At 35.4% G+C, this 144,179-nt stretch overlaps 4 protein-coding genes across 7 annotated transcripts; 2 read left to right on the top strand and 2 right to left on the bottom strand.

Annotated features, from left to right (window-relative positions):
• Positions 1–36,378: 36,378 nt before the first annotated feature.
• LOC123525374 (valine--tRNA ligase-like) lies at positions 36,379–79,805 on the bottom strand. The gene is made up of 22 exons (XM_053539610.1): positions 79,455–79,805; positions 78,114–78,186; positions 77,251–77,351; positions 76,369–76,493; positions 75,083–75,247; positions 71,336–71,417; positions 70,898–71,126; positions 70,114–70,293; positions 68,770–68,894; positions 67,305–67,408; positions 66,672–66,753; positions 64,699–64,775; positions 63,431–63,597; positions 62,949–62,953; positions 59,534–59,609; positions 56,565–56,692; positions 55,357–55,512; positions 54,044–54,250; positions 50,993–51,107; positions 47,867–48,033; positions 43,533–43,682; positions 36,379–38,434 (listed from the first exon to the last, which is right to left on the bottom strand). The coding sequence occupies exons 1-22, from the start codon at positions 79,662–79,664 to the stop codon at positions 38,366–38,368; spliced, it is 2,793 nt and encodes a 930-aa protein (XP_053395585.1). The 5' UTR covers positions 79,665–79,805; the 3' UTR covers positions 36,379–38,365.
• Positions 79,806–79,978: 173 nt separating this feature from the next.
• On the top strand, positions 79,979–104,711 carry LOC123525375 (prostaglandin E synthase 2-like). 2 transcript variants are annotated; one of them, XM_045304372.2, is made up of 7 exons: positions 79,979–80,281; positions 92,469–92,690; positions 94,120–94,319; positions 97,331–97,366; positions 99,358–99,570; positions 101,307–101,421; positions 101,922–104,711. In XM_045304372.2, exons 1-7 carry the CDS (start codon positions 80,003–80,005, stop codon positions 102,087–102,089), a joined length of 1,233 nt encoding a protein of 410 aa, XP_045160307.2. In that variant the 5' UTR covers positions 79,979–80,002; the 3' UTR covers positions 102,090–104,711. The 2 variants fall into 2 exon arrangements, with proteins under 2 accessions (XP_045160307.2, XP_045160308.2); XM_045304373.2 differs by lacking the exon at positions 97,331–97,366.
• A 6,840-nt stretch (positions 104,712–111,551) lies between these two features.
• On the bottom strand, positions 111,552–124,838 carry LOC128555508 (NADH dehydrogenase [ubiquinone] iron-sulfur protein 5-like). 3 transcript variants are annotated; one of them, XM_053537921.1, is made up of 3 exons: positions 124,697–124,838; positions 113,952–114,186; positions 111,552–111,883 (listed from the first exon to the last, which is right to left on the bottom strand). In XM_053537921.1, the coding sequence occupies exons 2-3, from the start codon at positions 114,165–114,167 to the stop codon at positions 111,791–111,793; spliced, it is 309 nt and encodes a 102-aa protein (XP_053393896.1). In that variant the 5' UTR covers positions 114,168–114,186; positions 124,697–124,838; the 3' UTR covers positions 111,552–111,790. The 3 variants fall into 3 exon arrangements, with proteins under 3 accessions (XP_053393896.1, XP_053393895.1, XP_053393897.1); XM_053537920.1 differs by having other exon boundaries at positions 124,687–124,831; XM_053537922.1 differs by lacking the exon at positions 124,697–124,838 and adding an exon at positions 124,579–124,597.
• A 5,469-nt stretch (positions 124,839–130,307) lies between these two features.
• On the top strand, positions 130,308–136,913 carry LOC123525376 (BAG family molecular chaperone regulator 2-like). The gene is made up of 2 exons (XM_045304375.2): positions 130,308–130,503; positions 133,498–136,913. Exons 1-2 carry the CDS (start codon positions 130,329–130,331, stop codon positions 133,920–133,922), a joined length of 600 nt encoding a protein of 199 aa, XP_045160310.1. The 5' UTR covers positions 130,308–130,328; the 3' UTR covers positions 133,923–136,913.
• The last annotated feature ends 7,266 nt before the right edge of the window (positions 136,914–144,179 follow it).

The raw sequence follows: 144,179 nt of genomic DNA, 5'->3' as shown, positions 1-144,179 counted from the left end.
TACCACTGAGAACCCTGCATTGCAATGTCTAAATTAGGAGTCTTCTATTACCATTGAAAACACTGCATTGCAATGTCTAAATTAGGAGTCTTCTATTACCATTGAGAACACTGCATTGCAATGTCTAAATTAGGAGTCTTCTATTACCATTGAAAACACTGCACTGCAATGTCTAAATTAGGAGTCTTCTATTACCACTGAGAACACTGCACTGCAATGTCTAAATTAGGAGTCTTCTATTACCACTGAGAACACTGCACTGCAATGTCTAAATTAGGAGTCTTCTATTACCATTGAAAACACTGCATTGCAATGTCTAAATTAGGAGTCTTCTATAACTATTGAAAACACTGCATTGCAATGTCTTAATTAGGAGTCTTCTATTACCACTGCAAACACAGCACTGTAACCTCTTGATGACGTGTCTCAACTCTATATACTGACACAGGCAGGCCAGAGTATGAAAGAGTAAACAACACTTTTATCTTTCATGCTACTTCTAAAGTCCTGAAGTCCAGCCTGAGAGTTGGATGATTGTATTTTAAGTCACACTAACACAATTTAGATTATAAAGTGACTCTCTGCTTTTAAATGGTAGATGCCCTTCTCCACATCATTTCTATCATGGCAAGCATCTTGGTAGTACCTTTCTTTGGGGACAAAAGAAATTAATTTCTCTTCGCATAAGATGTCTATTAATTCCCTTGTGGATTAAACACTATTATTTTACTTCAAACATTTATGCAAGCAAACTAATCTATTCCATTCTCTTGGCCTAAATAGTCCTTTTTTGCTAGATATATATAAGATAATAGAGAAAACTTTAATGACATAATACAATTATTATTTGCAGCTGCTTAAGGAGCAGTTGCATATTTTCTGAAGTTAATATTCGCCCATAAAACAGCGCTGCACTTTTTTTTTGAAAAGCCGTTCATAAAATGGAAATGCAAAATTTCATTTTACTGCGAAAGCATCACATAAAATAGCAATTGGAAAAGTTTATGTTGCAGAATGGCTGCAATTTAAGAGCAGAATCATGTTTTCGATAAATATCTTGCATTTTCAGACCAATATAACAAACCAGTGCTTAATAAAATAAGCCACATTGGTATTTTGTTCTGTTTTTTGTGCTAATTTGTCTGAAACATGTTCTGTTTTATACAAATGTTTGTTGAAAGTGTTATGTAAATATGCTGCAAACACCAACCATTTTATCAAGATGGAATTCATCTGCAAAGAGTATTCAAGAGGGTACCACAGCAATATGTCAAACCACGACTTGGTAAAACTATCAGTTCAAGAAACAAGAGGGTCTGATGGCACTAGATCACTCACCTGTGTTACACTGCTTCCCTGAACAGTGTGTTTGTTAGGGGTGGTGGTAGGAAGGGGGTGAGGTAAGAGGAATGATGAAATAGGATTCTAAGTGACAATATCAAACAAGATATTTAAAGTTTCCACAGTATACATATAGGGAAAAGTGACCACATCCACTGGCAGCCATGATAATTTGTAAAATCTTTTAAAGAGTCACCAAGAAACATTTGTGCAACATTATTTCAAAATCAGGCCAGCATTTTCCGACAATGATATTTTCAAAGTTTCCATACAAATAGGGAAAAGTGACCAAGCTCCTCTGGCAGCATGTTTTTTGAAGAATCAGAATGTTTTGAACAATTTTACATGGACCAATAATTATTTTAAAATCTGGCCAGATATTTCACACAAGAAGATTTATTAAGTTTCCTCTACTTACATACAGGGAAAAGTGACCACACCCTCTGGAGGCCATGTTTTTTGACGAATTGTAATTATTTGATTCACATAATTTGCCCATTTGTGTGAATATTTTTTTTTACAAGAGGCCCAAATGAGACTTACCTGAAGAAACCTTAACCATCTCACTTTGCTTCAAACTAACTAATCCTTTACGCTGTTCATAAATCAAAAGTTATTTTTAGTTTGTTTTTTTTCTATATTTTGCTGTCACGCACCAAAAAACGCAAAACCATCAGACAAATCATTTAAGGGTATTTCTATTTTAACTCTAGTGGCCCCTAAAAGGGCCAAAGTGCCCCCATTTGAACAAATTTGGCATAGGACCTTATAATGATGTTACAGACCGAATTTAATGAAATTACATCAAGCAGTTCATGAAAAGATTTTAGTACTTTAAAGGTATTTCTATTTTAAGCTCTACTGGTCCCTAAAAGGGGCCAAGTGCCCCCAGTTGAACAAACATGGCAAAGGACCTTATAATAATACTCCAGAAAAGGTTTGATGAAGACCGAACAAGCAGTTCATGAGAAGAAGTTATTTAAAGGTATTTCTATTTTTAAGTCCTGCAGCCCCTAAAACTGAAATAACCTAAAAGCTATGTATGGACAACTATGATCTTTAAAATGCTTTGAGAAAAATCTGTTGCAAGATATTTCAACCTAAGCTTAACAGTAACACCATAACTGTTGGGTGTAACACCTGATTTTTCATGTTTGTATACTTTTCTGTCACATTCATTCCAATTCTAATGTTGCGCAGACACTTTTTATATAAACTTTTGAAATAAAAAACATTCAAATCAATTGACTTGTAAACATTTTTTTCTTCTGTTTATTGTAACTCCTCTTTATGTTAGTACTTGTCATTTATTGCATGTAAAATGCTTAACTACTCTCTCTTTCTCAGATTTAGTCACAGCGTTTTTTGGGGTACCTGCTTCAAAAATATGCATCAATATCAAACGCTATTTTACATGCCAAACAATGCACACTTAAAAAAATTATTTTTTAGAGTTCATACGCAGTGAACAATAGAATATGATCGGGAAATCCATGAATTGTGCTAGTGATTCCTGGTTAGTTTGCCAATCATATTCTGTCATTCATTTTCCCAGAACTAATTTCTTATCTTAACATCATACATTTTTATTTCCTTTTCATTTGTTAAACAAGTTCTTCTCATAAATCGCACACATTTTATTGTACAGTAAAGACTGCCTTAGCAATCCCTGGCTTTCAGCGACTTTCTGTCTATAATGACCTTTTTATTTCCTCCCGATACAATCACATTAAAATTGGCTTGTTTCTAGCGACCCCATCTAATGCGTACAGTGACTGTGATTTCTTTGCCCTAAACCTTGACTTAGAACCTTTAAAACGACTTTTAGACCCATCCTCTCAAGGGGAGAAAACTTCTCCAGAACTGTAAATAAACGTTTAAATCAGATTTATATTAAACTATGCTTTAAAAGGTCATTTAAAATATTCCATACTTTAACAGTGTTTAAAGGTCCTTTATAAAATGCTAAACAGAAGATGACATTGTATTATTTGTGTAAATCGAACACCTCTCCTAGTCAGATTGTGTATAAGAGTCTCCCTGTCTACAACGACCTTTTTGAAATTCTTCGAAGGTTGGTCACTGTAGACAGTCTTTTCTGTATTTAACATTAGATCCTGCATCTTAGTCAATCTGTTCACCAAACACAACAACTGCAACATCATCTGAGGAACGTTCCCCTCAACTACATTTGGGCATTGACTAAATAGTGGCATATTATCACCAAGCAGAATATCATACTTTTGGAGCATTTTCTTGCAAAATTCATGTCATAATTTTCAAAGAAACAAAATATTAAACTAACAACTTCTCTACATGAATAAGAAATGAAGAACAAATGACTTAAACGAAATATATCAGTATCAAATTCTAGAATAGGGATGTATGACAACATTTTCTAATTTTAATACATGTTTAAGTTACCCACAAAAAGTTTTCTTTGGAATATCTGGGAAGATAGTAATACATGTGACAAATCTGCAATTTTTGCTCAGAATTTATGTGAATGTGCTCAGGAAGAAGCATAATTATATAAATTTCCATGAAGCAAGAATACTTGTGATATTTCAAATGAATTTTAAACTCAGAATATTGGTGAGCATATTTATGTGTCAACATTTATATGAAAAGTTCTACAACATGCACTAAGTAATAAATATTACAGACTTGAGTAAAGAGCAATAAAATTTAAATACTTTTTTTTTCTCAAGTGCCACAGAATGAGTACATAAACAGAGTTATTGAACTTGTCTGGTACATACTGAAAGCACTTGCAACAACTTGAAATAAAAATTTAATGTGAAGTTGTCTCAAAATTGTAACCTCAACATATTCACCAAATGGCATTAGAATGTCATCAGGAAATCCTCTTTATAATTATATTAGGCCATAATAAATTAATTCCTAGATTATCATCCAAATTTTGGTTAAAAGGGGGCGGGGGGCAGAATTTTATTTTTTATTTTTAAAACAACTGTACGCAGGGGTTCCATTTGACATGGACTTGGGATTTTGACTCTTGAAATTAGCAAAAGTGTACATACAGACTCCTAGAATTTCAGCTGAATGGTCCTTTTCATAACATGAGATTTATTTCAGTTTAAACTCACAAAATGAAGCCTTATATATTAAAAATGACAGCTATTTATGCATGAATCGAACCCCTCAGTGCAAGTCAAGATAAATGGCAAAAACAGAATAAAGTAAAAACAAACCTGTAGATTTTTATTTTTTTTTACTCTCATGTTACATTTATCAACAATTCAACATTCTATTTAGGAGCTGGATCGACCTGCGTCTTTGATGAACCCACTTAGTTTTCTCGAAAATAAAACTAGTAAAATTATTTTAAAATCTGGATATCCAAATCTGTCTGTCTGGATACTGTTAAGCTTTTGTAAACATTGCCCATATCTCCAGTTTAAAGGATGTGTTTGACAAATTATGGTGATGCAGAGACAGTTTAACAGCATTTAACAGTAACTGATATTAATATTTACCTTGACATCTTCTCTTACTAAAATTATTTAAGAGAAATGTTTATCAATATCGGCACCGCAGTAATCTACTTTCGATTTCAAAAACTTGTAGAAAAAGGTAGGGCCAATACATTTTCTGATCTAAATTTGATTGTAATTGATTTTTATTGATAAAAACTAGAGCTATCACTAAAGGTGATAAATGTACCCCCCGCATGCACTGACACAGTACATTGCAATTTGACGCACACAAGATTGCATAATTATGTGGACTGTATGTATATAGACTGTATGTATACAGTATAGTAACAAAAAACAAAGTCCCATAACTATGCAGAATATTTATATAAAAGAATGTAACATGTTTTTGACCCCAGATGTCCCATATTCAAACTTGGCCTAGATTTTATCAAGGCAATCATTCCAACCAAATTTTATGAAGATCAATTGAACAAGGAGCGGCGTTCAATAAACGCTTTATGCCCTCAGTGGCGTCCTTGTCGATAGATTTTGCACCTACCGTAAGATACCCATGTATAATGCGCACCCGTGTATAATGCGCATCCCCGATTTTGGCCCGAAATCCTGGAAAAAAAAACATTTTTGGTCAATTTTGAGGTGGATGGAAAACGAAAGTAGAGTTTACATTGACACCGGTAATAAATTTTACCTCCGCGCTGGAGAGCAGTATTGGTCTCACGGTACTATCGATTTTTGTTTTCTCGAAAATAAAACCAAAAAAATATTGTTTTATTTGCTGTTTTACCTTTATAATTAACTATTTTGAATAAATAAACAGCAGCTGATTTAATATTTCGTAATGGTATCTTTCAAAATGACATGAGCTTCTCAATTCAAACCAATAACAAAAGGTGTGATAGTCTTTTTGTCACAAACAAATAGCCAATAATTACCGGCAATTAACGTGTCACCTCGTGTCAGTTATGTTGTTCACAGTTTGATCTCGGTTAAAGATAATTCTCAATCTTTAATTAGTATCATAATTTTTGTGATTTATAAACATTTCTTTCATCAAAATACTTTTAAATTTATTTGAAATTAATTTTGTTTGAAAGAAAAATAAACCATCGATCGTTTACGGAACGTAACGGCAATCTTAGATTTTAGCGGTGACAGTAAGCGTGGGGAGTAGTTTCCCTTTACAAAAATGGCGGACATCGGTAACAAACTTGTTTTCAAGTTAGAAAATTGTCTATACCTGTATATTATGCGCACCCACGATTCGCGTGTGGTCCCGGGGGTATAAAAACTGCGCATTATACATGGGTATCTACGGTAAGTCCAAAACGAGGTAAAGGTCAAGGTCAAACTGAGGTCAGGTGATGTTTGAAGATGAGGAATGGTCACAGTTTACATTTGTATTAGTATCAATTCATTCTTGTATTGATGCTAAACTAAACGGTCCCATTTGGTTAACCAAGAGATGGCCCATATAAAGCAACCAAAATCCAAAATGAGGTCAAGGTCAAGGTCAAACTGAGGTCAGGTGATGTCTGAAGATGAGGAATGGTCACAGGTTACATCTGCATTAGTATCAAGTCATTCAAGTAATGGGTACTGATGCTAGACGAAACGGTCCCATTTGGTTAACCTCGTACGGACGGACGGATGAACGGACAGGACAATCACTATATGCCTCCCACATCAGTAGCTGGGGGCATAAAATACAGTCTCTATCGCATACACAAGGTTTTTCTTTGATTTGACCTAGTGACCTAGTTTTTGACCCCAGATAACCCATATTCAAACTTGACCTAGATTTCATGAAGGCAATCATTCTGACTAAATTTCATGAAGACCAATTGAAAAATACAGTTTCTATTGCATACACAAGGTACTTCTTTGATTTGACCTAGTGACTGAGTTTTTGACCTCGGATGACCAATATTCGAACTCCCTAGATTTCATAAAGGCAATCATTCTGACATAAATTTATGAAGATCTGTTGGAAAATACACCCTCTACCACATACACAAGGTTTTTCTTTGATTTGACCTAGTGACCTAGTTTTTGACCCCAGATGATCCATTTTCAAGCATGGCCTAGATTTCATAAAGGCAATCATTCTGACAAAATTCATGATGATCAATTGAAAAATACAGCCTCTATCGCATACACAAGGTTTTTCTTTGATTTGACCTAGTGACCTAGCTTTTTTATCCCAGATGACCCATTTTTAAACCTGGCTTAGATTTCACAAAGAACCCCAGATGACCCATTTTCAAGCATGGCTTAGATTTCATCAAGGTAATCATTCTGACAAAATTTCATGAAGATCAATTGAAAAATACAGCCTCTACCAGATACACAAGGTTTTTCTTTGATTTGACCTAGTGACCTAGTTTTTGACCCAAGAAGACCCATTTTCGAACATGCCTTGACAGACAGACGATGGACGCCGACATCAAGCGATCACCAAAACTCACCTGAGCATTGCTAAAATGCATATCACAAACCATACAGATATTATCCTCCACATGTTTGGCAAGAGAAAAGGTCTGTATACTCATTTGGGACAAATGCAGACTTTCAATTATATTAACCACTTTTATAGTTACAAGGTTCAAAGGCTATTTAGGGGACCTGTCTCAATCCTCCAGCATCTGAATGGTTGATTTTCAGCTCAAAATAGAAACTGACCAATGACAAAGCTGTGTTCTGAGACTGGTCTTCAGTTTTGTAACTTTAGACCCAAGTTGCTTGAGATTGTAGTTCAGTCAGCATTTCCTGTCTATCCTGAAGCCTAAGTCTTGCTGAGTAGGCTCAATTGAGTGTGTGTTCATTTTATACCATTTTTTCCATGTGCACCCTTTCAGACAGCTGCCTGTATTGCAAGAAATATTGTAAAAACTTCATGAATCACTCTAATTTAACATAGAATACTTTAAAAAAAAACAAGAGGGCCAAGATGGCCCTAGGTCGCTCACCTGAGAAACACACCATAACAGTGTAAACATGTTTGACCTAGTGATTTCATGGAAACAAATATTTTGGCCAATTTTCATTAAGATTGGACTAAAAATGTGGTCTCTTGAGTTTAAAGTGTTTTCTTAGATATGACCTAGTTTTTCACCCCAGATGACCGATATTCAAACTTGACCTAGATTTTATCAAGGCAATCATTCTGACCAAATTTCATGAAGATCAACTGAAAAATACAGCCTCTATCACATACACAAGGTTTTTCTTTGATTTAACCTAGTGACCTAGTTTTTGACCCCAGATGACCCATATTGGAATTTGACCTAGATTCCACCAAGGCAATCATTCTGACCAAATTTCATGAAGATCAATTGAAAAATGGCCCATATTCAAACATGGCCTAGATTTTTGAAGGCAATCATTCTGACCAAGTTTCATGAAAATCAATTGAAAAATACAGTATCGCATACACAAGATTTTTCTATAATTTGACCTAGTGACCTAGTTTTTGACCTCAGATAACCCATATTCAAATTCGACCTAGATTTCATCAAGGCAATCATTCTGACCAAATTTCATGAAGATCAATTGAAAAATACAACCTCTATCACATACACAAGGTTTTTCTTTGATTTGACCTAGTGACCTAGTTTTTGAATTGAACACAGCCAAGACTTCATCAAGGCAATCATTCTGACAAAATTTCATGAAGATCAGTTGAGAAATACAGCCTCTATTGCATACACAAAGTTTTTCTTTGATTTGACCTAGTGACCTAGTTTTTGACCCCAGATAACCCATTTTTAATCTTCGCCTAGATTTCATCAAGGTAATCATTTTGACCAAAATTCATGAAGATCAACTGAAAAATACAGTCTCTATCGCATACACAAGGTTTTTTATCTGACCTAGTGACCTGGTTTTTGAACCCAGATGACCCATTTTCGACCAAGGCCTAGATTGTATCAGGGTAATCATTCTGACCAAATTTCATGAAGATCAATTGAAAATTACAGCCTCTATCGCATACACAAGCTAAATGTTGACAGATGACAGACAGACGACGGAAGCCGGACATCAAGCGATCACAAAAACTCACCTGAGCATTGCTCAGGTGAGCTAACAAGAGCTGTTTGTAAAACCACTCAGATGGCCTCTCTGAGGCAAGCAAGTACGTAATTTTGTATGCTGTGACATTGACCTTTGACCAAACAACCTCAAAACAAGAGGGATCATCTACTGACTACAGGCAACCATCCTATGAAATTTTATATCAAAAACATTTTTCAATTCTTGAGCAGAAACCATTTTCAGTGTTGAAGTCACTGTGTCCATGGTCTTTGACATACTGACCCCAAAACTATGGGGTCATCTGCTGACGACAGGCATCTTAAGAAGTGTGACGACCGTAAACCAAAGCATGCATTAATTACTGAGGTAAACCATTTTCAGTCTCGAAGTTACTGTGAACTTGATTTTTGACCTACTGACCCTCAAGATAATATGGTCATCTAAAAACCAGAGGCAATCATCCTATTAAGTTTGATGACTGTAGGTCAAAGCATTCTTTAGTAAATGAGCAAAAACCATTTTCAGTCTCAATGTCACTGTGGTCTTGTCCTTTGACCTACTGACCCCTGAAACAACTGGGAACATCTACTGAAAACAGGCAATTACCCTTTGCAGCCCAAGACACTCTTTAGTTAACAAGCTGAAATCATTTTACTTTTACAAGGTCACTCCGACCTTGACCTTCTGACCTCTAATAATGTCCATCTACTGACTAAATGCAATTTACCTATGTAGGCAAATGCACTCTATAGTTACTGAACAGGAACAATTTTACGTCTAGAAGTCCTTAAGACCTTGACCTACTACCTCCCAAAACAATACGGTTGTCTAAGGAACAAAGGCAATAATCCTATGAAGTTAAACAACTACAAGCTAAAGCATTATTTAGTTTTTGAGAGAAAATTGTTTTCAGTTTCAAGGTCACTGTGCTCTGACATTGTTACACTGACCTCCAGTACAATAGGGGTCATCTAATGACTACAAGCAATCATCCTATGAAGTTTGAAAAATGCTGGCCATATTTTTCACTAGTTATGAGCAGAAACTGAGCAGAAACTGTTTTCAAACAAAAGGATTCATCTACTTCCAAAGGCAATCATCCTATGAAGTTTGATGATTATAGGTCAAAGCATTCTTGATTGTGCATTCTCTAGACATTGATCGGAAACCAAATGGTCTACTAAGAGGCAGACAGACCGACCAACTGACAACGAGCAAAACAATATTCCCCATTTTCTTCAAAGTGGAGCATTAATATAGAGTCTGCAGACTTTTCATAAAAAAGATGCATAATTAGAACATACAAAAAATAGACCAGTGCCTTAGTGGGTGAGCTAAGGAAATGACAAATTTGCTCTCAAAAATAAATTGAAATTGGACTGTAAATCGATGTAACAGGAAATTGAGATAATCACACAAAATTACACATTGAAATTATCCAAGGAGGCTGCAATTTTTAGAATCATTTCCAGCTTATTAAACATTTCTGTATTTGTGTGTCAGGCTGAATATGCAGGTCTTCTAAAGCCTTAATCAAATGTTTATAGATTTAAAAATTTCCAAGTACTGTATTACATACCAGGGCCCAGTTGTTCGAAACGAGCTGTTAAACTAACTGCCTGTTAAATTTTGATTCAAAATACTAGTCTTGGTAGGAAACACTAGTACGATGTTATAGTTTTACTGTAAAGACATTTTGGTGTTCATAATCATTAGCTCATACATTTGTTTTTCAAAATTTTCTAAAGTGTCGAAATATAACTCTATAAGGTAATCAACTGTTAGCTTAACTGCCTGTTAAAAGTTTTGAACAACTGGGCCCAGGTCTTTCCAATCTAAAGTCAAAAGAAAAGTAGCAAACAAACTGCCACAAATTATGGTGTATGGCCTTAGTTTCAACAGTTCTACCAGATGAAATTCATAACCAAAACTGAAAACTATTTAAATCTGCCATTATGCAACTAACTTTTTTTGTCAACATTTGGTTATTTTTGTATTTGAAAACCTATAGAACAACTAACAATAGTTTTCTTGAAACTGGCCTTTAAACCATATTTCTAAATAAAGTTTATAATAGTCTTTTAAAATCTTCTTTTAAAATATATCTATATATCATTTTCTTTAAATTTAAGTGCTCCTTTAATTTCCAGGCTTGCTCAGCTGGCTGGCAGTATGTATGCATTTCTGTGTGTTTTCACCTGTTTAATTAACTAGTTCAAATAACTGAGAAGGTCATTATGCCTCGACACGGGTCAACACTTTATCCCACCCCAATCCTATTTGAATTCATGGCTTTGCCTATATGTGACTAACTGCATGTAAAAAATTGCTAGCGCTGTCCTCCTGCACTTAAAATGCAATCTGATACTTAGAATTTTATGATGTAAAAATGTAGGAAAAACATTTTCTCAATACTTTGTGCAGCAGTGGCTGTCGAGACTGATGATTTAATGTCTTTTTCTGCAATTCCCAGCTTGAAACATGCACACTTCTGCCACTCCTAAATTCAAAATCCAGATCTTGCTACTTGTTTCACTTCTGCATTAAAATGGTTGATGGTTTTATTGCATAAACAAGATGTATGGCTAATTTAAAACAAACAACAGTCAGTTTGGTTTATTTCTGGGAAAACATTTCAATAACGTTTTCAAGTTTATAAACAAAACTTGAAGTAGCCATATGTTTAAATCATCTAAATGTATTAGAGCTAAGCTCTAAAAAATAGAAAAGCGCAAACAAATATTTTTTTTTATGGTATTGAAACCACATACAAACCTGTGAAACAGCATCCAGTAATTAGCAATTTGAAAATTTCTTGAAATTTTCCCTGTTATAAACTTTGAAATTCTTCTTTTTCTGTTGAACTGAAGCCAGCAGGGTACTACCATAATTATGATCTTATTCTATCTTCAAAGAACAAGTTTTCAAAATACAGAGCTACTGAACATCACCAGACATGACCCCGTCTCCCACACCTCTGTTACTACAATTAGTTTTTGCAATATTTATTCAAAATTCCAATGATTACGCAGTTTCATAAATCTGCATGAATTTTGCAAGTGCATAAAGAGCATTGAGCATGAAGAGCTCGACAGCTTCCAGAAAGAAGCTCCATGAAGAGCTTGACAGCTTCCAGAAAGAAGCTCCATGAAGAGCTCAGCTTCCAGAAAGAAGCTCCATGAAGAGCTCGACAGCTTCCAGAAAGAAGCTCCATGTAGAGCTCAGTCAACAGCTGTTAATTTCTTACTTTGATAATCAGAAGTTCATGAAAAGTTTAGCAAAATATTCAGCCAAGAAAAGACACCAATTGTAATGTACTGACAATAAATATTATGTAAAAATATAAATAATCAATTATTTTCTTTTATCATTACCACAGAAAAAAAAGCCAGAAATAGATGGTTTCATAAAAATGATATTTTGAAGTGTCAACTACCTCAAATACATGTTCTCCAGTATGCAGCACCAGAAAAAAATATTCGCTTGAACTCAACACCAATCCAGAGTAAAGGGCCAATTACCTCAGACAAATCATCATCTGTCAAATGCAACCTAAATTCCTGTTTGTCAGTCACATGCTATATCTAATGAACTCTTGACATTAATTCAGGCAAAAGCTGGCATCTGTGTCGAACCATCAACCTTCCACTGGCCTGCTGGATTGCTTCCTCACATGAACTACACCCAAGGATTTAAATCCAAAGAGGTCAGAAGCAAGTGATTCCAAGTCAGCAATTTTAACCCTGCGTCCACAGAGGCCCCTAAAATAATCCTTGACAGCCACATTTTTGACATAGTTTGTGTTTTGTGAAAATACTGAAATTTGTATGTTGTTAAGAGGTTGGTGTAAAGAGTTTAATTTACTCAGAAATTGGTCTAGTTGGAATGATAAACTCTACCTTTCCAGGGAAGTATTTGCTCTCTGGGGGTGTTATTTAAGCGACCTGTTCATACAGTTCAGGTGAACTAGATGCCCACGGGTAACATGTCGAGCCCGCCAGCAGTCAAAAGAATTGGGAGTTGCACACGACACTGTCTCATTGAGGCAAACATTTATGCGAAATAAAACAAAGATTGCAAAAAGTTACAATATAAGTTATTTATAGTAACAACAAAAGGAAGTAGAGCTAAATCTTAAAAACAAGAGGGTCATGATGACCCTGGATCGCTCACCAGAATAATATGAGCTACATGTTTCAAATGTCAAACTGATGATTTTTAGAATTTTTTTGGAAGATTTTCCGATGTACAATCAAGTAACCCCTGGGGCGGGGCCAATTTTACCCCGGGGGTCATGATTTGAAAAAAGTTTGTAGAAGTCTACTAGGAAATGTTACATATCAAATATCTAAGATCTAAGCCTTCTGGTTAATTTTTAGAAAATTTATGAAGATTTCCCTATGTACAATCAAGTAACCCCTGGGGCTAGGTCAATTTGACCCTGGGGGGTCAAGATTTGAACAACTTTTGTAGAGGTCCACTAGGCAATGCTACATGTCAAATATCTAAGCTCTAAGCCTTCTGGTTTATTTTTAGAAAATTTTGAAGAATTTTCTATGTACAATCAAGTAACGCCTTGGGGCAGGGTCAATTTGATCCTGGGGGTCATGATTTGAATAAATTTTGTAGAAGTCTACTAGGCAATGCTACATGTCAAATATCTAAGATCTAGGCCTTCTGGTTTATTTTTAGAAAATTTTTAAAGATTTTTCCATGTAAAATCAAGTGACCCCTGGGGCGGGGTCAATTTTGACCCCGGGGGTCATGATTTGAACAAATTTTGTAGAGGTCCACTAGGCAATGCTACATGTCAAATATCTAAGCTCTAGGCCTTCTGGTTTATCTTAAGAAAATTTTGAAGATTTTTCTATGTACAATCAAGTAACCCGATGGAGCGGGGTCAATTTGACCCCGGGGGTCATGATTTGAACAAATTTTGTAGAAATCTACTAGGCAATGCTACAAGTCAAATATCTAAGATCTAGGCCTTCTGGTTTATTTTTAGAAAATTTTTGAAGGTTTTCATATGTAAAATCAAGTGACCCCTGGGGCGGGGTCAATTTTGACCCCGAGGGTCATGACTTGAACAAATTTTGTAGAGGTCCACTAGGCAATGCTACACATGAAATATCTAAGCTCTACGCCTTCTGGTTTATTTTTAGAAAAATTTTGAAGATTTTCTTATGTAAAATCAAGTGACCCCTGGGGCGGGGTCAATTTTGACCTCAGGGTCATGATTTGAACAACTTTAGTAGATGTCCATTAGATTTTTTAAGATTTTCCTATGTAAAATCAAGTGACCCCTGGGGCGGGGTCAATTTTTGATCCCGGGGTCATGATTTGAACAAAATTGGTAGAGGTCCACCAGGCAATGCTTCACACCAAATATCTAAGCTCTAGAGCTTCTGGTTTTTGAAAAGTAGATTTTTAAAGTTTTTCCTTTTGGTTGCCATGGCAACCAGAGTTCTGCATGGAATTCAATTCTTTGAACAATTTTTGTAGAGCTTCACCCAAGGAACATTCCTGTGAAGTTTGGATGAAATTTGCCTAGCGGTTTATGAGGAGATGTCGTTTGAAGTAAAAGTTTACGGACAACAGATGCCGGACGGTGACCCATCCTAATAGCTCACCCTGAGCCTTTGGCTCTGGTGGGCTAAAAATAATTTCTAAGTCCACACAAAAATCCTTACCAGTAGAGATAGGTCAAAATACGCCTCAAAATTGGAGGAAACATGCTTGTTGTACTACAGAAAAGTTGTCTTGAATTGATAAAAAAGTTACAATATAAGCTATTTATAGTAACAACAAAGGGAAGCAATCCTAGGTTTTTGTCTCATGATGGTGAACAATTGTGCCAAGTTACATCAAAATCCCTATTTGCATGAAAAAGAAATGCTCCGCACAGTCATTCTTGTTGCTGATCTCTGACCTCTAAGTGTGACCTTGACCTTAGACCCAAGGACCTGGTTCTTGCGCATAACACTCCTGTCTTATGGTGGTGAACATTTGTGCCAAGTTACATCAAAATCCCTCCACGCATGAAGAAGGAATGTTCCAACAAAGCTGTCATTCTTGTATCCTTTGACCTCTAAGTGTGACCTTGACCTTAGACCAAGGGACCTGGTTCTTGTGCATGACACTCCGTCTCATAATGGTGAACAACTGTGTCAAGTTACATCAAAATCCTTCCATGCATGAAGAAGAAATGCTCCTGACAGTCATTACTGAATTTGACCTTTGACCTCTAAGTGTGACCTTGACTTTTGAGAAAGGAACCTGGGTTTTGCGCATGACACTACGTCTCACTTAACATTCAGGCCAAATATAAACAAGATTGCTCCATGCACGTCAAAGTTATGGTCCGGACGCACGCACATACACTGAACAGCCATTTGGAAGACTATGTCTTCGCTTCTGCAAGCGGGCTCGACGTCAATGATAAAATGTGGATATTGTGGAAGTGAACATGTGTACAAACTTACTGACAAAAATTCTTTTTTCTCCATTTTGAACTCTAGCGGCCCTTAGAAGGGCCAAAAACACCCCCACTTGAAAATATTAAGAGCACCTTACAGTGATGTTACAAACCAAGTTTGATGAAGATCCATCCAGTGGCTCATAAGAAGAAGTCTTTTAAAGGCATTTCTAATTTCAGCTCTAGTGGCTCCATCATGGGGCCAAGCATCCCCACTATTCATAAGAAGAAGTCTTTTAAAGATATTTCTATTTTTAGCTCTAGTGGCTCCTACATAGGGCCAAGCGTACCCATTTGAACAAAATAGGCATCAGACCATATAATGTTGCTACAAACCAAATTTGATGAAGATCCATCCAGTGGTTCATATTAAGAAGTTGTGTAAAGGTATTTCTATTTTTAGCTATAGTGGTCCTTAAAAGGGACCGAGTGCCTCCATTTGAAAATAATTGGTAGAGGACCTTATACTGATGCTCCAGACCAAGTTTGATAAAGATCGATCTAGCAGTTCATGATAAGGAATTTCTATTTTAAGCTCTACCAGCCCAAGTGGCCTCTACTGAACAAAATTAATACAGGTATTTCTATTTTAAGTTCTACTAGCCCCTAGAAGGGGCCAAAGTGCCCCCTACTGAACAAAATTGGTTAAGGACCTTATAAATTATCTTTGAATCAATTTTGATGAAGATCCATCAAGTGGTTCATGAGAAAAAGTCATTTAAAGCCATTTCTACTTTTAGCTCTAGCATACCCTAAAAGGGACCCCAAGTCTCTCAATTTGAAAATCAAAGGGAGAGAACTTTAAAATGATGCTACAGGCTATGTTTGATGAAGATCCATCAAGCGATGCATCATAAGAAGTCATATAAAGGTTTTGATCTATCAAGTGCTAAAGACATTTCTATATTTAGCTCTAGTGGTCCCAAAAAGGGGCAAAGCATTTCCATTCAAACACATTTGGGAGAGGAACTTATAATGATGCTACAGACCAAGTTTGATGAAGATCTATTCAGTGTTTCATGAGAAAAAACATTTAAAGGTATTTTTCTATTCTTAGCTCTGGCGGCCCCTAAAAGTAGCCAAGGTGAACCATTTGAATAAACTTGATAGAGGTCCTTGTCAGTATGCTACTGACCAAGTTTGGTGGGTTTTTTTTTGGTTTGGGTTTAACATCGCACTGACAAAATTACAGGTCATATAAAAACTTTCCAGCTTTGATGGGGGAGGAAAACCCCAGGTGCCCCTCCGTGAACCATTTCATTACGGGTGGGTACCTGGGTAGAACCACTGATCTTCCGTAAGCCAGCTGAATGGCTTCCTCGCATGAAGAATTCAACATCCTGAGTGAGGCTCAAACATACATCGGTGAGGGGAAAGTGATTTGAAGTCAAAGGCCTTAACCACTCGGCCACGGAGGCCACACAAGTTTGGTGTAAATCTGACCATAAGTTTCAGAGGAGATGTTTAAAGTAAAAATGCTGATGCAGAATGCTGGATGATGAAGGCAGGACCATCCACCTATACTAATAGCGCACCCTGAACAAAGTTCAAGTGAGCTAAAAACATAGAACTGAACAGCTTTTTGACAGCACTAATTATAGAACTGGGTCAGGTCAAGAATATCAAATTATGAAAGTAGTACGGCTACATGCCCAATACAGGATTCACAGTACAATATGGAATTTGTTTTTTGTCTGTTCATATTTACTTGTGAAATACAAGACATATATTTTACAGAATTTATGTATGTATATAACAAAAAGTATTATTCCAATTGACTTAAAGTTTTGAAAAAGACAACCCATTAAAATACCTTGAAAGAAACAACCGATTTCTGAAAATGGATTGTCAAATAAATGGAAATCTTTTCAACAGAATTTCAGATATTTCCACCTTTTTTCTTAAAGGCAAAGAAAATCTCCTATATAAGTGACCCCCCCCCCCCCCCCCCAATACCAGACTTCTTAATCCCCAGTAGTAGTAATATCAAAGTTTTTCATGCAAACAATGGAAAAATCATAGTACCAATAAATTGACAGCAAAGAAGCTCAGGTGAGCTAATTACACCATTACGTCAGCCGCTTGATAAGTTTTCATCTCATTTAGTCTGAGTACCCAATGTTTTATGGCCCATAATTCATTAATGAAATGCCAAAATGTAGTATAATTTAATAAGCACTTTCCATAATGCTAGTTTATGAGGGGTTTATCCAAACTATTACCTAATGCAATCTTCATCTTTTAATGGTAAATAAATTAATAACATGAAATCAGCATTATATCTAAGATTTCATCTGCAAGTTCTTAGATTATAACATGCATTTCTTTTCATATGCACATTGTATAGAGAGTGAAAATATCATATGTCTGTACTAGCAGTAAAATATGAACAATATTCTTTAAGTGAAAATAGTGATCAAAACAAGAAATAGCTTTCTTAAAAAAACGAGACAGAATTATCCACATTCAGAATTAATGCAGAATTTGATTTTAAATCATCAGGACTTTCAAGTCTGATGAAGATCCATCATGCAGTTCCCGACAAGAAGTTGTTAAAAGGTATTTCTATTTTTAGTTCTAGCAGCTCCTAAAAGAGGCAAAGTGCCACCATTTGATCAATATTGGGAGAGGATTTTATAATGATGCTACAGACCAAGTCTGATGAAGATCCATCTAATGGTTCATGAGAAGAAGTTGTTTAAAGGTATTCCTATGTTTAGTTCCAAGCATCCCATTTGAACAAACCTGGAAGAGGACCTTATAATGATGCTAAAGGCCAAGTTTGATGAAAATCCATCTAGCGGTTCATGAGAAGAAGTCATTTAAAGTTTTTTTTTCTATTTTTAGCTCGGGGCCAAGCTGAAACATTTGAAAAGACTTGATAGAAGACCATGCCAGGATGCTTTTGACCAAGTTTGGTGCAATACTGACCAGCAGGAGATGTCATCTGAAAACAGAAGGGGCATAGCGACCCTAAATAGCTCACCAGACCTTGACTTTTTGACCCTGAATGTATGTATGACAAAAACAATCATGAATGGTAATATCTTTGTTTAGAATATAAAAACATAAAACTTTTGAACAAACAAAAGACACTAGAACACATTAAAATGATTCAACATCCCAAGTTTGATGAAGATCCATCAAGCGGTTCATGAGGTCATTCAAAGTTGTTGTTTTTTTTCTACCTTGAGGTCCAGTGGCCCCCTAAGGGGCCAAGTGCTCCTATTTGAATAAGATAGGGAGAGGACCTTATAATGATGACAAAGACCAAGTTTGATGAAGATCCATCAAGCCATTCATGAGAATAAGTTGTTTAAAGGTTTGTCGGTTTAGCTCTAGCAACCCCTAAAATGAGCTGAGTGCCCCCATTTGAATAAATTTGAGAGAGGACCTTACTGTGATAATGCATACCAAGTTTGATGAAGCTCAATCAAGGGGTTCATCAGAAGAAACTGTTAAAAGGTGTTTCTATTTTCAGCTCCAGTTGCCACTAAAAAACATTTGAATAAATTTAAGAGAGAACCTTACAATGATGTTACACACCAAGTTTGATGAAGATATATCAAACTGTTCATGAGAAGAAGTTGTTAATGATTTTTCTATTTTCAACTCTAGCAGCCCCTAGAAGGGTCAAAGTCCCTTCATTTAAACAAACTGAGACAGGACCTCGAAAAATTCTACTGATCAACTTTGATGATCCATCAAGATGTTGTTAAGGAGGTGTGTGTGTGTTCGGGTTTAACGTCTTTTTCAACAATTTTTAAGTCATATAAACAATGTTGTCTACTTGTAGCAGTGAGCACAATGCCCAATTTTATAGTGCTGCCTGACTGGAATATCAAGCCATAGACACATGACATGATACCCCACCCAGTCACATTATACTGACACCGGGCTGACCAGTCCTAGCACTACCCTCTTAATGCTGAGCGCCAAGCGAGGAAGCTACTAGTACCATTTTTTACGTCTCTGGTATGACGGCTGGGGATCAAACCCACAACCTTCCACACTTGAAGCGGACGCTCTACCACTAGGCTACCAAGGAGGTCTTAAAAGGTGTTTCTATTCCTAACTCTAGCAGCCTCTAAAAGGGGCCAAGTGCCTTATTTTGAATTATTTCTCAGGTCAATATTAATTTACCTTTAGAATGATAGCGAGAATTTTGTTTAAATAAATTCATGCTTTAATGCCAGTAACTTGTAGAATGGTTTTCAATTCTGTACAATGTGTCCAGGCTTCATTCTATGTACTTCTATGTCATTCAGATAAATGACATTATGACATTACTTCGGATTTACTAAACATGTAGAACTACCTTAAAACACGTTCGATAGGAAAAAAATTGTTCAACATCTTTTGTGTAGATTTATAAGAAAATGAAAAAGACTAGGGAAGTTTCTTTTAAAAGCTGGCATATGCTACATTGTTTTCTTGACAACTATTACCAATTTCCTCTTTACCCCTTACGTTTCTAATCTACATGAAACTTGCATCATATTTGTCTTCCAGAATAATTTCTGATTTTGAAGAGTACTATTATAATATACAACTTTAAGTTAAACTCAGGGAATATACACAAAAAAAACGTGACTTTTCAGTGGGGAGCAACTGCTGCATGTACCTTTATTTTTACAGATTCAACTAATTAACGTATTATCAACAGATCGCAGAACACTACACGCATGATGCAATTTCCATAATTTCTTGATAAAAAAGATCTCGCATCAAAAGCTATCTTCTCCTTGAAGAGTGGGTTACCTGGAGTTCTCTCCCATGGTGTTTTTATCAAAGACTGACATACCTCCATACTGAAGAGCTGATTTATGATTGATACCCCTCCTGCTTCGAACACAACTTGAAGGGGCATGTTTGCTAAAACCATCAAATCTACAATAAAGATAACAAAAACATATTTACAGAATATTGATAGTTATGCATGCCAGATATTCTAGCTAATCACTAGACAAACACCAACACTATGAGTGGAGCGGAAGAGAAAAAACCTTTCAAAATATCTAATAAAGTTTGCAAGCTAACAGCTGAGATAGGAGCAATAAAATGTAATAGATTTCAAAATGTGAAAACATTTTACAGACATTAATGGAAAGTTGATTTTGAACAAAAAATCAACAATGCTTCCGAGATTTAATTTGGGATGCAACTGTGCAGTGTGGGCAATACGGCGCCAAACTGGTGTTATGATTTCTCTTTTACCTCATCATTTACACAAAAAATTTGAATGAAATGTGCATACATACCATTTGAAATCCCATGTGATATTCATAAAGCATGAGAAAAACATGCAGGAATTAAAAGAGCTGTCATGGATAGCAACACTCGACTATTCAAAAGTCTTGTCAATAAAAGCTCTGGTTTAAGAGTATATCATCGAAACACAGAAGTATTTGATAAACGAACAACATCTTTACCAATAATCTACCTGACCGTTACATGTTCTGTTGTACCATCCCATATGATGGATACTTAAAATATTCTGAAAAAGTTGTCACCCTTTAAAAATGAATGCAATTGTAAACAAATAAACAATTACTGAAAACTACATTCCACCTAGTTACTTGAAATTTCAGCACTGGGACATTATTGCAAATGCATGTAATAGTTCTCTGAAAATAGCGTTAATAAAAGGCGATGAACTGTCCGAAAGTGTGGCCCCTTTATGCAGTCCCTTTCTGGAATTCAATGTATATATCAGTATACTGACAATTGTTTTGTAGAGTAATATTCATGTTTTATATGTTGTTCAAATTCCATGTGAAACAACCATTTCTTTCTATGATTTGATGTTGTTTGAATTTTTTCCCCTCAAAATGTAAGGCTAAGCATTAAAATATTGATAACATTAATTCTATGTAGTAGAACTTTCCTTCCTATGTTGCTTTATGAGGTTTCATATTACAACAAAAAACAGAGTTATGGGACATGTGCAGTGCATGTCATATTATCACAGTGAACAAGTGTGTTCAGTTTCAATCCATTCCAACAAGTTCTTACTGAGATACGCGTTTGCATAAAAAACATAATAAAAACTTGCTAGGTCAACAAGCAAATTCAGTGGATTTATATCCCTGCCAAATAGGTTGTTTTTGTGAATGAGGGGATTATGGTTTGAAAGATATTTAATTTCCAGACATACACAAGTTATGTATAATACGAGTGTGCCATGGTACGATGGTTCCAGCTTTTTTACCAAATCAAGAGGAAAACTCTGCCCTATAGTGATCTATATTTGTATTAAGTTTCATGAAGATCCATCTATGGGTTACTTTGTTTTGCGGGAATTTAATAATTTCAAAGCCTTTAAAGGGAAACTAGTAAATGCTTTTGTAAAAAAGTGCATGTCTCCCCCAATGCAAAGTCCTATAGGCAAGAAGTCAATAGGGATCAGGAGTGAAAGTCAGAGACACTGAAGGTTGGCTGCAATAGGGATCATCTACTTGGCATCCAATCATCCCCCTAAATTTCAACACTCTTGGCCTAGTGGTTCTCAAGTCACTGTTCAGGCTCCTGTGATCTTGACCTTTGATCAAGTGACCTCAAAATACATAGGGGTCATCTACTCTGCATGTCCAATCATCCTATTAAGTTTCAACATTGTAGGTCAAGTGGTTCTCAAGTTACTTCCAAAAAATGATTTTACATGAACAGGCCACTGTGACCTTGACCTTTAATTGACTGACTCCAAAATCAATAGGGGTCATCTACTCTGCATGTTCAATCATCCTATGAAGTTTCAACATTCTGGGTCAAGTGGTTCTCAAGTTATTGATCGGAACTGGTCATCAATGTTCAGGCCCCTGTGACCTTGACCTTTAACGGAGTGACCCCAAAAACAATAGGGGTCATTTACTCTGTATGAACAATCATCCTATGAAGTTTCAACATTCTGGGTCGAGAGGTTCTCAAGTTATTGATTGGAAATGGTTTTCAATGTTCAGGCCCCTGTGGCCTTGACCTTTCACAGAGTGACCCCAAAATCGTTAGGGGTCATCTACTCTGCATGACCAATCATCCTATTAAGATTCAACATTCTAGGTGAAGCGGTTCTCAAGCTACTGACCGGAAATGGTTTTCAATGTGCAGGCCCCTGTGACCTTGACCTTTAATGGAGTGACCCCAAAATCGATAGGGGTCATCTACTTTGCATGTGCAATCATCCTATGAAGTTTCAACATTCTGGGTCAAGTGGTTCTCCAGTTATTGATCGGAAATGGTTTTCCATGTTCAGGCCCCTGTGACCTTGACCTTTGATGGAGTGACCCCAAAATCAATAGGGGTCATCTACTCTTTATGATCAATCACCTATGAAGTTTCAACATTCTGGGTCAAGTGGTTCTCAGTTACTGATCGGAAATGGTTTTCAATGTTCAGGCCCCTGTGACCTTGACCTTTGACGGAGTGACCCCAAAATCAATAGGGGTCATCTACTCTTCATGACCAATCATCCTATGAAGTTTCAACATTCTGGGTCAAGTGGTTCTCTAGTTACTGATCGGAAATGGTTTTCAATGTTCAGGCCCCTGTGTGACCTTGACCTTTGACGGAGTGACCCCAAAATCAATAGGGGTCATCTACTCTTCATGACCAATCATCCTATGAAGTTTCAGCATTCTGGGTCAAGTGGTTCTCTAGTTACTGATCGGAAATGGTTTTCAATGTTCAGGCCCCTGTGACCTTGACCTTTGACGGAGTGACCCCAAAATCAATAGGGGTCATCTACTCTTCATGACCAATCATCCTATGAAGTTTCAACATTCTGGGTCAAGTGGTTCTCTAGTTACTGATCGGAAATGGTTTTCAATGTTCAGGCCCCTGTGACCTTGACCTTTGACGGAGTGACCCCAAAATCAATAGGGGTCATCTACTCTTCATGACCAATCATCCTATGAAGTTTCAACATTCTGGGTCAAGTGGTTCTCCAGTTACTGATTGGAAATGGTTTTCAATGTTCAGGCCCTGTGACCTTGACCTTTGACGGAGACCCAAAATCAATAGGGTCATCTACTCTTCATGACCATCATCCATGAATTTCAGCATTCTGGTCAAGTGGTTCTAGTTACTGATCGGAATGTTTTCAATGTTCAGGCCCCTGTGACCTTGACCTTTGAACGGAGTGACCCAAAATCAATGGGTCATCTACTCTTCAATGACAATCATCCTTGAATTTCAACATTTGGTCAAGTGGTCTCTAGTTATGATTGGAAAGGTTTCAATGTTCAGGCCCCTGGACCTTGACCTTTGACGGAGTGACCCCAAAGTCATATAGGGTCATCTACTTCATGACCAATCACCTATGAAGTTTCACATTCTGGTCAAGTGGTTCTCTAGTTATTGATCGGAAATGGTGTTTCAATGTTCAGGCCCCTGTGACCTTGACCTTTGACGGAGTGACGCCCCCAAAATCATATAGTGCATGGTCAATTTTATTATTGACGAAAGTCATTAGCGTGATGACCTGACATGACCCAATCAATAGGATACTCTCAGACATATCTATGAGTTCACATTTGGTCGTGGTTCTCTAGTTATTGATCGGAAATGGTTTTCAATGTTCAGGCCCCTGTGACCTTGACCTTTGACAGAGTGACCCCAAAAACAATAGGGGTCGTCTACTCCAGCATCCCTACAACCCTATAAAGTTTGAAGGTTCTAGGTCAAATGGTTCTCCAGTTATTGCTTGGAAATGAAGTGTGACGTACGTACGGACGGACGGACGGACGGACAGGGCAAAAACAATATGTCTCCTGGGGGAGACATAATAATTCTGCAGTAACTGAAGAGATCCTGATGAAAGATGTGCATGCACCACTGCCCTATAATTTCATGAAGATCCATCTAAAGGCTACTTAGATACAGTCAAAAATCCTTACTTTTTACAATACAATGCAGTCTGAAAGACAGCTTTATTACCCGCCGTTGTTATGGATAGTGAAAGGGTTGATGGTATTGGGTGGAAGCATTGACACTGGTAAGTATATTTTATAGTCCATGTATGACAACATCAATGGAAGGCTCAAACCTTTGACCTTGATATGTGACCTAGACCTTGAGTCGACATGGCTGACTCATGAGTTCTGCACATTGTCTTAATGAGGTGATCATTTGACCAAAGTTTCATGAAAATCTTTCAGGGGTTTCGGAGATACAGAGTGGACACAAAATGGAAGGCTCAAACCTTGGACTTTGAGTTGTGATCTTGACCTGGCCAACATGGCTGACTCATGAGTTCTGCACAATGTCTTGATGAGGTGATCATTTGACCCAAGTTTTATAAAATTCCTTCAAGAGGTTTAGGAGATATAGAGCGGACACGAAATGGAAGGCTCAAACATTTGAACTTGACCTTGAGCCAACATGGCTTAGTCACGTGTTTTGCACATCGTCTTGATGAGGTGATCATTTGACCCAAGTTTCATGAAAATCCTTCAAGGGGTTTAGGAGATACAGAGCGGACACAAAATGGAAGGCTCAAACCTTTGACCTTGAGTTGTGACTTTGACCTTGAGCCGACATGGCTGACTCATGAGTTCTGCACATCGTCTTGATGAGGTGAAGGGGTTTAGGAGATATGGAGCGGACATGAAAGTGTTACGGACAGACGGAAGGACGGAGACCATTCCTATAACCCTATAAAAAGTGATTTATGGCTCTTTGATACAGGGTAAGTAAAATGTTGTGATCATGACCTTTGCCTAAGTGTGACCTTGACCTATTTCATCTTTGACCTCCTAGTATGTCGACCTTTAACACTGTGACCGGAGTTGTACACTCTGCATGTTGTGTTTACGAAGTATATATTTGATGTTAGGTTTATGAAAATCTTCAAAGCTGTTTAAAAAATCACAGAAAAAATGTTCTTTTGAGTTTGCTCTCTGTAGACCCAAGTATTCTCTAGTTATTTACCAGAATCTAAAGGTCTACTGATGGACAGTTTCAACTACTGACATTAGCAAAAATTCCTTGAAGGGGGTGCATTATAAACAAACAACATAAAGCCTGCAAAATATAAATCAGTTACTTTTTTTTAAATGTGACTTTTAGGCTTCCATTACATGACAAAATACTGTTGCTACTCATAAATATGCCTTGTTAAATCATATCAACATCTTAATCAACCCCTTTAGGTTAATTGGTAGTGATTTAACTGTCATATGGCTTTACCAAACATGCATCACCGATGGAAATTATACTGTTGTAATTTGCCTTCCATGTAACAGATCCAATAAATCTAAGAAAAAGATTTACACAAGCACAAATGTAAACTGACATTTACACTTTCTTTGCAAACCATTTCCCTGTGAACTTGCATAGGCAGATGAAATCTATGTAATCACAGACGTGATAAAATGTGAAACCTTCTGATCTATAGTATGTCTTTCTTTGTTCTTTTTTCTTCTTCTTGTTTTGCATCAACCCTCTTCAAGTCCCATAATGCTTTTAATGTTCCAATGGGAATCTATAAAATAACTAGAAATTAACCCTCTGCTTGCTAGTAAACTTAAAATTTCAAAAGGGCCATAACTCCATATTGGGCAAAGAGCATGTAAAATTTTACTGAAATGATTTGCATTAGTTCACTTCATACTCATGTACCACTGGGCAAGATCTCTTGCAAGTTTTTGTGAGGAGTTTCATCAAAACTACCCTTTTATTCTCTATCTTATAGTACACTAAAATTGTTTTTGACGTAACGTATATGGTATATAAGGAAAAGAATCATAGGGTAGTAACATAGAGAGTAATTGCCCTCTGAAAGACTAAATTTTTTAAATACATACAAAAATTGTTGTTAATAAGACTGAGTTTGTCACAAAATAGAGATAAAAGTCAAGGTCAAATCTGAATGCTATTCTACTTTTTCAGATCTTGTTTATGACTAAGAATGATTAACAAGAGGGTCATGATGACCCTGGATCACTCACCTGAGTATTATGAGCTACATGTTTCAAAGATCAAACTTATGATAAAATATTAAGAAAGTCAGTAGGTCACATTCATGGTCAATGATATTAGGTTTTACGATTGGTGTGCAAAACTGTGTATGTCATTAAAATTTCAAGGCTGTATCTTAAAAAACAAGAAAGTAGGTCAGTAGGTCAAGGTCACAGTCAAAAGACATCATATTACTTGGGGTCATCAGGTAATCATTATTAAACAGTCTTGGAAATAGGATCAAATGATTTTATAAGTATTTTTTCCTATATAACTCACATAGTAACTATGTGACCCCAGGGCGGGGCCTCTTTTAACCCCAGGGGCATAATTTGAACAATTTTGGTAGAGGACTACTAGACAATGCATCATACCAAATATCAAAAGCATAGGTCATATGGTTTCAGACAAGAAGATTAATTTTTTTTTTCTTATATAAGTCTATATAAAACTTTGGACCCCCAGGGCAGGGCCTCTTTTCACCCCAAGGGAACAATTTGAACAACTTTGGTTGAGGACCATAAGACAATGCTACAAACCAAATATCAAAGGTCTAAGTGTTGTGGTTTCAGACAAGAAGATTTTTAAACTTTTTTTCCTATACAAGTCTATGTAAAACTTGGGACCCCTGGGGCGGGGCCACATTTGACCCTAGAGGGATAATTTGAACAATCTTAGCAGAGGACCACTAGATGATGCTACATACCAAATATCAAAGCCCTAGGCCGTGTGGTTTTGTACAAGAAGATTTTCAAGGTTTTCCCTATATAAGTCTATATAAACCATGTGACCCCCGGGGCGGGGCCATATTTGACCCTAGGGGGATAATTTGAACAATTTTGGTAGAGGACCACTAGATGATGCTACATACCAAATATCAAAGCCCTAGGCCGTGTGGTTTTGTACACAGGCTTTCCAGTGACTTTTGAAGAAAAAATAGGAGAAAAGTAGGAGCCTCTAACATAAAAAAGTAGGAGAAAAGTAGGAGGAAAGTAGGAATCAGATCATTAAAAGTAGGATCTTGTAACGGTCAACTTACCATTTGATCTTCTAATTACTCACATGTGCCATCATGTAAACACTTGAAATGAACTCATTCTTTGGTGTATGAAGCTGTTTTCATTCTCATCAGGTTCTGAAGTCAATGGAAGTGCTGCCATCAACCTAAAATTTTTTTTTCATTTTATTATTCAAACTGAACATTTTTACATATCATAAATCACAATGTTATATAAAAGCTACTGTTCTAGGGAGATATATTGAAAACTTTAAGCATTATGTTTCACAACTGGGCCTTAATACTATGCCTGAAAAGTTCTTTGAAACATATAGATTTTGTCCAAAAATAAGCCAAGTGTTTTCTGCTCATCTTCCCTAGAACAGTCTAGTTAATCTAGACAGTACAAAGTGATTATGTGTAGCTCTTTATATAATTACAGGCAATGGTATTATTAAAGGCACTATAAGCCACAAAGCATCTAAATGATACAGCAAAGTAAAGTATCATGCATTAGCAATAACATTTTCTAAAATGCAAGGTCAAGTAGATTTTAAAATGTTAGCTGAAAACATTGACATACAAGTACTAATCTAATACTAAAACAACCAAACATGTATTTTCTACATCTAGCAAGCCATGCCCCATTTTAAAAATAACCCTAAATGATGGACTTAGCAGATATGAATGTTGTGCACTGTATTAATATATTGTTAACATCAGTTTGCAATACATATAATATTCCTATACATGATTGTGTCACACCATATTAAAGCTATATAACCAAGAGCTGGTTTTTGTGGCTTATCCTCTCTCTGTATAGTCAATTCCTTTCTTGTTTGATTTACTTGAGTCCAATGATGTTTTCTGTTTGTACATAAAATTGTCAAGCATCTTTTGCCGCTTGCAATCAATGTCTTGCCTTTTTTCTCTGCAACATTCCAAAGCATCACCAACCTTATCAAGGTTTGATTTGGCAACCTGTAACAATCCTTGTGCTATGTCTAATTCCTGGAAGTCTTTCTTCTTTATTGCTTCAGAAAGTCTATTATTTGCTTCTGCAAAGACATGCTTTGCTTTTGACAGATCATCCTTTAACTGCTGTTCACTCTTCTTTACTTCTTTTTCTTTTTCCCCTAATTTTCGTTTTCTTTCTTCATTCAGCTTCAGTGACTGCTGTTCTTTTTCTCTTTGTTCTTTCAATGCTTGTTTTTTACTTTCAGTCAATCTAAATTCAGCTTTTTCTGTCTCAATTCTATCCTTATACTTCTGATAGGACTTGGCAACAGAAGACTGTAGATCTTTGGTCATTGGAATGTCTGTGACCTTACCCTTGTACATACCAACAGCATCCCTAGTCAACCTGAGGCCATTCAGGGATTCTTCAGACAATAGTGTTCTTTCATTAGTTAACAGTTTCTTATTGATAGACAGACTTCTTTCGACATCTGCATTCCCATGACTTATGCACAAACAGCTTATCACTAACTTTCTCAGATTTTTATACTTTAGACGACCTGATGGTGTTTTCCTGCTCAAGACATAGCCCCAATAATGATCTATTCTATCAATCTCATCCTGGTCATTATATATCTTGCTATCTGGAATATCATCTGCTCTATACAACTTCCATTCATCCCTGATTAAAGGAACTTCTTCTTTTGAAATACCTGCAGAGTCTCTGATAGCCTTTTCAAGTGTTTAAAGGCACTTTCCTGCTCTCTTACTTCTGGATGTAAACACTGAATATTTTTTACCAAAGCAACATCAACCGGAAGCTTTTTAGCCAAGTAACTTGTTACTTCTTGATAAAATTTCCTCATGTCATATTGCAGACTTTTCTGCTTTCCTGAGTCAAGCTTAGATAACGTCTTCTCAGTGTCACTACCAACTTCCATCTCTTTCAAATCAAGACAGTTGTTCAGATCTTTCACATCTAATTTAACCAGTTTAGACCCGATGGCATCTGCAACAATGTCATGTTTGACAAATCTAAGCATCAATGTCCTAATAAGGTCACAGGCTTCTGAATACAACATGTGAATTAGAGGCTCTTGCTTTTGGAACATGATCAAAAATCTTTCAAAGACTGGCCCCACACTAATAAGAAACTGAATCTGTGCTAGAATTTCTTTGGACTTCAGCTTTTCACAAATCCTGAGGTACCTAGAATTCTTCTTCAGATACTTGTCAGTTCCTTGATCTTTACTAATCTGTGGTAGCACTTTCAAGAAATATCTACTAGAACCCTCCCAATGCTTGAGTAGTCTTCCAAGAGCGGGTATCAATGTCAGCCACCTACACTGAACGTGTCTTACAACATGTTTTCATCAAGATTAAGGTCTTCCAGCACTGCAGCATAATCTTCTCTCTGACAGGTGTGTGATTTAAACCACTGAAAGAGGTCGATGGCTAATTCCTCTGCATCCTCACCATAGACATTAAGACCTTTTCTGAATCCATTGTGAACAGCATGTATAGAACATGGAACAAATTCAGTAAGTTCAGGTAGACCGAGAGAAGCTTTATGTGTATTGACATGGTTCCAAACAGTCTTATTAACATTGGGACCATCACTCCCAAGTGATACTAATAAATCTAAAGGTATCTGATAAGGTGTTTCATTCAAAGTATCAATTAAAGCCTGTCCTACATCAACACCTTTGGCATGACCAAACAGTTCACTCTTTAAAAACATAGTGCTTATTTCACCTTTCTCTTCATTCCAAAACCTGATTAATATATCACACTGTTTCATATTTTGGACTGTACCAGTTTCATCAAACTGAATTGTATATGGTATCTTATCAGTTGCTATTTTATTTGCTATAGTCTGTCTAAAATAAGGACCAAGCCCATCTGATATCATATATGATACTTTTGATTTACTCATTGTAAAGTCCTTTGCCACAGAGCTACCTGGGAACATGCTTTGGAATAACTCTGGTGTCCCATCACAAGAACTGTATGTGTAACCACTAGCTGCTACTTTAAACGCCCACAGTGTCTCTGCTTTACAAACTTGCTCCTTATGGGATAATGACTGGAGCTGAATGATTGAAGATTTTTTCTCGGTATCACCTCCTCCTTGAGAAGTACTTGCAACAACACTGCTCTGTTTTTCAACAAAGAACTTCTTCTGGGAGCATGAATTTCTTAATTTCATATTATCTTTGTGCTTTTGTCCATCAGCATGGTTCATAAGTTGCCCAACACCAGTATTGGAACATGAAATTGATTTATCACAAATAAAGCAGAAGCCATTCAAGTTAGATGACGAATCCTTTCTACACCACTGATTAAGTTTGTGTCCATTTTTATCAATCTTATTAAGCCAAGAAGCATTAAAATGAGTCTTTCCACCTGGCATAGTTAGTATCTATGTTAAAGGATGTTAGTTTATCTTTGGTACATCTAGACTGTTAGTTGACACCTGCAAAATATATCAAGTTAGCTCAGCTACTACAAGCATTAATGTTTGCAGCTGATACTTCAAAAGCTCAAATGTTTTCTTAAAACATTTTCAGTGGCTTAGAAATATTTTCATGTAATTATACATCAAAATATAAATTACATTTGAGAGAAGTACCAGTAGCAAACTGATCAGGTTAAGGCATCCCAGCACTGCTACAACAAATTCTTATCCGGCTTAGCCAGATAGAATTATAGTTGGTCACTACAGTTATGTTCTACCTTAACCTATGCTTAGAGTGAACAGAAACATTATAATGCACTTTGAAATAGTGAAATTCAGATCACAATATTTTATGTTTTAAAAAGATGTCTTTAGAAAATTGGGTCTAAGTCAAAGTACAGTGTATCATTTCTGTTCACCCAATTCCCTCAGTTTGCACATCATTGGGAAAGAGTTACAGTGCACAGCAATCATATCTGTTAGCCTACTTGTGTTCAAATGTGTATCTCTTTACCTTTAGAAGACAATATTTGCTGGATCCGGCACTGAAGATTCCCTAAGAGGTCAATGGCAGCATGTCCAGTAGTCCAATCAGAGCCTGATGAGTAGCTATCACACCATAAATCATATAACACAATTCATTCTACAAATAGACTAAAGCATAATCATGTTAACTACTTAATTTAAAATTTCATTGAACATGTTTTAATTTTTTTTTATTTTGAAAATATCAAAAAAGTAGGAGAAGTAGGAGTTTTCTGAGAAAAAGTAGGAAAAATGTAGGAAGGGATCTAAATAGTAGGAAAAGTAGGAAAAAGTAGGAAAAAGTAGGACTACTTGAAAGCCTGTGTACAAGAAGATTTTCAAAGTTTTCCCTATATAAGTCTTTATAAACCATGTGACCCCCGGGGCGGGGCCATATTTGACCCTAGGGGGATAATTTGAACAACTTTGGTAGAGGACCACTAGATGATGCTACACACCAGATATCAAAGCCCTAGGCCCTGTGGTTTAGGACAAGAAGATTTTTAAAGTTTTTCCTTTCGGTTGCCATGGCAACCAGAGTTCTGCATGGAATTCAATTCTTTGAACAATTTTGAAAGGGGGCCACCCAAGGATCATTCCTGTGAAGTCTGGTGTAATTCTGCCCAGTGGTTTTCAAGAAGATTTTTTTTAAAAATGTTGACGGACACACGCCGCACGACGGACATTGAGCAGTCACAATAGCTCACCATGAGCCTTTGGCTTAGGTGAGCTAAAAGCTAATATGTGAATGGGAGCTTTTATATAAACTGTTTTACTTAACTTGATCTGATGGATATATTCCTAACATCAAAGAGAACAGTCAAAGATTTGAGGTGACATTTCAGATGTGCAGCATATTTTCAACACAGGCATTGTGGGCCTTAAAAGTGTTGTTTTTACTTCTGTCTTGTGGAATCAATTTCATGCATTTGTGCACACAGCAAAAATCAAATTTACCAAACAATTAGGTTTTATTATATTCTAATGGATTTTATCCCCATTCAACTGTGTTTTAAGACATATAAATGCAGGGATTGGCAATGCTTAAAATACCATTATTCATTTTCAGTATCTTACAATGCATAGCAGATTTGTCAATGCAAAACATTCAACTTTGATGTTCTTTCAAATATTTCAAAGATACAATACACTCAAGTCAAATGGGCTTGACACATCCAGCTGTCATTATAACCAGATTTAAACAACATACTTCTAGAAGAAATTATTGATGGGGACTTCTACATCTAAATGAAATTTTGAAATTGCACAGCATCCCTCTTCAATAAATCATTTTTCAAAAATTAATTCTACAGAGCTTTTGAAGATATAAAATATAATATAGACTATAGTATTTTCACAGATGAGGGAACAAAATACTACCACCACTAAATGCACAAATAAATGTTTTCATGCCAAAATCTGAGATATGAGGTTTTAAGATGAACAACATTTGAAATTTTACGTTTTTGATTGCAGATTACAACCAATCTATAAACAATCTAACTGGCCACACCAAATATCAGTACATTTTGTACTACAGAATAAGTTTCTATCATTTTTTTTCTCCACCTAAATCAGATAGATAAGGCATAACAGGTAACTACAGTCAAAAGAAATAAGGACTGTCTTAACTAGAGCTATCACTAAAAGTGATGAATGTACCCCCCGCATGCACTGACACAGTACATTGCAATTTGACGCACACAAGATTGCATAATTATGTGGACTGTATGTATATAGACTGTATGTATACAGTATAGTAACAAAAAACAAAGTCCCATAACTATGCAGAATATTTATCTAAAAGAATGTAACATGCACCGTGCACAACTAGGGTTGGTACTGATCACTTGTGTGAAGTTTCATTAAATTGTGTGCAAGGGTTTGGTAGATTAGGCACGCACAAGATTGCATATGCAGACTGTATGTACATAGTATGTTAACAAGAAACAAAGTCCCATAACTCTGCAATTTTTGTCGCTGAAAGAACCTAACATGCCCCATGCATAACTACTGTTGTTACTGATCACTTGTGTGAAGTTTCATTAAATTGTGTCAAGGGGATGAGGAGAGATGGTGCGCACAAGATTGTGTCTATGTATATAGTATAGTAACAAAAAAAACAAAGTCCCATAACTCTGCAAATTTTTTTTCTGAAAGAACTTAACATGCCCCATGCACAACTACTGTTGTTACTGATCACTTGTGTGAAGTTTCATTAAATTTTGTCAAGGGGATGAGGAGAGATGGTGCGCACAAGATTGTGTCTATGTATATAGTATAGTAACAAAAAAACAAAGTCCCATAACTCTGCAAATTTTTTTTTCTAAAAGAACCTAACATGCCCCATGCACAACTACTGTTGGTACTGATCACTTGTGTGAAGTTTCATTAAATTGTGTCAAGGGGATGAGGAGAGATGGTGCGCACAAGACTGTGTCTATGTATATAGTATAGTAACAAAAAAACAAAGTTCCATAACTCTGCAAGTTTTTTTTCTAAAAGAACCTAACATGCCCCATGCACATCTACTGTTGGTACTGATCACTTGTGTGAAGTTTCATTAAATTCTGTCAAGGGGATAAGGAGAGATGGTGCGCACAAGATTGCGTCTACGGACAGACGGACAGACAGACAGACGGACGGACAGACAGACAGACAGACAACCTGAAACCAGTATACCCCCCCTTACAACTTTGTTGTCGGGGGGTACAATAAATACCTGGTGGTTAAATATAGGATCTGGACTGGATGATTTTTCAAAATACTTCATGGAAGACAGCTCTCTCTCTCTCTCTCTCTCTCTCTCTCTCTCTCTCTCTATCTCTCTCTCTCTCTCTCTGTCTCTCTCCATCTCTCTGTGTGTCTCTCTTCAGACAGGAATAACCCTAAACAAGAGGGTCATGATGACCCTGGATCGCTCACCTGAGTAATATGAGCTACATGTTTCAAATGTCTAACTGATGATTTTTAGAAATTTTTTGTAAGATTTTCCGATGTACAATCAAGTAACCCCTGGAGCGGGGCCAATTTTACCTCGGGGGTCATGAATTGAACAAAGTTTGTGGAAGTCTACTAGGCAATGCTACATGTCAAATATCTTAAGATATTTGAAGAATTTGAAGAAGATTCTTTAAGATTTTCCTATGTAAAATCAAATGACCCCTGGGGCCCTGGGGGTCATGATTTGAACAAATTTGGTAGAGGTCCATCCGGCAATGCTTCATACCAAATATCTAAGCTCTAGGACTTCTGGTTTTCGAGAAGAAGATTTTTAAAGTTTTTCCTTTCGGTTGCCATGGCAACCAGAGTTCTGCATGGAATTCAATTCTTTGAACAATTTTTGTAGAGCTTCACCCAAGAACATTCCTGTGAAGTTTGGATGAAATTGGCCAAGTGGTTTATGAGGAGATGTCGTTTAAAGTAAAAGTTTACGGATGGATGCCGGACAGTGAGTGATCACCCTGAGCCTTTGGCTCTGGTGAGCTAAAAATGAGACCACTAAAGACCAGTGTCCTCTAAAATAAATAGTCATTCCTCAAAGGAGACTATCCTATTAGTATATCTATATCTTGGGTGATCATCTCTTATTCTTTCATGAGATCTGCATAACAATGAATGAGGGGTTCCCAAGAGGGTCATCAAGGCCTTTGAAAGTTCCAATGGATGGACAAGAGCAAGACTACATTAACCCCACATAATCAGAACTTAATTTAACCTTGGTCATGCAAGAAATGCCAATGCTTGGCACAGAACTTTAATAATAAGATATTTTTTCCTCAACAAACTAGTGCTTCCCAGCTATTACACAGCAAAAATAGGAAATGTCTTAAGTCTGCAAAATTAATAAAGAAATACTACAAAAAATAACTCAATTCCGATCAAAAGTACCAAGGGAAATATAAAATCTTTAATTACCAAAGGGAAATATAAAATGGTAATAACTTACAGTTAATACTTTTACCAAACACTTCAGTGTAAAAAGTAAACCTATAATAAGCCCTATTTTGAAATATGGACAAGTTTTTTCTGTCAGCCTGAAACATTAAATCAAAGTACCTATAAAAACTGATTTAGCAAAATGAAGTATTTTAGGACTAGTTAATTGTTCTACAGAAATTAAGGTTTAGCAGTAAATCACAAAACAACAGCTTTTTTAGTGAATGAACACATCTTGACACACAACTTATCTGTCCGATACATGTTTAACTGATCTGTCCCACAGTGTTGGATACTTAAAATATTCTAAATGAGTTGTCCCCCTTTAATTAAGAATACCATTTGTAAAGAAATAAATGTAAACAACTGTCAAAAACAATGTTTTACCTAGTTATGTAAAGTTTAAACACTCGCACGATGTTGCAAATGCATCAAAACTAAGACAGGTAACTGCTTTTTAAAAATGGTGAGTTTTTGTAGGCGCTTGACTGTCTAGAAGTGTGGCCCCTTCATGCAGTCCCTTTTCAAAATTCAATATATATATAATAAATTGACAATGGTTTTGTAAAATGATATAAATGTTTTATGTGCTGTTAAATTTTCATGTAAAACAATGCTTTCTTTCTATGATTTGATGGCGTTTGAACTTTTTTCTCCGAAACATGGATCTATACCTTAAATAAACTTTGAAAATCATAACCAGTCAGAAAATTTACAATGGGTTATAAGTTTGGAAATAAAATTAAAGTTATAAACATGTATAATGACATTCTTAGACTTCCTTTGCTAAGTAACTATAAGTTGATATAGGACATTGCAAACAGAAACTTACATATGAATTATTCAAAAACAATTGATCAAAACCATTTTAATTAATTAAAGTTTGGAGGACCCAATTAATCAATTTTCTCCACTTTGATGTCTGTTATGTTTTTGTTTGGTATAATGGTAAACCAACACAATTTAGTTAGTTGTACCCCTTGTTTCAGGAATGGACAGACACATGGGTAGAACCACTGACCCTTCTGTAAGTAAGCCAGTTGGATGGCTTCTTCACAGGAAAGAATGCTACACCCTTAGCCATGCTTAAGTGTAGTGATTTAAAGTAAGCAACTTTAACACTCCACCACAATTACCCTTTCCATTTAATGTACTCAAACAGTTTTCCAGGAAGCAAGTCAAAGATGCTGCAATTTGTTGAAGCCTTCTAAAACCTTCTTAAAACACCAACAACATAAAACATGTTTTATGTAATTTTATTTTCATCATATTTTGCATGCACCAATTACATATCTATAGACAGAATTATAACTATTGCAAACAGAAATAGATAGATCTTGAAAACAGTGCCTGTTTATATAAGAATTAAGATTGGGCAGTGATACAGACTTCATTTGCAAACAATAACCATGACTTCTATAATTGTGTTTAGGTGAAACGATAAAACGATGTTTTTCATCTGAAAAGACAAACAAAATCTGAGATTCTTTCTATGAAGTTGATGTGACTGGACTCATTTGATAAAATTTTACACTAAACATACACATAATCAAAGGGACCATTGCAATTTACAGGAACTTATTTCTTAAGAAAATAATATTTTTAGTTTCATCTTTTTTTCCAAAACTTATTTCAAAATTTCAAACTCTACTTCATTGATTTTTATAAAAAGCTCTTTTCACATTCAGTAAGCCATAGTCACATTTTAAGGCTGACATTACTGTCCAAGTTAAGCATTAGAATAAACAGCTGTAACAAATATTAAATTAAAAACATAGTTTGTAAGGCATTTATTACCAGCCCCTCCCCCCTCCCCCAATGTGAAAAAGTCCAAGCCATTTTTGCTGCCAGAAAGTTGGTAAAATATTGAGTACTGAAGAAAATTCTGGAAGAAAAAATGTGATAGTTATGTAACATATCAGACATGTAAAATAAACTATTTCCAAAGACTAGTCAGATATATTTCAGTCTATTAACCTGTTATTTTCAAAGTTATCCAACAATATTAGTATAAGCATGTATAAAATCTTAACAGATTATGCATGCAGTAACAATGGATATGCATGAAACTAAACAGAAGAATGGGATAAAAACTTTTTCAACAAGTACTCACCATAATACACTTCTAAATGTAGAAAATTTATTTGCATTAAACCTACGAGAAAAACTATACAAATTCATTGTTATTTATTACTGGTAACACATAAAATTTAAATGCAGCAAAGATTATACAAGCATGACTTTTAGAATTAAAACATTTAGATGACCAACATTTAAACTTCTACACAAAATGGAAAAACATCATTTTCTACATCTTTCCATGTTTTTCTTTTAGGTCAACAGACAGTAAACACAAGCATCCTTTATCAAGTATGTTTATGGTAATTTTTACTGCTTGAGGCAAACATTTCATTTTGTTGTCTGAATATAAGTGAGCATTTTATCCATGGCTTAAACACATTCTTACTTCTTTTTTCATTCGTAGCACAATCATATACAACTCATAGAACTTTGAGCGTAAGAAAGTAAAAGCACATTAAATAACTTACTATCTGTGCCCCATATCAACAACACAATTTACATAAGGTCATTATAAATTAATTGCTAGATTATCATTCAAATTGGAGAGGCTGAGGATAGGGAGTTCTTTTTTTTTTTTTTTAATTTGGATAATTTATAGTATCCTGCATGAAAACACAAAAAATGACAAGCTAAAATTAAAAAAAAAAAAAACAAAGTATATTGTCCAGTTTATGTTGATTAAATAAACTGACAATCAAACAACAAAATAACTACTGACATACAAATACATTCTTAAACAAATCTAAAAAAAAGTTTTCAAAAAAATAAAATGGGTCAGGGATGTATGAAAAATCAGGGATGAAAATGAAGCAATTAATTTATGGACTCAACATTATTTTAGGAGCAAAGATCATGAACACATACAGCTCTAACGGAAAATAAATTAAACACACATTATATATCAATTTACACCATCCACCTGTATTTATTAGAGACACTTCTAATCAATTTATATACTCTTGCACTAACATTTCACAAAATAAAAATCACCTAAATTTCAAATAATGTCTATTTCACGGACTTTCATCCCACTCTGTTTGGTCGCTGTTACCTAATAAACCATCACAATATCACACTATTTCAGTTTGCTTCATCATATGAATAGTTGATAAAAACTGTGTTTATTTTCCTAAGTTTTGACAAGATCATTGCATAGTACTTAGCATTTCCATTGCATGGGCAAGTTTTTCAATTTCCATTGTCAATTCCGACTTCTGAAAAAAAAAAAGAGAAGAAAAATTCAAAAGACTATTCAAATACTTAGAAAATACCAGTTAAAAGCATACAAAATTGGTAAGTTTAGTAACCTAATGCATCTTTTATACCAGACTTTTTTTTAAATTGCATAATTACACTGGAAATTAAAGCTGCATGCCTCCAGAATTATGTCAATTTTTTAAAAACATTTAAAAAGGTTTCTTTAGCTTAAGTAATTGCAATAAAATGATTCCATGCATTTTAGGAACATTTTATCTACAATAACACTCTAATGAATAAAATAAGTAGAATACTCTCAACAAAAGGGTCATGATGACTGAATCGCTCACCTGAGTAATACGAGCCACATGTTTCATTTGGCAAACTGATGCTAAAATATTAAGAAAGTAGGTCAGTAGGTCACATTCATGGTCACTGAAGTCAGTTTTAAGATCGATATGCAAAAATTGACATGCCATCTAAATTTCAAGACTGTATCTTGATAAACAAGGAAGTAGGTCAAGGTCACAGTAAGGTGACCTGTAATCACTTAGGTACATCAGGTAAATATAATTAAACAGTCTAGGAAATATGATCTGATAATTTTTGAAGTTTTTTTTTCTATATAACTTGTATAACAAGTGACCCCAGGGCGGGGCCTCTTTTCACCCCAGGGGCATAATTTGAACAATCCTGTTAGAGGTCCACTAGGCAATGCTACATACCAAATATCAAAGGCCTAGGCCTTGAACTTTCAGACAAGAGGATTTTTATTTTTTTTCCCTATACAAGTCCATGTTAAACTTGGGACCCCCAGGGCAGGCCCTCTTTTCACCCCAGGGTAATAATTTGGACAATTTTGGTAGAGGACCACAAGTCAAAGCAATATACCAAATATCAAAATCCTAGGCCTTGCAGTTTCAGACAAGATTTTTTTTTAAAGTTTTCTCATATATAAGTCTATGTAAAACTTGGGACCCTGGGGTGGGGCCTCTTTTCATCCCAGGGGCACAATTTGAACAATCTTCATAGAGGACCACAAGGCAATGCTACATACAAAATATCAAAGGCCTAGGTATTGCAGTTTCAGACAAGAAGATTTTAAAAGTTTTTTCCTATATAAGTTTATGTAAAACTTGAGACCCCCCCCCCCCCCCCCACCCGGGCAGGGCCTCTTTTCACCCCAGGGTAATAATTTGAACAATTTTGGTAGAGGACCACAAGGCAATGATACATACCAAATATCAAAGGCCTAGGTCTTGTGGTTTTAGACAAGAAGTTTTTTCCTACATAAGTCTATGTAAAACTTGGGACCCCCGGGGCGGGGCCTCTTCTCATCCCATGGCAACCAGAGTTCTGCATGGAATTAAATTCTTTGAACAACTTTGGAAGGGGACCACCCAAGGATCATTCCTGTGAAGTTTGGTGTAATTCTGCCCAATGGTTTTCAAGAAGACTTTTTCAGACAAGAGGACCATGATGGTCCTGAATCGCTCACCTCTTCCCACATGACCCAGTTTTGAGTATGAAGTCGTTTTTTCTATTATTTGACAGAGTGACCTAGTTTTTGATCTCATGTGACCCAGTTTTGTACTTGACCTAGATATTATCAAGATAAAAATTCTGACCAATTTTCAAGAAGATCCATTGAAAACTATGGTCTCTAGAGAGGTCACAAGCTTTTTCTACTATTTGACCTATTGACCTAGTTTTCGAAGGTACGTGACCCTGTTTTGAATTTTATCTAGATATCATCAAGGTGAACATTCTCACTAATTTTCATGAAGATCTCATGAAAAATATGGCCTCTAGAGAGGTCACAAGGTTTTTCTATTTTTATACCTACGAGCCTAGTTTTTGACCGCACGTGACCCAGTTTCGAAGCTTACCTAGATATCATCAAGGTGAACATTCAGATCAATTTTCATGAAGATCCATTGAAAAATATGGCCTCTAGAGAGGTCAAAAGATTTTTCTAATTTTAGACCTACTGACCTAGTTTTTGACTGCAGTTGACCCAGTTTCAAACCTGACCTAGATATCATCAAGATGAACATTCAGACCAACTTTCATACAGATCCCATGAAAAGTATGGCCTCTAGAGAGGTCACAAGGTTTTTTTATTATTTGACCTACTGACCTAGTTTTTTAAGGCACGTGACCCAGTTTCAATCTTGACCTAGATATCATCAAGGTGAACATTCTGACCAATTTTTATGGAGATCCATTCATAAGTATGGCCTCTAGAGAGGTCACACGGTTTTTCTATTTCTAGACCTACTGACCTAGTTTTTGACCGCACATGACCTTGTTTCGAACTTGACCTAGATATCATCAAGATGAACATTCAGACCAACTTTCATACAGATCCCATGAAAAATATGGCCTTTAGAGAGGTCACAAGGTTTTTCTATTATTTGACCTACTGACCTAGTTTTTGATGGCACGTGACCCACTTTCAAAACTGACCTAGATATCATCAAGATGAACATTCAGACCAACTTTCATACAGATCCCATGAAAAGTATGGCCTCTAGAGAGGTCACAAGGTTTTTCTATTATTTGACCTACTGACCTAGTGTTTGAGGGCACGTGATCCACTTTCAAACTTGACCTAGATATCATCAAGGTGAACATTCTGACCAATTTTCATGAAGATCTCATGAAATATATGGCCTCTAGAGAGGTCACAAGGTTTTTCTATTTTTAGACCTACTGACCTAGTTTTTGACCGCACGTGACCCAGTTTCGAACTAGATCTAGGTATCATCAAGATGAACATTCAGACCAACTTTCATACAGAGCCCATGAAAAATGTGGCCTTTAGAGAGGTCACAAGGTTTTTCTATTATTTGACCTACTGACCTAGTTTTTGATGGCACATGACCCAGTTTCGATCTTGACCTAGATATCATCAAGATGAACATTCTGACCAATTTTCATGAAGATCTTGTGAAATATATGGCCTCTAGATAGGTCACAAGGTTTTTCTATTTTCAGACCTACTGACCTTGTTTTTGATGGCACGTGACCCAGTTTCGAACTTAACCCAGATATCATCAAGATGAACATTCTGACCAATTTTCATGAAGATCTTGTGAAATATATGGCCTCTAGAGAGGTCACAAGGTTTTTCTATTTTTAGACCTACTGACCTAGTTTTTGAAGGCACTTGACCCAGATCTAGGTATCATCAAGATGAACATTCAGACCAACTTTCATACAGAGCCCATGAAAAATGTGGCCTTTAGAGAGGTCACAAGGTTTTTCTATTATTTGACCTACTGACCTAGTTTTTGATGGCACATGACCCAGTTTCGATCTTGACCTAGATATCATCAAGATGAACATTCTGACCAATTTTCATGAAGATCTTGTGAAATATATGGCCTCTAGATAGGTCACAAGGTTTTTCTATTTTCAGACCTACTGACCTTGTTTTTGATGGCACGTGACCCAGTTTCGAACTTGACCTAGATATCATCAAGATGAACATTCTGACCAACTTTCATAAAGATCCCATGAAAAATGTGACCTCTAGAGTGGTCACAAGCAAAAGTTTACGGCGGACGCACGCACGGACGACGGACGACGGACACCGCGCGATCACAAAAGCTCACCTTGTCACTTTGTGACAGGTGAGCTAAAAATGTGGACGGACGAATGACAACAGACATTGAGCGGTCACAAAAGCTCACCATGAGCCTTTGGCTCAGGTGAGCTAAAAACATTAGTCATTCTCCTGAAATGTAATGGGAAATAGAAGGAATTAAGCTGTATTTTATGTCATACACATTCAAATATCTACAGGTATCTAAACAATAACTGATTTGTCATTTCTGATATCTATTATCAACTACAGTCTAATTTTCATTTTGTCTGACATTCTGATGAGGATCTTGGGGCATGATTAAAGAAGAAAAGAAGCTGAAAAATGTTCAAACATGTAGATGTTACTCCAAGAAAGTTTCCACTGTGATTGTTTTACTGTAATTTATAAAATATAGAACACAGGTGACAATTTTGTTTTCAAAATGGATGATTTTTTGTGACTTGAATCTGAAGCATTTTTCCTGTAGCCACCTTCTACAGCTTGTAAAGCTACCTTGTGACCGGCCCCTTGTGACTACTGGACAGACTTCAACACAAAATATTAAAGCATATATACAAAGCATTTATATGCAAGCAAGCACCGCTAAGACTAATGAAATGTGTCTGTTCTACAGAGGTTAATTTTCTAATGGGAAAGAAAAAAATATGCCTCTGTAGGGAGGAAGTCACTCCTAAGAAATGTCATTTACAGAGGTTTTACAGTAGTCACTATCTCCAGAATCAACATTTCTGACAGCTCTGGGAAAATTCAACAATTTTTAAAAATGAAATTGCAGTCTGTCATACCAACTGATCAATCTACATGATTAATGCAGTTTTATTGACATAGTCAATGCAGCAGTAAATGCAACATGCCCTTTCACAGACAGTGAGAAAACGCTTGTGCAGTAGACCCTTGATACCAAGGCTGCAGAAAATGATGCAATTTAGTCATACTTTAATTGTATAGGGATGGATTCAATTCAATTTCTGACAATTTTATAGATGCACGGATAAGTTTTTCTAGCGTTAGTGTCACATATGACAGCTCATTAAATCTACAATGTTGCATACATTGATGCATATACTGATGCAGCATGTAAAAACTACTTCAATGTTCATGGACTGAGAGAAATATTTTATATCGTTTAAGAGTATATTACTGAAAAATAACTGTGGAAGTGTATTTTTCCCTAGTATGTCCAGACACAAAAGGTAAAATTTTATTAAAACCACTCGAAAAACACAAAATGAATTAAGATTTGTTCGCTTTAAATGCAACATAGTTTTTGAGAATGATAGTGACTTTTTCACACACAAATTGCCAACACTCTGTAGACTGCTTTTTGATTCCATATGCAAAGCACAGGCTGTATTCTATGTTATCTGGATAGATGAAGATCTGCAAATATTTCTGGTTTATCAAACATGAAGAATTACTTTAACTGCTTCTTTTTATCAATGCCACTTTTTGCTTTAAGATGACGATTTATGTTTAAATTAAAAGTTTTGAAGATCACAAACCTTTTCTGCATCCTTTTGCCTCACATCTTCTGGGACTTTCGATTCATAGTCTGACTTCATCATTGATGTATCGATTTTCTGTAGCTGACTCTCTAGTCGCTCTTTCTTGCCTGTCAACTTTTTCAACTCTTTGCTAATATCTATGAAATCCTGTTTAAATGTAATAAAATGGCCATTTGTCAGAAAAATAAGTTAAAAACTAAAAGAAAAACATACATCTCCAACCAATTGTTTGTTTGTTTTTGTTTTTTTGGGTTTAACGCCGTTTTTCAACAGTATTTCAGTCATGTAACGGTGGGCAGTTAACCTAACCAGTGTTCCTGGATTCTGTACCAGTACAAACCTGTTCTCCGCAAGTAACTGCCAACTTCCCCACATGAATCAGAGGTGGAGGACTAATGATATCAGACACAATGTCGTTTATCAAATAGTCACGGAGAACATACGCCCCGCCCGAGGATCGAACTCGCGACCCCAAGATCCGTAGACCAACGCTCTTACCTATTGAGCTAAGCGGGCGGGCTCTCCCACCAATTACCACATAGAAATTGTAAAATGCTACAATTAAAGGCCATAACTCCAAGGAAAATCACTGAACCATAACATTCCAACTAGGCCTGGCAGTGGTAACTTGGGTGAAGTTTGGTGAAATTCCAACAAGTGGTATAGAAGAAGCACATACCAAAGAATCTGACAAATCAAGAGTCATGACTGCACTGAAAACCATTTAATCAGAACATAATATGCATAACTATGCTTTACATGAATCAGTCACGAGGTTTGGTGAAATTCAGCCTAGCTGTATAGAGCAAGTGGTGTAAACACTGTAAAATATGACAAATCAAGTGCCATAACTCTGCTGAAAATGACTGACCAGTATATGCTGATATGTATAACAAGGTTTGACACTGATAACTCCTGTACGGTTTGGTGCAAATCTGCTGAACAGTGTAAGGGAAGTTGCCAAAATATTATAAAATTTGATAAATAAAGGGCAATAACTCCCCTGAAAATCACTGAACCTGAACATGCCCATAATATGCATAACAAGATTTGGCACAGTTCAATTCTATAAGGTCTGGTGGAAATATGCCTTAATATACAAGAGGGCCATGATGGCCCTATATCGCTCACCTGTTATCATTGCACTTGAGGACAAAGGACAAGAAGGTCCTCAGAAAAAATATCTAAGTCCAAAGAACAGGAACAACAAAGGGAAGAAATTTAACCAAAAAGAAAAAAAAAATTCTTACAAGGTTAGATATGTCAAAATACACCTAAAAATTGGAGGTACCATCCATGTTGTACCACAGAAAAGTGGCCTCGGTTTTTCCCTACGGCCAAAAATAAAAAAGTTACTAAAAATAAGCTATTTATAGTAATGTAAAAGGGAAGTAATTAAAAAAAAAATATACTGAAAGTGAACAAAAGGATCTGCCAAATAAATCTGTTGACATAAATGAAATTTCAGATCAGTATCTTCACTAGTTATGGAGATATACCCATTTTAATTTGAAATAAAGGGAGGTAATTTGACATAAAATCAGTCCATAGTTATCTACCCTGATTGTTTGTTTCAGTCCAACTATTAACAATAATGAAATTTCAAAAAAGTCCTAAAAGTACTTACTGATATAAATCCATTTTGATTACAATCAGGGGAGGTAATCAGATATAAAATATTTCTGGAACCTACGATTGGATCTGATTTGTCATGGAATCCAAGATTTATTGTTGTTGAAGATATTTTGCAAGTTTGTATCAAATAAAACCATAAATGAAGTCTCTATATGGCTGCAAAAGCCAAAATAGCCATTTTGGACCTTTAAGGGGCCATAACTCTAGAACCCATGAAGGAATCTTACCAGTTGAAGAAAGAAACAATAATCTTGTGGGGATACAAGTTGTGTGCAAGTCTGGTACAAAATCAAACCATAAATGAAGCTGCTATTGTGCAGACAAGGTCAGCTTATTCTGGCCCTTTCAGGGGCCATAACTCTGGAACCCACTATGGGATCTGGCCGGTTCAGAAAAGGAACCAAGGAAAAAGGTGATACAAGTTGTGTGCAAGTTTGGTTAAAATAAAATCAGACACGAAATTGTTGACGGACGGACGGACGGACGCACAGACGATGGACGACGAGTGATCACAAAAGCTCACCTTGTCACTATGTGACAGGTGAGCTAATAAAAGAAGGGGGAAAAACATTACAAAATTTAACAAATCAAGGGCCATAACACTGCTGAAAAATACCAAACTGGAACATGCCTATGATATGCACAACTTAGCTCGGCAATGATCACTTTTGTGAAGTTTGGTGTAATTCCTCCTGGTGGTATTAGAGCAGATTCCCGGATAAGGTAAAAATAAGACAAATCAAGTGAAAATCACTGAACCGAAACAAGCCAAAAAATTTGCACAATGAGGCTTGACACTGGTTTTGTTGGAAATCTGCCCAAAAACATAAGATAAATTGCCAAAACATTATATAATTTGACAAATTAAGGGTCATAACTCTGCTAAAATGCATCAAACCATAAAATGCTGAAAATATGCAAAACGACGCTTGGCACTGATCACTCCTGTGAGGTTTGGTAAAAACCTGCATAATTATATGAGAGAAAAGGCCAAAACATCAATTGATGAATCAAGGCCCATCACTGAAAATCATTGAACTGGAAAATGCCGATGATATGCATAACTAGGCTTGGCAATGATCACTCTTGTGAAATTTGGTGTAAATCCATCCAGTAGTGTCGGAGCAGTTGTGTGGACAAACTTTGTGACAAAGGCAAGACAGACAAACAGCACTAAATCAGTATGTCTCCCATATGTTCAACTATATTACAAAACTTAACAAACCTTTTCAGCCACTTCATAGAAAAAAAAACAAGAGCTCGTAGAACATGAACTTCCCCCCTTGATGCATTCAGTAATTGCAAAGGAACAGAAATTATTTGGTTAGTGTGACCTTGACTTTTGACCTACTGACCTCAAAATCAATAGGGGTCATCTGCTGGTAATGATCAACATCTCTATTAAGTTTTGTGATCCTAGGCCCAAGCATTCTGAAGTTAAAGTCCAGAAACTGTTTAATTGTTCCGTGTCATTGCTAATGATCTCAAAATCAACAGGAGTCATCTGCTGGTCATGGTCAACCTCCCTATCAACTTTCATAATCCTAGGTCCAAGCATTCTTGAGTTATCATCTGGAAACCCTTTAACTGTTCCAGGTCACTGTGACCTTGACCTAAGAGGTACTGACCTCAAAATCAATAAAGGTCATCTGCTGGTCATGGCCAACCTTCCTATCAACTTTCATGATCCTAGGCCCAAGCGTTCTTGAGTTACCATCTGGAAATGGTTTAACTGTTCCAGGTCACTGTGAATTGACCTTTGACCTACTGATCTCAAAATCAATAGGGTTCATTTGCTGGTCATGACCAACCTCCCTATCAACTTTCATGATCCTAGGTCCAAGTTATCATTCGGAAAAAGTTCAACTGTTCCAGGCCACTGTGACCTTGACCTTTGAGCAACTGACCTCAAAATAAATATGAGTCATCTGCTGGTCATGGCCAACCTTCCTATCAACTTTCATGATCCTAGGCCCAAGCGTTCTCGAGTTACCATCTGGAAATGGTTTAACTGTTCCAGGTCACTGTGACCTTGACCTTTGACCTACTGAACTCAAAATCAATAGGGTTCATTTGCTGGTCATGACCAACATCCCTATCAACTTTCATGATCCTAGGCCCAAGTTATCATCCAGAAACAGTTTAACTGTTCCAGGTCACCGTGTCCTTGACCTTTGAGTAACTGACCTCAAAATCAATAGGGGTCATCTGCTGGTCATTACCAACATCCCTATCAACTTTCATGATGCTAGGCCCAAGCTTTCTTGAGTTATTATCCGGAAACCGTTCAACTGTTCTGGGTCACTGTAACCTTGACCTTTGAGCAACTGACCTCAAAATCAATAGGGGTCATCTACTGGTCATGACCAACCTCCCTATTAACTTTCATGATCCTAAGTCCAAGCTTTCTTTAGTTATCATCCGGAAACCAATTGGTCTCGGACCGACCGACATACCGAACGACCTACTGACCAGCATCTGCAAAACAATATACCCCACCTTCTTCGAAGGGGGGCATAATAAACGACAATACAAATATTACTCAATGCCAACAAGTATAATTTGTAGCTAAAAACTCATACAAGTGGAAAATTACTAGCCTTTTTGGCAGGACCTTATTAATCTATAACTGCTTAATAATGAAAGGACTTGGATAAGACTTCTGTGTGCATGCACAAGACTGATCTGTGACCTACCTTTATCATGAAGTGTGTTTCACATTTTGCTGATACAGTTTGTACAGCACAACCTTTGGGTGGGGCCTCGTTGACTTTTACACAACTTGACAACGACAGCACTTGGATCATTTCTGTGTGAGTGCGTACAAGATTGGCTGTCTCCTCATCAGAACACTTTACATACACTGAATAAGATATGAGTTTATTCTATTAAAGTTCTTACTATTTTGATTGTAAGAAAGAAACAGTTACTTTCCAAAGCAGGTCACACTTCTGATTTTGATTTGTCTATATGACATTGGGACCCCTGTGGTGGCCCCTGTGGCCAAGTGGATAAGGTAGCTGACTTTGAATCACTTGCCCCTCACTGATGTGGGTTTGAACCTCACTCGAGGTGTTGAATGCTTTATGTGACGAAGCCATCCAGGTGACTAATGGAAGGCCGGTGGTTCTACCCAAGTCCCCACCTGTAATGAGATAATGCATGGAGGGGCACCTGGGGTATTCCTCCACCATCAAAGTTAACAAGTTGCCATAAGATTTCTAGTTGTGTCAGTGTGATGTTAAACCTAACAAAAATGTCTACATAACACTGTAAGTCTTTTTCTGCAGGGATGAGTGTTGCTATGTTTGTCCTAAGTATTATATTTTTAACAGCGACCTCTTAAACATAAAGCTATCCTGCATTATATATTTCAAAACTTTTTCCTTAAATCTATTAGCTTTTCATTAAATATTTATAGACCTCTACAGACTTTCAAGTATCATGTTTTATTTTTAATCCTGTATATAAGCATATTAATCAAAATGTGCAGTTATACTTTTATAAGATACTGCTATCAGGTCTGATTTCTTTTCATATATGTATCTTTTGTATTTTGTAATGTAAATTGTATATATAGTAAACATTGCTTGAAATAAAGAAGGGGAGCAGTGGTCTAGTGGTTCAGGTGTCAGCTACTCAACCTGAAGGTTGATGGTTCATGCCTCCCTAAGGTCACCACCATGCCTTCTCATATGACATCAGTCATCAGTGCTGGTTTTCTTCCAGAAAGCAGACTCTAGTGTAATTCAAATAAGCTTCAAGCTTTTTACAACTGATCTTAAATAAATTAGTATTTATTTATTTATTTGGGTTTCACGGCACACCAACACAGTATAGGTTATATGGCGCCAAACAGGACTACAAATTTCCATGTGCAGGAACATTGATTATTTTTCATTCTGTCACATGAATGCTTACTTATAGTACTCAATTTGTATCGTGATAAGTATCATATCGTTGTACCTGTATCCCAATTACAAGAGATCACAGAGTGATCTTGGCGCCCACCAATGTGCCATTTTTGAGTGTTCCAAATTTCAAGACTTACTGACTAGCTCAAGGTCAAATTTCATTTCCGTACACAACACTGTGCATGTGGTCCAAATTCGAAAGCTGTAGCTTGAGAAATGTGAAAGTAGGTCACTAGATCAATTTCAAGGACGAAATGTGAAAGAAGGTCACTAGGTCAAAATCAAGGTAAAATTACACTTCAGAACACAAATTTATGCATGTGGTCCAAATTTAAAGCCTGTACCTTCAAAAATGTGAAAGTAGATCACTAGGTCAATATCAAGGTCAAAGTTTGTTTCGGTACACCAATCCTATGCATGTGGTCTAAATTTGAAGCCTGTAGCTACAGAAATGAGAAAGTAGGTCACTAGGTCAATCTTAAGGTCAAAGTTCATTTCGGTACATAAAACTATGCAAGTGGTCCAAATCTGAAGGCTGTAGCTCGAGAAATGTGAAAGTAGGTCACTAGGTCAAAATCAAGGTCAAATCTTATTTCTTAACACAGAACTATGCATGTGTTCCAAATTTGAAGCCGTATGTACCTTCAAAAATGTGGAAGTAGGTCACTAGGTCAATGTAAAGGTCAAAGTTTGTTTCGGTACACAAAACTATGCATGTGATCCAAATTTGAAGGCTGTAGCTTGAGAAATGTGAAAGTAGGTCAGTAGGTCAAAATCAAGGTCAAATTCCATTTCGGAACACAAAACTATGCATGTGGTCCAAATTTGAAGCCTGTACCTTCAAAAATGTGAAAGTAGGTCACTAGGTCAAAGTCAAGGTCAAAGTTTTTTTCAGTGCACAAAACTATGCATGTGGTCCAAATTTGAAGGCTGTAGCTACAAAAATGTGAAAGTAGGTCACTAGGTCAAAATCAAGGTCAACTCATGTCAAGGTTCATCTTGTCGCTCAAAACCATACATGTGGTCCAAATTTGAATGTTGTAGGTTATTGACAAGAAGATTTTAAAATCTTTTCCCTATATAAGTCTATATGAACCATGTGACCCCCAGGGCGGGGCCATATTTGACCCTAGGGGGATAATTTGAACAAACTTGGTACAGAACCACTAGATGATGCTACATTACAAATGCCAAAGCCCTAGGCTTTGTGGTTTGGACAAGAGATTTTCAACGTTTTTCCCTATGTAAGTCTATGTAAACCATGTGACCCCCGGGGCAGAGCCATATTTGACCCTAGGGGGATAATTTGAACATCTTAGTAGAAGACCACTAGATGATGTCATATACAAAATATCAAAGCCCTAGGCCCTGTGGTTTTGAACAAGAGGTTTTTCAAAGTTTTTCCCTATATAAGTCTATATAAACCATGTGACCCCCGGGGCGGGGCCATATTAGACCCCAAGGAAATATTTTGAATCATCTTGGTAGAGGACCACTAGATGATGCTTCATACCAAATATCAAAGCCCTAGGCTCTGTGGTTTTGGACAAGAAGATTTTCAAAGTTTTTCCCTATATAAATCTATGTAAATTATAGAAATAAACAAAGGGCCATAACTTACTAAAAAATTGTTGAACCAGTCTGATTTTCAGGGGGACACAACTAGGGTACCAAAACATCATTCTGACAAAGTTTGGTCAAAATCCCCCAGGTAGTTTCTGAGGAGATGCGATAACGAGAAATTGTTAACGGACGGAAGGACGGACGGACGGACGGAAGGACGACGGACCACGGACGCAGAGTGATTTGAATAGCCCACCATCTGATGATGGTGGGCTAAAAAACTGTATCATGAGTCTAGCGTATCGTTACACCCCTAGAGTACACTATAGGAAAGATAACTCTTACACTCTGGCTTCATCTTGTTGGTTATGTTGTAGTCTCCCCTTACAGATCGTACAGATTTTACAATGCTCTGAATAAAATCGACTTCCTCCTCAAGTTTAGCATCTCTCCAAGGACACTGAAATACCAGAGATTAGAATGATAAGTCACGGTTTCCTGTTTTCACATAAAATTCAATCTATCAATTATCTATCAAGTTTTCAGAAAACATGCAAGATCTACACAGATTGCTAATTCTGTTTCAAATGTTTACAGATCTGTTTTTGTTACTGAAGTAAGTTTTTTAAATCGCTGTTTTGTTGGGTTTATGTCACACAAACACTATTAAGTAAAATGCTGTCAAAATTGTGATTTTCCCATATACACCTATATGAAAAGTTGTGCAAGGTCCAAATTTTTCAAAGTAGTCTTCGAAAAAATCAAACACATGACTTTATCCTTTTAATTTGTTGAATTTTCTAAGTATATTCTGAAGTTTTAAAAAAAGTTAGGGTTAAATCAAATTATACACTGTAGAAAAAAATTGATCTGATATGCTGAGGGACCATTTTTCAAGAAGTTTTGGTTGGAATTCAAGCTGTTCAGTTTTCTTTGAAATTCAAGTAATCTTTCAGTTTTTCAAGGTTTTAGTCATTTTCAAGGACAAGCATCAAATTCAAGGACTTTTCAAAATATGTTTGAATCCTGAAAAAATACTTAAATTAGCTGAAACCAAAACATTCATTCAAAGGTAAAGCTTCTAGTGAAAAGTGAGATCTTCAAGATCAAAGTAATTATAAATACAGTGTAAAGTACTCTAAACCATAAGAGGCAATACAGAGTTGAAACAGTTTCACTGTGGAATACTTTCTTTCAGTTTACCTTGTAGCTCTTTTATTTACTGTGAAATCATTAATATTCAAGGGGGGACTAATTTTTGTGCATTTTGTGGTGGCATAAATCAAACAAGAGGGTCATGATGACCCTGGATCGCTCACCTGAGAAATATGAGCTACATGTTTCAAATGTCAAACTGATGATTTTTAGAAATTTTTGGGAAGATTTTCCGATGTACAATCAAGTAACCCCTAGGGCAGGGCCAAATTTACCCCGGGGGCCATGATTTGAACAAATTCTGTAGAAGTGTACTAGGCAATGCTACAGGTCAAATATCTAAGATCTAGGCCTTCTGGTTTATTTTTAGAAAAATTTTGAAGATTTTCCCATGTAAAATCAAGTGACCCCTGGGTTGGGGTCAATTTTGACCCCGGGGGTCATGATTTGAACAAATTTTGTAGAGCTCTAGGCCTTCTGGTTTATTTTTAGAAAATTTTGAAGATTTTTCTATGTACAATCAAGTCATGATTTGAACAAATTTTGTAGAGGTCCACTAGGCAATGCTACATGTGAAGCTCTAGGCCTTCTGGATTATTTTTAGAAAATTTTTGAAGATTTTCCTATGTAAAATCAAGTGACCCCTGGGGCAGGGCCAATTTTACCCCGGGGGTCATGATTTGAACAAAGTTTGTACAAGTCTACTAGGCAATGTTACATATCAAATATCTAAGATCTAGGTCTTTTGGTTTATTTTTAGCAAATTTATGAAGATTTCCCTATGTACAATCAAGTAACCCCTGGGGCTGGGTCAATTTGATCCTGTGGGGTCAAGATTTGAACAAATTTTGTAGAGGTCCACTAGGCAATGCTACATGTCAAATATCTAAGCTCTAGGCCTTCTGGTTTATTTTTAGAAAATTTTGAAGATTTTTCTATGTACAATCAAGTAACCCCATGGAGCGGGGTCAATTTGACCCAGGGGGTCATGATTTGAACAAATTTTGTAGAAGTCTACTTGGCAATGCTACATGTCAAATACCTAAGATCTAGGCCTTCTGGTTTATTTTTAGAAATTTTTTTAAGATTTTCCTATGTAAAATCAAGTGACCCCTGGGGTCATTATTTGAACAAATTTTGTAGAGGTCCACTAGGCAATGCTACATATCAAATATCTAAACTCTAGGGCTTCTGGTTTATTTTTTGAAAATTTTGAAGATTTTCTATGTACAATCAAGTAACCCCATGGGACAGGGTCAATTTGACCCTGGGGGTCATGATTTGAACAAATTTTGTAGAGGTCCACTAGGCAATGCTACATGTGAAATATCTAAGCTCTAGGCCTTCTGGTTTATTTTTAGAAAATTTTCAAAGATTTTCCAATGTTAAATCAAGTGACCTCTGGGGTGGGGGTCAATTTTGAACCCGGGGGTCATGAATTGAACAAATTTTGTAGAGGTCCACCAGGCAATGCTACATCTCAAATATCTAAGTTCTAGGCCGTCTGGTTTATTTTTAAAAAAATTTGAAGATTTTCCTATAGAAATCTATGTAAAATCAAGTGACCCCTGGGGCGGGGTCAATTTTGACCCCTGGGGCAGGGTCAATTTTGACCCCGGGGTCATGATTTGAATAACTTTAGTAGAGGTCCACTAGGCAATGCTACATGTCAAATATCTAAGGTCTAGGGCTTCTGGTTTTTGAGAAGAAGATTTTTTTAAGATTTTCCTATGTAAAATCAAGTGACCCCTGGGGCGGGGTCAATTTTGACCCGGGGTCATGATTTGAACAAATTTGGTAGAGGTCCACTAGGCAATGCTTCACACCAAATATCTAAGCTCTAGGGCTTCTGGTTTTTGATAGAAGACTTTTTAAGTTTTTCAACCAGTGTTCTGCATGGAATTCAATTCTTTGAAAAGATTTTGTAGAGCTTCACCCAAGGAACATTCCTGTGAAGTTTGGATGAAATTGGCTTAGTGGTTTATGAGGAGATGTTTGAAGTAAAAGTTTACGGACAACGGACGATAGACGCCGGATGGTGAGTGATCCTAATAGCTCACCCTGAGCCTTTGGCTCTGGTGAGCTAAAAATTAAATCCTAACGAACAAATACAATTCCTATTCATTCTGTCCTTAAAATCCACAAATTTATATCCCCACGAAATTGAAGTCGAGGTCAAAACCATAAAATTTAATGCCTGCAAAATTAAATGATTTCACAGTATATAGTTACAAGACTTACATCTGGAGGTAGTGGGTATGAAGTGACACATATACTAGGTGGGTCTGAGCTTGATCTCCGTGGTAACCTCTGATACAACTCTTCTGTCACAAATGGCATAAATGGATGTAGCAGACGCAGTCCTACGTCCAAACATGTGTACAACACATCCTGACATATCACTTTAGCTTCCTCATCAGATCCATAAATAATAGGCTTGATATTTTCCTACATAAATCAAAAGAGAAAGAACATTTCTATAATATCTATTGTTTTGCCAACAACAGCTGTCTTATGACAGCACACTTGACTATTGGAAGCCCTTCCACCTAATACTAGCTTACATACAAAAGCTTCAAAATAATTTTGCAAAAATGTAAGCCAGTTATGAAACTTGCCATGTGATGTTATCTCATAATGCTGAAGATGTGTTTAGAATCTGAAAACATTTAGTCAGGTAATTTTTGAGAGGAATGTTTACATGCAAAACTGATACAAAATTTCAAAGTTAAAAAAATATGATTTTGACAAAATAGAAACTAGAGTTGCGTTAACTGCTCCTTGAGGTCACTTCATGATGCATTTGGCTAGGTAGTTTTGATAAACATTAAGTGGGCCTAATTTTGACAAAATAAAAGCTATATTTATGTTACTTGTCTGGTATGATCATTTCATGATAACCAATAAAAGTGTGAAGTTTGAAAGTGTTAGGTCCAATAGTTATTGAGAAAACTGCTTACATGAAAAACTTTTGTGACGTGGACCTGGATGCCCACAAAAGGGTAACAACAAAAGCTCTACTATCTGAAAAGTCTCAATCAGTCAAACTAAAAATGGATATATCCAGTGATATAAACAAAAGTTTCAGAATTCAATACAGAGCTACTTTTTTTCTACCAGAAAGACCAAAGAAAATTAAAATTTAACATGTTGCATTATACTGTCAAGGTGTTATTTTAATGAACTTCGCATCTAGGTTTATGTCCTTTCTGCAAATGGTATTCAATATATGAGAAAATGCCAGTATTTTTTTTCACTGACTTATTAAAAACTTAACAAATACAAAATTATAGGCCATATGGAAACATACCAAAACTTGATTGTAGAGGAAGACAGTTTTAAGTACCAGAGCAAAACACCCATGACCTTCTATATACCAGCTGGATGGCTTCCTCACATGAAAAACACTACACTACACTACACGCAAGATTTTAAACCAACAGCAGTGGGGGGGCAAGCAATTCATAGTGGGTGACCTTAACCATAAATGCCAGTAACATCTCATCACAGAACAAAGTAAAAGCACAGGGATCAGAAATAAAACTGTTACATACCAAGTACCAGTCACACAGTTCATACAACCAGAAGTTGTAACATGCTGTTGTTGCTGTGGGAAAGTCATAGTTGTCAAAGCCTAGCTTACATGACTCCACTGCAGCACTAAGTTTACTCAAGATCCACATCTCCATCTCATTCTCCTTACCACTCAACTATAATACAAGAAGGCCAATAGTTAGTGTAATTACAGTTGCACCTGCATTAGTATTTTTATTTTTTAAATTTTTTTTTGTGTGTGTAGGGGGAATGGGGGGTGGGGATTGATGTCAGACCAACACAATTAATATTATTATAGGCCATGTGGCAACTTTCCTGCTTTTCTTGGTGAAGGAAGACCCCAGGTGCCCCTCCAGACATTATTCCATCACAGGTGGGCACCTTGGTAGAACCACTGACCTTCCATAAGCCAAGTGAATGGCCTTCTCACATGAAGAATTCTATGCCTTAAGTAAGACTCGAACCAACATCATTGAGGGGCAAGTGATTAGAAGTCAGAGACTTAACCACTTGGCCAAATAGGCCCCCACCTATATTAGGCAGCCAATCAGCTAACTTCCAAAATTGACAATCTGTTCTAACTTCAATAGTAATAAGCAGCCGACCTACTTTAAGCAACAAGATTGTGTAGTTCCTATGGCTGCTTAATATAGGTTTGACTGTAGAATCAAATATAACCCCCACCCCCGCACTTCCCATGTCTGGAGACCTATTACAAAGCTTTAACATTTGATGATTCTGAGATCATTCTTGAGACTGACCAATGGCAAGGCTGCACTCTGGGACTGGTTTCGAAACTTGGTTTTATAATCTCAGAGCAACTATAAAATCACCACACTCAGGGAATGTATTAACTTGGTTATTAGTTGCATTTTGTCCATTAAAATACACTGTAAAATGTTTAAACTGAAAATAAAACAAGCATTCTTTAAAAGTAAGGTGGTCTTTGTTCATAGACGGTTTCTATTCACAGGCTTCACATCGCGTTCAGTACATACTGACACACAGGTCATATGGCGACTTCCATGGTATAATAAAAAATCTTATGAAAGCCATATGGATTCCTTATATGTAATAGCCACTCCCCCCTCGGCAAAAGAGGAAACCAACTCCAGTGAGACGCAAGTGATTAAATGTCACCATACCAACATGACTACATGTATACTTAAACAACACATAAATTATATTGTAACTAAAGAAAATGTACCTGTACTGTTGGTTTTGGTTTGAAGTTACTTCCTAGAGTATTGAGAGCAAACCGTGTAGCATTCCAAAGTTTGTTACAGAAAAACCTATACCCTTGTACACGTAGAACATCAAGATTGATATCACGACCTGTAAACATGAAAACCAAATATGTTTTAAATATTAATGCATTGTACACTTACAACAAAGTGTCAAATGATAGCGCCCTAGACTCCTTGAAACCTTTCCGCCTAATACTGTAACGACTCGAACAATGGGGACTTACCATTTTCATGTTTTATAAAATAAGTCATCGATCTTGGCTGTGATTTGAATTGTTTTAGAGACATTCCCTCGCAAGCTGACAGTAACGAAACACAGAATTGTACACATATGTGTTGATCTACATAATATGACAGACCAAACTCATATTATACACCTCCATGTTCGTTTTAATCTTATCCGAACTCTGTTTACATTTACCGAGAGACATCCGTTTCGGCTGGTGCACATTTAATCCAGATTTTGTAACATTTTCCTACATGTGAATCATTATAGACTTTGCACAATTAATCTACAGTGCTTAATTGTTTGTTAAAGATAAGTGTCATCCTTTTGTACAGTCTGAATTTTGCATAAATCACAATATTTTCATGATAACTCTCTGAATTTGTCACATTTCCTGACAGGATATGCATCCTTATTCGCATTGCATTGTTGGACTATTTACCGTTACTAAGCAACATAAATTATCGTTGTCATCTACAAAGATGTTTAAATCACTTGAACATGTTAGAGTTAACCCAGTGGTGCATATTTTGATGTTATTTTCATGTAAACATTTCATAAAATCGCCATTTTTATGATACGGCAGTATTCAGCATAGAATTTAACGTTTTAGGTCACTGCGACCGTTCGGTCACTGTGACAGTCGGTCACTAACCATTTGGTCAATTTACCCAAAGTAACCCATTTTTACTGTTTTGGTAACCTTTTTTGGGTCACTTTCTCTGGAAAACTATAAAAGGGTCCGATTTTGGCCATCTGCAATCATTTCAGCTCAAGCTTTCAGACCTAAAACCACGTTTGGCTTGTTTCAATAGATTTTCATTAAAATGAACACTATGCTGAACATAGATGTAAGAAAGTTGCTCTGCAATCAGAATTTATATTAATTAAAAGCCATTGGTCTATAAAAGCCCTTTTGATACAACATTTAGTAACATTTCTATGAGTTTTATTTGCACAGATGTATTTCATATTCGTTGCTTATTTAAAGTAAAGTAAATTAATGGATTTGTCTAAAGTACTGAGAATATAAGAGACTATATTTTTTATAGAAGGAATTTCTGTTGCTGAACATTGTCTTTATATCCGTGTCTATAGCAACAACTAATGGAACGCCAGATCAGTCATAAATAGATTAATCTAAAAAGAGATGTATATTAAATCTTGCATTTTGTACCTGTAAAAGTGCTCAGTATTGATTTGTAAAACATTTTTAAAGTTCATTGAAACGCGCTTCGCTACCTGTAAACTATGGAAAGCCGGAACAGTCTTAATCTCATTTGACAAGTTTGCACTTTTACTGGCAGAATTTAACCATTAATATATGAATACATTTATTATCAAGAAGAATTTGTGACTACATTTGTTATCAGTTAGATGTGCCTGTTTAATGTGATGACTTCACCTGTATTTTCTGGAGTATGATATATCAACATTAATAAATTTCATTAACTGTTAACCTGAGTCTTATTAGTCTCTCTGGTTTAGTTAGTTTTACGGTACACTGAATCAACCTGGCTATACCCTATTTGCTCTTCCGACTACTTGAGTAAAGTTTACCAAGAGTTCTACAGTACGCATAGCCTACCCATCTCCGCAACACCCCTGAGTCGTAACAATACCAGCATACATACTAAAGTTTTACCAAATTTCTCTAAACTACAAACAGACATTTTGTATAATTAAAGGCAAAGAAAAGATTTGTAACCTCACACAAAGTGGTTATTTCATGAAGCCAAAGATTTATGAAGACTTTAAAACATTCAGTGCAATAATTTTTAAGTATTCAGCACAATAATTCCTGAGAAACCTGCTTCCATGCAAAATCTTAAACAGGGCATCACTTTGCAAAAAAGGAAGCCAGAGTTATGAAACCTGTCCAGCGAAGTCATCATATGATACATAAGATGTGAGTAAAATATTTGGTCTCACAGATTCTGAGGAACATGTTTACATGCAAAACATCCATACAATTTTAAATTTTGCAAGGAACAAAATTTACAAAAGAAGTTAGTTAACTTGCCCTGTGAGGTCATCTCATGATGCAAAAACATCTGATACTGGTAAGTTTGAAAGCATTGTGCTATTTAGTTTTAACCAAAAAGGGTAAAAAACCTTGATAAAATGAAACTAGAGCAAAAAATTGTCCTAAGTCATCTCATGATGCCGACGACATGTGTGAAGTTTGAAAGCATTCAACTTAGTAGTTTTTGAGAAACCTGCTTACATGTAAAACTTTCATTATGTGACCATCCATGGAAGGGCAATAACAAAAGCTCCACAACTTGAAAAATTTCAAACAGTTAAAATTTAAAATGAGTACAAAAATGAATTAAAAATTAGCTCCATTTTCATAAAAGAAGAAAAATTTTGACATTTTCCTTTTATAACCAAATGTAAAACAATGACTGCTGTGATTGCAACAATGTCTCCAGGGACAGGATGTAACAAATTAGGTTGTGGACCACTAGCTTAAGCATTGTGCAAAATATCTTACCAAGCCCCTTGCACTTTTGGAGAAGATGACTCTTTTTTTTTCAATTTTCCACAAATAAAAAGAAAAGGTAAGACCTTTGGGCAGGGCCAAAAATGATCCCAGCCATGATTTGAACAGACTTGCCCGAGCTGCATATAAGGACATTTCACAGCTAACTTGGTGGATTGCAGACATTGGTGAGCTAAACAGGTAAAGATGTTGCTTACCTGTTGTATAGGATATGAGTGCAAATCTCAGTGCATCTGTACCACACTCTGGTATTCCATTTGGATAATCTTGTTTCTAAAATAACAAATCAAAGTACAAAATAAAATAGCTTCATCTTTTAATGAGTGACAGTTTACCAATTAAAACTAGAACTGTCACAGGAGTGACTCATACCCCCACCATACGGTCTTGTCACAGAAGAATGGCAACCATAAGGAATCTTAAAAATACTTTGGAGTACTTCATTCTGGGCTTCCACATATAAGTAATACTAGTATAGTAATACTAGTAAATATATTAAATCTCTAATATTAGAGATACACTAAAAGTGAATACAAAAAAGTGTCTTACCGACCCATGTTACCACGGAAAAATGTTTTTACTTTTTACATAGGACTTATAATAAATAAGTTAGAAAAACACCTAAAATATTGAAAATCTAAAAATAGGATTTCTAAAAATAGACTAATTCCTGGAATTTAAGGGGAAGAAACTCAGTACAAAGGTTAAAAAAAGGTTACTTCCCTTTGGCTCTAAGCCAATCAGAATGAGATATAGTGAAAATACATCAAAATTAACCTTAAATTCTAGGTAAAAGGGGACACAATTCAAGAAAAATAGTGTCAGAGTTATGCACCTTGTGTCACATGATGTGGGTGATGAGGTGGAACATCTATTTTAAGTCTGAATCAAATCCATTCAGTAGTAACTGAGATACAGTGAAAATACATCAAAATCAGCCTTAAATTCTAAGTAAAAAGGGGCATAATTCATGAAAAATTGGTGTCAGAGTTATGCACCTTGTGTCACATGATGTGGGTGATGAGGTGGAACATCTATTTTAAGTTTGAATCAAATCCATTTTGTAATAATTGAGATATAGTGAAAATACATCAAAATCAACCTTAAATTTAAAGTAAAAGGGGACATAATTCATAAAAAATTTATGTCAGAGTTAAGCACCTTATGTCACATCATCTGGGTGATGAGGCGGAACAACTATTTTAAGTTTGAATCAAATCCATTTAGTAATAACTGAGATATAGTGAAAATACAACAAAATTAACCTTAAATTCTAAGTAAAAGGGGACATAATTCATAAAAACTTGGTGCCAGAGTTATGCACCTTGTGTCACATGATGTGGGCACATGATGTGGGTGATGAGGTGGAACATCTATTTTAAGTTTGAATCAAATCCATTCAGTAGTAACTGAGATAAAGTGAAAATACATCAAAATCAGCCTTAAATTCTAAGTAAAAAGGGGCATAATTCATAAAAAAAAATGGTGTCAGAGTTATGCACCTTATGTCACATGATGTGGGTGATGAGGTGGAACATCTATTTTAAGTTTGAATCAAATCCATTTAGTAATAACTGAGATATAGTGAAAATACAACAAAATTAACCTTAAATTCTAAGTAAAAGGGGACATAATTCATGAAAACTTGGTGTCAAGAGTTATGCACCTTGTGTCACATGATGTGGGTGATAAGGTGGAACATGTATTTTAAGTTTGAATCAAATCCATTTGGTAATGACTGAGATAATAGATTTCGGGACGGGACGGGACGGGACGCGACAAAACTGACTCCTATATACCCCCCTCAAACATGTTTGGTGGGGGTATAATTACCAATACATATTTCACCCAATGGGAATATTCAGAGCCTCAGTTGGGAGGGAGCAGCAGCGACTTAAGCGGAGTACTCCACTTCACTCTAATCCAACATCAAAGCGAAATTTAAGTTGCCCGGTCTTTTTAACCTCAAAATTAATAGGGTCATCTGCTGGTCATGATCAACATCCCTATTAAGACATTGTCGGCCTGTTGGTGGTTTGCAAGTTTGTCACTTGATAAAATAATTTAGAAATGACTTCTCCCTAGAATCTAAGCCTTGCATAAGCCCTGATACTCGACACATAATTTATGGAACATCTAATGGCTGCTCTTGTGTAAAATTCTGGTATTGTTTCCAAAGTTGTGGAGTTACTTTAATTAAATGCAAAGTATCAAAATCCTGTCAATGTGATAAATGACAATATTTATGTAATTTTAACATAAGGCTTTCCTGGAAAAACTAGATAATTGTCATTACTATGTGCAATCCATGTTTAGGTACTGTTGTACATATGGTAATGGCCATCCTGGTAATGCAGCCAAAGTTCTCGTTAACTTGATTTAATGGTTACCTACTTGTAACTTTTACTGCTAAAAGACTTATTTTTGTTATGCTCTATTTGAAAAGAATAACCATTTTCCACTGTGTCTAATTTTCCTTCAAATCTGTCAAATTTGGGAAAGACTAGGTGTGGAGTTAGAAAAGTTATGGAGTAAGTAAAAGTAAACAAATACAATTTGGGTGAGATATTTCAACCCCATTTCCCAACATCTATCATTTACTAAACAAAACCCTCCCCTTTTATTTTTTTTTTAGCATTTCCCTTTTTGGCCCTTTGGGTTTTCTAAAAAATTATCTCTAAATTTACCGAGTCTTCAAATTGTTTATACTAAACTTTCAACCTGGCCATTTTTTTGCTTTAGCGATTTTTTTTCATCGAGTTTCCCCTCTTGGAGCCTCTGGTGGGATTTTAAAGGGAAATACTTCTATAACTTTTATGGGACATCACATTGCCAAGGGTTTACTCTTTTCGCCAGGGGACCCTCACCATTGCATGTAAAACACAGAAATACTGATTATTTTATTATATTTGTCCCATGTGAAAAATTTGTTTGAAGACAAAAAGCTTCTTTACTTTTGTGGGTTAAACTTTAAGGGCTTTTTTCTGGTGAAGACACCTTTGTTTTGTAATGACCTAACGGGGGTCAGACAGACATTACAATAAATACAAGGAAAAAAGAAAATTGTCTATAAATAATGACTTATTCTTTTCTTTTGGGAGGAGGTTTTTCATCAGCAAATTAATTGTTTTGTTGAATTAAAAAAAATAGCAACAAAAAGATCATAAAACTTTCCCACATCCCCTCTTTGAATTATTTCCAGAAATAGGCTCCACTTCTAACGGGACGGATTTCCCAAACCACCGGGAAATCTTACTAATACAAAAATAACTAAAAAAATTTTTGTCTAGCAGACTAACCTCTCTAAATGGCAACTCCCCTATCAGGTTTCCAAACAGACATTTTAGCTACCAGAAGAACAAAATATCTGCCCCTTTCCAATAATTACGGATAAAAATTTTTCAAATTGGGGTCTGCAATATTAAAATGAACTTTGATTTTTAAAATTTTAACAAACCGTGCTTCAAACATTTCAAAGGACAATTTAAAAGGAAATCATTATTCCCCCAATTAAAGGAAACAACTTTTTGTAAAATTGGGGGACTATAAATTGGGGTCTTATAAAAAACAGAGAAAGGGAACAATGCTGAGGGGAAAACCCTGTGTCCGTACCGGATCTAAAAGGAATTAAATAACATTCAAATATATAAAGCAGCTGTTGTCAGGGTTAACATGGTCATTTATGAACTTGAGAAAACATGTTTTTTGTTATCAACTACAAATAAGATTTTTTTTTTTTAAGTACTAGTCTATCAAAAGTTTCTCAATGTCAAGTTGTATGAAATAGTGAAAAAGTATCAATTTTAATAAAACATTTAATAATGTTAGAATGTTTTTCATACATTAAAAAAGATATTTTGGCATATATTTGGAGCAAGTGGTAAAATATCAGATTATTTGTCTCTCAAAACTATAACAAATATGCTATGAAGTTGTCAATTTAATACTTGTTTAGTTGGTCCATGTTCAAAATCAACAATTTCATTCAAAGATCATTGATATATCATACTGCAACATAGGTGCTATAAGTTCAACTATTGAGTTAGAATTTTTGAAATCGTGCACTTCAAGAATAAATTCATACGAGGACTTACCTTGTTTCAGCGTAATTTTATCTTTCGACACTTTGAATTTTTCTGCTGCTTTTTCTTTGGCTTCATCTTCTGTGCGGGCACATATCCAATATGTCCATCTGTGTCCCTTTTGTGGGACACTTGGATCTTTATGCTGAAAAAAATGCTGGGATCGATGTCCCCAATAACTTGGGGGTTACACAGTCCTGTAAATTTACAAATAACAAAAATTTCTGCCACGCATTAATTTTAACTGTTTTTAAAAAAATTTAGTTTTGTCAACAAGAGCTGTCAGTGGATAGCATGCTCGACTATTCTCAGTGCTTGACAGTATAATATAAGCTATGAGTAAAACTTAAACATTACAATAAGCATATTCTAAGTCGAAAAGGGGCCATAATTCAGTCAAAATGCTTGATAGAGTTGCCTCCTCCTTTTTTACAGACTGGGGTCATGATGGTGAACAAGTATGCAAAATATGAAAGCAATATCTTAATGGACTTTGAAAATATTTGGGGTGGTACACCAACTTTAACATTTATTCCAAGTCAAAAAGGGGCATAATTTAGTCAAAATGCTTGATAGAGTTGCCTCCTCCTTTTTATTGACTGGGGTCATGATGGTAAACAAGTATGCAAAATATGAAAGCAATATCTCAATGGACTTTGAAAATATTTGGGGTAGTACGCAAACTTTAACATTTATTCTGTCGAAAAGGGGCCATTATTCAGTCAAAATGCTTGATAGAGTTGCCTCCTCCTTTTTACAGACTGGGGTCATGATGGTAAACAAGTATGCAAAATATGAAAGCAATATCTCAATGGACTTTGAAAATATTTGGGGCGTGTATGTAAACTTTAACATTTGTGTGACGCTCACGCCGACGCCGGGGCGAGTAGGATAGCTCCCATTCTTCGAATAGTCGAGCTAAAAAAGAAGTAATCTGTAAAGAGTTTAACAAAGTTGTTCTTGTAGAATACTTCCAAAACATGCATGAAAAATTTGAATATACCTAACTAGTTTCTGCAGAATTATTTCTCTAGTACCACCCCCACCCACATACACCCTTGAAAAAATCTTCAAAAATGGGTAAATTATGCACACAGGGAGTTGATATTTCAATATAATTGGAAAACTACACATCTACATCTCCTTGAAATATGACATCCATTTATTCTTGCTTTGTTTCATATCAAGGCTTCAACTGGTCACAAGGCCTGAATAAAATATATCTTCACAATGACTTAATTTTGCATTTTTTATCTTTGAGCCATAAAATAAGGATTTACCTGGAGTTTTCCAGCCAGTTAAACCAAGTCTTTACATGCATCTCTGGTAAAATCTTCAACTCTCCATCTCTTACAAGCTAAAACACAGTACATAAAGTATCCTATAAAATCAAAGAATATAAACACAAACACAGTACATAAAGTATCCTATAAAATCAAAGAATATAAACACAAGCACAGATGTGCTTCAAACAAATAAAACAAACTTGCAAATTCTTTCATATCGAAAAGCATTGAAACAGTATTATTCTAACTATTATTAGCATAAATGCCAAGCCAACAAATACCAAACTAAATATAAATCTGTGCCATCCGATATGTAAATCTGCCAAATGGTACCATATTTCTTAGAAAAATGAAAAATAAACTTCTTTTTGGAGTTCATGTGAAATGAATGGCAAAATATGGATGGCAAATCAATGAACTATGCTAGCTTTCTATTTTTCAACAAGATTTTTTTTATAAACTGCACAAATGTTGCTGTATTATACATTAGAATCAGCTTCCTGGACATTGAGTTCACCAGACAAACAACTGTGATGTTATCCAAGTAACATCCTCTCTGTACACATGGGTGTCGTCAAACAGTGGCATGTTATCATTTATGTGGAGTTTTGTAACTTTCCTTTTGTGGTTCATGCAAAATGATTGTCATATTTATCCATGGAATGCATACGCAGAACGTAAATATTTGGGTGTATATGACATGGTCAATAGTTGGCTTAATTCACAAATTCTACCAAAAGATAAACAAGAGGACCATGATGGTCCTGAATTGCTCACCTATCCCCACATGACCCAGTGTTGAACTGAGTATGACGTCGTTATTTCTATTATTTGACATAGTGACCTAGTTTTTAAGCACATGTGACCTAGATATCATCAAGATAAAAAATTCTGACCAGTTTTCATGAAGATCCATTGAAAAATATTACCTCTAGAGAGGTCACAAGGTTTTTCTATTATTTGACCTAATGACCTAGTTTTTGAAGGCACATGACCCACTTTTGAACTTGACCTAGATATCATCAAAGTGAACATTCTCACCAATTTTCATGAAGATCTTATGAAAAATATGGTCTCTAGAGAGGTCACAAGGTTTTTCTATTTTTCGACCTACTGACCTAGTTTTTGACCACACATGACCCAGTTTCGAAACTGATCTAGATATCATCAAGCTGAACACCCTCACCAATTTTCATGAAGATCCATTGAGAAATATGGCCTCTAGAGAGGTCACAAGGTTTTTCTATTTTTAGACCTACTGACCTAGTTTTTAACCGCACGTGACCCAGTTTCGAACTTGACCTAGATATCATCAAGGTGAACATTCTGATCCATTTTCATGAAGATCTCTTGAAAAATATGGCCTCTAGAGGTCACAAGGTTTTTCTATTTTTAGACCTACTGACCTAGTTATTGACCGCACGTGACCCAGTTTCGAAATTGATCTAGATATCATCAAGGTGAACATTCTGACTAATTTTCATAAAGATCCCATGAAAAATATGGCCTCTAGAGAGGTCACAAAGTTTTTCTATTTTTAGACCTACTGACCTAGTTTTTGACCGCATATGACCCAGTTTCAAATTTGACCTAGATATCATCAAGGTGACCATTCTGACCAATTTTCATGAAGATCTCATGAAAAATATGGCCTCTAGAGAGGTCACAAGGTTTTCTATTTTTAGACCTACTGACCTAGTTTTGGAATGCACGTGACCCAGTTTCGAACTTGACCTAGATATCATCAAGATGAACATTCTGACCAACTTTCATAAAGATCCCATGAAAAATGTGACCTCTAGAGTGGTCACAAGCAAAAGTTTACGGACGGACGGATGGAAGGACGCAAGTACGGACTCCACGCGATCACAAAAGCTCACCTTGTCACTTTGTGACAGGTGAGCTAAAAACAGAATGTAGCAAATTTTCATTCACAGATTAATATTACAGTTTATACGAAGAAATACCTGAACAGCATCTGCTGCCATATCCTTCATATCAACATACCACTGTGGCTTCAACAATGGCTCTATCACATCCTTTGATCGACTAAAATGGAAATAATTTTAACTTTTTCAACTTCCATTAAAAGAAACAGTTCTGATCTGGCTATAGAGTTTGATGTTCCTGTAAAAACCAAAATACAGTGTATAGAAGTCTGTCTGACAAGCTGACAGTTGTGAAGGTCAGTCTGAACCTTCATACAACAAGATTTTCAACAATGATTAGCACTCGCTTTTCACTGCAGAAGTGAATAATTTTAACTTGAGATGCCTGAAACTCTATGCATACACAAGACATAGACTGAAGCAATAACATCGTCTTCTTGCCTGTATCAAAACACAGATCTTGAAGAAACAAGGTCTATTATTTCTTAATTAATGCTGATATACATCAGACTGGTCTACTGAAAAATCATCTAAGCTAAAATTAAGCAGCTTTCGAGTCAATTTTACAGCATCTGCAACAAAAGACTAAATGATGCCAAGAAAATGTCTCCATGTGTTTCAGGTGACAAAAAACATTTTTGCTTCAGTAAAATTACGTTATGTTTTAAGGTATGATCAAGAAACAATATAACTGTTATGTCCAAATATTACCTGCAGATGGGTACAACCATAGGGTTGTCTACTGTTCCTCTGAACAAATTCTTCTCTTTAAGGGCCTCTAATACAGCCTTTCTTGCTTCAAACCTTTTCATACCCTACATGATGAAAAAAAGTAATATCAAATAATTTCCTTATAGCTTCTCTAGGTTTTAAAATCTGTGCAGCCATTTTACCTAACCTGTGTTCCTAGATTCTGAGACAGAACAAGCATGCTCTCATTCAGAAGCTGATAATTTCCCCTAAATGAATCAAGCATGGATGACAAATGACTTCAAACATTTTATCTTCTGCCAACAATTTGCTAAGAAGAACACAGGTTTGCACATGAATTGATTTAGCTTCATGGTTCATACAGAACTTTCAAAACAAAATTCAAGTACTTTTCAAGTACTTTTCAAGGATGTTTTCCCCATTTTCAAGGACTACAAAATCGCATCTGTCGGATTTATTTCTTTTACTCATGACGAATTCTGTCGATTTTCTACAAAATAAACACCGCGACAATAACCCGGAAAACCTCCTATTCAGCACCGATAAAATTTCACGTTGTGATAATTGCGTTAAGAGTACTAAAATCCGTCCCGATACCGTACCGTACTATCATTTACTCGTCGGTAAGCCCTGTCGAAGATAGGTCTGTCATTTGTTCATCTTTATTTTTCTATATTTTGGTCTGATCTGTTATTTTTTCTGATTTTCTATTCGCAGAACATCAATTCAAGGACAATTTATCAAAATTTACTCGTTTTTTTCAAAATTCAAGTACTTTTCAAGGAGTTTTTGGCAGTTTCAAATTCAAGTACTTTTCAAGTACTAGGCATCAAATTCAAGTACTTTTCAAGACCTGTGCAAACCATGTAGCTGATAATTGGCAGGCTAGTGCACAAAAAATGAGTGGTTGAATAGATGATTCTATTGTTTGCTATGCAAAACAGGAAGGTTTAAGTAACCATTATTCACCAAAGAAGTACTATTGTTATAGCCATGACGGATATCAGATAATTTCTATGATAAAAATTGTCAAGAGAATATACATTTTTATGCTGTTAGTTGAAAATACTGTTCATTATGAAATTCTGCCTATTGCTATGTGCCATTGCATTTTGATATATGCCAATTACTAGTTAAAAAGAAGTTAACATTTTGACGAGTTGAAAAGGGGTCCTATTTCTGGTAAAATTAGTGGATTGTACACAATCATCCTCAACCTGTATCTTATCATTACATACCTAAAATGCTCTTAATCCATCCATCCTTTCCATATTACAGGCACACGGATGGACAGACGCACCAGCATGGTAACTCAAGTATGCCCTCTCATAAACTTTGTTAATGGATGTGTAATTAAACAATTTTCCTTCTTTTAGACCTGTCTGAAGTCAACCAATGATTAATCAATGATGATACATGTATCATAAAATAGAAACAATATTTTTAGTCATTAAGTTTTACTCACAGCAAATTTTCCACAATCTGACGTGATGAAACCTTTATCGTCTATGATGGTCAGCAGTGGCAGACTGTGACGTACACCAACCTCATAGTCATTGTGATCATGAGCAGGTGTTATCTTTACAGCACCTAGTTGGAATTAAGGTACAACATAAAATATATATTGTTAAATGGAGAAAGTCATATCTCAAAACAAGGAGCTGCGTTCAATAAACACTTGATGCCCCCGGTGGCATCCTTGTCGATACAAAGCAACCTAAGTCGAAAACGAGGTCAATGTCAAGGTCAAACTGAGGTCAGGGGATGTTTGAAGATGAGGAATGGTCACAGGTTACATCTGTATTAGTATCAATTCATTCTTGTAAGCGGTATTGATGCTAGACGAAACGGTCCCATTTGGTTAACCAAAAGATAGCCCATATAAAGCAACTTAAGTCCAAAATGAGGTCAAGGTCAAGGTCAAGCTGAGGTCAGGTGATGTCTGAAGATGAGGAATGGTCACAGGTTACATCTGCATTAGTAGCAAGTCATTCATATAAGGGGTATTGATGCTAGACGAAACGGTCCCATTTCGTTAACCTCGTATGGACGGACAGACGAACGGACGGACAGGACAATCACTATATGCCTCCCGCATCAGTAGATGCCAGGGGCATAAAAAGACACCTGAAAGCAAACAACTTCCAGTTTTGGATTTCACAGTGTTTATATTAGCTTTTTTTCACAACATGAAAATTTAATAAGTTAAGATTGAACTTGATGCTATATTCTTGGATTTAATCAAATTTAAGTCCCTATACTAGCTTCTGCGAATAGTTAAACATCTTTCAGAGAAAGACAGAAGTCAAAAGATCTCTCAAACTCATTAAATGAAGTAAAATTATCCATATATGTTTACTGGTAAACACATCTATATATTCACACTGATTGAGATTTCAAGACAAATATTCTGAACAAAGCTTTGCAACTGCTTTCTGCATGTTTTTGTTGTTAGTTGCCTAAAGTACATCTACATAATTTTGATCATATAGTGACTCTACTTCAATGATGAAGAAAGACCCAATATGTCCCTCTTCCAGAATTTCTAGCACATGCAGAAACTTTCACCTTTTGCAAACCAGCTAGCAAACCTAAACCTCTATCACAAATAGAGGCTTCCAGCTGGAGACTGGGGGCAAACAATTCAAAGTCAGCTAATTTCAACCACTTTGCCACAAAGGCCCATCCTGCAGTTCAACCAAGTACATTAGCTGAACTGTGGGAATTAGGGATTGCAGTAAACTGCCACTCCCTGTTTCACAATGCTACCTCAAATGCAGAACACTTTTGTTATATAAATATAAAGTACCTGTTCCAAAGCCCATTTCAACAAACTCATCACATACGATTGGCATTCTCCTGTCTATTAAGGGATGCCGCACGAATTTCCCGTGCAAGTGTTTGTATCTATCATCTGTCGGATGTACTGCTACTGCTGTATCACCAAGCATTGTCTCTATACGTGTTGTAGCAACAACTATCTCTTCATCTGGAAAGTGTAAATACAATGCTGTCCAACACTTAATGTGAACACTACATTTTTCTAAGCGTATAAAAATGGAATTTCATACGCAGTTGCATTTATGGAGTTGTTTCAATGTTAACCCAACTAAACAGAATTGTTTTTTCAACATAACTACAGTTCAATGTCGTAAGTTATTTTCCTTGGTATTAACTGTTCATATATTAACATACAGTTGACTGATCTTATTCAATCTTACTTAAATTTGTTTGTGGCCTACTTATTTATCTTAACAACATTTTCAGAGACCACACTAGCTCAGAACGTTTTAGAGCCAGTTTTAGATAGATTCAGTGCAAAGTTATAATTAGAATTTTACACAATAAAACTGCCTCAGTTTAGAAGCCATCTGAATAAATTTTGATGAACTTGCATCGCATTGTAGGAAATTCCAAAAGTGGCGGATGGCACTGTGACCCAATTGTGGGGTCATTTACTTAATATGCTCACATCAATGTATCCCCCACCCCCATCAATCCCAATTTAAAATTTAGAAATGTTATCCAGTCAGTGCACCACCATATATGACAAGTAACAGGATATGTACAACATTACATAATAAAGAACTAACCAGAATCCTCTACTGGATAAGCAAATGAGACTAGTACTCCGAATTCGACCTTCTCTGAGTAACCAGGTACTGGTAATAAAGTTCGACCAGTCAACTCCTTTTTGTCCACCTCAATATCAGAAATCGCTGAGTTCAGTGTACATGACCAATTTACCAGTCGCACACTACGGTAAATTAGCCCCTTTTCATGAAGACGTACAAATGCCTCTGCGACAGCTCGGCATAATTTCTGAAACAAAGAGAAACATTTTCTTCATCCAGATGTTTCTGTTAGTCTTTCTGCATTCCAAGCTCCTTTAAATCTACCAACACTTTTGAGTATTATTTATGACATCAAGCAAAGCTAATATGCAGCCTGATAACATTAAACAAAACAGTTAAGCCACAATAAAATTCTCTAGAATGACAGAAGTTTCAAAGAACAGAGAAAGTGCTCACTGGATCCATAGTAAAACATGCTCTATCCCAATCATAGGAACCGCCAAGTCTTTTCAACTGATGATAGATTCTGTCTCCTTTCCTGTCAGAAAAAAATAGTGTTTTTTTTTTTATCAAAATGTCTTACAATTAAGTTGTTATTTAAAACTGCTTGCAACATAGTATTAAATCAGCTCCCATTTGAGAAGCAACCCTCTTTAGAATTTAAACCTTACTACAAGAACAATGGTTCACAAGTGACCTCTCTCTGGCAGTACATGATAATAAATCAATAACTTATTCTTCTGATCTTGTGCTGGTTCAAGTCTGAAAGAAAATGATTTCAGCTGATCATCTGGTTTGCTCATTTTGGGGTCAGAACCATGTTTTAACAGCATTTCACTTACATAACGGCGAGTTAACCTAACCAGTGTTCCTGGATTTTGTACTAGTACTAACATGTTCAAGCCAAGTAACTGCCAATTTATTTTTCAAATACAATGTTTTTATCAAATCATCATGAGAAACTTATGCCTTGCCTTGGTATCAAACTCATGACCACACAAATTGCAGATATGCACTCTCCCTATGGGATTCCAACTTTTTTTTTTTTTAATATCAATGTCTTTCTAAAGGTTCCCATCCATTTCTACAATAATGCCAGAGGGCACTTTGGGTCTTCCTCCATCATTTAAGTTGGAGTGGTCATATTAGTATGAACATAAACCCAACACAACAAACTTGTTCCTCAAACGAACATACTCCTTTTTCCATTTCCAGACTGGTTCTACGAAAAAACACACTAATTTTTATTTCAAAACTTGTTCTACAAACAAACATACACATTTGTCTATTTCCAGACTTGTTCTTCAAATGAAGAGATCACAGAGTGATCTTGGTGCCCACCAATGTGCCATTTTTGAGTGTTCCAAATTTCAAGACTTATTGACTAGCTCAAGGTCAAATTTTCATTTCCGTACACAACACTGTGCATGTGGTCCAAATTCGAAAGCTGTAGCTTGAGAAATGTGAAAGTAGGTCACTAGACCAATTTCAAGGACAAAGTTCTTTCTACACAAAACTATGCATGTGCATCAAGTTTGAAGGCTGTAGTTTGAGAACTCTGAAAGTAGGTCACTAGGTCAATCTTAAGGTCAAAGTTTATTTCGGTACACAAAACTATGCATGTGGTCCAAATTTGAAGGCTGTAGCTTGAGAAATGTGAAAGTAGGTTACTAGGTCAAAATCAAGGTCAAATTTCATTTCGGAACACGAAACTATGCATGTGGTCCAAATTTGAAGCCTGTACCTTCAACAAGAGGACCATGATGGTCCTGAATCGCTCACCTCTTCCCACATGACCCAGTTTTGAGTACGACGTCGTTTTTTCTATTATTTGACATAGTGACCTAGTTTTTGAGCTCATGTGACCCAGTTTTGAACTTGACCTAGATATTATCAAGATAAAAATTCTGACCAATTTTCATGAAGATCCATTGAAAAATATGGTCTCTAGAGAGGTCACAAGGTTTTTCTATTATTTGACCTATTGACCTAGTTTTCGAAGGTACGTGACCCTGTTTTGAACTTTACCTAGATATCATCAAGGTGAACATTCTCACTAATTTTCATGAAGATCTCATGAAAAATATGGCCTCTAGAGAGGTCACAAGGTTTTTCTATTTTTATACCTACTGGCCTAGTTTTTGACCGTACGTGACCCAGTTTCGAAAATGACCTAGATATCATCAAGGTTAACATTCAGATCAATTTTCATGAAGATCCATTGAAAAATATGGCCTCTAGAGAAGTCAAAAGATTTTAATTATTTTAGACCTACTGACCTAGTTTTTGACCGCAGTTGACCCAGTTTCGAACTTGACCTAGATATCATCAAGATGAACATTCAGACCAACTTTCATACAGATCCCATGAAAAGTATGGCCTCTAGAGAGGTCACAAGTTTTTTTTATTATTTGACCTACTGACCTAGTTTTTTAAGGCACGTGACCCAGTTTCAAATCTGACCAATAAATATCATCAAGGTGAACATTCTGACCAATTTTTATGGAGATCCATTCACAAGTATGGCCTCTAGAGAGGTAACAAGGTTTTTCTATTTTTAGACCTACTGACCTAGTTTTTGACCGCACATGACCTTGTTTCGAACTTGACCTAGATATCATCAAGATGAACATTCAGACCAATTTTCATACCGATCCCATGAAAAATATGGCATTTAGAGAGGTCACAAGGTTTTTCTATTATTTGACCTACTGACCTAGTTTTTGAAGGCATGTGACCCACTTTTGAACTTGACCTAGATATCATCAAGATAAACATTCAGACCAACTTTCATACAGATCCCATAAAAAATATTGCCTCTAGAGAGGTCACAAGGTTTTTCTATTATTTGACCTACTGACCTAGTTTTTGATGGCACGTGACCCACTTTCAAACTTGACCTAGATATCATCAAGGTGAACATTCTGAACAATTTTCATGAAGATCTCTTGAATTATGTGGCCTCTAGAGAGGTCACAAGGTTTTTCTATTTTTAGACCTACTGACCTAGTTTTTGACCGCACGTGACCCAGTTTCGAACTTGACCTAGATATCATTAAGGTGAACATTCTGACCAATTTACATGAAGATCTTATGAAATATATGGCCTCTAGAGAGGTCACAAGGTTTTTCTATTTTTAGACCTACTGACCTAGTTTTTTAAGGCACGTGACCCAGTTTCGAACTTGACCTAGATATCATCAAGGTGAACATTCTGACCAATTTTTATGAAGATCTTGTGAAATATATGGCCTCTAGAGAGGTCACAAGGTTTTTCTATTTTTAGACCTACTGACCTAGTTTTTGAAGGCACGTGACCCAGTTTCGAACTTGACCTAGATATCATCAAGATGAATATTCTGACCAACTTTCATAAAGATCCCATGAAAAATGTGACCTCTAGAGTGGTCACAAGCAAAAGTTTACAGACGGACGCACCCACGCACGGACGCACGCATGGACGACGGACGACGGACACCGCGCGATCACAAAAGCTCACCTTGTCACTTTGTGACAGGTGAGCTAAAAATGTGAAAGTAGGTAACTAGGTCAATGTCAAGGTCAAAATTTTTTTCAGTGCACAAAACTATGCATGTGGTCCAAATTTGAAGGCTGTAGCTACAGAAATGTGAAAGTAGGTCACTAGGTCAAAATCAAGGTCAACTCATGTCAAGGTTCATCTTGCCACATACAAAATATCAAAGCCCTAGGCCCTGTGGTTTCGGACAAGAGGTTTTTCAAAGTTTTTCCCTATATAAGTCTATATAAAGCATGTGCCCCCAGGGGCGGGGCCATATTTGACCCCAGGGAAATAATTTGAATCATCTTGGTAGAGGACCACTAGATGATGCTTCATACCAAATATCAAAGCCCTAGGCTCTGTGGTTTTGGACAAGAAGATTTTAAAAGTTTTTCCCTATATAAATCTATGTAAATTATAGGAATAAACAAAGGGCCATAACTCACTGATAAATTGTTGAACCAGTCTGATTTTCAGGGGGCCACAACTAGGGTACCAATACATCATTCTGACAAAGTTTGGTCAAAATCCCCCCAGTAGTTTCTGAGGAGATGCGATAACGAGAAATTGTTAACGGACAGACGGACGGAATGACGGACAGACGGACCACGGACGCAGAGTGATTTGAATAGCCCACCATCTGATGATGGTGGGCTAAAAATCCATTTCCAAAACAAACATACTCGTTTTTCCATTTCCAGACTTGTTCTACAAATTTTTCTCTACCAAGTGCATGTCTTGTAACTTTCTGTTCCTTCCACAATTTTTTCTCTACAACAACCTGTGTAGCTATACCAGCGTGGTCACAGCCAGGGTTCCATAGTACCACTTTGCCATTCATACGATGCCTGTCAATAGAAATCCATTATAAGAATAGAAATCCATTATAAGTATTATATAACCTGCTAAATGTACCAAATTTATGCGGGAAATTCAAAATTTATCTCAAAGATGACCTTTCTTGAATTATTTTAATTCTATTAATTGGAGGGACTGCTCAACCTTGATGTCATCGGAACTTTCAAGACCTTTCCCTTTCTTGTATCTTTTGCAAAACAGAAGGATTGCAGTGTACATACTTAACATTTCAGGCAGTTATTAAAATACATGTTATAAAGACATATCCATGAAATTTAAGCATTGCTTTACATCACAAATGGTCATTTTGCAGCAGCCTGAATTTTTATATCCTTAGCATTAATATCAGAATAGAATAAAATGCCAACAGTCCTTACAACAGTAATAAATAAATTTAGAAATTAAACAGTCCTTACAACAGTAATAAATAAATTTAGAAATTAAACAGTTTTTACAACAGTAATAAATTTAGAAATTAAAGTTTGTGAATCATAACTTTCAAAATCTATGTATCCTAGATAAGTAAAATGGGTTCCACCTCAATGGACAGTTCCAGTTTTTGTCGATAAATTTCATCTAACTCCTCCCTCTATTGTTATTCTATTCATACCCAGATCAAGTGCTCGCAAGCGGTATCACAAACAAAATGCACATAGTCTATTGTGTGAACTAAGTCAGTGGTATTTGACAGTCCTGACTGGACAGTCTGTTTTATACATAAACGTTAATGACTAGCAGTTTTGGAACCGTCCATGGAGACAACTGCTCACCTAAATGCACTACAACACTGAACAGTGCACAAATGCTTGAAAACATTCTAATAACAGGGCAAATGCTTTCACTTTGTTGAAACATCTACATTTTACGTTTCAGTTCTAGCAACTACTGATCAATAAGTTTTCCAAAAGCCTAAATTGCTGCTTTAAAATCAATTTCAACGTTCTGTAACTAACAACTAGAACTTTATGCTGTTTAAAATAATCACTGCTACAAGACTTGTAACAAGTTCACATACCTCTAGTGGCAGATGCAATATCCCTATTAGTACACATAATCATCATAAGAGTGTAATAACAAGGAAATTTGTAAATTTAACAAAAAAGTAGTTCACCATCTAGCGAGACAATCCTCCACAGCATTGGTTAGAGCATGTCCAAGATGAAGAGATCCTGTGACATTGGGAGGTGGTATTACCATCATAAACAATCCCCTCTTTTCTGTGTCCATCTTGGCATCCTGTAACAGTTTCAAACTGGTTTTATGAATTTTAAGACGGAACATAATTAAATTAAAATTTTTTTTTAATTCAGGATCATTTAACAGGGAACATTAAGGACTGTATGGCGTTTTCACCAAAAACTAAAAAAGCAACATTTAAAAGTCTGTGAAACTAAAAGCCAAGTATACTAAGTGCTTTAAGTTTCCTGACAGTCAAATCTTCACACTGCTTTAGGGTGAAGTCAAGGGAGATTTAATTTCTCCAAATATTTTCTAGCAAGGACCGTCCTTTTTACTTTTTAATGACAAGAAATGTGTATAAATAAGTTTTCAGAAATTACAGTACATCTGGAATGTGCCCGCCCGCTTAGCTCAGTAGGGAGAACATTGTCTACGGATAGCGGGGTCACAAGTTTGACATTGTGTCTAAAATCATTCGTCCTCCACTTCTGATAATTCATGTGGGGAACTTGGCAGTTACTTGCAGAGAACAGGTTTGTACTGGTACAGAATCCAGGAACACTGGTTAGGTTAACTGCCTGTCGTTACATGACTGAAATACTGTTGAAAAACGGTGTTAAACCCAAAACAAACAAACAAACATCTGGAATCTATTATATTGAACAATAACCTTTCAAATTATTTTTTTCTAGATTTAAAGAAGCATTTTTAAGAGGTATTTTTCAAATCTAGTCTGAACATCTGACTTGTACTTAAAAGAGGAAATTTATGGAATATGAAGACATAACTGACAAAATTTTAATGCACTACTAACATTGTACTCTGGTTTGAAGAAATCCTGTTTCATCCACCAATCATACCAGGCCGCCTCTACATATGCTGGACTATAACCCTCTGGCATTGCACATTGTGTATCTGTAACAAACCATTTCAATCATGTTTGTAGGAAAACTAAGAGATAGTCCCTAGTTTAATATGACCATTTATTTGAATAATGAATAAGATCCAGATATGATAGTACATCTGTTTCACATCATAACATTATTGATAATGATCCTGACCAGATCTCATTTGCAACACGAACATCAATTTGATTATAAATAAGTAGATACAGGTATTGCAATTTAAGCTTTTGTTATATGCATAACATAGAATAGACAGTGACACTCTTCAAATTTAAGCTGGCATAATTGCAAAATGCTGGTGAAAAAATATCTACTTCAGAGTTGAGATTTTATCTGACAAAACGTCAGTCTGTCAGAATCCACTCACTGCCATAGCTGCTGTGGATACACGGAAACTGTACAGCATTTTATTGAAGACTGTCATCTGCATAACAAATCTAGGGACAAATTATGACTTTGCCTGTGTCAGATAGGCATTTACAAATTCAACTTGTTCCTTCTACTTGGATTGACAAGGTAAGTCCCATACAGAGAACAAAAACACTTTCTTTACCCAACTCCAGATGCATTCATACGGACTACCTGGAGAGTCAATGTAAACAGCCCCGAGACCAGACAAATGCAGAAACCAAACAATTTCTGCTGTGACTTCATAGCAGTGTGAAAGTTTTCCCTTGTAATTCTACTAGCTGACCTTCTTTTCTACCAGTAAGCCACTTGAGCTAATTAGAGCTTTAAATCAATCGACTACCAGAAAATTATCAAATATTACCTTTCTTTTCACCAGTGGGAGTTTGTATATCATACGTCACAACTGTTTTCTCTTCCTTCTTTGCTTTCTTTTTCTAAAAACAATAAATTAAAAAAAAAAATGACTTTATGAGAACTGATTTTGATGCTTTTTTGTTTTTTGACAGTGAATCATTTTTGTAAGCTTGACTAAAAACTGATCATGTTCATTAACATTCTTTTTTTTCTTAATACAGTGTAAAAGCAGTCTATACTTTTACTGGTTGGCAGAATAACACTGGCTTGCCCCTCTGACATAAAACTCAATTAAAATGAATGACCAGTGGCACATTTCGCCAAACATGTGCCAGTCATCAACATCTGTATACAACCCTAAATTAGCTTGTGTTTGTAACACATAGCGTAAGCTTGAAACATTATTGGAAATTCACTGCTGTCATTAGACATTAAGTCCCACCTTGCGATCGCCCCTCAACGGTGGTATAACTCCGCCTTCCATATCTTACCACATACCTCACACATATCACTATTAGTGTATTGGAGATTCGCATGCATGCTTTCAGTGACCGCGAGTGTTTATTTAGAGTTAGAATACACGAGTTAATCGTGGACACAGTTTTATGTTAGGAAATGAATGACAAGAGAAAGGATTATCAAAGGAAAATGCCCCCGGATCCCAAGTGACGCATAGGTAAGTATCATGCTGGGTCCTTTGAGCACCTTTTGAAAATCTCCCGGGTCCGGACTCTGGGTCCCGGGTCAAATGAAACCCCTGGAAATTGCCCTGCTGGCCTTCCTTGAATAAATATTTTGTATCATCAATGGTCTGCTGTGTACTGTTAAGGTAGATGTTCCCTCGCACATGTTTATAGATAGTCTCTTAATAGTCTTATATAAAATTATGTGTTTTATTCAACTCATTTGAAGTTTCTACATGAATATTAATGTTTAATATACTGGAGGAAGTAAGTCTGATCAGTATTTATGACTTTTTTATTTTTGAACTCTTTGTTTTCATAACGGTAAAATGCAGAAAACAGGTAAGGCTTAAAAGGATGGCAACCATTAAATATCAGATAACAAATTTGGAATAGCCTACCCAGTACTACCATCTTAATATCTGACCTAGAGGGGTTTAACCTCTCTCATTTCAAACTGCTTCTGAGTATCGGAGACAGTTGTTTTTACCAGCTTTTAACCTATATACCTTCACCTTGTAATATGAAATAAAGCACTGCCTCAATTGGGAATCGATCCATATACATGAAAGGGGCTTAAGCAGTATGAAAAGACAGATAGACTAGCTGACAGATAAAATAAGTCATCCCATTAATGATTAAGCTGCACAAATAAGGCAACAAACCTCAGAATCAGGCTTGTTTTTCTTCTGGGCATCTTCTTCTGCCTTTTTCTGCTTCTTTGCTTCAAACTTTGCAAGTTTTTCTAGCCTCTTCTTTTCTTTCTGAAGTTCTTTCTCACTTTTTACTCTAGTTAGCCCTTCTCCCCCATCCCCATCTGCTCCTCCCTGTCCCTCAATCTTCTCAGTGGAGTTGGTCTCTGATGTGTTTGACATCTTACACCTACCTTACCACATACAACCTGCAGTATTGTAAAACTGAACAGATAATAGTAAAAGGTTTTAAGTATTATTTAATTTCAGCCAAAGCTGCATGGATTGCATGAGACAGAGGTCAATATTTGAACCGGAAGTATTTGTTCAAATGATGTTCAAACAAAAAACATTTTTTTCCATTCTCAATGACACAGTACTATAGCAAACTGAATATTTGGGTATGTTAATTTACAAACTTTTTTCAGTTTCAGTTGCGATGGCGATTTATTTAGCTCTTTAATAAGTTCCTATAATGATTAAAATATTGTTGTTGCACATTACGGATTTATATAACAAAGATGGCTGCGCCCTTGGGGAGAACTTATTTGACATTTAAACTAAGTTTTCCGAAGAAACTACTTAAACTGAACAAAGAAACATGTCGTTATTCATTACAAATAAATCAGACATTAATTAGAAATTATTCTCAGAAATATGATTCAAGTTTGTTTGCAACAGTGAAGAAAAATTGGAAAACCGGTGTTTGCATAGCTGTAACAACATCAGTATTCGCGACAGGGTATCTAAGGTCTCGCCAAAGTTATGCTGATACAGAAGCAAGACCAGTGTCAAGACACGTAAGGCATGATTTAAGTATATTTACCTGCATAATTGATAAGAAATTATGCACTGCCTCTCTGAGCAGGTCCCAGAAAGTCACAAATTTTCGTACAGCCATGTTGAATTACCTACGAAATAAGAACATTCGAGTATTGCAATGTTATACTGTATGGTGTAGCTAACTGTGAGGTGCATAAGATGCAATGTATTCATTACATGTGTGCAAAACTTGTCATTAACAGGAGGAAATTTGACAGTTCTAAACAAGCATATCACTTACATTGGTTGCTGGTGGAAGCAAGAATTGAGTTCAAGATACTTTCTTTCATGTATAAGATACTTTCTTTCATGTATAGCTGTCACACTGGCAAAGCACCTCTGTATTTAACAGAATTGCTTACAGAGTGTATTCCTAGTAGGCAAGGTTTGAGATCTTCTGAAAATTCTGAATGTTGTTATGTTGTTCCATACAATAAATGCAAAACATTCAATGATAGAAGTTTCTGTACTATTGGTCCAAAACTTTGGAATGAACTGCCGTTAGAACTATGCAAAAATAAATCACTTGACACAATTCAAAAAAAATCTTAAGACTGTCATGGCAGTATTTCTGAGATTTCGTGGCATTGACCGCGCGGGAAATTACCATAACCGAAATACATCCGTATTTCTTCAACAAATGCTATTTTTGAAGTAGTTTATGACTGAATTCAAAGATATATGTCATAAATAATTAATTTTCGAAATGAAATTAAAATACTTTTGCGCATTACGTTTTGTACACGATTGAAAATCGGCGAAGGCACTGGAAATTTGCGTGTTCGTAAATGAATTTCCATGCCCTAAAATTCTCTAATGTACACCCGTATTTCTTAAATAAATCATATTTTTAGAGTTTATGACAGAATTCAATCATATCTAAAATAAATAATTAATTTACAAAAGGAAATTAAAATGCGCAAAACGTTTTATACGAGGCTGAAAATTTGTTGAGCGCACGGGAAATTGCTCACTCATGGATGAACCATAATCGCCATAATTTTGTTAGATTTTAACTTAGGTAGGTAAATTTCTTTCAAGTTTCGATTCCTCAAGGAATTTACATTATTGTAAGAATATCTTAAAAGTAAAGTGTTGTGTCAAAAATATGCATGTACAAAGATGCATAACCGCAGCGACATCATATTTCTTTATTTTAAAACCACATTTCTATGTACGTTCACAAGGTCAGGTAACCTATTATGCCGCACTGACAGAAATCTGTTTGCCAAAAATCGTTTTACTCCATTTATTTAAATTGCTGCCGCTTTTTCATTATTTAAGATTTTTTTATTCTGTTCTTTTTTTTTTGTACTTTCTGGTCAAAAGTCTGAATTTTATGGCCATGGCATAGTATGTATCATTTATTTACTTTTAGAAAGAAATAAGTAATTCAGATCGCGCTGTTTGAAGTTTTACAAATAAGTATGTGAAAATTCGACCGTTTTTATAGAATTTTCCCTACATTACTATCGATATCTTATTAAAATCGTTATAGAATTCAAATTGTATTGCTTCTTAAGTGGTGTTGAAAACTTGAAGCGATAATATTAAAAAATGAATGCACTACGCGCGTTTTTTGTACGTGTTGATAAACAAAAGTAACGCCGAGCGATGTAAATTAGATATTACGATAGGTCGCACGTGCTCGCGGAATGGAAAATTATGGCATGATGTTTTGTATCTTTACGATTCCCGGGTAAATTCCAGTCAATCCAAATAATAAGTTTGTTGACGTTTTTTGCGATGTACAGTCGAATACCGTTACCTCGATATTCAAGGGACTGTAAAAATTGCATCGACATATCCAAAGTTCAACGTAGCGATATCGACTGTCTGGGACTACTTTGTACTTGTGTCGGACGTCTATATTGTAATAATTATTGTATTAACCTGAAGTCCCCAGTAATGACAATGCTCATATAACTTATTCAAACTTGTCTGTAAATCTTCTATCGAATTACCAAAAATAACCATGTCATCGGCGAATAAAAGTATAATAACACACATGTCGTATAGAGATAAACCTGATGTATTGGTGCCCTGTTAAAACAGTTCAGGATCTTCCAGGAATAGGGCAAACAACACCGGCGAATTATTTAGACCTTGCCTTAAGTCAATCGATATATTGAAAAAAAAAATCAGAATATAAATCACAGTGCTTTACACATGATTTGACTATAGAATACATTGCTTTAAACATTTTCAACACTTTTCCATCTAGTCCTAAATGATATAATTTAAACCAAAGTGCTTAAAAGTAACAGAACAAACACACAAACTAGCTTGATTATGATTAATACATCGCCGAACAACAATAGGTTGATTTTCACACCTTACAAATAACATGGATATTTTTGACAAGCTGTGATATCGATGAAACCAGGTGTAAAAACAATACAGGTAAGTTGACGGGACTGAAAAAATCCCATCGAGCTAAACAAAATATCGAGCTAATCATATCGAGGTAACGATAAATAATTACATTAAAATATATATGGAAAAATCGGGACCGACTAAAACACCTCGTGCTAACCGGAGTATCGAGCTAACCGATATCGAGGTAATGATATTCAACTGTAATTTCTGAATTTTGGTGAAGTTACAACGTAAAAACACTTCTCCTAAAGTTCCAGAGTGGACTGGAATAACTAAAACTGATTTTAACAAAATAAGGAATTCTGTAAATGAAACACTGAAAAAGTATTTAAAGGAAGACTATGTTGATAAAGGAAAACAACTACGATACCTGAGACATTATGATCGAGACTTAGTGCATCCTGGAGAGAAGGAAGGAGGAATGAAAATGTTTAAATCTACAATACATCGCTGTTTTAGCAAAACATTGAATTAGTATTGAAAAATAAAAAATTATACTGAATGTACCAGTTTTTCTTCAATTTTTCAATTTGCAATTATATCGACAAGTACAGAACAAAAGTTTGTTCAGTAATTTGTACATAAGTATAATACCTCATTACATACCGGTAATGTACATTGACATACAAGATATGATCATGTGACAAAGTTGTTGAAAATTTATAAACGGATCGCAACAGGCCGTAGGGCGGGTCTTTTTACCACAAGACTACCCCAAAACAAGTATGAAATTGAATAAAAGCGTATCATATTTTTAAATTAAATAATTTCCGATTATAAACATGTGACATGCCCTTTCCGATCATGTTCAGCGCGGTTTATGCCACTCATATTTTGTCTATAATTCATTTAAAAATAAAAAATTGCTATTTTATAATTCATAGTTTATTTTCTTTTTTATATGTTAAATGAAATATGAAGAAACAATTAAATAAGTTTCAATAATAAACATGTGTCATGCCCTTTCTGATCATGTTAAGCCCTTTCCGATCCGCGCGGTTTATGTCGGGACCCGTATTTTGTTTATGATCTATTTAAAATCAAATATTGATACTTTTTTTATCTTAAATTATTTTCTTATTATTTGAAGAAACAATTAAATAAATTTTAATAATCAACCTTCCGGTATCTAGTCATAGCGACATAAGCATAAAACATTTCCGTAAGATCGTAAAGGTATAATCTCGTATACAGAATTAACTTTTAATTAACTTCTCTCAAATATTCATTCATGTTTAATCTGATTGAACATGGTTCTACAACTTACAAAAAATGATAAAAAGTGTTTATTTAAGAGAATACTATTTTTTAAAAAAAAGAAAAGGACGAGTGCATTTATGTTATAGAAATTCCTGTGTGCTTGCCAAATTCAAATCTCGTATAAAACAGTTTTGCGTGAAAGTATTTTATTTTCCTTTTGTAAACTTATTAGTCCCCTACTGGTTGAAAACCAGTTTCGGGGACTATAGGAATGCGCTTTTCCGTCATTCCGTCCATCCGCAATTTCGTATCCGGTCCATAACTCTTTTATCCATGAAGGGATTTTATTATTACTTGGCACAAATGTTCCCCATGATGAGACGATGTGTCTTGTGCAAAACCTGGACCCCTAGCTTAAAGGTCAAGGTCACAATTGGAGGTCAAAGGTCAACAGGGCCTTTTTCCTGTCTGATCCATAACTCTCCCATCCATGAAGGGATTTTAATATCACTTGGCACAATTGTACCTCATAATAAGACGATGTGTCATGCACAACTTTCAGACCACTAGCTCAAAGGTCAAGGTCACACTTAGTAGTCAAATGTTAACATGGCATGAACAGGTTCTGTTTCGTGTCCGGTCCATAACTCTTTCATCCATGAAGGGATTTTAATATTACTTGACACAAATGTTCCCCATGATGTGACGACGTGTCGTGCGCAAAACTCGCACCCCTAACTCTAAGGTCAAGGTCACAGTTGAAGGTCAAAGGTTAACAGGGCTTTTTTCCTGTCCGGTCCATAACTCTCTCATCCACGATGTGTCATGCACAACTTTCAGACCCCTAGTTCAAAGGTCAAGGTCACACTTATTAGTCAAATGTTAACATGGCATGAACAGGGTCTGTTTCGTGTCCGGTCCATAACTCTGTCATTCATTAAGGGATTTCAATATTACTTGGCACAGATGTTCTCTATGATGAGACAACGTGTCATGCGCAATCCCGGAGCCCTTGCTCAAAGGTCAAGGTCATTCTTAGAGGTCAAAGTTCTAATTCAAGAATGACTTTGTCTGGAGCATTTCTTCTTTATGCATGGATGATTTTAATGTAACTTGGCACAAATGTTCACCACTATGTGACAAATTGTCTTGCGCTAGAACCAGGTCGCTAGGTCTAAGGTCAAGGTCATACTTAGAGGTCAAAGGTCAAATTCAAGAATGACTTTGTCCGGAGCATTTCTTCTTCATGCATGGAGAGATTTTGATGTAACTTGGCACAAATGTTCACAACTATGAGGCACACTTTTTTTAGAATTACGTCCCTTTGTTGTTACTATAAATAGATTACACTGTAACTTTTTTATTACTGGCCGTAGGGAAAAATCGAGACCACTTTTCTGTGGTACAACATGCATGTTACATCCAATATTTAGGTGTATTTCGATCTATTTCTACCTGGTAAAGATTTTCTTGTGGACTTACATTTTATAGATTTTTTTTTTTTTTTTTTTTTTTTTTTTGATTAATTTCACTTTGTTGTTACCATAAATTACTTTTATGATAACTTTTTGTATAATTGACCAAAAAAATTCCAAACGAAAACAACCCTACTTTTATATATATGCAAATTTTAATCCAAGTGCTTTGTTATATTATATTGTATATATTGTACAATAATGTTTATACATCATTGACAAATATCAGTTCATTATGTTATACTGCAGTAGAGAAAATTAGGTGCCTTCCAGTAGGGGACTTTGTATTGCATGGCAATACTTCATTCACTTGTTATTTATATTATACACGAATGATTTCTGCAATAAACCCTACAGAAATACCATTTATTAATAAAATACGGGCGTATTTCGGTTATGGAAATTTCTCGCGCGGTCGCTGAACTTCAGTCTCTTATAAAATCATTTTGCGTGAACATATTTTATTTTTCTTTCGTATGTTAATTATTTATGATATATATGATTGAATTATATCAAAAAACCTTCAAAAATACCTTTAACTTAAAAAATACAGGTGTATTCAGGTTATGGGAAGTGTATTCCGGTTTTTAGGTGGATTCCGGTTTAATGTGTGACCGCGAAAAAGTTATTAAAAATTAAAAATTCCGATCCCATACACAAATGTTGTAAAAACATTTGTTTTGCCCACCACCAGATAAACAGATGTTAATGCGTGACGTCACAGTGATCTCTCCTATGGTAATAATGAATAATATATCTATCTCTATAGACATACACATAGATATATAGCTAGAACTAGCTATAAAACCAATGGCAATAATGCAAAATATGAAAATAGGTGCTACCTAAAAGGCAGAGCTCCCTTAAAAAATCACCAGTGCCCCATAAAAAAATAAAGAAGTGGTGTAACCATGTCTTATTGCAATGGCTGCAAATATCTCAAATTATAGATCCATTGTAGGAAGTTTATGTTCTATTATTACAAATTGTATTAATGATAATCCATAATTTCTTTTACTTTACTGTAGTTTGTTTTGACATTTCTTTTGATGAATCTAAGTAAGTTATTTTCTTTCGATGTGATGTTATCAATTTGTTTTGACCAACTGAGATCTTTACTTAGTGTGACACCCAGGTATTTAGCTTCTGTAGTTTTTAGTGCTATATTATGGAGTGTATAGATGTAGATGATAGGTTTTTTCTTTCGAGTAATCCTCAATACCTCACACTTATCCGGATTGAACTCCATTGACCAGTCCTTTTCCCAGGCTTCTAGGGAATGGAGATCATTTTGTAGGGATTGGAAATCAAGGGAGGATTTAACTGTCAGATAGACAATAGTGTCATCTGCAAAAAGTCATCACTTACTTTGATGGACTCTGGGAGAGGATTTTAAAGGAGATCATTTCTGTCAAAGTGGGATGTGATATTTGAGACAAAAATATGTTCCATTAATTTAGAGGCAATACATGTTAGGGATATGGGTCTATATTACTGGCCTTGGATTTTGGACCTTTCTTGTAAACTGGTACATCAGTTGCTTTCTTCTAATCATTTGGGATTTGACCTGTTTCAAGAGATAGTTGAAATATCTTTGTAATGATTGGGGCTATCTCTTGGTGAAGCTTTTTTAGTAATCTTTGGGAAATTTCATCAGGACCAGAGGCTTTATTTGGATTAAGCCCCATTAGTAACTTGTCCACGCCCTTAACAGTTATGAAGATTGTTGGCATCTCTGGTGCTGATTTGGAGTTTGTTATTTTTTTGCTGAGTTGTTTCAGGCTTAGGGGTTGAAGCTTTGAAAAGACAGATTCAAACTGTTTATTGAGGATATTTACCTTTGTGACTGGGTAGTTATGAGTTAGACCCTCATACTTCAAGGGGGCTACTATTATTACAGATATTTGTATTATTAACAATCTGTAATTTCTGAATGCAAAGCATTATGTATAAGCTTGTTATGTCTTAGACTGCATTAAAATTACATCTCGGCATGTGAAAACTTGACAAATATTCTAAACAAAATAAAGTACGGTTAAGGGTATAGATATACATCTGCACCAAAATGAAGAGAAAAAACGTACTTGAATAATTTCTGTTATTCGTATTGAAATGTACTGTGTCATATTATTATCATAGAAACCAATCTCTAATATTAAATGCTTCAAATTTAAAAGTTTGGCCTGTGAAATTTAACAGAATCTCATTAGGCCTATAGCTTAAGGAGGTAGGTTACCTTCATATTTGTATGTGCGCATGTCCAACCTGAAGCTAACGTGACGATTTACGATGACGTTTACGACAAACTAAATGTGTTTGTATATTCATTCTCCTGAAAACAAATCATGAACCTGCCTCCGATCTGATACTTTATGGTTTAATAATGCAGAAATAATGAATCAACTGCCGCAGAAAGGCTTCAAAACAATGTTGCCTTAAAATGACGTCACTGACGTCATGACGTTACGTGTCAGTTACCGCGCAAAATTAATAGCTTTTATCTTGAAAGTACGTAATTCTGTGCATTTTCTTTATTTTAACTATCTTCAAATAACAAATAGTTGCTGAAATATTTGTTATGAATCTTTTGCTCTGAATAATCATCAATATTTTGCTTCTTTTATGTAGTTATATTGAAACGTTATGCGGATTGTAAGAAAATGGATGATGGTAACCAATGTTATTTGGAACATAGTTAGATGAAAGGTTACTTGTAACGGCCATTTTCAAATAAAAAATCTAGCAGTTTGATTTGTAATACCTATTTTTCAGGTTCCGTTGATAATTCAAGGTAAAATTCAAAAGCGTTAACACTGGTCTATTTAAGAAACACAGCTTCGGCTTTTTATTTTCATTTCAACAATATCCATCAGAATAATATCAGCATGCTGAACGATTTTTCCATGAAAAATGCCAGGCGAGGGGTACTGCCGTATGTATTCTAAGCTGTGAAATTTGTTTGAATCAATGCAAATAACAAGAAAATATAACTTACGTTAGAAATAATATGTTTTAAAGCTACATTAACTAGAAAGATAATCTTATTCAATATTTTTTTATAAGAAATTACGACAAAAAGCAAGATATAAGCTATTTTAAACATCTCTGTTGCCATGGTTACTTTAAAATTTAAGAAAAATAGGGTACCATGTAAAGTGCATGGTATTTTGCTTTTAATATTTCCCAAATATTCGATGTTAGTCATTAAAAGAATGCCACTTAAGTCGTCGAAAACCCCTATTTTTATACATAGTTGTTTAAAAATGAGAGAAAATGCATTACCATGGAAACACGAGCCCCGCGACATATGCATTTAAAGCTTATATTAGAAAGCTAACGTGCATACTAGTAAAATTATCAATTATGCAGACTTCTACAGATATCAATGAAACTAAAATACACTGAAAAGTGTTAAATATCCGTATTTTCCTTCTTCTTTCAATATGAAATACCTTTAGAGGGTCATGTTCTTCAAACCTAGATAAAAATTGAATTTGAAGGGACAGAGACAAACGAAATTGAGATTGTAGCAGGTGAAAACTTCATATTACACGAAATACAAACAAATGCTGCCGTTAAACTAACTTGAATTTACCCTTGTAACAAGGTAACCTACCTCCTTAATAAAAGTTAATTAAAGAAATTGTGTCTCTTTTTGGGTGAATGTTTGGAAATGAAGACTGAATGTAAATATTCTATGTCCCAGTTCCAAAGTTTAAAGAAATCAGAATTTACATAAACCTGGGATCATAGACAATGACTGTTGTAATTCTTTTTAATGTCATTATTGTCAAATTACGTTCTTTTTGGAAGGAAGAATGGGACCAGATTTCGGCCAAAAATACTGCTATTGTAGACGTCTGGAATGGGAGAATGACAAACTATCATTTACATTGTATAATTCTTGTTTTAATTCATAAGACAAACCATTTTTAAAAGTTATTGATTAGAATTTTACTCAGAGAAAAAGACTGTTCGCTGAAATTCTCGAAAACCCCTGTTTAATTTACTGAACTGCTAACAGTCTATGGCTTTTTTTAAGGTTAATCTTTTAGCTCTATAGAGTAGCGATGGTAGTAGGAACCTTTTTAATGTTCGTTCTCATTTGTATAGCCAACAGTTTTTTCCAAGTGTAAAACTCTGGTCAATGATTTTTAAGATAGTGGATGCAATATATATGAAAGGGGAGAAGAGCAGTATGTGCTTTTCCAAAATTCCACGCCTGTTAATTTGGACCCCAAAGTTATATCTACTGTACAGGCCATTGGAACGTGACATCAAAACAAAATGCTTGTTAAATTTTCACATGAATGAATTTTGTTAAGATATTTGCAAAATTCATGATAAATACAATGAAAAAAACAAAAAAAACTAGTGAAATAAAAAAAGATCTGGTGCTGATGGGGCTCGAACTCCTGACCTCTTGATTGTAAAGTGAATGCACTAATGTTTACAGCACAGTGGAACTATGACATCATACCTTACTAACATTATGTATATATAATTAATTTCAGTTATGGCAGCATGATGAAAATTGTTCAACATTGAAATTTATGTATTTTCACAGCTTTTATTATACGTAGAAAATTTATTGGGCTCTGATTTCATATTATCAAACACTCATTTACATTGTTATTCAATGTTTAAAGCAGTAAGCGAGACACTTTTATAATCCGTAAACAGTAAGTGTCTACAGACTCTAATTACTGTGCACATAGTCTTCTGGAGGAAACCCAAACAAAACTGATTCCAAAAAATACCACGAATTTTCTACTCGATAGTATCTGTTTTCTTTTTCGCACGTCTAACCGTAATGCGGTGCTGTGAAGTGGCGCCGGTAGCTCTGCTATTATCAGGTTCCAATGATGAAAGACAATAACACAAAACCAAGATTTTTGTTGTCACATTTTCAATAAGTGCAGCAATAGATTGCGATAAATCATTGAAGAATGTGTCACTGGGAATATCGTCATTGCGTAAGACTAATTTAGTGATGACTTATTGCAGAAATTCGCAACATGTATTGAAACTGAAACTGAATAGATCTCCGTTTTTAGCTGATCTGTTGTTGTTTTTTTTTTAAAAATGAGGAGTTATTGTCATCAATTGATCAGCCTTGGCATTGCCTGGTTAAGTTTTATGTTTACAACAGCTTTTCTCCTAAACTTTCAAAGCTATTACTTTAAAACTTGCAACACTTGTTCAAAATCAAAAGCTGACTTTATACAGCAAGAAACATAACTCTATCCTGCTTTTTGCAAGAATTGTTGCCCCTTTGGACTTAGAAAATATCAGATTCTTGGTTGTTTTGCGTTTAGGTCAACTTTTCTCCTTAACAGTCAAAGCTATTGCTTTAAATCTTGGAGCAGTTATTCGCCATTAAAAGCTGACTCTGCACAGCAAGTATTGTAACTCTACTTTGCTTTTTGCAAGAATTATGGTCCCTTTTGGACTTAGAAAATCAGAATTCTTGGTTAAGTTTTGTGTTAAGGTCAGCTTTTCTCCTAAACTATCAAAGCTATTGCTTTAAAACTTACAACACTTGTTCACCATCAAAAGCTGACTCTGTACAGCAAGAAACATAACTCCATCCTGCTTTTTGCAAGAATTATGGCCCCTTTTGGACTTAGAAAATATCATAAAAACACACGGGTAGGACAATATTTCTGTTATACAGAGACAAAAAAATCAGATGAGCGTCTGCACCCGCAAGGCGGTGCTCTTGTTTGTGATTGTCTTTTGTCTCATATACCATTCGGATGGGATAATAACTGTTTTATATTTTATACTGACATATATTGAACAATTATTATTGGTTTTATAGCTATTTCTAGCTATCTTTAGCCAGATTTAGTTATATAGCTAATTTGTGACTTTTCTGGGACCTGCTGAAAGGATACCCTGATCACGTAGGATTGATACTTGGTCTTATTGGGGCCTCAATGGCCGAGTGGTTATGTCGCTGACATTATATCACTTGACCCTCTCCGATGTGAGATCGAGCCTCACCCTGGGCATTGGAATCTTCATGTGAGGAGGCAAGGTCTCTCTTCTCTTCCCATTGTCATGCAGGGACCGTGGTAGAGCATCAATGCATCTGTTTAAACTGTACGAGATCAGTTGTTCTACTCATATGCCTGCTTGTGATAAAATAATATACAGAGGGGTTCCTAGGGTCTTCCCTGTCATCAAAGCTTGAAAGTCGTCATATGACCTACAGTTGTGTCGATGTGATGTTAAACCCAACAAAAAGCAAACAAAAGTATTGGACTTTTCTTTGGGAAATGCTCATTGTTTTACTTTCTACATAAAGGGACTTCTTTCAGTCAGTTTTCAATAAGCATGATGTCATTTGCTCCTGGTTCCTTAGAGTTAAGATAATTTTGTTCCATTTCCTTTCTAAAATATATCTGGTGAAAACAATTCAGTGCTCATACTGGACTTGAAGAAATAAGTGCCAAATTTTTACCCTTGAGACTCTCAGATTGTGAATAGTTTGAGTGTGTGTGTGATAAGAGAAAAATCCATCCAAATGTGGGTGTTAGGCTAAGGGGAACCTCATCCCAGAAGTTCCCATAAGTTTAGACTTCATATTGCTACAGTCTGGTGGATTCTGGTTACATTTAGCTTGTATAAGGCAGATCTATATATGATGTATGATAATTTTGGTTGGACAATACTGGCAATTGTTCAGTAGGTGAAGTAGAAAAAAATTAGGTAAAAAAAGAATCTGATATTTGGCATTTGCAATAGACCATACCATTGTGCTTTTTGTCAACCTGTCCTCGGTACTTCTAAAGATGAAAATATATGTATGCTTCTATATGTTTCTGAAGATCTTTTGCTTAAAAATTGACAGCATGAAAGTAAATTGGTTTTTCATTTTTCTCATTGTTCATCTAACCTTTAATTATTATGATTTAAATTAAAATCATGAAGTTTAAATTTTCAGTTAGTGCCTTCTGTTAAAATTATATATTTATTCATTCGATCAGTCAAAACTGTAACATGTACGTTACGAAAATCAGGTCAGCTAATGTTACATTTTCTAAGTCAGAATTTCGTACCTAACAATTAACTTATTGCACTTTTTGATATATGTAATTTTCAGGTAAAAGGGGTGGTTGATATAGGGAACCAGAAGTTCACATTGTACCAGTTCCAGTCCTGTCCATACTGCTGTAAAGTTAGGGCTGCTCTTGATTATTTTGGATTTACATATGATGTTGTTGAAGTGAATTCAGTGACGAAAGCCCAGATGAAGTTTTCTGAGTACAAAAAAGTACCTGTACTTATGGTAGATGGAAAGATGGGTGATAAAGATTTTACACTGGTAATTAATAAATAATCGTCTTTAACATATTTAGTTTCTAATATTGACATGCTCATGTAATGGCTCTTATGCTGATATTTATAATCATTGAAAGGAATTTTACAGTCAGAAAAAAATTTTGCCAGTTATTTCTGTTAACATGCTTCAGTTGATGCCAGTTTATTCTCAAGGCATTCAATGTTGACATTACTCTTGTTAGCATCTATACAATATTCAAATTTAATGCATTTTTTTTTTGATACCGTTCAACATCAGTTTGACTTGCTAATTTATGTAAATGTGCAATAACATAATTTTATGCGCAGTTTTTCAAAATTAAACTAAAAACTTTGCAATATCATACTTTTTTGCGCAGTTTTTCAAAATCAAAATAAACACTTTGCAATTTCATAATTTTGTGCACAGTTTTTCAAAAAAAATCAAAGTAAAAGCTTTGCAATATCATAATTTTGTGCACAGTTTTTCAAAATCAAAGTAAAAACTGTGCAATATCATAGTTGTATGCAGAGTTTTTGAATATCTAAGTAAAATCTGTACAATTTCATAATTATAGTATTTTTTGCCGTGAGGGACCACTTTGTCCAGTCAAAATGCATTTATTTATAGCTCATAATATTATGATAAATGTTATTCTACGATGTTTGGATTTATTTCCCTATTTAAGAAAGAAGACAGAAAAAGAAAACCACACAGATCAAGCAAATATTTGTGAATGTTTTCAAAATTGTAGATAATAATCCTTGATACTGTGAAATCATTATTGTTCGTGGGGGACTAATTTTCGTGGATTTCATGGTTGAATCAATCCACGAAATTTAATCCCAACAAATTTTAAATTCCCACTCATTTTATGTTCACAAGTTGAAATCCACGAATTTTCATCCCCACGAAATTGCCGTTTTGACCAAAACCACGAAATTTCATGCCCACGAAATTAAATGATTTCACAGTATTGTGTTAGGATTTAAATAGTATCTCAACAGTAAATTTGCTCTGGAATAAAATCATTGTTTGTCATTCAGATGAGTTTTCTTACATCACTCTGGCTAAGCCCTTGTCACATAGTTCCTTCACATCAGATTCTGAACTCCAAAAGCTTAATTATCACATGTTTATCATTGAGGGAGTGAAGTAAAAGCATTACATAATTTTGTTATTTTATTGAAATAGGCTAACATATTGACGTTTATGTCCTTTTAAGTATAGGAGACATTGGTTGAATTAACTTTGTCAGTAAAGTGTTTAGAAAGAAAAAAATGCAATGTGTCAGGATGAAAGCTAACATGTGATAAAAAGAAAATTATATTTGTGTCTTGTTGCATTGAATCTATTAAACTTTGTTGAATAAAAATGATAAAATACTCAACTGAGCCTCATTTTTATTACTTTATTAAAAAACTCTCATGTTATATGCTCTTTTTACTTGCAGCAATTCAATGATTCCTCAGCCATTGTCAGTGTACTTGGAAGTTTTGTATACGACCAACAAACACCTCTTCATAAACTACATACATATTACCCTGTAATAAAGGAAAAACAGGGTAGAAAAACAGTGTGGGACTTTCCAAATAAATATTTTATTATGTTTGGAGAGAATATAGAAGATTCCAGGTCAGAGAAACAAAGAAGGTAAGGAGCTATAGTGAGTAGAAGGCCTGTTTCAGAGTTTTAATATTTCTTACTGCGAAATCATTTAATTTCGTTGCATTTTTGAGTCGGCTAAAGGCTGAAAGCCTTTTGACGAGTCCTTGCTATCCAACGATTCTCTAAATGGACCAAATAACACAGTGAAGGGATGTAGTTCCATTAGATTTCTCAAACTTCAAACAGTTCACTGCATGAATGAAGTTAAGTTGTGTCAATTCCCTTTGCTATGACCAATATACGATGTAATCTGTCATATTTATGACTTGTAATTGTGCAATACTCGAATGTAACTCATTAAGCATAAATGTGCATTTTAAGAATTGCGCAGGCTTACAAAGCTTGGGTAACATCCAGCGAAAGACAAAAAATAGTTCCACAGGGCTCCAGATAAGATGCGTATTAGCGTAAATGACGTATAGAAATAATGCAAACAAATACGCATGTCTAATAATTTCTAAGCGTATAAAAACGTATATAAAATTACAGAAACGCACACAATGCTTTTTTAAAAACAAAATCTGAATCGTCTGGATGCGTTAGGTAACATAGCCGATCAGCCTTAATTCTCCCACATTGAACGTAAACACGCATCGTATGATTTCTATAAACTTTGCGTGGGTTGAATTTTGCAGTCAGTAAACGGATAAATTATCAGAAGAAGAAGCTCTTACTGGTTTGTTTAGTTACTACTGATATTAAAAATGATTTTAATTCTTATTTTTCGAGAAATAAACAAATCGGCGAAACATTAAATTGTATTGTCTTGTAGTTTTTGAAATCGAAAGTAGATCGTCTATGTTTGGTTGCTTTCACGAAACGAAACAACTTTTTTATGAAAAGATTTAAATTAGAGGTAATTTAACCGTAAACTTCAATGTCAGATACTGCCAATTGCTGCTAAATGTCTTCGTATCATCACAATTTGTAAAATATATTGTTCAGACTGGAGAAAAGTGTAATCGTATCTGGATATAATATTTTGGGTAAATATCGAGCTGTGTTATGAAATTTTAAGAAAAAAACTAAAAACAAACTGAAACTGGTAGACTATACTGTCAGTACATCAATCATTAGCCGACTCAGGCCATTCAGGCCTTTGATTTTTTCTGGTTTTGGCAAAAACAGCTATTTTCATGGGAAAATTTTGTGGATTTCAAATTATAAAGATAAACTAAATGGAACATGTTTGTTGCGATTAAATAAGGGTGTTGGTGCAACCACAAAACCTAGAATTATTAGCTCCCACAAACATTAATGATTTAAGGGTATAAGATATTAATGGAAAGAGTTTGACAAACTCTTTTTATGGGTAGGGATAGGAACCCTCCTGTTGATTATCACGAAAGTGGATTAACCCCTCAACATTTTAACTGGAAAATTTCCAGGTAGACAAAATTCCTTCCTTGATTTTGTAAGGATAGGATTAAACTCTACCAAGTCGTAAGACCTTTTAAAATATTTAAACCAGGTTGTTCAAAGTTGAAAACCTGGCTATTGGATTAGAGATGTTGTTGGGCATTTGTGCTGATAGATGGATGGGCAGCATCAAGTATTTCATTTCTGTTCAGTAACTTGTGTTTGGGGTAGTATTAATATTATTCTTCAATTATATTTTTTTTTTAAATCAGAAATTTTGAAGGGCATTGGACGTGTATTGGCTCTTATCCCAGTCTTTTAGCTTGACTATTTGAAGAAAAGTGAGGGCTATTCTACTGACCTGGGCATCAGCTTGGGCATCATTTTCAGGGCTACACCTTCGTTAAAGTTTTGCATGCAGGTTCATATCTCAGTTACCATTGCATGTACTGGATTGTACACAAGACCTCCTAGTCATCAAACCTACTGAAATAACTAAGTTAGATAAATCTTGGTTGAATTTAATTCAGATTATGACACAGTTTTCATTTCGGTTAAAGTTTTTCTTGCAAGTAACCATAAAGCTTATGTCAGTAACAACTATTTGTATTGAAATGTTAAGTTTCACAATGCTTTCGAGTCATCAGGTCAGCTGAATTAATGAAATAAGTAAGATTACTCTTGGATGAATTTAATTCAAATTATGACCTTTTTAAGTAAGAAAAAATTTAGTTGAGATTTTGCATGCATGTTGTTTTCATTGCCATGATAAAATTTTGTTATAAATTGTGATAAGATTACTCGGTTATATCAGTCTTGTTAAGTTATGGCCTTTGTTCATCTTAGAAGCTATCAAATTGTCAAGTGAGCAGTCTTATGGACATCTATTGTTTTTACTGGGTTTATTTGGTAATAAAAAATAGCCATTTTGATCTCGAAGGGTCAAATCTTAGTTACTAAAAGTATTTTTGTGCTGGGATCATCAAAATGGTGGTTTCCGGTTTATAACATATTATCACCAAACGGTATATAGCAAACTTGTACTAATTGTTTTTGGGGTCACTGATACTTAAAATAGAACAATGATTTTATCTCAGTAATTCTAATAATGAATGAGATATTGCAATGGAACTTTGAAAGTGGGTAGTTTAAATAGGCTGGGGTATTGTTTTTATGGGCACTAGGGTCAGGGTCACTGTATACTATAGTCAAGGTCACTGTTAATTAATTTTAAAAAAACCCAGGACAGAGAATTTCAGTATCTCTTGTTTTTACTTTTACAGTTATTTACTTAACTTTTTTGATGGCACAGCATTTTTGATCAGTATCTGTTGTTAATTAAAAACAAAGAAACATGGGAGATGTCTTGTTTGCCTTTGAATTTGTTGGGAAATGTTGTGTCTAAGTAAGTGATATGATTGGATTGGTTATGTCCACTTGTACAAAAATCATTGGGAGGGTTTTTGTCAGGCCCCTATGTTAAACTTGTATAGGTTTTGCAAACAGTTTAGTCAGACATAATTTTAAATAAGGTGGTAAATACTTTTGGTTTGGTGTTGGATTTTCATGCTAAGGCAATAGTGAAGCCTTTTGCTGATCTTTGTTTTTAAGAAGATGAATTCTTGATTTACTTACAGAGAAAACAGCAACAATAATAGTGCTCAGATGGAAAGGTTGTATAAGTTAGAGTTATGCTTTTGCTGAGAATTTATTTCTTAGCCTTTAAACATTTTTGTTTGCTTTTGTCAGGATTGTTTTATGTTGCTGTATGCAGATCTTGTTGAAATATTTGCTTGACATTGCATCATTTATTAAAAAAGTTCTTCCATTGAAACAATATGCATAGTAGTATCAATGTTTTGATGTGGTTACAGTATAACTTGCTTCTATTGACACTTGCCAGGAACAACATTTGCTTTAACCTGACACACTTCTGTGCTTACAACATCTTCTTTATTCTGTGCCTAGCACCATACCTTCTGTATACTGATAACTTTATTTAGTCCCTTCAGGTTAACCATAATTGCTTTTTAATGACACTGCTTCCACCGACACACCATGTACGAACACATTAAACAGACATAGTTCAAACAGACACTGACACATCAAATAAACACTGACATATCAGACAGACAACAGACACCAACACATTAAATAGACACTGACATATCAAACAGACAATTACACAGGACACAGACACATCAAACAGACACTGACACATCAAACAGACACTGACACGTTAAACAGACATTGACATGTCACTCAAACACTGACACATCAAACAGACACTGACACATCACACAGACACTGACACATCACACAGACAACAGACACCAACACATTAAATAGACACTGAGATGTCAAACAGACACTGACACAGTAAACAGACACAGACACATTAAACAGACATTGACATGTCACTCAGACACTGACGCATCAAACAGACACCAAGACATCACACATACACTGAGACATCACACAGACACTGTCACATTTAACAGACACCAACACATTAAACAGACACTGACACATCAAACAGACACTGACACACCAAACAGTCACAGGCACATCAAACAGACATTGACACACCAAACAGACACTGGCACATCAAACAGACACTGACACATCAAACAGACACTGACCACCAAACAGACACAGACACATCAAACAGACACTGACACACCATACAGACACTGACACATCACACAGACACTAACACATCAAACAGACACTTAACACACCAAACAGACACTGACACACCAAATAGACACTAACACATCAAACAGACACTTAAACATCAGACACTGACATACCAAGTAGACACTAACACATCAGACACCAACACATCAAACAGACACCAAACATACACTAAAACATATCATACAGACACTGACATATCATAATTTATAGACATTGTTTTCGTTAAACAGAAACTGCTGAAATCTTTTTATTTCATAATCATTTTAGTGAAGAGTCAAGGTTCCCTCATGCAGGGCTTTGGGTATAAACTGCTGTCCAATTTTATGTATAGGGTCACCACTAGACGTAATTTAATGATGGATATGATATTTTTATTGCCTTATTATATATAAAACAATGATGTAAATTGATTAAACATCATTGCTTTAAGTGACCTGTATCTTATATAGTCACTATGATCAGTTTTGCTTTTTTTTATTTAGAAATTATTACAATTTTGTATGGATTGACACACGTACTAAGTGTAATTAAAAAGAATAAAGCCTTAAAGAATTTTATCAAACATGTTATGCAGCCTTATGCAAAATTGTGTTAAAAACTACATATCCTTGCTTTGCAGAATGTTTACAAGTTTAACAGTTTAATAATTAATGCATGTTGATAATAAAGTCTAGAAATGTTTTGCTTTTAGATAATGATAGCAGTAAAAGTGCACTAATATAAGATGATGGATATTCCAATTAACTTGCTTCATTCAGCAACCTTTTAAAATACACCATTCAAATCTGACCCAGACCTGAAGGTTCTACTGGTCTTTGTCCACAAAGTATGTTAAAACATTTGTAGTTTGTAAATGTGTTAAAACAGTCTGTAATTTAATTTATACCAGTTTATTTTAGCATACTGATTAAAAAATCTCTTGATTTAAAAGTGAGATTTAAGTGAGTTATATTATTCACTTCAGGGAAGAAAGAAAATGGCGGAAGTGGACTGATGATATTTTGATGCACACTATATCACCGAATGTTTATCGTACACCTTCTGAGTCACTAGAAGCATTCCATCATTTCTCTGAATGGGGAGAATGGGATAAAAACTTCTCCACTGTCTCAAGACTAGGCGTCGTCTATATAGGAGCATTTGTCATGTACTTTATCGGTAAACTTGTCAAGAGAAGGTAATATTTGTTTTTTTTTCTATTCCAAAAAAGAAAGTAACCCTTTGGTAAATTGTTACTGTGGAATCTTTTAATTCATTAAGCATGGAATTTCATTGTTTAGGCCATAAGCCTTCTTGCATATATGTATTGGTGGATTTCTACTTTTGGAGTTGAATTGAATGTGAGTTTTATTTGTGCATTGGAATGTAATTTCCAAAATTAATGCAAATATTGAATTGAAACTTCACTTGTGTCTTCGGAGTTATAAAACTAATTGATAGCATCAAGTCGCATAACTCTGACATGCATTTTGGCCAAATTATGCCTCCTTTTGGACTTAGAAAATCATGGTTAAAGTTTTGCAAGCAAGTACATACAGCTATCATTTAAAGGCATATAGCTTTGAAACTTGTTTTTTCTTTTTCTGGGTCAATAACCAATCTCAAAGGATCAAGTCCCATAACTCTGACATGTATTTTAGCCAAATTATGCGCCTTTTTGGACTTAGAAAATCCTGGCTAAAGTTTTGCATACAAGTGACTATCTCCAAAACTAATGCAGAAATGGCACAAACTTTGCTTGTGTCATCGGGGTTAAAAAACTAGGTGATAGCATCAAGTCCCATAACTCTGACATGTATTTTAGCCAAATTATGCGCCCTTTTGGACTTAGAAAATCCTGGCTAAAGTTTTGCATACAAGTAACTATCTCCAAAACTAATGCAGAAATGGCTCGAAACTTTGCTTGTGTCATTGGGGTTATAAAACTAGGTGATAGCATGAAGTCCCATAACTCTGACATGCATTTTGGCCAAATTATGTCTTCTTTTTGACTAAGAAAATCCTGGTTAAAGTTTTGCATCTCCAAAACTAATGCAGATACTGGATTTAAAATCTGTAGATATTTTAACATTTAGGGTAATATTCCTGCTCCTGGGACAACAATTCGAATAGTCAAGATTGGCTGTCTTACGAACAGCTCTTGTTACTTTGCTTATAACAATATCAATGTACATTCCTCTTGTTGCTTTTAACACAACTTAAGGGACCATAATTATGATGGTTTAGGGTTCTGACTTTGAATCAGTTCAGTACCTCACTGGTATGTGATAGAACCACACTTGTGGTGTAGAATTCTAGAAGTGAGGAAGTCATCCAGCAGGTTTAAGGAAGGTTGGTGGTTCTACCCAGTTGCAACCTTCCTATACTTTAAACAGTGCCTGAGAGAGCACTTGGGGTTTTCTTAATCATCAGAAGCTAGAAAAGTCACCATAATTGTATTTGCTTGACTCTATATAAAAACAAACACATTTTTACACTGCTTTCATGTTAAATAACATCCTAGAACAATGCTATTTCTATCATACAACTTACAGTATCCAACCCATTTCCTGTTAACTTTAATTAACTTGTCATATTCCATGTTTTATTTATATACAACTAACAAAGTAATAAGGGTCATTGTGGATTGTTTAAATAACTTTTTGTTGGATTTTACATGACACCAACAAAGTTATAGGTCAGCCAACGATTTTCCAGCTTTTTCTGAGGAAGAAGACCCCAGGTGCTCTTCCTGGACGAGCATCAGGTGCAACCACTGACCTTCCGCTAGTCAGCTTGACAACATCCTCACATTAAAAAAATCTACATCAGAAGACCCACAGTAGCAAGAACCAAGTGATTCAAAGTCACTCCGCCAAGGAGGTCCTGGAGAATCTACCATTTTATTCATTGCCATTATCTTTAAATTTTCAGGCATAATATAAAAGACAATCCTCGGGAATCATTGTACGATGCTTGTGATGCGTGGATGAATGCTGTTGGAGAGAACAAATTTCTTGGTGTTGATAGACCAAACCTTGCTGATCTGGTAAGTCAACATGTAAATATTTCTAAATTTAAACATACTATCTTTACTTTATTTTATCTACACAATAATCTAGGCCTCCAGCCCATAACAGTTTCAGTTTGCACCTATCAAGTCATAACAAAAAAAAATCAGGACAAAAGCCTGAATAAAGTAAAATGTTTCTTTAATGTCGGTAGGTTACAACAGTTCCCACCTGGTATTCATTGAATAACTTGTACTTGTAATGTCCATCATAGAAGGTGTTCTATTTGACTCACTAGTATCAAGTTTAGACTGACACTGCCAGAAATGGTACCAAATTAAGTAAATAGCAAGTACTGAATACTACTTGAGAGGTGAGATATCAGTAGTAACCAAGAATTAACCTGTGCCACTAGACTTGTAGTCAAACCAGCTAACCACTACACCACTGACTCCCTGCTTAACTGGATAACCATGCTATACTTACTTCACAGGTTTAATGATGTCGTGAAGTATGATGTAGTATTACTCCATTTCAGTCTGTTTATGGTGCCCTGCATTCATTTGAAGGATGCCAAGCTCACACAGATCTTATGTCTATACACAAGGTTAAAGACTGGTACCAGCGAATGGAGCAACAAATAAATGGACATCAGGGAGCTTTCCTTTTAGAAGAACTCCCAACTAAACGACATATTAAGAAATGACTGTGAAATATCATTTTGAAAAAATGTTTGCATGGTTGATTGAGATATTTTAAAGCTTGGACAGTTGTGAATGCGTGAAAATTAGTTGCTGAGTCAAGGTGTTTGTCATGAAGTATTGTTATTTATAACCCTTACCCTGCTGAATTTCTATAATGAACTTGTCCATCTTTCAATTTGGACAGTACCATTAACTGTTAAAAGGGGTGCTTACCAAAAAGATACTGACTGAATGGCGAAAAGTGCAGATCATGATCAGACTGCACAGATGTGCAGGCTGATCATGATCTACACTGGATGCAAAGGCAGAATCATTAGTGTCCGGCATGACAAGGGATAAAATTGTTAACCATCAACTAACTGTAGAGGATTTCTAACATTTAATAGACTTGTTACGAGTTCTTTTGAAATGAAGTTGAAGCTTGTTCTCATTTATTTATTGCTGTAAATTCAGTATAAAGGTAATTGTCTTGTTATTGTCTAATAGGGATTTGGAATCCTTCCTTTATTTTAATTAACTGTCCAGCTGACTTGTGGAATGTCAGTGGTCAGCCACCATTACAGAGGCCTTAGTGGACCATTGTTTAAGGCTGCTGACTTAACGACTTACCCTTCAACAATGTGGGTTTGAAAATTTGCTTTGGGTGTTGAATTATTAATGTGAGGAAGCCACCCTGGTGCACATCCATGCCGGAATCAATACTCGCAAGGGCAACAAGGGTCTTCCACAGAAAAATCGAGTCCTGTTAAAATTTGTTAAAACATTTATTTTGTAAAGTGGTCTTTAGTTATATATAAGTTATATCATCAAGTTATAAATATACAGTCAAACTTGTCATAGCGACCCACTGAATTAAACGACTTCCTGTCGTATACAACCCTGTTCCAGACCGCCCAACGTAAATCATTATATAAAGTCACTGAATTAAAAGACGCGACTAATGACCGTAATTGTTGCGTCCCATAACAATTATATGCCTGATTTCAACGACCCTTGGCTTTTTTTAAAGCCAAGAAATTTGCAAAAATTGTTTTTCACACCACATCGTAACCCTGTAAATTAGCGATAATTAGCAATAATTGTTCATTCTTCAAAGAGTTTGCTAAACATATCATGATTATATTTAATTGACCCATGTCTATCGATTATCGGCCATTTGAACAAAAACATATATCCACGTGTCTCATAACCTATCTCTTTACTTTTCTTTTCCTAAAGAAATTAATTCCAGATGTTTACTAATGCAAAGTATGGGATTTCGTCATCAATATTTGCATAAAACATCATGTGGTTTATACTGTAAAAATTTATCGAGTAATTTACAACCAAAATTATCCAGGATTTTTCCTAACAATGCATGATGTTACATCATGGAAAATTACTAGGAAAACTACTTGCAGATGGCTAGTGCGCAGGGCTTTCTTCATTCTAAAAATAACAACCATTAAACACCTAAATATTTTTAAATGTGTACAGTCATGAAGGTCGCACGTGATTTATGCGGATTTCCCCTTAACAACAATTTGTGTATACGATGTCCTTATATAACGGAAAGTGATCATCAAAACAGGGGGACCGCGGCTTCCAAAATATTGTGACACCACAATAGTTAATTGCAGCAGAAGTCACCCATAATGTGCCGTCATTTGATCATCATGAAAATTACGTAATATTGCAATGTCAAAAAACAAACAAACATATTTGACTTCTTCTGTAGACAATGAAATGAATGAACGTAAATTATATACTGTGGGACTTGATATGACAGTCTTTTTGAACTGATGATATGGGTGTTGCCAGCTTAGTTACTAGACTGTACAATGTATTCAGAGTTTTAATCATGACTTTTTATACATTACTTGCACGTAATCAATTAATACAAACACAACATATTTTTATTGTGTTTATTTTTTAAACATAATGTTTTAAATTTAGAATAAATTATTTGACAACATAGATCTAGTATCTTATGTCTTAAACATATATAAACGATAATAGAATAAAAAATGAATAAAAAATGGCATACACGTAGTTAGATTAACAATTGATCATGCTATTTAGTGAACCTGAATTAAAAGACTCCCTGTCATATGTGACCTTTTATGGATGGTCCCGTGGAAAGAAGTCACATATGACAAGTTTGACTGTATATTGAAAGGTGTCTTTTGACTGATGCATTCTTGAAATGAAAAACTAGTCATTACCAGTTTTTACTAAAGTTTTTTTTATCAATGTCATATATACAGTTCATAAATCTTATCTGTGTAAATGAAAATGTTTTGAAATTGCATTCTGTGTGAATGGAAATGTTTTGAAATTGCTTTCTGTGTGAACGGAAATGTTGAAATTACACCCTCAGGTACCCGGTAAATAGAAATTACACCTTGAGTAAATGGGAAGTTTAGAAATTGTACTTGGTGTATATAGAAATATTTCAATTGTCTCCATTGTAAGATTGTTAGAACTTTATTTCACTTCATTCTCACTAAATGAGAGAAATTCTACTTATAACTGGTATTTTTCCTGTATATATATGTTTGCTTGTCAAATTTTCAGTCGGAATGCTTGCAAAAGGGGAGATTTATTGTTCTGTTGTGAATAAAATATTTCTCAAGATTGCAATATTCATGTTTTACTAGTTATTTGTATTTTTGATGTTGTAAATTACCAATTAAGTTTGTTTAATGTCACTCTTTCTTCATACAAGACGAAGAAAATGCTAGACTTTACTATAGTGCTTATTTGTATACATACTGATCTAGAATTTGAAAAAAGAGTTGTGTTTCTGGTGGACAGAGTATTTTGACCATCAGCCACATATTGACTGCCAACCTTTTTATGCCCCCACATTTATTGGGGGGAGCATATAGCATTGCTGCTGTCCGTCTGTACATCCCGAAATCTTGTGTGTCCAACTCCTCCCACACTACAAGCCTGATTTGCTTCAAACTTTCACAGATGAGCAAGCTTGATGTGCAGATGACCATGATAAAGGAAGGAACTTTTGCTGTGACTATTTTTACCAAGTTTTGGCCATTCGATAGTTTTGCTATATAGAATATAGCGAAAAATCTTGTATGTCCAACTCCTACACTATAAACCTGATTTGCTTCAAACTTTAATAGATGAACAAGCTTGACGTGCAGATGACCATAAAGAAAGGAATTTTTGCTGTGACTATTTTTACAGCAGTTATTGCCCTTTGATAGTTTTGCTATATAGAATATAGAGAAAAATATTGTGTGTCCAACTCTTCATATACTATTGAAACAATATGCTTGAAAGTTTCACAGATGAAGGATCTTAATGCAAAGATGACCATAATTAATGGAGTTTTTTCTTCGGCTATTTTTTTCTAGAATTATGGCCCTTTCTTAACTTCACAAAATAGGCACAGGATGGTGCAATATGTCCTTTGGACACAATTCTAGTTTTCAGGGATAAAGAAATTACTTACTTAATTAAAAACATTTTTTAAATAACAGTCAAATGTCTGTAAGCTGCAACAATGACCATTTTGTAACATAAAAAATCAGTAAAAACCCCTAGTGACAGCACATACGCTTGGAATGTCTGTATTTGATATAATTCATCTCATTATATGCAAGGACTAACTTTTCATCTCTGAACATATATCAGTATTTTCCAAATAAACACATAAATTTCAATTCTGGGATCTGATTTCACTAATGTAAATGTGGCATGCACCTAGTTGCAATCATTTTGTGACTTTGTATTTTACCGTTACCTTAATGAAACTGTCACAGTTCAATGAATTTATGTCTGATTGTTATTGTTATTACTGTACTTTAAAACAAGACTTTGTCACTAAGAAAAGTTAAAAAAAATGAAGACATAGACAAAAAAGTAGAAGTGGGGTAAAAAATTGGAATCTTGGAACTTTGTCCCCTTGTGATGTTTGATGAGTTAACAGATTACCCAAAAATAGCTCTATAGATTACTCGAAAATACTTTTATAGATTTCCCAAAAATATCTCAATAGATTACCCCAAAATAGCTCTATAGAATACCCCAAAATACACCTAGAGATTACCCCAAAATAGCCCTTTAGATTACCCTCACCCCCCCCCCCCCTCAAAAAAAATACCTCTGTGTATTGCTCCAAAATACCTCTACAGATTACCCCAAAATACACCTAGAGATTACCCCAAAATAGCTCTTTAGATTACCCCCCCCCCCCCCCAAAATATCTCTATATATTGCTCCAAAATACCTCTACAGATTACCCCAAAATACACCTAGAGATTACCCCAAAATAGCTCTTTAGATTACTCCTAAAATTCCTCCTTAGATAACCCCTAAATATCTCTTTAGATAACCCAAAAATACCTTTATAGATTACTCCAAAATACCTCTATAGTTACCCCAAAATACACCTCTAGATTACCCCAAAATAGCTCTACAGATTACCCCCAAATATCTCTATAGATTACCCCCAAATACCTCTATAGATTACCCCAAAGCACCTTTATAGATTACCCCAAAATACCTCTTTTAGATTACTCAAAAACAAGTCTATATAATATAAGTCTACAAGAAACTCTTAACCAGGTAGAGTTAGGTGAAAATACACCTAAAAATTGGAGGTAACATGCATGTTGTACCACAGAAAAGTGGTCTCGAGTTTTCTCTACGGTCAGTAATAAAAAAGTTACAATAAAATCTATTTATAGTAATAACAAAGGGACGTAATTCTAAAAACAAGGGTGCCTCATGGTGGTGAACATTTGGTCTAAGTTACATCAAAATCCCTCCATGCATGAAGAAAAAATGTTCCGGACAAAGTCATTCTTGAATTTGACCTTTGACCTCTAACTACAACCTTGACCTTAGACCTAGGGACTTGGTTCTTGCGCATGACAATCCGTCTTATGTTGGTGAACATTTGTGCCAAGTTACATCAAAATCCCTCTATGCATGAAGAAGAATTGCTCCAGACAAAGTCATTTTTGTGTCTGACCTTTGGTCTCTAGGTGTGTCCTTGACATTAGACCTTGGGCCTGGGTTTTGCGCATGACATGTTGTCTCATCCAGGGGAATATTTGTGCCAACTGATACCTAAATCCTCTTTTGCATGACAAAGTTATAGACCGGACAGGAAAAAAATCCTATTGACCTTTGATCTCAACGTGTGACCTTGACCTTTAAGCTAGGGTACTGGGTGTTGCACATGACACGTTGTCTCATCATGGGGAAAATTTATGCCAAGTAATATTTTAATCCCTTGATGGATGACAGAGTTCTGAATCGGACAGGAAAAAAAACTTATTGACCTTTGACCTCCAACTGTGACCTTGACCTTTGAGTTAAGGGTCCGGGTTTTGCGCAAGACAAGTTGTCGCATCCTTAGGGAACATTTGTGCCAAGTAGTACCAAAATCCCTGAATGAGTGTCAGAGTTATGGACCGGACACGAAACAGACCCTATTCATGCTATGTTAACATTAGACTGCTTAGTGTGACCTTGACCTTTGAGCTAGGGGTCTGAAAGTTGTGCATGACACATCGTCTTATTATGTGGTACATTTGTGCCAAGTAATATTAAAATCTCTTCATGGATGGGAGAGTTATGGACCGGACAGGAAAAAAGCCCATTGACTTTTGACCTCCAGTTGTGACCTTGACCTTTAAGCTAGGGGTACGGGTTTTGCGCCTGACACGTCGTATCATCATGGGGAACTTTTGTGCCAAGTAATATAAAAATCCCTTCATGGATGGGAGAGTTATGGACCGGAAAGGAAAAAAGCCCTGTTGACCTTTGACCTCCAATTGTGACCTTGACCTTTGAGCTAGGGGTACGGGTTTTGCGCATGACACGTCGTATCATCATGGGGAACTTTTGTGCCAAGTAATATAAAAATCCCTTCATGGATAAGAGTTATGGACCAGACAGGAAAAAAGCCCTGTTGACCTTTGACCTCCAATTGCGACCTTGACCTTTGAGCTAGGGGTCAGGGTTTTGCGCCTGACATGTCGTCTCATCATGGGGAACATTTGTGCCAAGCAATATTAAAATCCATTCATGGATGACAGAGTTAAAAAACCGGACATGAAATTGCGGACGGACGCACAAACAGAAAAGCGCATTCCTATAGTCCCCGAAACTGGTTTTCAACCAGTAGGGGACTAATAAGATTACTCTAAAATACCTCTATAGATTACCCCAAGATACCTCTATAGATTAACCAGAAATACCTTTATAGATTACCTCAAATTACCTCTACAGATTACATCCCAAAATTCTTCAATAGATTTGCCCAAAATACCTGTACCTCAATAGATTACCCCTAAAATTTAGTGTAACTTCAGGAAACCACACTCCCTTGGGACCAGAAGGAAAGTCCAGTTTTTGGAATTTCCAGTATTTAGTATAATTTGGACAAATACAACTACATGTCACGAGTCATTCTGTTCGATTTGGAGCAAGCTCGGACTCACAAAATATATTTATTTTGTCCTGTAGGTATAGTTCAGTTTTACAAATTTGACGTTAATTCAGTCATTTTACTTATGAATATTATTAATGAATTATTACTACTTATGAAGATTTCATAAAATGCATACCTGCATCCAGCTTTGAACTTGTGACAATTTGTGAAACTGTTTGACCAAATACGAAATCAAACCATTGTCCTCAGTATCCATAGATGTTTGAATTTTTGATTGACAGGTTGTGATTCTAATGGGTGTCAAAATAGTCACCGCTAATTGGTAAACAGTGGAATCACAGATGAAATTTTTCCAGAGGCACATATAAGCATCCAAACAAATATCTACTTGTTTGTGTCATGCAGTTTTTGGAAGTAAAATAAGTCAATTTTTCTGAAAACATTGTCCGCCGTACAGAATTTGGAAGTTCCAGTATTTAGAAGCAAGGTCTACGTAGACAAGAGCTGTCACAGGAGACAGCGCGCTCGACTATTTCCATGCTGGATAATGAAACTAGGCACATCTGAGGAATCTGGAGCTGCAACTAGTGTTTAATGTCTCCAATAAAAATGAAGATATTGGACAATAGCTCGAGTCTGTGAGAGATAAAGAACATTAAATAAGTATAGTTCTAAGCAAAAAGGAGGTCATGAAATATTGGTGCAAGAGTGATTTTTGCACCTTGTGTCATACGATGTGGGTGATGATGTGGAATAACAACTTTAACTTTGAATCAAATTCATTTAGTAATAACTGAGATATAGTGAAAATGCATCAAATTAACCTGAAAGTCCAAGTAAAAGGGGGCATAATTCATGAAATATTGGTACCAGAGTTATGGACTTTGTGTCATATGATGTGGGTGATAAGGTGGAACAACTATTTTAAGTTTGAATCAAATCCATTTAGTAATAACTGAGATGAGTGAAAGTGCATGAAAACTTAAACCTGAAATTCTAAGTAAAAAGGCGGATAAATCATGAAATACTGTGCAAGAATTATGGCCCTTGTGTCATATGATGAGAGTGATATGTTGAATAACTATTTTAAGTTTGAATCAAATCCATTTGGTAATAACTGAGATAAGAGTGAAAGTGCATGAAAACTTGAACCTGAAATTCCAAGTAAAAGGGGGGGCATAATTCATGAAATATTGGTACCAGAGTTATGGACTTTGCGTCATATGATGTTGGTGATAAGGTGGAACAACTATTTTAAGTTTGAATCAAATCCATTTAGTAATAACTGAGATGGAGTGAAAGTGCATCAAAACTTTAACCTGAAATTCCAAGTAAAAAGGGGGATAATTCATGAAATATTGGTGTGTAAGTTATGGCCCTTGTGCCATATGATGAGGGTGATGATGAGGAATAATTATTTCAAGTTTGAAACAAATCCATCAAGTAATTACGGAGATAAAGTGAAAGTGCATGAAAACTTTAACCAAAGTGCGGACGCGGAAGGACACCTACGCCGGGTCGAGTAGGACAGCTCTATATACTTCTTTTAGTCAAGCTAAAAATAGAACAATCGGGGGACCAAGAAAATTGTCTGTTTTACAGAAATTTCCAGTTTTTGTAAGGTCCAGTTTTACTTACTGACCCCTGAAACAATAGGGGTCATTACTGACTACAGGCAATCATCCTATGAAGTTTAATGACTGTAGGAATGTGCATTCTTCAGTTACTGGAATCAATTTTTAGCTGGACTAAAGAATAGGTAAATGTATTGGACTCGCTTGTGTGTCAGCATATGCCTCGGCATCCCGATTAGGTTTTGTATGTAAGCCGTTTCTCAGTACCCACTTAACGGGAATGGATTGAAATTTCACATATTCACCGTGATGACCTGACTGACATTGCACAATTTCCATAATGCTGGTTTGCTTTGGAACTTCACACCTTGTTTACTGTGGCAATCTGACAGGTGCCATAACTCTATTTTCATTTTTTACAAAATTATGCCCCCTTGTTGACTTAGCAATTTTTTATTAAGTTTTTGTATGCAAGCTGGTATCTCAGTACCCACTAGTTGGAATGGATTGAAACTTCACACACTACTTCACTGTGATGACCTGATGTGAAATGTGCAAGGTTCATAACTACTTTGAATTTTTACAAAATTATATACCTTTTTCAACTTGTACTCATTCAACTGAAAAGGCTGTTGAATAGTCCAGTGTTGCTTTCCTCAGACAGCTCTTGTTAGTCTTGAGGTAAGTTTGACCAACTGACTCCTAAAACAGTAAAGATATTAACTGACAATAAACAATCATTCTACAAGTGAAATGCCTTACAAAGCGTAAAACTGTTTTCAGTTTCAAGGTCACCTTGACTATGACTAACTGTCCCTAAAACAATAGGGAGTTGATCTACTCACAACTGGGAATGATCCTATGAAAATGAAGATTGTCAGACCAAGCTTTTTCTAGTTATTGACCAGAAACCAACTGACAGATTATCAAACTGGCAAGAACAAAAAAAAAGATACCCCAAAATGGAGAATTATTTAACAAACATGGTGCTAGAGTTGTGGATCTTGCATCATGATGCAGGTACTGATTTGAAACTATGTTTAAACTTGAAAGAAAAGTTGTTGACTAATGACAGATGAAGTGAAAGTGCATCAAAATTTTAACCAGGAATATGGACTTGGATGCAATGGCGAGTTTGGTAGCTCTAAATTCTTTGATGTTGTTTTCTCTGTAAAATTCCGGCCCATGCAAGATGTTTCTCAAATTCCTACAAATTTAATTACTGTTTTCATTAAAATGATGTTTTTATGCTAACTAAGATATATACTGAAAGTTTTTAACAATCCATCAACAAATTGTTAAACTTCCTGGCAAATAAAGGGCAGATATTTACCATGGCAAATAGTTCAAAATATCCCTATCAAAAATGTTTTTATTATAAATACAGGAGTTATTACGATATCTTGAAACATTACAAGTTGGTTATTATCGCCCTCAAAGTTCCTTAGAAAGATGTAATGGGGAGAAATAATTAATTCAAGTAATATGAAAACAGAATTTATTTTAACATACTTTTGTACCTAGTTTTAAAATAATTAACCACATTCAGTATTTGTTACATTTCTCACAAATCTTCTTCAAAACATTTCAATAAAGTGTCTACAACTTTTATAAATACTTTCCAAATATCCATCTTTGATCTTTCAAGCTTCTATGTGAACAGAATACGAATATTATGTAACAAATATCAGAAAATTCAATGTTTAATGGTAAAAAACTTTCACGAGTCCACTCTCATATCATCCCTAGCATCTTTCATATCTGGTCTGTTTTGAAGTACTTTCTCCCTTCTTATAGCTTGTGCTCTTTTTTTCTGAAAAATAAAATAATAATTTATAGTATAAACAAGCAAATCAATATCCCTTGCAAAATGTGCATCTGTTTCGAGGTGAATGTTACTGCTGATTTGGTCAAAGAAATCAGTATAATTTTACAGTAGAACACTGATCTGTCCAAGTCACAAGGGTTTGTAAAACATTCATATAATTTCAACTAGATTTGTTAGTGAAGGGACCGAAATCTTGAGTTTTTGATTAATTAATTAATGGGAAATAACTCTGGTGTATTGTGCAGAGTCTGAAAAGCATCCTACAGTTGATAAAGACATTAACGAACTAGAGCTATGACAAAGAATTTAAGCTATTTGACCATTGACCTCCAAGTCTAGCCTAAGCTCAGGCAACCCATATATGCAACCAAGCAGATTGGTTTGAACAATTTTGCAAGAAGGAAGACCACCAAAGAAACATTCAGGCCAAGTTTTGTCAACTTTCACCACACAGTTTCAGTGGAGATATGGCATATAACATTAATTAATTTTGAATATAGAATTTTGCAAGTAAGGCATGACGCATCATTTCTCCACAGACTGGCCTTCCATACAATTCAGTGTTGTGTGAAGTATTAAGAGTGCGTGTTTGTGTTCAAGTTTAATGTTTCTTCCCAATATTTCTGTCATACAAAGAACGTAATGAGAGCAATGCTAAACTTTATAGTGCTGCCTCATTGGAATATCAGGCTATATAGACAAGTGACATGATACCCCAACCAATCACACTATTCTGACAGGGGGCCGAGTTGGTAGAGTGTTTGTCCTGAAAGTAAGTTGTCCAGAGTACAATCCACAGACTTACTGCACATTTTACTCACCCTGTTACATCTGGCGCCCAATGTGGGATCACAACTATATACTCCTAGATAATTATGTTCAACTAGAAATTCGAGGGCAAAATTTATATGGCTGGGGAGTGTGACATGGTATAGGACTTGATTTATGACTGCAAAGGGGAGAATGGGACAGGTGCACTTTATCAGTACACACTTTCAACAAATACTCTCCATTTATTCTTAATGGGACTATTGCCCCCCCACACATCTAAGCCCTGTTTTTCTTTTTTGTTTATTAAATAAATTATTGCTACAATTTATCTATGTGATTGTGACTGGCTAGCTTAGTCGGTAGAGCACTCGCCCTGTAAGCAAGGAGTTCCAGGTCAAAGGCAAGGACTGTCTGAACATTTCCTTACTCTGAGACAGTAACATAATTATGAAACATAACTGCACACAAGTCACAATATATCTTTTTTTTTACATTTAGGTACAAGTGTTTCTGTGATAAAACACAGGAGGAGAGTAAAACGTCTACCGTATTTGATCGATGTTGTCTTTTAAAGTTTTATAGTCTCCAAGACAGAAAGAAACATTTTAGAAACATTAAAAAAAGTTTGAAAATGCTGTTATTGTGACATGTGTTTTAAAAGCGTAATCAATTTTCCTAGCAACAGACAGCCATGATGGTATTATTTGGATTACTTCCCTTGAAAATAAGATAACTACCGGCTCCTCAAAAGTGTGCTATCACCCATGTCAAGCTTGCGAACTTGTACACTGTGGCATATATTGTACCGTCAGACAATGGCCATTTTGTTCCTTTGACAAAGACTTTGAGACAGCCCAACCCTTGTGTCAAGAAATCTGAGAAAAATCACAGCGCGCGAGATTTTATTGGGAGATTTTTAGTGAATGCCAATCAAGATTTTTCTCAAACAAATAAAGGCAGCCATCTTTGATTTTGGAGTGTTTTTGCCTTATAACAACCCTAGGACTATCTTAAGACTGCTCAATAGTAGTCCTAGACTTAGGGTTGTTTTTGGTCATAAACTTAGGACTAAAAAGTTAAGATTGTTTTTAAGACTTTCTTTGAAACACAAAATTGGCACAGTTTTGGTCATAAGACTGTTTTCAGATTTAGGACTCTCCATGAAATGCAACCCAGGATAACTACTTTGTTTAAACTGACTACCGTTGCATAACATAGCTACTGCTGAAACACCGGCATTACACCCAAATCAAACAAAGGAGCCAAGAAAAAGCATGCTCACAGCTTTCATCTGCCAAGTGCATTCTTTCCAATCTTCAAAAGTATCCTTGCATCTCTCCTTAGAATACATTAACCCAACTCTATCAGCACACTTTAGGAACTCCATCTCCATATCTGCACATCTCATATTGGACAATGTATAGAAATCTATAAAGTTAACTCTTGTTATCGACTTTATTTTCCATCCGTCCCACCAATTGCCGCCTGTTGTTGTCATTGTTTCTTCTTATGATTTTCTGTAAAAAAAAAAACAACAGAATGTGACTACAATGCTAAAACCCTGGTCAGAATAAGTATGTTGAGCCTGTTAATAAACTTTTGGTTTAAAAGCATATTAAATAAAATAATGAGAGTTCATATCCCATTTTCTGCTTTTCCCCTCTTTTCACCAATAAGTTACACTCTCAACTGTAAAGTTATTTCTTATGAAATTAGAAAAGTATACCTATACTGTATTTGGGCAGTGGCCTATAACTGGCTCAATGTGACAACAAGAGTTAACATTCATATTAATTTCATATGTCTAACATTTTTTTTTATGTTTGCTATTGATTATTCAACAGGGTCCAAAATAAGTTACTTTTGATTCCCCTCCCACTATCTACCCATGAAAATTGCCACATACCCAAAAAGTCCCCTTAATTCACAGAAATCTGTCAATGAATAACAGTTCCAAACTGTCAATTTGTTTTCAAAATGATATGTCATAATATGGGGACTTTCCAGTTTTGATGGTAGAGAAAGACCCAAAAGACCCTCGTCAGGCACCTTGGTAGTCAAAATAATTCAATGGTCAGATTGTTTTATATCTGTGATGGGCAATCTAACCGTCAAAACTTAGAAGGACCAAAATAATGGAGGATACAGTCATGTAAAGTTATTGGTTTTATCACTTGCGCATATTGCCGTGTTGACGTGCAGTAAACATTTATCGTGTACAGTAGATACATAGGTAAAATCACCAGAAAAATCGTATTTTTGGAAATTATTTGATAATTTTTACATAAAACCGTGACAAATTGAATTCCCTTTTCATACATGCATGTTTTATTTGAATTTATCTCATATTCGCAACAAAAATCAGCATTTAAACCTAAATCAGCTGGGATGATAATTTAATCTGAAATTTCCACCACTACTTTGGTCTTTTGAGTGTTTGACCCGAGTGGAGATATTGCCCATAAGAAAAATAACTCCATATTTCCTAGGATCACATCAAATCAGTTGGACTAGGCTTGAACCACGGACCTTCCGTAAGCCAGCTCGAGTGAAGAATTGCAAACCACATCAATGAAGAGCAAGTGAGGCATTTTCCAGGAATAGTCCCCTCTATATACGGCACGAACAAAAATAATAACGGGAGGTAAAAAATACGTTGACCTTTCTGAATGTTACAAGTTTAAGGATGTTGGATACGTTTCAGGCCAATTTGTTCTACAATTAAGAATTTTTTCATACTTTGCATGTTTGAAGATCTTTAGTATCTATTTCATATAAAAGCAAAAAAACGGTAGGTCACCAAACTCCTTTTCATTATATCGGCCATTTTCTACACACAATGTCAAGACAAAAGTGAAATTTAAAAAACCTGGAAAAATTGGGGGTACATTTCAAAACACAAACTATCTTTATCAGTTGTAAATAATTGTATTTCTAACAATTCAGTTTTTAATATGCTATGAAGTCAGTATGAAATTTTAATGATTTCACATAATACTTTTACTCATTTTCACAAGACAATATAATTAACCCCACCCACTTTTTCCAATGGGACCAGTACTTGTATCAGTCTACAGATAGCATAACATTATTTCTACAATTAAGATTTTTGAAATACTTTTTGTATATATTGTGTCTCAAAATTGCTTCAAAAAAAAGGGTAAAAAAATTGGGGGTCACCGAACATATAAGAAGATTTTTCCGTATTTTATCATGAAAGTACCAACATTTTAGAATAACTGGGTCTGCTGGCAAATAAGCTGTAACAACAAATATTTTCATGAAAAAAAAAACGCCTAAATAATATGAACATGTGTGCAAACATAATTTAAATAACAAAATAGTTCCAAACCATTTACATCGACATTTCATCATAAAAAAAAACAGATGTAATATTAAACCCCCCCCACTTTTTTAAAGTTAAGTATGAATTATATAGCATTGTTAACACTCCAGCATGAATATTACTATAAAAATCTTCACCAAAGTAAAAAAACAATATTCATGGCTACATAATCTGGAATGTGTTGCATTATGGGGATGATCCGACCAGTATATCAAGAGTAATGTGCCCCTGATAAAAATAGCAATATTTACCCCTTTTTTACAACTGTATCATTTTTATTTAAAGAAATCTCTAATAAACTTAGAAAACTGTCTAAAATAGACAATAAGTACGGCCATAGGGTCTTGCAGGCATTTTCAGACTAGCAAGTCCAGAGTTATCTGTCCCTGTTATATAAAAAGTTGCAAAATTTGACAATTTTAACGCTCTAGTTTGAACATTTTCATAACAATTTTGATCAGTTTTAATGGCAATGTATACGAGCACAAGCTCTTGGAATAACTCGATTTTGGGTATGATCAGACCAGCTTGTCCGGAATTATGTGCTCCTGATATATCACAAAAGCTGTCTGTTAACAGCACACTTGAAGGGGTTTAGGAGATACAGAGCAGACACAAAATTGAAGGCTTTGAGTGAAGGCTTTGAGTTGTGACCTTGACTTTGAACCGACATGGGTGACTCATGGGTTCTGCACATTGTCTTGATGAAGTGATCATTTGAACCAAGTTTCATGAAAATCCTTCAACATGTTCAAGGGGTTTAGGAGATACAGAGTGGACACAAAATGTTACGGAAGGACGGAAGATGGAAGGACGGAAGTAGGGAAGGATGGACAGAGACCATTCCTATAACCCCCACCAATTGTGGCGGGGGAGTTATAAACACCATGACAATACCTTCAATTCAGCACCTATAAAATTTCATGTTTTGATAATTGCCTACAAAAACAAGTCCCAGTACTGTACCGTATTATCATTTTCTAACAGATGGTTAACCACCTTAAATATTTCTAACAAGTAGTGAACCACCCCAAGTAATCTAAAATATTTCTAATTGTCACTCAAAAATGTTCTGGTATGTAGGACTCTCAATGAAAATTATCTATATATCATATGTGATAATTAATCACCTTAATGTCCAGAAGTTGTGTTGAACTACCTTAAATAATTCTTCCTGTAGTAAGTTACTGAATTAAACCAACAAGCTACTTCTAATCAGGCCATAGAAATATATAAAGTGTAGTAGACCAAAAACCTATCAAAGTATCTTCAAGTTCAGAACTGACTAGTACTGAAATAAATAAATTTCTTTTAATTCACTGCACAAGATATTATATTTGAAAAATTCAATTAATTGACTATTTGAGAAAAGTACCTTGGACCTTTCAACAATGAAATTTACCAAAATTCTCTAATATAAAGCAAAGAAAACCTGTAATTTGTTCAGGATAATATTAAACAGTAATGTTGAAATCAAATAAAAGTACATGAATTTGTATACTGGGTATAAACACTCAAACAGATTTTCTGAAAATCTATTAATAGAGCAGTTTTACTTTATGCTAAAATTAGTTAACCACTGGACCAATGAAAAATCAATACTACCTTGTAATGAGGATGTGGAAAATTGCTCGAATCCCAAAATTTGTACTGTAACTAATAAATGGGGATCCAGAAACTGAATAAAAAAAAAATAGGACAAGTCTAAAAATAAATTCCACTGACTAAGATTAGTAAAAAAGGACTGGCTTGTTGAATATACCTTTTAATTGTTAAATATATTGTTTTTAAAATAATTTTTTATTTTGATGGCAATTTCAATAGATTTAAGAGATAAGATTTAGTTTGAAAAGAGATAGATAGAAGATACATCCAAAGAACTATAAAATACATTATAGCTATTTGCATCGTTTGATACAACATGCAGAATCCTTCACCAATTATAGTTAATTCTGTTAAAATCCCTTTTACCAAGTTAATGTGACTTGTGAATTTTCTTCTATCTTTTACAATAGCACATCATCTTGGGTGATAGTGATTCTTTTTATTTCATTTGTACTTATTGAAATCACTCAAAAATCCTAACTGATTACTGAAATACTAAACAGTTGTAAAGTTTCAACATCCAATTTTGAAAAATTTTGATTGATTTAAATACACATTAATTTTACATTCACTCTAAACTTGTATGATATAATGAACAAAATTCTCTCAGATCACTAGCTGTTTATTGGAGGAATCACCGTGTAAAAGTAAAATCAAAATAACTGTAGACCAGTCTGTAAAAACTGTCTCTTCTGTCAATGGTAAACCTGTTTCGAAACTTTTCCAAACACTAAAAGTTTTCATTTTTCTAGAATAATCTTTCTATGTATGTTGTTTCGTCAGAATCACCGGATTTTTTCTGTATCCTAAACTCAGTGTTGTCCACCTCTGTAATTGACTTTGTTCTTCTGTTCTGTCACCCACTAACATTTTTTCAAAAAATTTCTTCACTTGACAAATTTAAACACCACATATGTATAAACATCAACATATGTGTGAAGTCTGGAGTACATCTGACATTGTACTTATAATATAAAATTCTGGTTCATGTATTTTTTAAGAGTATCCTGCACAAAGCTCAGCAAAAATTTCTCTCAGAACTGATAATTTATAAATTAATGTTACTTCAAATACTTGTCAATCTGACTTCACATCATTAAACGACCACACATTTACAGTTGACACCTCATCACGAACTCTCACTGGGGCTGCATTATTATACTCGCCCTTACTTGGAACTTTACCAGTTATAAGAAGGAGAAATGTGGTCTGTTCTGCTTTTTATTATTTCCTTAGTATCTGTTCTACCAAGACATTTCTCAAACTGTACTCTACTCATATCTGGTTCTGAAAATAGACGTAGTCATATCTGGTTCTGAAAATTGACAATCAATACAATTCGCATTGTTACAGAATACTAAATTGATTACTTATAATTAAATATTTTAAAATTATGTATACTAGGTCTTTATTAATTCATTCATAAATCATCATGATAAAACATATTTAAGCACAATGCTCCATTACTCCAGAAAAGATAAAAGAACCTTAAGGCCTCAACAGACGTTAAGTTCTAGTTGTACAACACTAATTATCTCAAAGATGTACAATTTTGAAATTGTACATCTTTCACATTCAGACAGTATTCCACTCCCATTTAAATAACAGAGCTTTACCTTGTAAACATAGTGCATTAGGTACTGAAAAGAATGTAACCTGTTACCATTCTTAATAAAAAATAATATCCCATGAATTGATTAGCATTACACAAATGACCACGCCATGAGAAAACCAACATAGTGGCTTTGCGACCAGCATGGACAAGACCAGCCTGTGCATCCACGCAGTCTGATCAAGATCAATGATGTTTGCTTTCAAAGTCTATTGCAATTAGAGAAACCGTTTCATAGCGAACAGCATGGACAAGACTGCGCAGAAGCTGGTCGAAAGGCAATATGTTGGTTTTCTCCTGACGCGGCTCAAATCATTTAACTTTTCACATAGTGACTTTGCGACCAGCATGGATCAAGACTAGCCTGTGCATCCACGCAGTCTGATCAGGATCAATGATGTTTGCTTTCAAAGTCTATTGCAATTAGAGAAACCGTTTCATAGCGAACAGCATGGACAAGACTGCGCAGATGCTGGTCGGAAAGGCAATATGTTGGTTTTCTCATGACGCGGCTCAAATCTTACAAAATAGAACATGTCCTAATCTGTAAGTCAAGAAAGATTTACGAAATCAAGGAATAGCATCGTACACACGATAACATTTGGCTGTACATCATAAATTTCCTTGGTGTTGTACAACAAAAACCTGCCATCTGTTGAGGGCTTTAGAATGAACTAAAATAATTAATAAACAATTACAGTACAGTATGATCTACTATCAAATGACAATACAATATATTTTACATGACTCACCAGACTTTTGGAATCTGTCAACCATAAATGAACAGGAACAATGCCACACCACTCGTGACAACTTCCGCATTCATTCTGGTGCTGTGCTATTTTGTGTTGATGTCGTATGTATTTCCATGTTTTTTTTTTCCAGTAGTTATTTTGGAAATTTTATGGAAAATGTAGACAAGCTTACTGTCGCCGAGTGGCTGCTTTTAAATTTCTGACTTTTGTAATTAAGCTGCCTTGACAAGTGGTTGAATTCAATAAGTCCTTCCTTCCTGCCATTCTGGAAACTGGATAAAGTCCTCATGGATCACTAGTGTAGGAATTCCGAATGCCAGACAAACTGTCCTTTTTTACGAACCATATTTAGATCTATAGAAATACTTCACAGTCTGTTCCGGTACTCTCGACAGCTAACAGTTACTGCCTAAAACTGATGGCAAACGTAAAACAAATGACAGACATAGTGAGACGAAGAATTCGTCAACTTTTCAGCCAAAAAACTGCATCAAGACGACACTTCCGCATTGCGCCAAAACAAACGACCGCTTTACGAACCCGGTGAATGTCGTTAAAAATCTCGCGATAAACTTAGATTTAAAGCCTCAACGAATAGTTTCCTTCTACCTTTTCCATTAAGACGCCGATTATTGAAGATTCTCTTGGAAAGCAAGCAAGAAATAAGTAAAATTCAACACACTTAAATTTTTCGACTTTACATAAACCGAGAGCATTCGCGCATGCGCACAAAATGTATCGAACTACCTTAAGACAGTCTTAGGGGTGATGGTCGGGGATTGAGGTGGACACACTTCATTCTGTAGAGGGGACTATTCCTGGATATTGCCGCAAATGATTCGAAGTCAGCGACCTTAACCAATCGGCCCCCATATATTGGATATAGATATATGCCTAGGCCCTATCCGAAAACGCTAGCAAGACATTTCGACCCCAAGACATTTCAACCCAAAGAGACAATTCGACCCCAAGACATTTCAACCCCAACTCCTTGGACATTTCGACCCCATTCAATGATATGCCTGAAAACATCTAAGAATGCCGTCATTATTATAATTAAGCTTTAATCTATAGATAATTGAGCAATTTCAAAATGTAATAATGCTTAATTACCAATTTAATTTAAAATGTTAAAATACGGTTATTTTTGCGAAAATAAGATTTTTTTACAAAAATGAGCCATAGATCTATTTGTCTAAATTTCTTTATTTTCTAAAATTCTTTTTTTTAATTTCTTAAAGTCTATATTAGTACATGCCTTCATATGAAAAAATGAGTGATTTTTATCCCACAATACCGAACAATACCGAAATAATCATCATTTATAAATTATTAAAATAACGGGATTTATGTATCAACCGCGTTTATTACGTAAATAATTTATGAACAAATCGTTCTGATTATCTATCTTAAAATAACCTTCATATAACATATTTTCATACTTGGTGTTTATTTATATGTTCAAATCATCTTAAAGACTATTTTAGTACACGGCTATATTAAAAAAGAAAAGAAAAGATTTTTAAATCATGGGCCGATTTCGCCGATTTTAATTATGAAAACAAGAGCTGTACATGCCCCCGATGGCACTTTGAATGAATAGTTATGGCCGATGTTAGAGTTTAGGACCTTTGACCTACGGACCTGGGTCTTGCGCGTGACACATCGTCTTACTGTGTCACACATTCATGCAGAGTTATTTTAAAATCCATGCATGAATGACGAAGATATGGACCGGACATGCCCATCAATGCACTATCATGAAAAATGATCTTTAACGTCTAAGTGTGCCCTTGACCTTTGAGCTACGGACCTGGGTCTTGCGTGTGACAGGTCGTCTTATTGTGGTACACATTCAGGCCAAGTTATTTGAAAATCCATCCATCGATGACAAAGATATGGACCGGACACGCCCATCAATGCACTATCCTTTAACGTCTAAGTGTGACCTTGACCTTTGAGCTACGGATCTGGGTCTTGCGCATTGCGCGTCATCTTACTGTGGTACACATTCAGGCCAAGTTATTTGAAAATCCATCCATCCATGACAAAGATATGGACCGGACACGCCCATCAATGCACTATCCTTTAACGTCTAAGTGTGACCTTGACCTTTGAGCTACGGACCTGGGTCTTGCGCACTGCACGTCGTCTTACTGTGGTACACATTCATGCCAAGTTATTTGAAAATCCATCCATCGATGACAAAGATATGGACCGGACACGCCCATCAATGCACTATCCTTTAACGTCTAAGTGTGACCTTGACCTTTGAGCTACGGACATGGGTCTTGCGCACTGCACGTCGTCTTACTGTGGTACACATTCATGCCAAGTTATTTGAAAATCCATCCATCGATGACAAAGATATGGACAGGACACGAAAATTGCGGACAGACCGACAGACTGACAGACCGACAGACCGACAGACAGACAGACGGTTCAAAAACTATATGCCTCCCTTCGGGGGGCATAATAACTTTAATAAAGTCACATCTTTAATACCTCTTTATTTATTTATTTATTTTTATTTGACTTTTTTTTCGAAAGATATATGCATCTCATTTCTGTGGGATTCAACCAAATATAAATAATTATAATGTAACTCAAAGAAGTTTAAGATGTCATCATCTTCATTATATTGATATTTAAAATCATAATCAGAAACACGTAATCTTTTGATTGGATTATCACACCTTGATTAATTGTTTGTTGATATACAGCAGGTGTGCATTTATCTGCAGTGCGCATTGCAATTAACAAGCGATTGTGGTGACATCGGATATTTATAAACATGTGTCAACATTATCTTTAATTTGGGCGAAAATGTAAAGAAAACAATAGGAAATTAAACAACATATTGCTTATTTTCGCATTTAATGTTATTTTTGTACGCGATTTTGACGCACACATAAAGTATTTGCTTTACAGAATATGATTTTCGTGTTTTACAAACTGCTCTTTTCTTTTCTATGTACGACATTCCTTCCAGTTGTAAAATATCAAACACGAAATCCCGGTTTCTGCAAAATGTAAGAATATGTGAGTACTGTTATGTTAAAAACGGGGAAAAAATTATTATCATATTTCATATCTGTAAAGAAAATGTGACAGCCGTATTACTTTTACTAAATATTTTAGCAAATACACGTGATTTAATGTATGATTTTAAAAGTATGATTTAAGCAACTTCAAGCGATATCGGTCACACAATAAACCGGAATCCACCTAAAAAACCGGGATACGCCGGAATACATTTTCCATAACCGGGATACACCTGTATTTTTTTTAAATAATTCAATCATATATATCATAAATGAATAAAATACGAATGGAAAATAAAATGCGTTCACGCAAAATGACTTTATACGAGACTGAAATTCGGCGACCGCGCGGGAAATTTCCATTACCGAAATACACCCTTTTTTTATTAATAAATGGTATTTTTGTAGGGTTTATTGCAGAAATCATTCGTGTATAATATAAATAATAAGTTTCAGAAGGATAAATAAAATTCTTTAAGCAAAACGATTTTATAAGAGATTGAAATTCGGCGACCACGCTGGAAATTGCCATAACTGAAATACACCCGTATTTCTTCAACAAATGGTATTTTTGAAGTGATTTATGACTGAATTCAAACATATTATTTTTATAGATCATAAATTATTATTTTTCAAAAGGAAATTAAAATACTTTTGCGCGTTACGTCTTGTACATGATTGAAAATCGGCGTGCGCACTGGAAATTTGTACATTCGGAATTTCCATGTCCTAAAATATTCTAATGTACACAGGTATTTCTTTAATAAATCGTATTTTTAGGGTTTATGATAGAATTCAATCATATCTCAAATAAATAATTAATTTACAAAAGGAAAATAAAATGCACAAAACGTTTTTATACGAAGTTGAAAATTTGTTGAGCGCATGGGAAATTTGCGCACTCGTGGATGAACCACAATCACCATAATTTTGTTAGCTTTTAAATTAAATAAAAGCTTATCATATTTAACTGCACATACCTTGTTAGACATTGTTTGTCACATGTCATTTGTGTGTGCTTACAAATATACTGATTAATTGATATAATCAATAGGTGTGATAATCCAATCAAACTCTATCAGGACTAATCAAAGGACATTATTCGTGATTTGGCAATAAATGCAGTAAACGTTTTTATATTCATATATAAACATGATATAATTCTTTTAAAAACTGTTTTTTCATAATATATTTTCTTCTTAGATTATCAAAATAACATGAAGAAATAACTCAATTAGTTCCAATAATAAACATACGGCCGATCCTTTCCGACCAGCACGGTTTATCCACTGACATGTATTTAAAAATAGAATATTTATATAGATCTATATATTCATATTTTCTAAAATATGTAAAATGGAAGAAATATAAAATGAAAACATACAACTATTTCTGAGGGGTCGAAATGTCTTGGGGTCGAAATGTCTTGGGGTCGAAATGTCTTTGGGGTCGAATTGTCCAAGAAAATTAAATTTTGGGGTTGAAATGTCTTGGGGTCGAAATGTCTTGGGGTCGAAACGTCCAAGATTCTCCGAAAACTACCATACTTCACATGTCCACACAGAACCCATGGATCAGAGGATGAAGTTTGCAAATATAGTAACGAGCTCCCTGAAATACTTGTAATTAAAACTTGAAAAGCGTAAATCAATTACATGCACTTGCTCAGAAATTAATATTTTTGTAGCCGTCCGTTGCCGTTGTTGTTGTTGTCCAAGGTCGGGGACCAGGTCACTTTGTTTAACAAGCAGAACAAGTTCTCGATAAATGAGACCGCCGTTATTACTATTTACAGCTGCATTAACATAGCTCTTAGCCAGCTATATTTCTAAAATGGACTGGTCCATCATTTAATTTGGGCAATACCATCTATTATTCGAAGGGGTGTTCACTGAAAATTTTCTGACTGAATAGCGAACAGTGCAGATCATGATCAGACTGCACGGATGTGCAGGCTAATCATGATCTACAACTGAAGAAGACCTTCGGGTCGAAACCGCTTTTGCATCAGGATATTGTTTTCTTGGTAAAATCTTCAAATCCTATACTAGTGTATCAATTATAAAACGATACATCTGCTCATACTATGGAAAAATACGTCATTAATTGACAAAAAATACCTCATTAATTGACAACGCAAATACCGAAAACAAATTAAATCACAATACTAGTATATGAAAATGGGTCAGCCGTATGCATACATACGGCAAGGGCGTAGCGCCCATTATGCACAGTATGCACATGCGTAATGTAAACAAATCCAGGTATGTTTGTTGCTAAAACAAGAGTTACTAAATTATAGCATCTTAAATGCAAACAGGCGAGTATGATACCTCCGACAGTGACTAATTTCACTGAATTAGGGGTTCATTCCGCATCACATGTATGCTTAAACATAGTACTTGTGCAAGTAATGTAACGCACCTGCCGTTAGCAGAAAATATTGGATATTGAATATTGCAAAGGTCGAAACAGTTTATGTCAATGTTAATATTTTTCATAATCTTACTCAAACTGGTACTTTCAGCGTCAGAATGCACCATTTTTAACTAAGTCTCCAAAATTTCCCGGGGAGCCTTTTAGCGGTTAAAATTTTCAAAACATTGACCTTTTAAGTGTCCAAAGTCCCCTTGAAAAACATGCCACAAAATGCGTCATTTTTTATTTAAGTCTCAAAAATTTCGCGGGGGAGGCCCCCGGACCCCCACCAGCAGGAGGGGAAAACCCCCTCCACCACCCTCCCCTAATCGGCACTTCGTGCCTCGTTGTGCATATCAGTTTTGAAGCTCTAGCTCCGCTTATGTACAGGGATATCTATTCTTAAAATACACGTTAAAGAGTTGGGTGAGATTAAACCCATGGGGTTACCTCACATTTGGCACGGGGTCCTCATGAGGCATTCTGAGCCATCAGCTTTGGTCAAACACCCGCAAACCCCCTTAAAAAAAGTAAGTTCACCCAACCAAAGGAAAAATTGATGATGTCACATGACTTCCTGTTCAAGCAAAGCTTGTGCTTTAGCAAATTACATTTTATTCAGTTTGAATCGATAGTTGTGATGGTCTAGTATGTGTTGTTTCTATTTCGACTTATGATGTGCTTTCAGTGCCTGGAGCTCTTGTACAGGTATTATGTGTTTTGCGTATCTGTATTTGTGTATAAAATGTTTTAGATATATATTTGTTGACCAAGATTCTTATAAAATAATAGCTGCACCTGCATATTTTTTAAACAAAATTAGGGTTTAAAAATTAGGAGAGCATAAAAACGTTTAAAACAGACTTGTGTTATTGATTTTTGGTTCATACATAAATGATGGTTCAAAACAAATATATTCAGTAATAAAATTACAACATTTCCAAAACTTAAAGAAAGTCATCTTTGTAATTAAATTCGTTGTCACTCAATTAACAGTTTGAAAGAAAGGATAAATGACTTTCACAGATTTATATTTTGTTGTCAACTTTAAGGTGTGAAAATTAAAACTTAAAACTGGGGCAATGATTTCTTCTTCCCAAGTTAAAACTAGTTTTATAACTCGCTATCTGTATTCTGTATGTATGAATTTCCTCCGCTTCTTTATCGGGGAACCCAAGATGAATGTCTTGGTAGTAGGGACTTGATCCGGAATATTGTCTTCTTCACCAGTTAAATCCACTCAGAATTCGGAATTATACACTTCCAAACACTTATTCAATTCATATATACCTAGGGCTTTCTTAAGATTAAGGTAACTTATACTCTGCATATATATACACCCTAAAAATGGCGTTTTCAAGCGCTATGACTAGATACCGGAAAGGGCCCTTTCCGCAAAAAAGACTTAACATGATCGGAAAGGGTCTGCCACATGTTTATTACTGGAATTTAGTTAATTATTTCTTTATATTTCATTATGACATAATAAAAGAAAATAAATTACAAAAAAAAAGTTATCAATTTGTAATTTTTAAATGAATTATAGACAAAATACGAGTCATGACATAAACCGCGATGATCGGAAAGGGCTTAACATGATCCGAAAAGGGCCTGTCACATGTTTATTCTTGGAAATTATTTAATTATTTCTTCATATTTCATTATGACATAATAAAAGAAAATAAATTACGAAAAAAAGTTATCAATTTGTTATTTTTAAAAGAATTATAGACAAAATACGAGTCAAGACATAAACCGCGCTGATCGGAAATGGCTTAACATGATCGGAAAGGGCCTGTCACATGTTTATTATTGGAAATTATTTAATTATTACTTCATATTTCATTTAACAAATGAAAAAGAAAATAATTTAAAATAAAACAATTATTAATACTCGAATTTTAAATGAATTATAGATAAAATACGGGTCATGACATAAACCGCGCTGATACGAAAGGGCTTAACATGGTCGGAAAGGGCCTGCTGTTTGTTTATTATTGGAACTTATTTATTTATTTATTCATGTTTCATTTATGAAATAGAAAAGAAAATAAATTATGAATTATGAAATAGCTATTTATGATTTTTAAATGAATTATAGACAAAATATGGGTTATGACATAAACTACGCTGATCGAGAAGGGCCTAACATGATCGGAAAGGGTCTGTCACATGTTGATTATTTGAAATTATTTAATTGTTTCTTCATATTTCGTATTTCGTTTAACAAAAGAAAATAAATTAAGAAAAAAGATCATTATCGATTTTTAAATGAACTTTACACAAAACACTTGTCAGTGCATAAACCGCGCTGATCGGAAAGGACCGGCCTTTGAATATATGCGGCGTAACAAACACGTGCCTCTGATTAGTCCTGATAGAGTTTGATTGGATTATCACACCTATTGATTATATCAATTAATCAGTATATTTGTAAGCACACACAAGTGCCATGTGACAAATAATGTCTTTATATTATAACAATATTTTTATACACTTTGCCTTTTGGACAGATAATAGCCTTTATTGACTTTAATTGCTTCTTCAAACAATGCCGCTAAATGTTTTGGGTAAAAAGTCACCTGATTCTTAGCATGCATGTTTCTTAAGCAAAATGTGTGTACCGTTTGCACGGAACAGTGTAAGACGAACTGTATATTCTGTGAGGTAAGTGCAGTTAATATGCAGTTAATAAGCTTTTATCTAATTTAATACTTGTCGTTATTCCTGCAAATTGAAGAATTGAAGAAAAAAAAACAAGTACATTCGGTAGTATTTTTATTTTTGCACAAGAAATGCTTATAAAGCCGTAAATATATCAGCCGGCGAACAGTAGTTGACAATGTTGTTTCTTCCGATGTTTAAGAAGACATACCTGAAATATAAAACATATGTATTTAAAAATCATTATCGTTATTAAAAATAATACGTATTCGTAGATATAAAAAAAAATAATTGGTATATCCAATCTGTAATGTTATTTCTAAACGTCGTATTGATGCTTTTATTTTATATTGTATTACTATTTTGTTAATAATGTATGTATTCACTACACGTCATTTCACATACCAACATTTGAATAGGTACTGAAGCTAATTATTATAATGTGTTTTTGGCAACTCACGGTAGTAACACATAAGGCGTAACAGTGTTGCATATTATGCACGTGCATGGCATGTGCACCAACATGCACATGTTTGTTTACACTTAACATAGGATTATGATAGTATTTGGTTTACAAATTATAACTATTTCCATTACTTAGATTAGCAAAAGTTTATAATGTCTTGTTCTTTCACCGAAAGAAAATATTATAAATATTTAGCAAAAATAGAAATTTACTTCTTACCTTGGTTTGTCCTTTAATAATCTATCATACATTGGCCTGAATGTTTTACGTGTTGACATTCCAGATACACCATAGAAGGCACATTTATATTTGAAATGCATATTGCCACTGGTATGCTTTTCTAGGTGTGTAACGTAACTGTCACCAAATATAGCATTATTATTCGAATGTTGCGTTTCTGAAATCAGTCTATGGTTTATATATTATATTATTGAATAAAGCATCATTTACTCAATGGCAAATTATTTTGTCAACGAAAAGCCGTAAACACATCTAACCTTCTTTAAATATTTTGATTGACACGTAGCAATCAGTGTTTACTCAACTTGTTGATTGATAGGTGACATATGAATTACCTGTCCGTTCGTTAATAACAATTATAAGGTACTTTTAACAGAACGATGAGCAATAAACTTTAAAAGTATATTGCAAGACTATTTGTTATTATTAAACTTCCAATAAATACATGTTTTATAAATATTTAAGGGAGATCTGTATTTATTATCATCTCATCAATGTGCAATTTACACGGAGTTAAAACATATAACTAAAATACATTTAGTTTATGTACTGACGCGTATATTGTCAATAATTCATTTGAAAATTAAAATAAATGTTATTTTTTTTCTTAAGTTCTTTTCTTTTTGATTTGATAAATGAAATATGAAGAAAGAAATAAATAATTTCCAATAATAAACATATAACAGTCCCTTTCCGATCATGTTAAGCTCTTTCCGATCAACGCGCTTTATGTACTGGCGCGTATTTTGTCTATAATTCATCTAAAAATCAAAAATTCATATATTTTTTTTTTCGTATGTTCTTCTCTTTTTGATTTGATAAATGAAATATGAAGAAATAAATATGTCATGACCCGTATTTTGTCCATAATTCATTTAAAAATCGAATATTGATAATTTTTTTATCTTAAATAATTTCTTTTTCATTTGTTAAATGAAATGTGAAAAAATAATAAAATTAGTTCCAATAATAAACATATAGCAGGCCCTTTGCGATCATGCTAAGCCCTTTCCGATCAGCGCGGTTTATGCCATGACTCGTATTTTCATTTAAAAATAACAAATTGATAACTTTTTTCGTAATTTATTTTCTTTTATATTATGTCATAATGAAATATGAAGAAATAGTTAAATCAATTCCAATAAGAAACATATGACAGGCCCTTTCCGATCATGTTAGGCCCTTTCCGATCAAATATCACGGAAAGGGCCCTTTCCGGTATCTAGTCATGCCCGTTTTCAAGGGCAGATAACTCTCTTTCAGTACCGGTGACCTATGATTTTTATTGCATATTTTTGTTTCAATATCCAAAGTTTGAAGAAATTCTGTTATTGGGAAAAATTTCGCCCATCTCATATACAGGGAATTCTAGCGTACGCCTTTAAATGGGTACATTTTGACTTTTTGGGGAACATTTTGACCTAACAAGGTGGGTACATTTTGGTCTTTGGTCCAAATCGATTATCTTGTATATGCAATTATGAAGACCAAAAATCAAACACATACAAAATGGAAGACAACGACCAAAACAATTCCGACCGTGTGATGAAAATGCTTTCAGAAATTGCAGAAAGAGTTGAATCTATGCGAGATCAGGCTGCAGCTATCCAAAGAGAAAGAGAAAATATTCTGGAGTTACTACAGGACATGCAAGATCTTGAATTTCATAAAGATCTGCCAGAAGGCAAGTCTTCGTTTGATTTCGGTCCAATTTGTTTCACTATCTACAAATTTCAGCTTCAGAGATATTTATATGCTGTGCTGAAACGAACGCTGTATATTGAAACCTAACCAGAAATAAATCCAGAAGTCTGATACGCTATAATTTCATCAAATGAAATGCTATCGACTCGCCTTTAACTTTTTAATCCATTTTTTTTTTATCTGGCATGAAATAAAGAGGTATCAAGTCAAAAATTCCCCTAGTCAAAACGTCCCCTAGGCCAAGTTCTAAATTAGGTCATATGGGGACAAAAAAACAGGTCACCCACTCAAATCAAAGGAATGCTTGTTAACATTCTAGAGGCCACATTTATGACCTTATCTTCATGAAAGTTGTTCAAAATGTTTATCTTGATGTTCCCTAGGCCAAGTTCGAATCTGGGTCATGTGGGGTCAAAGACTAGGTCACATGCTCAAATCACATGAAAAACTTAACACTCTAGAGGCCACAATAATGATCCTGTCTTCATGAAGCTTGGTCAGAACAGGGTTCCCTGAAATGCTTAATTGAAGATGCGTATTTGTACTCTTACTTTTTTGAAAAAGACGCCAAAATATTCCAATCGCGAGTCACCAGGACGCGTAAAAAATTTGTTGGAACGCGTAGCTTACCGATTCACAGATCAGAAGCTATTTCGCCTGTCTATCAGTATCAAAGGTGCAGTTTGCGGTGGCTGCTTTGTACTCTCGGCCAATCAGAGATCATTGTTTTCCAATAACCGCATGGTCGATTAGGTAGTATTGTTTACGTAATAGATTTAATCAACACACAACAAACCAGTGATTTTTTTTGCCCTTTTTGGAAAAGGTCCGGTACCGGATAAATTGGGAAAAATAATGGGGTTTTTACTCAGATAGGGAATTTTTATAGTTAATTAATGACATCATTTAGAATGCTTCTTCCTTTAATTCCATGTAAATATCATCAAACAAACTGTTTGAATGGTTAAATCATGGTGAATGTCAATGCAACTAAGTTTTCCTTCTGCAATCATCAAAATGCAAACATAATTTGGTCATTCCGGGAATTTTTGGATGATAATTGGGAAAAAAGATGGCATTTTTCAATTGGGAAAAGGTCCTTTTAGGGGTACTTTATAAAGAAGGAAAAAAATCACTGCAAACATGCTTTGATTTATGTGGTAAGTGTGTTGACCAATTTATTTTCATAACAGGTAGCTCACTTATGTTTTTTGCATTCTCTGCAAATTTAGATTATTTGATTAAATGTTGATTAAATGATGCATTTGCAGGACAGTAACTGGACTTAATTGTGATGTTATTCGAAGCCGTTTCTGAAATATAAATTAATGTGACAATAATTGACTCCCTTGGATGCGATACAAAATATATTTCAAACGCCGAAATCGTTCGGTCATTTAAAGTATGAAATTTGCAGGATAAAAATTATTCAAATCAATGCAAAATTTGGACATTCTGATATGATTATGTTGCAGTTAAAATTAGAAAAACTTTGCTTAAAACGCAAACGTGTTGAATCTAGTGCAAATATTGAAAGTGAAACCGAAATTTAATCTAAGATAAAAATAAATCAAAAAGGATCAGAACTGTATGGAATGATTCCTGGTTCAGGACATTCCTGTGGCTTGGAAAAAGTGACCGAAAATGACAATGTTCAAAAGGTATGTTGCAAACTGTAATAACATGTAGTTGATGGCATTGATGATCATGATAATGAGTGTTTTTTTTTCGCTTGAATAAAGTAGACTTTGTTTTGAAATGTGATTCCTTCATCTTTTTACCATGAATACAGTGAAATGGTTGCAAACCAGGTGAACAATAATACAAAGTGCTTCCAATTAATCCAGGCAAACAGTGACATTTTCGCAGACTCTTTCTTTCCAAGAACAGTGATTAATTGGAATAAACTCAGTGACAGTACTGTGAACCAGAAGACCACTGAAAACTTCAAAAGTGAACTAACATCATCAGTCTAATTTTAGCGCACACCTCCCCGTTGAATAAAAGCCAGTATTGGTTATTCCGACGTATTTACTCAGATTCAGGTGGAATTTTATACAGCAAGAGTTTTTAATTAGTTGTTTCTTGGGAGCAATAAACACAATATACTGAAATTCAAAAGTGAAAATAAAAGTAAGGCATTTTGTATTAAACTTCATCATATTAGACACAAGAAACAACCAATTAAAGAAGCTGGCATTAAGAGTTTTTTCTGGTCTAGCTTGAATTGTTTTTTTTTACTGAGACTTTCTTCAGACTATAAAATGTTTCGATATGGCATTTAAAAAAAAATTGTATTATGAAATTTAGATTTACAGCAGTCTGAAAAAAGTCTCTGATTAAGAAATTTAAGATAAGCATCTACCCAAGGTTTCGTCCACCCAAGATCTTTTATATGATAAAACTTCTCTGAGACCAGTCTGAAATGTGCAGCTACTGATTGATCACTTTGGAATCTGGCTTTAATCTATCATATTTAAGACCATTCTCAGATGTAAGATAAACTATGGCCTTGGCAAATGATAAACTATGGCCATAGCAAAAAGAAGCACTTCAGAAGGCCATGACTTTATCTAGCGACTGGCAAAAATATAGGGCTTCAATTTTTCATACTGCGACTCCAACTTCTTCTAGGAAGGGAGTCCAGGACTCCTAGTGAGAACCCTGTCTGAATGTTTTTCTTAATGATCTCTATGCCATGTTCAAATCTGGGTCATGTAGGGTCAAAAACTAGTTCACCCGGTCAGATCGAAGGAAAAGCCTGTTAACACTCTAGAGGCTGTAAGCCCAATTACTCAGGTGAGCGATCCAGGGTCATCATGTCTCTCTTGTTTTTGAAAAAGCTAAAGTCACTTCCACAAATTCAGAAAAAAGGCCTCTTGTCAACATATTTTACATTGGAAGGCTTATGGAGACAAGTACATGTATGTTTCAGCTAAAAAGGTTTTTATGATTTCTTTTTGTTTTACTTCAGTGGAGAGAGAGGACATTGAATCAACAACAGAGAGACTGATACTTCGATGTTTGACAGTGGAAGTTGCTGTATCAACACCAAGGAATGAGTTACAGGAAGAAGCATATGAATCAGTGACTTGCATCCTTGACGATTTACACCTTAAATTTAAGCAGGATCCGAAAAAACATTCCGATGTTATAGAATCTTATCTCAATGCCTGTTTGCCTGAACCTTTTAGTTCAAACTTAGACACAAGATTCCAGTCTAAAATATTGGGCTGCACAGCAGATGACCAGAAAAGTTTCCGGCAAAAGTTGCAAAATATGCATAAACTGGCACTCAAAATGCCATTTTGTAATGGAAACAAAGAGAATGGAGAGGAAATCAGTCATACAAATAACACTGAAGGTTCAACTGAAGAACAATCAAGTGAAAAGACTTGAAAGCTAATGTGAAGTTAAGAGGCAGAAATACATTAATTGATACTGTAATTTGATTCAAGTGTTTGAAAAGTATCATTTACTAATGATGCAGTATAGATAGACTATAATTTCAGTCGTTTTTGATAAAGTTGCATATATATCTTGTAACAGTAGGTTGCACGTGATACATGAGAATATATCCATTGGAGTTAACAACAGATGCTCAATGCGTAGCTGAAACATGCCAACTCGCATAAAAATAGCTTATTTTATCTTCAATTTAGATGAGTTATTCACAAAATTGTATTAAGTTTCACAATTATTCATTGCCTTCATTGTTTATTTTGAACTACAGCTTCAGTTTGTACATCATTTTTATACCATGATCATGCAAAATGCAATAGGATTCGATAGGGTACTTGTTTTTATAGTGTATGGATTATTTGAAATGCAACTTGATACATGGAAGGTACGATACACACACCATGTGTTAATCGGCATATTTCATACACACGAAACTTTGGTGATACGCTTGATATATGCAAAACTAGAACACTGCAGTGATCAGACTACTGTGAACTGTGAAATATGTTGATGAAAATTTTATTTCAAGACCATTTTAAATTAAAAAAACATTGCCGAAATCAGGGCCAAAATTTTGGACTTTATTCCCATGGCAAAGTTCTTTTCAGGGACTTTCTTTTATATTTCAGAACTCTTCTTATTATGATATTTGCTCAATTTTTGACCTAGCTCAACACACAATGTTTTATAATCATAAATAACTTGAATGCTTTCCACCTTGTAACCTCAGTGATACTCTGTGGACAAGGGTGCTTCTGTCACACTTTTGACAATCAGCAATTTCCATGCGATATTGTATTGTTTGTATGCTGTTTCAGCATCCTCCAGTCATGACAGAAAATTGCTTCGTTGTAACAATTAGAGAATGCTGGACTCGCATACAGAGGATGTGTAATTGAACAGAAAATGCAGATTGTCATTATGGGTTCACTATTTTTGTTTGTTGTAGTTTTAAGTTACCTACTGTGTTATAGCCAGTAAAAGATTTTAGAATGTTTATTTTGTATAAAATAAATTTTATTCTAAATTTCCTGAAAACTGCTGTAAAATCAGATATTTTTGCGAGGCTAATGTTTGTTTTATCTAAAATTTGCATTGATTTGCTTGATAGAATATTTATAAAAACTTTAACATAACAGTATGATTATTAACAATAATACCAATTTCATGAGGAGACGGACCATCAGTGAATATGGTGGTGATTAATCTCATGTGAAACTCTGATTTTTCAGTGTAGTAATGGAAGTCGAGCTTTGATATAAGATTGCATCATTATATATTTATTTTCCCAGTCAACAGATGTAAAATCTTCCATGATTTACTCTCTAGGACAGAGTTGTTTGAATCCTACCTATGTTCGATATCTGAATTTCAAATATCTATGTTGATTTTATCTCCAGATGACAAGTGTTCGTTTCATTTTAAGGAAATATTAAAAAAATTTACTAATATATTTTTTATGTATTTCGAATTGTGTTATTGAGATGTTAATATTTATGTTTTAACACTCAAATGAATGGTGTAAGGAAAGTTTGATGTATACTTTGAAATCATTAATATTCGTGGGGGACTAATTTTCGTGGATTTCATAGTTGAGTGAATCCATGAAATTTAATCCCAACGAACAAGTAAAATTCCCATTCATTTTATGTTCGAAAGTTGAAATTCATGAATTCATATCCCCACGAAATTGTCATTTTGACCAAAACCACGAAAATTCATGCCCATGAAATTAACGATTTTACAGTAGTATGGACCTTTCTAATTGTCTTTGACAACTCAGTAAAATACTAAAGCTGTTTGCCTACGGTAAGTGTAACAAGCTTTCCTTACACCCTTCAGGATTTGCATAATGATATCAGATAAAGAATGATACAGAAAACCATGGACATTGGACCTTCAAAATGGTGTTACTCATAAAATAATCATATTCAAGTTCTGTGTTTAGCAAAATCCGATGGTTTATAGTTAAGAAAAATTGCTGATTTCTTCCATAAGTAGAACTACTTACCAGAAATGTCCGTTTTTCAGAAGTTGTTGTATAGAAGGTTAGAAGATTTGACTTAAGTTAAAAGCAATACTGAAAACAAGTACATTTAAATGGTGTCTGTGGGAAAAATGTCTTTCTGCATAACCTATCACTATTTATGTTCCCTTTTAGTTTGAAAGTACCAGTGACTTATAGACTTTAAAACTGTTTTAACTTTTGAATAGTCGATTGTTTGAAAATTTAATCATTACTTAAATATAACACACTTTCTAAATTGGATCCATTCATAACCACACAACTGTTTGGGTTAGATGTAACAGTAAGTTCTTTCAGTTGAAATACACCACTCTCAACATGTCTTTCAGGTGAAATACACCACTCACAGCAGGACACCTTGAGTCAGATACAAGTTCCTTCAATTGAAGTAAACCACTCAGCTGGAAACCATGGGTTAGATTCAATATATAAAGTCTTTCTGTTCAAAATAATCACTCTCAACCATAAACTTTAGGTCATATACAGTCGAACTTTGTTAGCCCGAACTTGGATACTTCGTACACCACCCTTCACTCAAACTCATTGTGAGGTCCAAGCAAAATTACTATATAATGTATATTGTTCCAATGCTTAGACTACCAGTAGCTCAAACTAATTTTGCTTGTCATGTCGAGTTTGGGAACAAAGTTTTTGGTTGGTATAAGCTCATTCTATGGAAAACAACTACTCTCAGCTGGATTTTTTTTTTTTTTTTTTCTGTTGAAAATAACCACTCCCAGGTCACATAACCATTTTCAGTTAGTAGCCTTTGGTCAGATAGGTTCTTTCTATTGAAAATAACCACTCCCAACTGGAAAAATGAACTTATTCTTGTCCCAGTGGTGTCTAGTTAGGAGGTATTCCTCTGTATTATATTTTATATTTGTGTTGTATCATTTTAAAAGCATTTTAATTAAGAAATAATAAATCTGTTCCTATATTTTATCAGTTAATAAAATATGGGCAGGAGTTTGGATGCGTAATAATTAAATCACGAGTGCGTAGCAGGAGTGATTTAATTATTCGCATCCAAATGACTGCCCATGTTTTATTAATTGATAAAATTATTGGAACAGATTTATTATTTCGATTCTAACAAACGCAAATAATTCGCATTTTACAGTACTACATTTTGAGCGTAATACGTCATTCGGGTCATATGCTGTTACAATTTACCCCCTATGGTTAGAAAGTGTTGCATAGCCAACGGAACGTATAGATATTTGTTTCTTTTTTATCAGAATTTTGAGAAGTATTCATAAATTAGTAATCTAACAGCCCGCAAACTAATTATGAACAGAATCATCAAATTAGGCGAGTTGACCGTGTTACGAGTGACGAGCTTAACTTTTATATGACGTCATATCATTATGACGACATACTTTATGTCATACATTTATGACGTCACCGCTGAATCTTAATTAAGCTAATTGAATTCGCTCGTAGAGATCAGAACGTGTTTTTCGGACCTACACATAAGTCAGTATGACTTTTTATTATATTTATGTTTTTGAAATGCTGTTTTCAACCGTTTGGCCCTAAAATAATTCGTATGTAATGGAACTGAAGTAGAATCTCTTATGTTACAATCATAGGGGGGTGAAATGTAACAGCCAACCATATTTTATCGTAGATTCATGTATAGGCAATTTCGCTATATGTTTATATAGCAATCGCTGCGGATCGTGTTAGGATAATATATTTTAAATAATGTTCTTATTTTCAGATGTGTTCTTTTGTTCTTCAAGAGTACATGATTGCATAAAATTACTAATCTTAATGTTGCATGATATTATTGAAATCAGTCTGATGTGTGGACTATGTTCTGTGGATAATTTGTTTTTCGTCTATTTCTCAAATATTATAGTATTTGTTTTAAAATACCAATTATTTTTATGACCTTTTTACAAATTTATTTTTGTTTGGAAAGAGTGTACATTGTATATTGCACCCAAATCCATATTTAAATGTGTTGAGTTTTTAAACAGTATCTGTGTAAACATAAAATAAATATTTTTGTATGTATAAACAGCACTGTATTAAAATGTAAAAATACTATGCCGCATGAATACCGCTACCGAAACTTCTATCTTTTTAACAAACAGTTGTTTGTAGACAAGAGTTAATTATGATTGCATCTCTTTGTTCACAGTCAGTTTAAGTACGTGCATGTAGCCAAGTTAAGTAAAATTGATGAGGATTCTATGGATAAAATATTTTAGCAAAAGATCGGCATAGTATATCTTTTAGAGTGGATTTTAAGAAATAAACTTTTATTACTTCCATCTCTCTTTATCTTGTGTTGTTAATTACAGTTCTTGTTATGTAGCATGCTTTGAAAATTTGATATCTGATTTCAAGTATTGTTAGTCTTTCTGTTAATTTTACAGTATTAAAATTGTAAAACTATACTTTGGTTAGTGTTTATATTACCTGTAGCCAAAAGCATATTGCCATAAACAACAATTAGGTAGAATTATGTATTTCAATGGATTTTAAACAAGAGCTGTCACAGGAGACAGCGCACTTGACTATTTCGATGCTGGATAGTGAAACTGGGCACATACGAGGAAGCTGGAGCTGTCACTGGAGTGTTTAATGACTCCAGTGTGGATGAAGATATTGGACAATTTTGAATCTGTGTCAAAAGTATTTAGTAATAAGAGAGATAAAGATGAAGTGTATCAAAACATTAAATAAGAATAATTCTTAGCCAAAAATGGGCATAATTCATGAAATATTGGAGCAAGAGTGATGCATCTTGTGTCCTATGATGCGGGTGATGATGTTTACTACTTTAAGTTTGAATCAAATCCATTTAGTAATAACTGAGAGTGAAAGTGTACCAAAAATTTAACCTGAAATTCTAAGTTAAAAGGGGGGATAATTCATGAAATACTCATGCTAGAGTTATGGTCCTTGTCATATGATGTGAGCAGGGTTGCCGCTTACCTTGAAAAGTCAGGGAAAAATGATTTTTTTTCAAGGTCGGTGAATTGTCAGGGAAATCTTGATAATGGTCTGACAGTAAAAAATGAAATTTTAGAAAAGTTAGGAGAAAATGAAATTCTGGGTCAATGTTTAGAATATTCACTGGCTATAGCAGCCTTCAAGCAGTATATATAAGTATTTTCAAACACATTTTGGTGTAATTGTATATAGTCCAGTCAAGTGAAGTCAATTATTGTCACTGACTAACATCATCATTATAATGTTTACACTCGTATATGATTTATTATTGGTATTTGTTAATGAAAGTTTGTTATATCTGAAACAGAATAAATATAAATGGGTGGTTTCAACGTCTGTAGGGGAAGAGGAGGCCAAAAAAATATGGTGGTATTGGTCAGTGAAAAGTATGGTTTAGTCAGTGAAGTCAGGGAATTTCATTTTCGCAACTAAGTGGCAACCCTGGTGAGTGATGATGTTGAACAACTATTTCAAATTTGAATCAAATCCTCTCTGTAATAACAGAGATACAGTGAAAATGCATCAAAATTAACCTTAAATTCTAAGTAAAAAGAGGCATAATTCATGAAGAATTGGTGCCAGAGTTATGGACCTTGTGTCTATGGACCTCTAATTCTGTATGTAAGCTGGTATTGCAGTAACCACTAAAGGGAATAGACTGAAATTTCAGACACTTCTAAACGTCCCAATATCTCTATATTCTCTGGTACACAGAAATGTCTCTTGCGTTATTAGGAATTATTATAGAAATGCAACAGCAAGGTTTGGTGTTAAATTCAATGTGTAAAATCCAAAAAATTACAGGTTTGGACCAAACGATATTTCATTTTAATTATGTACCTCAGCATGAGCCAGACTGGGACTAATGCAGGGCACAGGAATACCATTGTACTGCTTTACTGAATGAGCTGCAGGGCCGCTTGCATATTTTTGCCCCTACCTTTGACTCAGATCAATAACTTTGACAGATAATAGAGAAGTTATTTTTGTACTCGTTAATCAATCCAGAAATTTGTCAGATTCAAAAGAAACACCACTCAATAGGGAGAGTGCAGATCTATGGATCATGGGGTCGTGAGTTTGAACCCTGGATGAGCCGCATGTTCTCTGTGAGGATTTGATAAAAGACATTGTGTCTGAAATCATTCGTCTTCCACCTCTGATTCATGTAGGGAAGTTGGCAGTTACTTGCAGAGAACAGGTTTGTACTGGTACAGAATTCAGGAACACTGGTTAAGTTAACTGCTCGCCGTTACATAATTGAAATACTGTTTAAAAATGGTGTTAAACCCAAAACAAACAAACAGAATCAAAAGAAACGCCCTTTTGCCGCATCCTTGTCGCGGAAGTTTTGCATGTAAGCGAATTTCTCAAAGTCTACCTAAATAAATGCACTTTACACATGTCTTCAGTATAATGAGATCTCCTCAGATGACAAGTTACATAGATCTCTAGCGTACATTTTGTCAAAATTATGCTGTTTTAATTAAAAAATTTTGGTTAAAAATCTGCATGTTTTCTCAGAAACTTCGAGGTCAAATGCTTTCAATCTGTACCTTCTTCTTCTTCGTATGCAACTACACTGTCAGACCAGTAGCCTAAATGAAACTTGTGGTTTGCCGCAGATCCTCAATGCCTCCATACAGTTTCTGGTGGATTGAGGTATCGGCCAAGTTGCAGCTCGCTCCTGGTCATGCCTTTTACATCTCTGTAGTATATGCTCCATAGTCTGATCTTCCTCACCACACAGACAGGTTGGTGATGGTGCCAGTTTGTATTTCTTGTACAGATTGCTGTTCCCTGAGTGAAGCCTGACCTGCATCACTTCTGACCGATCAAGGAGATGAAAAGCATCTTCCTCTATCCTTGGTCTCGTTAGTGCCTTGATGATGGTGACTTTCTTCTTGTAGCTCACAGGTGTTGTTGGTTGTTCTGAGCTCCTAGCTTAGCCTGTTGGTCTGCCTCTTCATTGCCTGCAAGTCCACAATGGGATGAAATCCACTGAAATGCTACTTTGTAGGTTATACTCGGGCTCTGCATTCTCCTGGCTAGCTGCGGAGCTTTATTGTCAGAGCTTCCATGACAGAGAGTGTACCTGTGAGAAAGACGACTGAGGAGCTTTCTTCAGTGCCGAGTCTTCAATCATTGAGACGACCTTAATGAGTGCTTCAGTCTCTGTCTTGTAATTGCTGCAGTGTTTTCCTGTGGCTGCATGTAGTTTTTCTCTCTTGCCAGATGGGTATTGAATGAAAACCCCTGCTCCTCCATCTTTGATGGCGTATGTGGCTGATCCATCTGTAAAGACATGAGTCCATGGTGGGACTTGTTTTGCAAAGCGACGTATGCCGTTTTACGCCAATTTCAACTTCCGGAACCAGCGCAGCCACTTTATTTCTCTTGTTTGCGCTTCCGGGGTATGCCGATTGTGCAGGTTCACAGAATGCGGTGAGATGCGGCGAGCTGTAGACAAATATGGCTAAAAACTCCTCGAAAGGAAATTTTGAAGTGAGTGATTATTATTATAAATTAAAAAAAAGTTTGTGTAAAATAACTTTCAATACTTTTAAAAAGATAAGAATGCATGTAAACTAACAAAACACTTTTTTCATAATTGTTTTATTTAACATCAGTAACAGGACCCTTTAAAAGAATATTTAATATGCGCTAGAAGGAACCTTTTGGTAAGCTAAATCTTGTATCACTTATGAATTCTTTAACTACAGACAGCTGTCACAGCAATAGCTGCCATATTTGTTTAACCGGATTGCTCGATTCGCTCATCCAATAGGCATATGCCGGTCATGTGACCGGCTTGCCCCGATACGCCAGTGGCTAATGCAAATCAAGCAGGCCCCATGTTTCCGGAGGATAGTCTTCATTGATCATAGCCAGTGTGAAGCTCTTCCAAATACCTTCATCCTCTTGTTTCCCACGGTCAAGATGGGGAACAGCAGGTCTCACAGTCACTGAGGACAGATCATTCGCTAGAGGTTTTCTAATGTCTTCTCTACCTAGGGGAGTCGTTGGTATGTTCAGCTCAGTTTTGAACTCTCGATTGAGTTTCTTTGCCTCATGAACGAAGCTGCTATGTTTGAGCAGTTTTTTGGTGTAGCCATCCAGCTTGGCTTTCAAGGGATGGTCTTGGAAAGACCTGAACTTCTCTGCTTGAAGTAGGACCTTTGCATGTCTCCTGTGTTGTAATGGCTGTGTACCTGTTAGCTTCTCCATGAAGGAGATTGGTGTAGACTTTGTAGCACCTGTCATGATCCGCTATGCTTGGTTTTGAACCTTGTCTAGAGCCTGTTGGTTAGTTTTGGCAGTAGTGGACCAGGCAGTTGAGCTATACTCTAAATGGGGTCTCACTGTTCCCTGATATATTGTCTTGAGTATGTGCTCATTTGCTCCCCACATTGTTCCAGCAAGTTTATGCATCATGGCAAGCTTCCCACGGGCCTTCCCTTCTGCTTGACTAATGTGGGGTCTCCCGGTTAGCCGTTTGTCAAAGGTCACTCCAAGGTATTTTGCCTCATCTGCTTCAGTCAGCGAAGTATTTCCCATCTTGATTTTACCCGCCCTCTGCTTTGAGGACAGGGAGAATAGTGTGGAGGACAATTTCTCTGTATTGATCGAGACACACCAATCTTCTGCCCAAGCTGAAAGCTTGTTGACGGCTTCTTGTATCCTGTGTGTGGCTGTTGTAGCATGTTTTTCCTTATACCATAACACCAGGTCATCAGCGTAGAGTGCAGCCTTAACTCCTTCCGGTAGTTCAGACACCAGATCATTGATGAAAAGCAGGAAGAGTGTAGAGGATAAGACTCCCCCTTGCAGGACACAATGACGCAACAGAAACTTCCTACTGTTGGCATGTTCTAAGCTGACTCTTGCTCTCCTGTTGCACAGGTATGACTTAATCCACCTCAGCATGTGACCTCCTACTCAACTCCTCATCAGTTTGACGAGGAGTCCATCAGTCTAGACTTTGTCAAACGCTTGCTGTAGATCAATCCATGCTGTAAGCACAACTTTCTGCTCTTGGATGGCATCCTCTATCTCTTGCGATAGGTAAGTGGTCTAGTCTGCAGTGGAGTGGAATTGTCTGAAGCCAGCTTGTGTTGCGAGTAGGTTGTTGTCCTCCATCTCTGATAATTCATGTTGGGAAGTTGGCAGTTACTGGTACAGAATCCAGGAACACTGGTTATGTTAACTGCCTGCATTACATAGCTGAAATACTGTTGAAACACAGCGTTTAACCCAAAACAAACTAACAAAACTTCAGGCGTGCATTCACAATCCTCTACATGGTCGTTCCAACACAGCTGGTCAGACTGATAGCTTGCAGCCTTCTTTGGATCCTTCCCTTTCTTATGGATGGGGATCATGGCTGCCTCCTTCCATATCTGTAGTAGTCCTTGTGTCCAGCTGTAGTTGTAAATTTCAGGGAGTTTGCAAATTGCTGCAGTTCCTAAATGGGTCAGCATTTCATTTGTGACTCCATCTGGTCCAGGAGACTTCTTTGTCTTCAACTGCCTAAGAGCTGTCTGTAGCGCATGTAGTTTAAGACTCTGTTTTATGCATTCTGATGTCACTTGACTTGTCTGCCTTTCCCTTTTTTCTCTTCGGGCTTGACCCTTTGCCGCTTTGCCGTTCCCTGTTGATGGGGATGTTGGAAACATCTTTGTAGTTGGAAGCAAAAGTGTTTGCCGCTTGTTTACCCATCAACAGTTCACCATTCTCTTCCAAAGTTACTGAGCCTCTTCCTGTGTCTTCATTGTTCAGCTGTCTCGTCAATCTCCATTGCTTTTGGCCATCTTCCTCTAGGTTGAGCGAGGCTGTTTTGTTTCTCCAGCTCTTCCTCTGTGCTTCCAGTTTGTGCCTCAGGAATTTGGCCTTGGTTCACTGAAGAGAAAGGTTACTTTCTTGTGCGGGATTGTTTTCTGCTTCCTCCCTGGCTTCTGATAGCTTTGTCTGTAAGTTCTCCAACTCATCACTCCAGTAGGGCTTATAGTCCTTTCTTGCTCCCCTTGGAGTGGCGCTGTAAGCAGCCTTTAGTATACTGGCGTTGAAGTTTTTGACAACCTGGTTGATGTCTCTACATTCCACTCTGATAATCAATGTCTTTACAGAGCTCATCACTCAGACTTTGGTAAAAGGTCCATCTGGCCTTCTTGTAGTTCCATCTGGGGATGTTAGGTGAA

Source organism: Mercenaria mercenaria, chromosome 3 (assembly GCF_021730395.1).
Source record: "Mercenaria mercenaria strain notata chromosome 3, MADL_Memer_1, whole genome shotgun sequence".
Classification (NCBI taxonomy): domain Eukaryota; kingdom Metazoa; phylum Mollusca; class Bivalvia; order Venerida; family Veneridae; genus Mercenaria; species Mercenaria mercenaria.
Note: the sequence above shows the minus strand (reverse complement) of the source record. Positions and strands in the feature narration are given on the sequence as shown.

Coding starts and splice junctions, on each gene's coding strand:
- LOC123525376 (XM_045304375.2), top strand. CDS start 130,329: ATGGAAGACAACGACCAAAACAATTCCGACCGTGTGATGAAAATGCTT. Junction 130,504..133,497: donor TCATAAAGATCTGCCAGAAG/GCAAGTCTTCGT, acceptor GTTTTACTTCAG/TGGAGAGAGAGGACATTGAA.
- LOC128555508 (XM_053537921.1), bottom strand. CDS start 114,167: ATGACAACAACAGGCGGCAATTGGTGGGACGGATGGAAAATAAAGTCG. Junction 111,884..113,951: donor GCACTTGGCAGATGAAAGCT/GTGAGCATGCTT, acceptor TTTATTTTTCAG/AAAAAAAGAGCACAAGCTAT.
- LOC123525374 (XM_053539610.1), bottom strand. CDS start 79,664: ATGTCAAACACATCAGAGACCAACTCCACTGAGAAGATTGAGGGACAG. Junction 66,754..67,304: donor ATGGTTGTACCCATCTGCAG/GTAATATTTGGA, acceptor TTTCCATTTTAG/TCGATCAAAGGATGTGATAG. Junction 54,251..55,356: donor AACTGTGTGACTGGTACTTG/GTATGTAACAGT, acceptor TGATTTATGTAG/GAAAATATCAAGCCTATTAT.
- LOC123525375 (XM_045304372.2), top strand. CDS start 80,003: ATGGCTGCGCCCTTGGGGAGAACTTATTTGACATTTAAACTAAGTTTT. Junction 80,282..92,468: donor CAAGACCAGTGTCAAGACAC/GTAAGGCATGAT, acceptor TGTAATTTTCAG/GTAAAAGGGGTGGTTGATAT. Junction 92,691..94,119: donor GTGATAAAGATTTTACACTG/GTAATTAATAAA, acceptor TTTTACTTGCAG/CAATTCAATGATTCCTCAGC.